This window comes from Manis javanica, chromosome 5 (genome assembly GCF_040802235.1).
Source record: "Manis javanica isolate MJ-LG chromosome 5, MJ_LKY, whole genome shotgun sequence".
NCBI lineage: Eukaryota > Metazoa > Chordata > Mammalia > Pholidota > Manidae > Manis > Manis javanica.
In genome coordinates, this window is record NC_133160.1 from 114,149,376 (window position 1) to 114,293,554 (window position 144,179).

Sequence of the window (144,179 nt, forward strand, 5' to 3'; positions counted from 1 at the left end):
ATGAGATCCAGAGGGCAGCTCAATCAAAAGAGAGCTCCCCTTCTTCTGGAACAAAGAGGAAGAGAGAAAGGTGGATTCAGACTCAGGGGCATTTGTAGAGCACAGCTAGGGGGCAACCACATTCTTGACAGCATCTATGCCCTCAGCTAAGTAAATGTTTAGGTCATGTCAGAGCTGAAGGGAGCAAAGGCTGGGTGGGAGATTTGAGGCAGAAAATATTAGAATATCCTCTAAGCATGAATGGTACAGCTGAAGTCCACGGCTAACTAATGCCTGGCAGATGGGAGTAGTGTTTCTGTTGACAATTACCCTGCCCTCAACCTAATGGGTTACTTGTTTTGATGATTCCTATCTTCATCTTGAGCAGCTAGTAAGCACTAAATTGTGCTTGGGCTTACTTTTATTTCCAAGCCTAATTATTGTTAATACTATTTTTCTGTTATAACCTCTGAATAAGAAAGCATAATAAACAGTGATGCTGAGAACAGGGAGTTCAGCATAAAGTCTCCCAATTGAGAAGTCATGGACATATTTTAGTCAGCTGAAGCCTTTTACCTGTTAGGTAAGCAGGTGCATTGATCTATTCTTCCTAGTTTCGCCTTAATGAAAATATAAGCATGTATATTCATTCATTCATTCAGTAAACATTTGTTTATCACCTATCCCATGCCAAGTACTCGAGCAGTCAATGGAGATTCTGCAATAGAAACCTTACTCCTCCTACTTTTGTGGACGGGGACCAGGGATTTATCCACTACATCTACTGAATTTCTAACATCAAAATTAAATATTACAACTGTATCATGGAACCCATGTGGAATATTTTTGCTTTATTGTATTTAGGTTTTTTGTAGTGTCTTTGGTGTTGCTGTTCAATTACAATCCATGAGACTATATTTTATGGGTTACTAAACTGCATTTGTACCCTAGAAGTGAACAAGTCACAGGAAAAGAAGAGCCTCTTGTGTACTTTCAAATTACTGTTCTGTGCACACACTTGCCAATTGTCTTAGTCATTCCCCAATGGATCTCCCTGAACACTCACTCAGCCAAGAAAAAAATCTTGGCTGCTTCCCACGCTGCTGCTTTGGCCTCTTGGGGGCAATGTTGTCCTTTCTTATCCTCTGATGTCTGTAAGTTATTTAGCTGGAATAGGAGGTAATTTATATGCAATAATAAAAGAAACCTTGTAAGAAATTTCAACCTTATTCTTATTACATTCCTAGGGATCTAAGGTAATTTATTTGCTCATTGTTTCTTTATTTCTAATTATTAGAATAGTTCTTTCACATAATACTTTTTATCTTTTAGCCATTGAGTTTGGAGAGTGGTATTGACAACAATTTCCAAAAGAAATTTGTAGTTTCCTTTCTTCCCTTTTTTCCTTCCTTTCTTCTTCCTTCTATCCCTCCCTTCCCCCACACCTCCCTGCCTTCTTGCCTTCCTTCTTCCTTCCTTCTTTTATTCATTCATTTCACAAATATTTATTGAACACTTATTCTGTGCCAGGCTCTGTGCTGAAGTCTGAGGATATAAGGTAGAAGAAGCAACAGCCTTTATCCTCAGGGGACCGTACTGTCTATACAAGCAAGGGCTACACTACAGTGTGTCTCATGCTTTGATAGTAGTAGACACCGGACATTATGAACGAACAGAGAATATAAAAGAGGCTTCTGAAACAGCAGGGAGGTCAGGTAAGCTTCCTTTGAGTTGGTTCATAGAGGCTGAGCAGGCATTGGCCACGTGAAGCTGGGTAGAACAAAGGGAAAGACTGTGACACCAAACTTTAGAACATTTTGTTTAGATCCTTGATAAAGAGGAAATTAATCAAAGAATTACAATAAGCTTACTGTAGCATCTATTGAAAGAGACCAAGTAAGAATATATTTCTTTTTTGGTGTTTATCTTTGAAATATTGACTCCCTTCCCATCTATCAACTCATGTCTGAGTTGTGAATTATTGAAGTACTGTGCACCGCATTTATTTATCAATTAATCTGGGATGAGAAGATGTGAGTCTTAATTTTTTCCACTCTGCTGTGGTTCGTTGTTTCTGATACTGTATGGTCTGCTTGTAAGGTGAATGGGAGGCCTCAACAGAAATATAATCCATATGCCTCCCAAGCAATAAGCAAGAATACGAATCCTTTCATTTCATTTAACTTTCCAGTGTCAGTGAAACTTTATTCTTACCTCTATAGACTCACTTTACATATCAGAATTTCTCAAGAATGCCTGAACATAGATGATTGTTATCCCCCAACAATTCCTGACTTGGTAAATTTATGATAGTACCTAGACATCTCTGCTTGAAAAAAAAGCCTCCTCCCCCCGAGTAATTTTGATGTTTAGAACCTAAGTCTTTCACTATACTCATATAGTCTCTTGTGATGGAAAAGTTTTAGCATTTAGACTCATACAAATTTGGCTCTGAATTCTGGTTCTGTCACATACTCACTGTGTGTCCTTGTCCAAGTTACCAAGCCTCTCTGAGCCTAAGATTCCTCATCTGTGAAGTGGCTCCAATAATATTTACCTCACAGGATTGGTGTGCTTAACAAAGGCTGGAACACTTTCCTATAGAAAGCATAGGGGATGCATTGTACACCAGGCTTGTAATAAAAGTGGAATATTAGGAACAATCCTTTCTCAAGTGAGCTAGTGGCACAAACAAAACCCTAGAATGAGATGACACTGAAAGTGAGGGGGGCACTCACTGAAAGTGAGGACTATATTGGGGGTCCACACATTTTTTGAAATAAGATTTATTGAACATCTATTTCATGCAAGGCCTATTTATATTTTTGTCTTAAAAACCCATATATCCCTATCCATTCTATAATCTGATAGCTTAGTCTGTCATCTGCTCTCACTGCTCTAACAGACTTCTAACTGATGATCCTAGCTTCAATCTCATTCCCCTCCAGTAGGTATAATCAAACTGCTTTCCTGTTTAAATCTCTTCTCCTCTAGGATCACATCCAAGCTCTTTAGAAGCAGGGAAAACAAAGCCCTTTAGAACTGCCCACTTCATCTTTATCTTGTACCATCTCCCTGTTGAGCAAGGACTGTAATAAAACATCAATGGGTTCTGAGCACAATCTCCCTTCTTGGTACCTTTTACACAGGCATTCTTATCTCTGCCTGGAAATCCTTCTTCCCTTTTCTATTTTTTTAACTTATATTTATTGAGTGCTTCATTTGAGTGGGCCACTTTGAAGACATTTTGTTCATTTCTAACATCACCCCATATGCCATTTATTGTTATTTCCATTTCATCATAAAGGAAACTGAGCCCCAGAGACTTGAGGGCTTTGTGGGAGTATCCTTCCCTATCCTTCTAGGGTCCCTTGTTCATTCTAACTGCCTTTTCAGTATGAAAAGTGAAGGAAGGGAAGAAGGAAAAGAAGGAAGGGAGGGAATAAGCAATAGTCTTGAATATATAAAAGCAAGAACTTAGCCTTTATCATCTTTGAATTCTTATGCAGTGCAGGCCCTGGCTTGTAGTAGTTGTGATGGGTAGATCAAATGAATAAAGGAATGTATGACTTCTTTGCTTCTAGATGCTATGTTTTTGAAAATGAAAAACATCCATTTCTGCACATCAAAGGGCTATAATCAGCTTCTAAGTAATTTCATATTCAGTTCTACCATCCTGTCCAACAACTGTGAAAAAGCAGTATATTGAATTTTCATTTCCTCTATATAACTGCTCAAAACAATCCTACTTCTGTCATTAGAACAATGTACCCCTACTCAGTGCCCCACTGCTACCACTTTCATCATCTCTACCCACTTCTACCCTATGTCCGCAGTGAGGACAGACTGGGAATGAAACAAACAAAGCAAACAAAACCAAAAAGGAACTTTGGAGAGAAACCCATTAGCAGAACTTCAGCTCCAACAAGACAGTGCTTTTTCTTTGATATAGGGAGCTGCCATTTACGGAAAACACACCCTGTTCCCAATAGCTGACCCCTGTAAATGCTGCCTCTCCAACAAACCTGGGGACCTCTGCTTTTCTGAAGATGACTTAGTGTTTAGAAGTCCATGGAAATGTTACATGCTATCGAACCATGTATCATAGCTGACAGAAGTCCATTATTTGCTTAATAAACTTTCCTTACTTAATAAGATGCAGCAAGTGTTTCAACAAAAAAGAGTACAACTATATCAGGGAGGGTTTCCTACTCACTTGTCTGTGCATTGAGGTGATACAACAGTCATTAAAGCACACAGGCTCTTTACAATTACAGCTGCCAGGCAGGAGGAGGTTTAGCTGAAGAGTGATTAAATGTGAGGGTATCCACCTCACATTCCAGGACAGTCCCTGGGAACACAACTACAAAAGTAAGAGAGAGGAGATCAGAGTCATGGAGGCTGGGGTTTGGAGGACAGTTCTTGAATCTTGCCCTGGACCTTGGGGTCTTGGGAACCCTGGAATCTTGGGGTGAAGGCAGAATGCCTTCTGGAAGAAGCTTCAGAAGGCCTACTATAGTCAGGAGGTATCACATTAAAAACATTATGCTTTCATTTCCTCAGGCAGACCTTTCATTAAAATAAGAGATCACATGCAATCTCAAAATATATTTCTTATTGGTTAGAATTTCTCATCGACAAAGCATTGTCTAATCTTTTAAGAACCACTTTCTAGTGGGAATAGTGAAAGGAAAGTTGAAATTGGAACTTGATTTTTAAGAGGGAAAAGTTACCTGCAGTTATTTAAGCCCCTCAAAACCTGCATGCATCAGGAATAAAAACTAGCTGCCCCATGCTCACTTTTATGTCTAGTGGGTTTTTTTCTCTATTCAAATTATACTTTATGGAATAGCAAGATATATACTCAGTGCTTAGAGTCCCTGGAGGTCTAAGAAAAAAATTTAAGTTCCCTTAGTTTTTCTAAGAACTAGATGAATAAACAGTCAAAAAAATAATCCAAAAAGAATGGTTGAAAAAATGTTCAGCCTCAATAACTATAAGCTGAGTGCAATTTAAAAGAACAGTGAGATACAATTAGCAAAGATCATAAAGAGAGATCACTCAGCGTGGGTGACAACGGAGTGAAACAGTCTCAAACATAGGTGGTGTGAGACAGCGGATTAGAATAACCTTTTCCAACAAAGCTTTGGCACTTCTTATACAGAATCTCTAAAATGTCATACCTTGGAAACAGTAATTCTACTTCTGAGAATCTATTTTAAGGGAATGATTAAAAAAAAAACCTTTGCACACAAACATGCATATTGCAGGATAACAAATAGCTATTAACTTGAAGCAACCTAAAGATCACACAGTAGAGAATAGTTGAGAACATATGCTGCATCATTCAGAACTGACATTTACAGAGAGTTTTTGGTTATGGGAAATGTTAAGAAAATAATTTTACTTACTGCATGCTATCAACTAGGTAAAAGGCCCTCCTCCTTCTCCTATTAGCATTACTAATAAAAGCCAAAATGTTTCTAGCACTCTCTATGTGTCCGGCACTCTTCTAGGCCCTCTACATGTATTAATTTATTTAATTCTCACAATAATCTGGTGAGGCAAGTGCTTCTACTATCCTCACTTTACAGATGATGAAACAGAGGCACACAGAGATTAAATAACTTGTCCCAAGTCACATAGCCAGTGAGTGATGGGGTTAGGATTTGTTTTTCTTTTTTAAGATTGTTGTGATTTAATTCACATATCATAAAATTCACTCTTTTAAAGTATATAATTCACAGGGTGAAGTTGTGAATAGTACTAGTCACAGGAAGTATCTTTGAGTAGGAAGGATTAAAGAGAATTTTTTGGAATCTGAGCCACATCTTTGAGCATTGTGCATGAAGACAAGAAATTGTGCCCTTTTCTCTCCTTGTTATCCCAGGGCTAGTAGAGCACCTGGCCCATTGTGGGCTTATTTTCCATATGAGTGAATACATGAGTGCCCTAGTTACCTGGAGATGAACCCTCCTTGCCTACAATCCCCACCTGGCTGAGCCTGGGTTTTCTAATTCCACATTGCCTCTCTGACATTTGGCTGGGGTTGAGTTTCTGGTTTTTGAACTGCCCACCTGGTTCTGACCCACTGTCTTTGCTGACCTACCTGTGCCTTGTGACTCAGACTCTTGACTGGGCTCCTGACTGCCAGGCCCCTTTGAAGATAGCCCTGCCCCTCCCTATGCCACCTGTCCACACCGCTCACTCCCTCTGGCTAGGCTCTGTCAGGGGTCATTCCCACCTTCTTCCTATCACTGGCAGCTATGTCTGCTTCCAAAAAAGAAAGTGTCTTGGGCTGGTTCAACTTCTTCCCATAAATACTCACCTACTTGTATTTCCTAGTCCCGTTTCTGCTCCATGGTGATGGAGTGAGGGTTTGGTGAGGAAAGATGCTCCAGAACTTCCCTCCTGCAAAGTGCTCTCTCTCTCTCTGTCTATAAAAACAGAAAGGACTGGGCATTTGGTTTGGGTTTTGTTTGAAGTAGCAATTCTGCTATAAACAAAGCACCTTTCCACTTCTATCCTTAGAAAACCTATGTAAAAGTATCTTCTAGGACTCCAAACCTGTTCTCTTGCTTGATCGGTAAGGCTTCTCTTTGCTTAACCATTAAATAAATATTTCTATGGAGTACCTCATTATTAAGCTCAATAGCCACAAAACCAAATTTACCATGTTTCTCTCTCCACCTTTCTTTCTGAAGTCCTGTCACATAGGTACTTAGTCATTCTCAACTCTTCCCTGCCTTTTGTGGTCTTACCTTTATCCAGATATTAATCTCAGATGAATTTTTTCCTTTTGAAATACCTTTGATATCGACACTGTTTTTGTTTCATATCCAAGATCTCACCACTCAGCCATATATGACTAAAAATGTTTCTCTGTTGACCCCAGGGACTGTGGAATTTCTTTTTCTATACTTTTTCTCTCACAGCATTGCTAGAATAACTAGTAAGGGCTGTTCTTGCTGTAGGGGTTAAGGGCTGGCTGTCCCAGGATGTGTCTCCTTGGCATGCAGATTATGTCAAAGCTGAAGAAAATCAAGGCTCAAAATACTCAGAAAGAAACTCTAACCTTTCCCCTAATGGCCTAAAAGAATGTAGATAGAGGACCTGCACCAGGAAAAGAGCTATCACCATAGATAACTGCTTTATAATATGAACTAAAGGTATACAGGGAGGAGTTTAGCCAAGTCTGTCCATTAAAATTCCTCTCTATGTCCCATTGTTCCTGTGTAGCTGAGCACATATTTGTTTACCAAACAGTTACTCTTTCATCTTCCTGTGAATTGCTTTCCTCCTCTTTGAAGTTCCAGACCCCTTACCCACTTCTTAGTTCCGGTTGCCACATGTATTTCATTTTCCCCACTGTCTTTGGAATCTCATGTCTATGTGGATTGCCCTTATATAGAAAATTACTTTGATTTACTCCTGTTAAGCTGCTTCATCTCAGTTTGATTCTTAGATGAGCTAGAATTACCTTGAAGGGGAGAGGAACATTCCTCCTCCCCCAAAACTACATTACCCAACTTGACACATCTCAATGTCTTTTCCCTTAAAGCATCAAATTGTATGTCTCTTATTTTTCAAATTTGTCCACTATTTCATCCCACCTACCAATTCAAATATCCCACTATCTTATCCCAGCCTACTGAGTCAAAGCAATTGGTTTCTAAGTTCTCAACGGTTTCCTTGGCTTTAGACAGGCTCACAGACCCATGTGCACACCATGACCATGCCTGTCTCTGAAGCTTTGCTCTGAGTGTTTTCCTTGTCTAGAATGTCCTCACCAGTTCCTGCCTTCCTTCTCCTGATAATCCAAATATCTCCTTTTCTACAAAATCTTTCTTTTCAAGGAAAAAATGTCTGAGTCATCAGTAATCAGACACATTGTCTGTAGAGCAAATACTGCAGTTTCTAACTACATGATTACACTAGTCACTAGATATTAACTAGTCACTCTCTTTGATCTTCTTTCTCAAGAAAAATGTTACCCATTTTGAGACCAAAAACTACCATCTAATCCCCTTTTATTTTCTTTTAACCAGCGTATGTGCACAGTAATATTTCTGCATGAGTAGAGAGGAGGAAAGATTTAGTCCAACAAAGAGAATACATGTGACATCACTCTGAAGAACTTTGCCATTTCCTTTGTGTATGATATCTGATCTAGAAATTTAAACACACTAGGGAGATCTTGGAGTTGACCATTTTTGTGTGTCATCTTTAATGGTATTCAAATGAGATGTTTAACTTCTGTAGTCACTGGTATCAGAATATTTCTGATTGTACTCATGGAGTGTCTGCGGAGAATCTTTGGGTCAAGAGTGTTACGTTTAGATAAAGGTAACTGTCAATTGCTGCTCCAGTAGTTGTAATCTTGTAGATCATGTCAGAATACTCTGGGGCTTGAATTGAAACTCTTTTTGTTGGCATCTTTGGACCATTTTCAAAGCTAATCCTGTCCTTTTTTCTAGATATGCCTTTCCATCTGCCAAGAATATCTCCTTTCTTTTTCTTAACTCCAGTCTCTTTGCCAAACTGCTTATATACCATCATCTGAATTCTTTTCTATTCCTCAAGTAAGCCACATAGAACCTACAAGGTGTGCATCCTGTATGTTCCGAGCCCTCTCTGCATACCCTGCATCATAGCATTTACAGGGTGATACTGTTATTGCCTCTTAACTAGACTAAATCTCCTCTAGACTGTAACTCTAGGAGGGTAGGAGCAAGCCTGGTTTTCTGAGTATTATATCTCCAACCCTGGTATATAGAATGAATGTAAACTAAGTAGTAATAAATCTTTGCCATATAAGATAATTGACTGGTTAGATGATCTCTTACATTAGCTGTTTGCTATAATTAACTTCCATGCTTTATAGAATTTTACTATAATACATAAGATTTTTCAGTGATATATATCCAATCATATATATTATTTTTCAATCATGTACATTACAGGAAACTCCATAAAATAGGAAATTAAACATGTCACCCCATAACTCTCAAAGCATTTCCCAACCCATGTCATCATTCATGCATTCTGCATCATTGTAGCAATACAATTTTGTGTTGTTTCATTTAGCCGACTTTATATGCATCTGTCTTTATATTAACACAGTTGTATTTTTTTAAAAATCTTTCACTTTTAATAACATAAGCACTCAATCTTTACAGTCTTTAAGACTACTTGTATTTCCTCCAGTATTTATGTTTTGAAGGAGATGAATTTGTTTCTTTTAGTTGGATTTCACAAACAGCAGCAATCATGAACTTTACACCTGTGATCGTTCCCAATAGACCTCTTAGTAAATAGTTATATGGATAACTTGAGAGACATGGTAAATATGTAGAATTTGGTCACTGGGTCTCTGATAAGGATAATTTCCTATTAAAGTGAGTTACCTTTACTAAGGATGGACTTCTTTTTTTTGGTATCATTAATCTACAATTACATGAAGAACATTATGTTTACTAGAATCCCCCCATCACAAAGTCCCCCACCACAGACCCCTTCACAGTCACTGTCTATCAGCATAGTAAAATGCTATAGAATCACTACTTGTCTTTTCTGTGTTGTACAGCACTCCCCATACCCCTCCACATTATGTCTGCTAAAAGTAAGGCCCCCTTTTTTCCCCTTATCCCTCCCTTCCCACCCATCCTCCCCAGTCCCTTGGTAACTGTTAGTCCATTCTTGGGTTCTGTGAGTCTGCACCCCTATGTTTATCACAGCACTATTTACAATAGCCAAGAAATGGAGCAACCTAAGTGTCCATCAGTAGATGAATGGATAAAGAAGATGTGGTACATATACACAGTGGAATATTATTCAGGCATAAGAGGAAAACAAATCCTACCATTTGCAACAACATGGATGGAGCTAGAGGGTATTATGCTCAGTAAAATAAGACAGGCAGAAAAAGACAAATATCAAATGATTTCACTCATCTGTGGAGTATAAGAACAAAGAAAAAAACTGAAGGAACAAAACAGCAGCGGACTTCTTTTAAAAAATGTTTTCCGAGTCAGCTCATGTGTGTTCTGAAAGAAATGGAGAATCAGTCATTTAAGTTTTCTGCATCAAGTAGATCCCCTTAGGGGTGGAGGGATAGAGGTACAAACTCTTACTCAGACTTTGTCATGACAGTCATTACACTTGGAGAGCCTATTCATCACTAGAACTCCTGGTTGGGCTGGAATTTCTGGGAAGTTAGGATGGGGTGGGGTGAGTGAAAACTAAATGTGTTCATTATAGATTAATTCATTGTTGACACAAAAACTACATGTGGAAGACTGAGTCACATTTAGACTAGACCCCAAAATGGCACTCACAGCCATTTTTCAGAGCAAGCAGTTGATAGACCTGTTCAGAGAATTTCCTGCAAGGTTTTAGGATGGCTTGTGCCCCTAGCCCACCAGTATGTGTGAACTCTTGGCCTTTGCTGCACCCGAGTGAGTCCTGTGAAGGACTCTCCTGGGCCATTCCCCCTGTGCCACTGCTGCTGAGACTCGTGTTTCATCACATCTTTCACTTAGTTGTCTAATCCTGTGACAGTGAAAATGCTGTCTTTTTGGCCAGGAGCTATGTCACAGCCAATTTCCTTCTTCAGGGTCAAGAATTCCTTGGAGGAAAAAGACTGTAGCAGGCTGCAGTTGTTGTGATGGCTCTGTGAGGATGCAAGTGGGGTTTTTCATAGTCATACATCAGCAAATGTTTCGTGGTGACCCAAAGGACTATGACAGTAAACTAAAGATAATGACATTGTTCTATTGCCTTCTGGCCCTGGCAATTTGCAGGGAAAGAAAATATGGTTATGTGGCCTCCAGAGCAGCCCTTCAAAGGCTTAGAGGCCTGGAGGTAAAAATGAGTCCCTGAAAGAAAAATCCATTAGACACAGCTAAAGGCAGTCTTCCAGACCTCTATTCACTTACAGCCTTTCCTATTTTAACAAGTTTAAATATCTCAGAAGAGTTCACTTACCCCATCAACCCCTGCAATAAAAAAAAAAAACTCATTTAAAGTTTAACTGAAACTTCCCGATTTGGCAGAGGTGTTAAATTACTTTTGCCAGTTATTCATCATGACAATTATTCACACAATTCTGGGGAAATGGCAATGAGCAAACCAAGTCTGTTCTTGTAGATCAGGGGGTTCAGAGACTTGGGTTCAAATCTTAGTTCTGCTGCTGAGTAACCTGGAAAGGTCACTAATCTATCAAGACCTCCATGTATTTTGTAATGTACATTTTTGAAGAGTTTTTATGTGCCTGGCACTGTTCTGAGCACTTTACACTTACTCTCTACAATGCTATAGAATCACAGATAAGTAATGTCTCTATCATTATTTTAAGGATAGGGAAGGTGAAGCACAGAAAGGTTGAAATTATCTAAGGGCATGGAGCAAGGAGGAGGCAGAACTGGAATCCCATCCAAGCTGGCAGGAAAGCTGGTGTTCCTGACTGCTCTGCTGTGCTATCGTGCCAGCCATGCCCTTAGCCACAAACTCAGTGGTAGAAATCATTCATGAAGAGCATATTTATTTCTTTCTCTTACAGTTGGTGTCTTGCCAGGCCCTGAATCAGTAGAAACCTATATAGATCCACCTCAAAAATAACTAAGGGTAAGAAAATCCTTTCTAAGGCTTTCCTTGGGAGCTAAAAATTGTAACAAAATTACTGACTTAAAAAGTTTTAATTTGACAGGGTCCCCAAAAGGCTCATAAAAATCTTCCAAAATGTGATCAAAATGGCAGAGTAGGAGGGTCCTGAGCTCACCTCCTACCACAGGCATGCCAAGGATACAACCACATATAGAGCAACTTTGCCTGTGAATGACCCAAAGACTAGCAAAACAGTCTTTCCACAGCTACACACATAAAGAAAAACCCACATTAGAAATACAAGAGGGGCAGAGACATGGACTGGTTGGCACCTACAGCCCCCGTGTGGCAACCTACAAGTGGGAGGATTATCACAGGTGCAGAGGTCCTCCCTGAGGAGCAAGGGGTTCAGACCCACACTGGACACCCTCATCCCTGGGGTCTTGCACCAGGAAGCCAATGTAGCATCTGGCTTTGAAAATCAACAGAGCTTAACTCTGGAGAGCCCGAGGTCTGTAGGAAACAGACTTCTTTTAAATGGCCTGTGCACAGATTCACTTGCTCAGAGATCCAGCACAGAGGCAGCAGTTTGAAAAGCACCTGGACCATACCTGAAGGGGATTTATTGACTAATTTTAGGGCTTGTGCCCAGGTGGCAGGGACCTGTAGGAATATTCTCTGGAAAAGGAAGTGCTGGCAGGCACTATTTTCCTTGCCTGCCTTCTGCCGAGCTGGCCTGACACTGGTGAGCACCAGTTCTGACACTCTCCCCATTGACCTTGCTCACACAGCTCACCCTACATTGGTATTCACCTGCAGGCCCACCCAACATACCTGGGCTGGCAGGTACCCCTCCAAAGGGGCTCCTGCCCTACCACATCAGGCAGACAGCCTCAGCTGGGACTAGAGCCCCTTCAAATGCAAGCAGGGCTCAATATGCACAAATCAATCAACATAATACACCACATTAACACAATGAAGGATAAAAATCTTATGATCATCTCAGTAGATGCAGAAAAACTATTTGACAAATTTAACATCTATTTATGATAAAAACTCTCAATTAAATGGGTGTAAAGTGTACATACCTCAACATAATAAAGGCCATATAAGACAAACCCACAGATTACATAGCAATGATGAAAAGCTGAAAGCTTTTTCTCACTGATCAAGAACAAGACCAGGATGCCGACTCTTCCCACTTTTATTCAACAGACTATTGGAGGTTCTAGCCACAGCAATCAGACAAGATAAAGAAATAAAAAGGCATCCAAATTGCTAAGGAAGAAGTAAAACTGTCACTGTTTGCAGATGATATATTATATACAGAAAACTCTAAAAGACTCCACCAAAATCTATTAGGAAAAATAAGTGAATTCAGTATAGTTTCACTCAGTCAGGGTACAAAATTAAGTAGCAATATCTGTTGCATTTCTATACACTAATAGTGAACTATCAGAAGAATAAAATAAAGAAACAATTCCACTTACAATTGTATCAAAAAGAATAAAATACTACAAATAAGTTCAAAGAAGGAGGTGAAAGACCTTTACTCTGAAAACTATAAGACACTGATGAAAGAAACTGAAGATGACACAAATAAGTGGAAAGACATTCCATGTTCAGGGATTGAAGATTAATATTGCTCAAATGTCCATGCTATTTAAAGCAATCTGAAGATCCAATGCAATTCCTATAAAAATACCAATAGCATTTTTTCACATAAATAAATATAACTCTACAATTCATATGAAACCACAAAGACCCCATCTTGAGAAAGAAGAAAAAAGGTGGAGGTATCATGCTACCAGATTTCAAACTATATTAAAAGGCTATAGCAATCAAACTAGTAGAGTACTGTTATAAAAAACACACATAAATCAATGGAACAGAACAGAAAGCACATAAATAAACTCACATTTATGATGTCAATTAATCTACAACAAAGGATGCAAGAATGTGCATGAGGAATAAGAGTAAAAGGGTTTTCCGTAAATGGTGTTGGGTAAACTGGACAGTCACATACAAAAAAACGAAACTATACCACTTTCTTACACCATATACAGAAATAAATTAAAAATGGATTAAAGACCTAAATGTAAGACCTCAAACCACAAAACTCCTAAAAGAAAATATAGGCAGTAAACTATTGCACATTGGACTTAGCAGTAAACATGTATATTGGACCTGTTTCTTCAGACAAACTCAACAAAAACAAAGTAAACAATCAGGACTACGTTAAATCATAAAGCTTTTGCACAGCAAAGGAAACCCTCAACACAATGAAAAAGCAATCTGTTGAATGGGAGAATATATTTGTAAATGATATATCCAATAAGAGATTAATATGCAACATACTAAAGAACTCAATACAACTCAACACAAAAAAACCAAACTACAATTAAAAAGTGGGCAGAGGACCTAAATAGACATTTTTTTCCCAAGAAATACAGATGGCCAACCAACAGATACATCATGAATCATCAGAGAAATGCAAACTACATGAGATCAAAACTACATGAGATATCATCATACACCTATCAAAAGGGCTGTATCAAAAAAGCAAGAAATGACAAGTGTTGGTGAGGATGTGGAAAAAAAGGCAACCCTCATTCACTATGTAAATTGGTGTAGCCATTGTGGAAAACACTATGAAGGTTTCTCAAAACACTAAAAATATGATCTGGCAATTCCACTTCTGGGTATTTATCTGAAGAAAATGAAAACAATAATTCAAAAAGATATATTTACCCTTATGTTCATTGTAGCATTATTAAAAAGCCAACATATGGAAGTATAAGTGTCCATTGATAGATGAATATGTAAAGAAGATGTGGCATATATACACAATGGAGTATTACTCAGCCATGAAAAAGAATGAAATTTTGCCATTTGTGACAACATGATGGACATAGAGGGTATTATGCCAAATGAAATGTGTCAGGCAAAGAAAGGCAATACCAGGTTTTCACTTATACGTGGTATCTGGAAAACAAAACAAATGTACAAACAAAACAGAAACAGACTCATAAGTATGGAGAACAAGTTGGTGGTTGCCAGAGAGGCAGGGCTATGGGGGATGGAAAAAATAGGTCAAGCAGATTAAGAATACAAACTCCCAATTATAAAACAAATAAGTCATGGGGATATAAAATATAGCATAGGGAATATAGTCAATAATTTTGTAATAACTTTATATGGTAACAGATGTTAACTATACTTAAGTTGATCATTTCATAATGTATATAAATAATGAATCACTATGTTGTACACCTGAGAGTGATATAATATTGTTTGTCAGCTATATTTCAATTTTAAAAAACTTCCAAAATACTGAGGGGACTTATGGGTTAAATTCTAAGCCTGTTGCTTTGTCCAGTGGTCAGCTCATGTTCTTGGAGCTTTAATGTCCTAATCAGTGATTTCTGTATTCTCATCATGTCTGCTGGGTTCAACCCTTGGACTGTTATATCATTTTGGGAATCTTAAATTATCAATTGTAAATTAATTTAAAAGAATCAATTTGTATATGCTCTGCTTAAAATTGGGTTCTGGTTGGACTTTAAAAGAATCTTTTCCTTATCAATAACTAAACTGTGTTCTTGATGTTTAAATTAATTCTTCTAAGACTATGCATTGTTTGATGGCCAAGCATGGAGTTGAAAAGCTTGATTTCATTCAATTAATCTATAATCAATGATTCAGAACATTAAGTTTAGTTTTATGATAAAATAACCATGGAGAAAATCATGGGAAAAGTGTATTTGTAGTAGGGGGATTTGAAATAAAAGTTAAGTTTTCTCTCTCTCTGTCTCAGCTATGTGAGTGTTTGTAGCAAGGCTAAGAAAGGATGGCTCTCAGAAGGCATTAAACACATGTTTAATTACTAATTCTCTCAAAACTTTCTAGGTGAAATCTGACTTTTGGTCTTTTTTACCTTGACTATTCCTTGTGAAATGCATCTGGGATATCCAGTTCACCTTTCACCTTAACCCTAAATTCCTCATGACTCACACCAGCAATTCTACCCCTTCTTTTTAAAAAAATTGTGTGGCAGCTGCTATGGAAGTACTTCTGAGTCATTCAGAAGTGAAGCAGGATGCCAAGTGGCTGATTCACTCGCCAGAACTTGGAGGAGAATAATTAGAGAATTAGAGGTTGTAACTTCAGTTGTGGGGGTGAAGGCTTATACAGTAGCTTATGCAAACTCACTTCCTACCTGTGACAACACAGGAAACTCACCTTAAGTTTTTATTCATATCCCTACTCCTGTCTCAACTTGTTGGGTATGGTTACATATCAGGTTAAAAGGCTATGACCATCCTTTCTAAGACTTTCTGGAAAAGTTTTGGAATAGAAAAAAAAATGGTCAGCAACTTCAACTCAAAATCTCTTCCATTTCATTTTTCTTGGAACAGCCTAACTGAATAGCCAAATTCCTTGGGTCAGGGTCATAAAAGTTGACCCCCAAAATGTGGATCAAGTATACCCAGGTGTGTAGTATTAAGTATTATAATTGCTTCATACATTTGAACTGAAAAACACTCCATTATGAAACTTGAAGTACCTAAGAAATAAAAAGCAAAACAAGCAAATATATAAAAATGGGTATATAGAGCTTCTATACTTTAATGCATATATCTGCCTTGTTCTAATTTTAAAAACTCAATAAGGTGGTTCCTTAAGTCATTTGGAAAAGTAAGAAATATGTTAAAATATGTGGAGATAAATGAAACATAGTTCAGTCTTTAGTTTATTCAGATATCATACTTAGTAAGTATGTTGGATTTTGACTCAGATAAACTCACTGACAGAGTCACAGCCCTGACAGTAGAGGTGGGCCCCAGGGATAGGCCTGCTTAAGTAATACTTGGGCCTTGGTGGCCTTGGAGGCACAGAGCAGAATCCGTGCTCCCTCTGGGCAGATTCATTTTCATGAGGACTATCTGGGAGCTAAATCAAGCATTCTCAGTTATTCCTCCACACTTACCAGTCAGATAGGGAAGTCACAGCTCTAAATATGGAATGTGTAAGATGTCAGAGCAGGTTCAGAGTTATGTACTTAGAACTCCTTTCATAGGAAATGAACTACCAGGTTTTGGAAAGAACTTACATGCCCCCTGATAAATATAATGAGTGACCATTCATTGGCATATCATATGCTTATGTTTGTTCATATCAGGTATGTTGGAGATACTTTAAAGGAAATGATAGTAATAGAAGGGCTGATTTATTTGTTTTGTTATAGGGGGTTGGGATTTTGTGGTAAGAAGCTATTCTTTTCCCTTCCAAATGATAAGTTTTTCCATAGTCAGTTACATAGTAAATCCCATCATGTCCCTCCTCATTGAGATTGCTCCACTGGCTTCCTGCAGCACTTAGACTATAATCCAAACTCTTTATGATGGTCACAGGCCCAGAAGGCCTCCAAAATGTGGCCTTGCCAACTCTTACCTCTCATTTCTGCCATTACTCTGCTTCAAGAGCAGCGGCATTTGGTTGTGGTTGTTCATAATTTTATTTATTTTTTAAAAAATTAGCCATGCAAAGTTTATTTCCATTTAGAAGAAGGGAAAGTACATACCATTCCCTTTACTTGGAACCTTTGCATCTTTGAGTCCTTATCCTGTAAGTATTTGCTCAAATGTCATTTCCCTAGAAAGGTCTTATCTACCCATCTAGCCAAAAGTAGTCTCACAGTCACTCAGCCATCGAAGTGTTCTGTTCTCTGCCGTCCTTACTGCAGTTAGACAGTTTTGTTTGTTGTTTATCATTTATTTTTTTTTGTATCAGTGGATGGAAAGCCCTACTGAATGAGTGGGTGTGCCCTCTGTTTGCTGCTGTACATCCCAGTCATGCATCGGGGAGGAGCTCACCAAGTATTTGGTGAGTGACTGAACAGTTCCTCTCATCACACTACTGCTGTTAAATACAAAGATTATTCTGTATATACAGCAATTAGTTCAGAGGCCATGTCAAACTTCAACATCAGTTTTGAACATAGCTGAAAGTGAGGATGCATTTCCCAACAGACTTGTGGTCAGCTCACACAAAGGAGCCTCTACAAAGTTGAGAAAAATCACTACAGTTCAGAAAATTTCATGAGGGATTTCAATGGCTAGAAAGAATTCATAGAATCAAAACAATTCTTATTAAACACTTCTTGTTTTACCAAGTTTTACATTTTATTGTCTATTTTGAAAATACTGCCATGGAAACACCCAGAGCCTTTGGTCTGTCTCTAAAAAGAAAAGCATTATGCAGACTTCAAAGGCCAAGTGTGCTATTGTTTGTGAATAATGAACCAATATAGATAATCAATTCTCAGAACTTATATTTGGACTACCTCTTATGACTGGCTGTTAGGGAAATGATGTAGTGTCTTATCTTTGGGGCTATGGCCTGGCTTTCCACTCTCTGTTTTATCCTAATGAGCCAAGGTTGGAAAAGCTGAGTATTTCAAAGATAACTCTGATAAAAGGGCTGAATGTTACTTGCATCTGAATTTCTGTTGTGGCGGTTTCTCATTCTGCATCTCTGTCCTGAACAGAAGTACACAAAGTGTGCATCACTGTAGCTCAAGTACATTTGGACGTTTCACGTTTTTGCCGTATCCCTTCCAAGGGAACCTCGTGTTCTACACAGATATGGACCAATATATGGTGCTGATGCTCTTCCTCCTCGCCTTTATTCCAAAGAATTTGTTTAATGCTCACAATGTGATAAGGAAACCTGGAAGGTGGGACCTCCTCCACGAGTTGGGGCAACCCATGGGTGTGTTCATAGCAGCTTTAGGTCCAGGGCAGGGAGCTGGGAGGAGAGCAGTTAAATACTTTCTTCTCTAGAGCTTCTGAATGTATACATATATATTTAGTTTGTGTACATATCATTATATTTATTTGTTTACGTATCTCCAACTCATCTGTACTGCTTCACTTTTCCAGCAAAAATTTATTTTGTCTCTCCCATCAGTGTACTGCAAGCTCTATTAAACGAGTGGGTGTGTCCGTCTATCTGCTGTTGTACATCTCAGTCATGCATTTTTGTACCTAACCCTTGTTAAATCCTGGTCTCTTATGCTTTATTTCATGTACCTTGAATTCAGTAATTCATTTAGTCTAGGCTTCAGGGATCTCTGAGGTCTGTACTGGATTCTTGGCCCTAGCTCAAGGACCAAGCTGCCTTATATTAATATATGGAGTGGTCCAGGCATAGACAAGACAGTGTCAACTATGAGGTGCACCAATAGTCCACTTTTGCCCAAATACCTCCAACCATGGGTGCCTAAATGGAATGATGAAGCAGAATAGATATGTCTGGGTCAAAAGAGGATAAACTAAATACAGCTTTAAACTCAGAGGACTATTCAAGAGAGGTACCTGAATAATGTCTCCCCTTGAGTTGAAGGCAACAAGCAAAATCCAATAAGTTTTATCTCCTTTGGAGAGGAGTTTGCCTTAGAACTTGAACTCTTTACTTATCTCAGGATCAGTTCCTCCCAAAATTTCCCTGTACAGAGAGAACTCATGGTCTGTGTGGCCTTGTCCTATAAATCTGTCTCAATTTAAGATTCTACCATCTCTGTCAAGGATTAGGGGGTAAAGAAGTAGAGTTTGGAGAAAAGAGTTAAGATAAAATTATTGACCATTATTATGTTTCATAACATGAAAAAAAGCACTAAAAGTTCATCATCATTCTTAGTATAGATTTATCAGAAGCTCACTCAGTGACGAGAGGGGCTTTGGCTTATTTACTCTTCTCCAGAAAAGTACCTGGCAAAAGATCAATGAATATTTATTGAAGAATTGCATTAGCGCATTGGTGAAGACCTTACATTCTACCATACCTCTGGGAGTCTGAGAGTTCATTTTTCCCTGGTAAATTCTCCTGCTTCAGGTCTCAGGGCAGATCAAAAGAGTGAAATCCATTCAAATGAGCTCAGATCCTCGTGGTACTCTTCATTTTTCACTTACAAACACAGAATAATTTGAAGAACAGAAAGTGTGACCATAGATCCCTGCAAATTCTTGTCAGCTGGTGAACAGGAACACTAGACCAGGTGAACAGATAACCCACTAAATAAGCCTTCTACCTGTTGCATCATATAAGACAATCATTTACCAGACAGAGGAGTCTAGTTTTTCCTCACATGCAACGGGGATGTTATGCAGAGAACAAGGGGGCACACATTCCAGAATTTTTGCTTCACTTCAAGTATCACCAGTTAGTTAGGGTGAGCTGGGGTCCACTCCCCAGTGCAGCATTCCGATGCACTCCCAGCCCAGAATCGTCAGTCAGATCACCTTCTACTAGAGTTGAAAATCTCACTCTCACCTGAGGAAGAAAACAATTACGTAGAGTTGATATTAATTTCCTCTGGGAATTAGCCCCTCTTCCACTTGAGGTTCCAAGTCCTGCACAAATACAAACTGATAAGTCAACAGGAAATCCTAGAAGAAGCACTACAAGTGCTTTTCTGGATACTTGCCTGAACTTGCCACTCTCCTCTCCCAGGGAGTTACAAGGAAGTAGATAACCCACACCAGACCTCAAATCTAATGACTTTTAAAGATGTATTATGCAGATTCATCTCTAAGGAAAGGCAGTAGGAAAAGTATTCTTTTCTTTATCTGTGACTTTTCTCTCATTATTTTGTGCCAATTTCTAGACATATATGCAGAATATGATAGCAACCAAAGAGGCATATATGTTGTCATATATGTCTTTCATGAATATTAAGTCTTAAGAATAGACAAGTCAGTCATGAAAGAGAAGATTTGTGAAACAGCATAGAAGAAAATTGAGAATTGATGGTTTTATTAAAAATTTTATTTTATTGCCTACTACTGAATTAATTTTATTTTTAGTTTTTATCTAGGTTTTCTTTGCAGTCTTTCAAACTTTCCCTTGCTTGTTTCTTCCTAACTTGCAGTGCCTACCTTAGTTGATAATATTCCAGATTTCCTTCTCTGGTATGAAGGGATTTGTTGGAGAGATAAACGTGTGTGTCCATGGCTAATAATTATTTGCTTACAAACATTTGAATCAATTATAACTCTCATATACTACAAAATAATACAATCATTTGAATAATTTGAATTAATTATAACTCTTATATACTGCAAAATAATACAACCATTTTAGAAACGGTTTGGAAATTTCTTATTTAAATTTACACCTACCATATGACCTGCTTTCCCAATCCTAGGTGTTTTCCAAAGGGAAACCAAAACATAGGTCCACAATAGAGACATGTATGATGTTCATTATGGCAGCTTTTAAAAATACTAGCCCTAATACACATACTCCTTAAAGTTTTCAAAAAATAGAAGAGGAAGGAATACTTCCAAACTCAATCTATGAGGCCAGCATCACTCTAATACCAAAACCAGGGAAAGACACCACAAAAAAAGAAAATTACAGACCAATATCCCTGATGAACACATATGCAAAAATACTCAACAAAATATTAGCAACCCGAATTCAAAAATACATCGAAAAGATCATCCATCATGATCAAGTGGGATTCATCCCAGGGATGCAAGGATGGTACAACACTTGAAAATCCATCAACATCATCCACCACATCAACAAAAAAAGGGACAAAAACCACATGATCATCTCCATAGATGCTGAAAAAGCATTCGACAAAATTCAACATCTATTCATGATAAAACTCTCAACAAAATGGGCATAGAGGGCAAGTACCTCAACATAATAAAGACCATATATGACAAACCTACAGACAACATCATACTTAACAGCGAGAAGCTGAAAGCTTTTCCTCCTAAAATCGGAAACAAGACAAGGATGCCCACTCTCCCCACTTTTATTCAACATACTTCTGGAGGTCCTAGACACACCAATTAGACAACACACACAAAAAAAGGCATACAGATTGGTAAGGAAGAAGTTAAACTCTCCCTGTTTGCAGATGACATGATATTGTACATAAAAAACCCTAAAGAATTCACTCCAAAACTACTAGGTCTAATATGTGAATTCAGAAAAGTTGTGGGATACAAAATTAATAACCAGAAATCTGTTGCATTCCTATACACTAATGATGAAATAGCAGAAAGAGAAATCAGGAAAACAACTCCATAATTGCATCAAAATAAATAAAAAGCCTAGGAATAAACCTTACCAAGGAAGTGAAAGACTTATACCTTGAAAACTACAAGACACTCTTAAGAGAAATTAAAGAAGATACCAATAAATGGAAATACACCCAGTGCTTATGGATAGAAAGAATTAATATTGTCAAAATGACAATCCTGCCTAAAGCAATCTACAGATTCAATGCAATCCCTATCAAAATATCAACAGCATTCTTCACTGAACTAGAGCAAATAATTCTAAAATTCATATGGAACCACAAAAGACCCTGAATAGCCAAAGTAATTCTGAGCAGGAAGAATAAAGCTGGGGCAATTACACTCCCCAACGTCAAGCTCTACTACAAAGCCATCGTTATCAAGACAATTTGGTACTGGCACAAAAGCAGACCCATAGACCAATGGAAGAGACTAGTGAGCCCAAATATAAACTCAAGCATATATGGTCAATTAATATGTGATAAAGGAGCCGTGGACATACAATGGGGAAATGACAGCCTCTTCAACAGCTGGTGTTGGCAAAACTGGACAGCTACATGCAAGAGAATGAAACTGGATTACATACACAAAAGTAAACTCAAAGTGGATCCAAGACCTGAATGTAAGTCATGAAACCATAAAACTCTTAGAAGAAAACATAGGCAAAAATCTCCTGATTATGAACATGAGCAACTTTTTCCTGAATGCATCTCTTCGGGCAAGAGAAACAAAAGCAAAAATGAACAAATGGGACTAGATCATGCTAAAAATCTTCTGTACAGCAAAGGACACCATCAGCAGAATAAAAATGCATCCTACAGTATAGGAGAATATATTTGTAAACAACATACCTGACAAGGGGTTAATATCCAAAATATATCCAGAACTCACCTGCCTCAACATCCGAAAAGCAAATAACCCGATTAAAAAAAATGTGTGGAGGATATGAACAGACAGTTCTCCAAAGAAGAAATTCACTTGGCTAACAGGAACATGAAAAATTCTCCACATCACTAATTATCAGGGAAATGCAAATTAAAACCACAATGAGATATCACCTCACACCAGTTAGGATGGCCAGCATCGAAAAGATGAGGAACAACAAATGCTGGTGAGGATGCAGAGAAAGGGGAACCCTCCTACACTCCTGGTGGGAATGTAAATTTGTTTAACCAATGTGGAAAGCAGTATGGAGGTTTCTTAAAAAACTGAAAATAGAAATATCATTTGACCCGGGAATTCCACTCCTAGGAATTTATCCAAAGAATACAAGTTCTCAGATTCAGAAAGACATATGCACCCCTATGTTTATCACAGCACTATTTACATTAGTGAAGAAATGGAAGCAACCAAAGTGTCCATCAGTAGATGAATGGATAAAGAAGATGTGGTGCATATACACAATGGAATACTATTCAACCATAATAAAGAAATGAATCCTACCATTTGCAACAACATGGATGGAGCTAAGAGGGTATTATGCTCAGTGAAATAAATGAGACAGAGAAAGACAAACACCAAATCATTTCCCTCATTTGTGGAGTATTACAACAAAGCAAACTGAAGGAACAAAACAGCAGCAGACTCCCAGACACCAAGAAGGGACTAGTGGTTATCAAAGGGAGGGATGGAGGAGGGCGGTTGGGGAGGGAGGGATAAGAGATTGAGGGGTATTATGTTTAGTACACATGGTGTAGGGGCGATCATGGGGAAGACAGTGTAGCATAGAGAAGACAAGTAGTGACTCTGGTATCTTACTACACTGATGGACAGTGACTTCAATGGGGTATGGGGTGTGGACACGATAATATGGGTGAATATAGTAACCACATTGTTTTTCATGTGAAACCTTTGTAAGAGTGTATATCAATAATATCTTAATTAAAAATTGTATTAAAAAATACTAGCCTCAAACCAAATACAACCCAAACCAACTAGTGAATGGATATACACTGTATTATATCCATACAATGGAACGTCACTTAGCAACAAAAAGGAACAGATTCCTAAACAAGCAACAGTATAAGCAATTCTCAAATCATTATACTGGTTGAAAGAAACCAGGCATGAAAGATTGCATATGAATGACATTTGTATGAAATTCTAGAAAAGGCAAAACAGTAGCAATGGAAAGCAGATCAATGTTTGGCAGGGATGAGGAACAGGGTGAAGAGAATTTGGGGGTAATGAAATTTGGGTTGATTTCTTTAAATCCAGAAGTTACATGACTGGATACATTTGTCAAAACTCATTGAGCTCTACACTTGAAATGGGTATATTTTTATTATATGTAAATCATTCGTTAATAAAACTGATGAAAATAAGTTAATGAAGTAGAATTTTATGAAAAAAATATTAAAAATCTGCTCTCTTTCCCCTTTTCTTGTGTGCATTACACTTACCCATGGTTTTAGCAGCAGGAATAGCTTTTTTATGAGGGGCTGTCAGGGAGCACACAGATACAGCCTAGACCTATTTATATAGGAGTCACTAGCTACATGTGGCTATTTGAATTTCGATTCATTATAAATAAGTAAAATTTAAAATTCAGTTCCTTAGTCACACTAGCCAGATTTCAAGAGCCAAATAGCCACATGTGACTAGTGACCACTGTATAGGACAGTGCAGTTAGACATAGCGCATTCCCATTGTTGGAAAAACTGGGCAGTGCAGGTCTAAAACAGCACATTTGTAATTTTATAAGCAAGTAGCACATACAGGAAGCTGATAGCCTTTTGATTTCTAAAAGTCAAGTTTTGTTGAGAAAGAGTATTCCCTTCCCCTACCCCTGCAGAGTGTATTAAGGCATCTAACAGTGAGCAGTGAGCTCAGAGTCGTATAGGGCAGAGTGTGCCAACTAAGAGAATGGGTTATGGTAGGTGTCACAACTTCCAAGAGAAGGTGTCAGCCCACAGGAACAAGGACTAGTTAAGATCAATAGACTCCCAGAAGTTGTCAGCAAGGATAGAGAAAATCGGGTAGATCAAGCATCCTTTTCAGAATGCCAGGACAATATCCAAGGTCCCTTAGGCTTAGGCCACCTTGGAGAGGAAGAAGGAAAACCTCAAGGAGAATAAGGAGTCCTAGAATTTCACTGTGGTGCAACTTGAAGAAGACATGGGCTTTAAATGTAGGTGATCAAATTACCATGAATTAGCAAGACAAAGTTGTCAGCCACTAATTAAAATAGACCTTGTAATCTAACATAAATTCAATTAGGGGAAAACAAAGAAAAGACTGTTGCAGCTCATAAAATTTATCTAACCATTGAATCAGAAATTTTCATACATTTTCTAACAGTAACTCAAAATAAGAGATACATTTCCTATCCCAACCTCATATACATTCACACGTACATAATTGAAAGTTACCTAAATTATGTGCAGTGTAATCTATTTTCTATTTTAATTTATTTTATTTCATTTGTAAAAAAATTGTTGGTCAAAATTGACTAAATTAACTTCATGATACATTAATGGGTCAAAATCCAGTTACAAATACAGTGAAATAATTTTTTCATTTGGAAAGAATAAAAGTGATAATGAGTCAGTATAGATGACATTGAGTAAGAGTTTAACCATGTCATTCAAATAACCATGCCATTTTTTTACCAGATGAGACTCATGGGACTTGGTAAGCAGGTCAGTAAAAATGATGTAATCATTTCTTAATCTTTACAATTTCTAATCTTAGAAGAAGAAAGTTCAGAGAGTAGAGAGTGAAGAAAAAAGATTGTTTACTGCTTCTTTAAGTAGTTATTTACAGATGAAAAGAATCAGAGGGGAAAATGCACCCATTAAATTTAAACCAAAGTAGACATTGGGAGGAAGTTATTAATGGATTTTGTTACCAAGACTGTAAGTAAGAAAGGGAACAGGAAGTAGCTCAGATGGAGCACCTAGTGGCTACTGAAGGCTGAAATAAGAATGGAGCAAGGTGAGGTATCACAAGAAGCCAAGCTGGCATTCACAAAATCAAGGTTTAGTTCTAGACCTGGAAATTTCATTTTGTTGGATCCCTAAAGTTGATCGATTACATCAGGTTACTCACACCAACCAAACACATAAGAGATTGTTCTATAAACTAGAATGCCATGGGAAATGAAACTCCTCACACAGCCAGATAGTCACTGCCCATTCTTTGCCTCTAGACTGATTATTTTTATAGTCTTACAGTAGGTAGTCAGTCTAGCTAGTCTTATATACTTATTGGGAGGCTATGTTGTATGGTGTTTGATTAGTTGGGCCTTAAAGTTAGTTGACCTTTGTTTAAATCTTGGTTAGCTCCACTATTTTCAGTCAAGAAACTCTAAGGGCTGTAAGGGAAAACATCCCTCACTGAAGATGAGCTCATGTTTAATATTTATGAAGTACTAGAGGAAAGTTGCCAAGTGTAAGTAATGTATGTTTCTGGATCCTTTATTTCTGTCCTACTCATCTATTGCTGTACCAGTTTCAGATTGTTATTATTCAATAGATTTCAATATGAAAGGGCATTTCCTTCCCTAATACTGTATTTTTCAAAATTTTCTTGGTTATTCTCATTCATTACTTTCCTCCAGAAGATATTTAAGGTAAGTTTATTAGTTTAAGGCACTGATATTCTGATTTGAATTGCCTTCAGTTTGGGAAAAGGAAGCCATCTGTGCCATGTGTGTCTCTATCCAGTTCTTGTTCCATGTTCCTATAATTTATATATTTTTTGAGAACTTTTAGTTCTTAAATTTATTTCTAAATATCCATTGAATTTTCTTACTGTGCTTTAACTTACCTGATATGATCATGTTAGAAAAGTTCTCCATTTTTGCAGGCTTATTTTAAAAACTGCCATCTTGTTGAATGGGTGTATAATTTCAAATTAATTTTCCATTGATTTTTAAAAACTTCCTGTAGATGATCACTCCTAAATAAGAACTATATTCTCCTTCTAATGTTTATGACATACCATTTAGAATCTTATTTCGTCAGAATTTCCAAAGCCATTTTAAGTAATAATAAATAAAGAGAAAATTCTTGCCTTTTCTTTTGTGTTTAATTAAGAGACTATGCCTGTTAGGATGCCCTTAGGTACAAGTAATAGAATTCTGTACAAAGGAGGCTTCAGTTATGTCTTCTGAGTCAGCTTTCTGATAATTAGCATCATTTATTTCTTGGCTTTTCCTCAATGATTTTAAGATGGTTGCTGGGTCATAAAGCTGCATTATATTAAATTTTAATGCATAAGTCCAAATTATTTTCCAAAGAGTTATGCTCCCACTAATAATTTGTAAACATTTCTGTGACTTTATAGTTCCACTAATGCCTTGTAGTGTCATATTTCCTCATTTTTGAATGAAGGAATTCCTCATTTTGAATGAGGAAAACTCAAAATTAGACAGTTTTGAGGTTATTCATATAGTTGTTGATCCTTTGTTTTCCCTTTACTTTAAATGTGTTAATGTCTCCTTATTTTTCTATTCAATGGTTACTTTCTTTTTTATTTGTAGTCTTTTTTAAAAAATCTATTTTTGATAAAAAGTTTTCATTGGTTATATATACTGTAAATATTTTCTACCAGCTTGTGACTTGTCTTTTCACTTTATTTTTCTTTTTTCTTTTTTTGGTATCAATCTACAATTACATGAAGAACATTATGTTTACTAGGCTTCCCCTTTCATCAAGTACCCCCTACATACCCCTTCACAGTCACTGTCCATCTGCATAGTAAGATGCTGTAAAATCACTACTTGTCTTCTCTGTGTTACACAGCCCTCCCCGTACCCCCCAAGCACTATACATGTTAATCATAATGCCCCCTTTCTTTTTCCCCACCCTTATCCCTCCCTTCCCAGCCATCCTCCCTAGTCCCTTTCCCTTTGGTAACTATTAGTCCATTCTTGAGTTTTGTGATTCTGCTGCTGTTTTGTTCCTTCAGTTTTCCTTTGTTCTTATACTCCACATACGAGTGAAATCATTTGGTACTTGTCTTTCTCCGCCTGGCTATTCACTTTCTTAATGGTGGCTTTTAATGAACAGATTTTTAAAAATAGCTTTCATATAAATTATCAATCTAACTTTTGATGTTTTCTTATGTAAGAAATTTTTCTACACTAAGGTTATAAAAACATTAAAAATTTTTGCCTTTCAGGTTTAAGTCTTTAATACCTTTTGAACTAACTTTTGAGAATCTTGTAGGAATTTAGTATGACTTTTTCCCATATGGATAATAAATTATCCCAGTTCTGATTGTTGTATAATATGTCCTTGCCCTGTAATGATCTGAAATACCACTTTGGTTCTATACTAGATTTCCATTCATATATATTGGAACTATTTCTAGTTTCTCTCTTCTTTTCCATTGCTTAGCTGGCTTATCTCTGAGTCAATATCACACGGTCTTACTTACTATAACTCTGTGCATGTCCTTATTTTTACTAGAGCAAGTTTCCCAACTTGTTCTTTGAAATTTGTTGCCTCTCCTTGGCCTTATAGACTTTTCTGCTGTATAAGTATTTAAGATGAGCTTATCAAATTCCCCAAATAGTTTTGTTGGTATTTTGATTGAAATTCATTAAATTTATTAAATTAAGGATAAGTGGCATCTTTGCTAAACTCAGGAGTCTCACTGATGAACATGTAGTAGTTCTCCATTTTTTCAGGTCTTCATTAATGTCCTTCAATAAAAGTTCTAGAGTTTTCACTGTACATGTCTCTTACTATATAAATGATTACATATCATATTTTTCTTGATTTTTTTTGAATAGGATTTTATTTTTGTTTAATTGTCTTGGCCATGTTTTATTATAACTTGCTGCTGTTTAATTTTCCCACTTTTCTGGTTATTTCTTTGTAACATATCATTCATAATCATTTTAGATTTTGTCTCTGATAAATCAATATCAGAATTCCTTGGACATCAGTATCTGTTGTTTATTACTTTTCCTTTCTCTGTGGTGATGAATTATTGCTGTGTGTGTGTTAATCAGGAGTTCTTAATTTGCTGCACATTATATGTGGGAATTATGAGGGCCTGAACTGGTAATGCTTTCCTGTAGAGAAGATTTGCACTTGCTTCAGCCCAGACCCAGTGAGTGCTCACTTTTGGGAGCATCATAGTCCCCTGTGAAGATTAACCTCCCCACCTTGGGGAACAGAGCTAATATGAGCTCTTGTCCTCCAGGCAAACCAAATTTTGCTATCTATATTTCTCTAATTTGCTTGCTACTTAAAGCTGTTTGCTTTGGTCTTAGTTTACTTTTTCCCCCTTTCTTTTTTAAATTTGTTTTAGTTTTTGATCTTGATGTTACCTCTGGAGGCTTCTCACACTTTCTAGCCTGGCTGACAATGCATTAAAAATTGTTTATTGGAATTAATGCTTCATCTAATTATATTTTATCAAGAGGGCCCTTCATCTTCCTGAAGCAGAGATTGGTAATTGTTTCACTGGCTTCTTGAGTTGGTTTATTTCATTTTCATTCTTTTTCATAAAGTCACAGAAGAATTTAATGCTTTGACTTTTCCACTGCATATAGCTTAGGCATTATTTTCTATAACATGACTTTTTCTTCACGATTTTTACATTTCAAAATATTTCCAATTTGTTTATGTAGCTTCCAAGGCTTTAGTCAAGTCTCATCTTGACTTGATTTATTAAGCAAAAGCAGGTATCCATGCTTATGTCAGATGATACATGAATGTGAGCAGGAACAGCTATTGTGATGGTGGTCATAGTAATTGAGAAAATTCTGGGCCAGATGCATGTTAGTTCAGGAGTCAGAGCCATGAGATTCTATTTTACATTGCTGTGAAAAAAATTCTGCATTGCAGCTAAGTTTGAATCATTTACCTTCAATTGTATTAAGGAGTTTATAAATGCTATCTACAATATTACATTGATACAACTTATACATTTTTAGAAAAAATGCTAACGTTGAGAAAAAGGATAAACATAATCCAAACAATTAACAAATACTGTTGTCACAGGAAACTTCCTTTTTTTAAATAAAAAGAAGCCAACTTTCATCTTTACAACTTGTTACTTTTGACCTTTCTGTGCTTACTTTCAGATCAAGATAAGAGAGTAATATTGCCATTATTTCCAAGCTTCCATAACAACAAATAGACCTTCCTGCCAACTTTTTTCCTGGTCTTTGTGATCTAGTCAGAAGGGGAAGAACATGTTTAGCAATCACCTGTAAATACAAAGTTTGTATTCATACCCTTCTTTTTTCCTCACTGATCCTTCAATCCTGACCCATACCCTGAATGGAATAGCTTTTTAAAAATGTATTTGAGAGATTCAAGATGGTGGCATGAGAGGTGAGACAGAGAACTCCTCCCAAAACCACAAATAGGATGAAAATATTGTTAATTAATACAACAAACCCTAAAACAGCAACAAGAAAGAAGGCTGAACCAGACTGTGTACAGACCTCATGAACAGAGCAGACCTCATGAAACAGGGTAATGTACCAAAGCCTTGATCCAGCGGGACCTGAGCCCTTCCCCCACCCTAGCTCACTGGGGGGAGGAAGAGAAATGGAGCAGGGAGGGAGTGGAGGCCTGGGACTGCTTAACACCCAACCCTGGAGGTCTGCTTTGTGAGCTAAAACCTATATTGTGTGGTGCTCTGGACACTGGAGAGCTCCGACAGGCGGAATGCTTGAGAGACTGAGATTCTGGCCGACTGTGGACGAGGGGATTCACACCCAGGTGCTCTGGAAGAAAGGAAAGGCAGGCATCTGAGAGGCTTCCTAGCAGTGAGAGGGCTGCTGAAGGGGCGGGGTTTGCACTGAGCTTGCTGCACGGGAGAGGGGAGTGCTGGACAAGGTTGTCTGGGTGCACTGTGCCCAGCTGGTTGGGAACTTTGAGGAGCTTCAGGCATTCCATCCCCCTGGCTGCCTACCCAGCTCCGAAGCCCCCTACTGTGACATGCAGCCTGCTGTGCCTCCCTCCTGGCCTGCCAGTATCAATTGGCAAACCGGCAGTCACTGTGCTGGTGTCAGGCCAGTCACAGGGAGGCCCCGCCTACAACAGCTGGAGATGCAAAGCACAGAGGCTTACACCTGTGTGCTCGGCCCACTGGCTCTGACACCAGAGACAGGCACCACAGATGGGAATCAGGAAACAGATCTTTCCTCCCCCCAGACACCAGCTCCGCTCCCCTATGACCCTCAGCCTCACTCTAGGGGCTGAGCAGCTCCAGAGACTGGAGCTTCTGGGTACTAGTGGGCATCACACAGAAATATGAAATGTCATAAGAACATAGACCAGACCAAAATCTCATAAACCCCAGACAAAGGGCCAAATGAAACTGAACTCACCAGTCTTCCAGAAAGAGAGTTCAAAATAAGAATTACAAACATGCTTATGGAGGTACAGAAAAATATTCAAGAACTCAGGAATGAATTTAAGTCTGAGATTCAATCATTAAGAAATTCCATAACTGAAATGAAACAAAGAATGGAGGGATTTAAAAGCAGATTAGATGTAGTAGAAGAGATGGTAAATGGAATAGAAATTAGAGAAGAGGAATGCAAAGAAGCTGAGGCACAGAGAGAAAAAAGAATCTCTAAGAATGAAAGAATATTGGGAGAATTATGTGACCAATCCAAACGGAACAATATTCACATTATAGGGGTACCAGAAGAAGAAGAGAGAGAAAATGGATAGAAAGTGTTATTGAGGAGGTAATTGCTGAAAACTTCCCTAATCTGGGGAAGGAGATAATCTCTCAAGCCATGGAGGTGCACACATCTCCCAACACAAGGGACCCAAGGAACATAACATCAATACATATAATAATTAAAATGACAAAGATCAAGGAAAAAGACAGACTTTTAAAAGCAGTTAGAGAGAGAAGAAAGATCACATACAAAGGAAACCCATAAGGATATCATCAGATTTCTCAACAGAAACCTTACAGGCCAGAAGGGAGTGGCATGATATATTTAATGCAGTGAAGCTGAAGGGCCTTGAACCAAGAATACTGTACCTGGAGGTTATCATTTACATTTGAAGGAGGGATTAAAAAAATAATTTTCAGATAAGCAAAAGCTGAGAGAATTTACCAGCCAAAACTACCTCTACAGTGCATTTTGGAGGGGGACTCCTATAGATGGAAGTATTCCTAAGACTAATAGATGTCACCCAAGGGAAAGACAAAGAGTACAGAATATGATTCATAACATACAAAGAATGGAAGAGGAAGAAAAAGGAGGAAAAAGAAAAGAGCCTTTAGGTTGTGTTTGTAATAGCATACAAAGTGAGTTACATTAAACTGTTAGATAGTAAGAGAATTACACTTGAACCTTTGGTAACCACAAATCTAAAGCTTGCAATGGCAATAAGTACATGCCTATTGATAATCACCTGAATGTAAGTCATGAAACTATAAAACTCTTAGAAAAAAATATAGGCAAAAATCCTCTTGGACATAAACATGAACAACTTCTTCATAAACATATCTCCCTGGGCAAGGGAAACAAAAGTAAAAATGAGCAAGTGGGACTGTATCAAACTAAAAAGCTTCTGTACAGCAAAGGATACCATCAGTAGAACTAAAAGACAACCTACAGTATGGGAGAATATATTCATCAATGACACGTCTGATAAGAGGTTGACATCCAAATTATATAAAGAGCTCATGGACCTCAAGAAACAAAAAGCAAATAAGCCAATTAAAAAATGGGCAGAGGAACTGAACAGACACTTCTTCAAAGAAGAAATTCAGATAGCCAACAGGCACATGGAAAGAGGCTCCACATCACTAATCATCAGAGAAATGCAAATTAAAACCACAATGAGATATCACTTCACACCAGTTAGGATGGCCACCATCCAAAAGACAAGCAACAACAAATGTTGGCAAGGATGTGGAGAAAGGGGAACCCTCCTCCACTGCTGGTGGGAATGTAAAATAGTTCAACCATTGTGGAAAGCAGTATGGAGGCTCCTCAAAAAACTCAGAATAGAAATACCATTTGACCCAGGAATTCCACTCCTAGGAATTTACCCTAAGAATGCAGGAGCCCAGTTTGAAAAAGACATATGCACCCCTATGTTTATCGCAGCACTATTTACAATAGCCAAGAAATGGTAGTAACCTAAGTGTCCATCAGTAGATGAATGGATAAAGAAGATGCAATACATTTACACAATGGAATATTATTCAGCTATAAGAAGAAAACAAATCCTACCATTTGCGACAACATGGATGAAGCTAGAGGGTATTATGCTCAGTGAAATAAGTCAGGTGGAAAAAGACAAGGACCAAATGGTTTCACTCATCTGTGGAATATAAGAACAAAGCAAAAACTGAAGGAACAAAACAGCAGTAGAATCACAGAACCCAAGAATGGACTAACAGTTACCAAAGAGAAAGGGACTGGGGAGGATGGGTGGGAAAGGAGGGATAAGGGGAAAAAAGGACATTACGATTAGCACACATGATGTAGCGCGGGGGGTGGGAGGGCAGTGACACAGGAAAGGCAGTGTATGCAGAGAAGATGGGTAATGATTCTAAAGCGTCTTGCTGCAGTGATGGACAGTGACTGTAATGGGGTATGTGGGGAGGACTTGATATTAGGGACAGTCTAGCGACCATAATGTTGTTCAAGTGATTGTACATTAACGATACCAAAATAAAATAAAATAATTAAAAAATTATTTGAAAATAAAGAGGTGGAAATAAGAAAAAGACAGGAAGAAAAATGATACTGAATTATCTTCCATTAAAACAAAGCTAAGCAACTGAATTGCTTCCCAGTTTGAGTGCTGCTGCGTCCGTCGGGTGTCCTCACAAGCAGTGCGGTACTGAGAGGAACCCCTGTGCGGTTGGACTGGAAGCCAGGCGGCCTGCATCCAAGCCCCGCTTTGCCCCCTGCCAGCCTTGGCCATGCACAAGAAACCCGCTGTGCCTCAGTTTTCTCATTTAAAATCTGGGTAATAGTCCTCCCCTCACAAGCTGGCTTGGGGATTAATACACATAAAAATACTTAGAGTAGTGCCTCGTACACAGTAAACAGGCAATAAATTCCAGCTTCTTTTGCTATGGAGGTTTTATATTCAAGAAGAAATTCACAGATTCCTGGGTGTAGTAAGGGAAGGTGGTAGGGAAAGAAATGTCTCTTTTTTTTCCCCTTTCACATGATGAGCTTAGAGTATAACTATTAATTATGATGGTACTGTCTGATAGGCAGGATTTAATAGCTGCTAAGGTTTCTTTTCCACTCTAACCATGTTTCACGGAAAGAGAATAGCAGAGCTTGTTTTAGGGGAATAACGATGTAAGATATGGTTCACTTCAAGTTATTTCTAAATGATGAGGAGAGTAAAATGTATGCATTGCTTGCTTTTCTTGTTCTTCACTTATATTCTAAGTCACAATCTAGAGAACCATCTATTTAGCATTGATGACTGTAGAAATGATAACTACCTGCTTGGCTCTGAGATGAAAAGCCATCATTTCTTTTTCCCTTGTTCATGATGGGCCTTTAAGGAGCTACTTTTTCTTGAAGTCTAGAGGAAACCTCAGAATCCTCCATATGATGTCCTGTGCATCCCATCCAATTGGCCAAATCTGATATTTTAACTAAAACATAGTTGCCATCTCTAGCTTTACTAAGAGAGCATGTATCTAAGTAGAGAGGAGCATGTAAGTAGAGAATAGAGCACACATCTTGCAGGCTTTGTATCCTTTTCTAAGCCCATAGAAAACATTTAATGGACATCTGAAAACTATAGACAGAATTCATTCAAAGTGCCTTTCTTCTTCGGCTGCTTTAAGACGGCAGATCTAGAGTTCTGCCTCCATTACTGTCCCTGTAAATGATAGTGGAGATGGGCTTGTATTTCTCAAGGTCTCCTTCTAAAGGAGTGGGAGTTACACAATTTTGTGCCTCTGTTTTTTCACAGAGCCTGTTCATTAAATAGGAGAGTATAGCTTCTTGAGACCTTGAAATTGGAAGAGAGGTCTCTCATGATGCTAGGAGCATTCAAGGGTGGGGGGACCTGGCTCCTCTGACAGCTGGCTCTGGAGCAGATGGAAGGAGTGCAGCAATGTCAGTGGGGCCTTGTTGCCCAGACAGTGGTTTGGTGATGAGGTCATAGGTCTCCATGACCAAACTGTGTACTTAGTCTTAGTGATTTGCCAAACTTCATAATAGTGACCTGACATTAGCTGAGGCCTTCTTGGAAAAATGGGAGGGTGAGCTAACAAAATCTACACTCTGACCTCACCCTTTCCTTAGGGTTGCACCATGGTGCCCCAAGCCCACAGGTGGGTACATTTGCCATCTCTGAATCAGAGGCTTTAGCTTCTAGGGTTGGAGGACATGCTTACCTCAATCCCTCCTCACCATATTAAGAATAACTGCTTACTTTGTAAATTATGCTACTTTAATTTATCTTGTTCCTTTAACACAGATTTATTTAAAATATCAGGTGTTAGATTAATATCTTGTTTTTGATGGTTCCATCCCTGTGGAGTATTTAATCAGTCTTGTACTAAGGGCTAGTTTTGTTTACCTAGTATCTCAGGATAGCTTTTAGTCTCAGGGTTTTATTTTTTCAATGTGGGAACTGATCATTTTAAACTGAGGAATTGTATTTCACTACTTGACCTTCCAAATAGTGAATCTCATACATGAGCTACCTCTTCTGACAACAACTGTGACTCACTTTATCCAATCAGCATTTTTTCAGTGTTACTGTGGGTAAATATAATTAAGAGTAATAAAACCTTAGTAGTAGTAAAACATATAGTGTCCCAGGCACTGTAATTCTTTATGTAAAACAAAAGTTATTTTTATAATAAAGCAAATAATCATCCCACTAATTTATTTACCTTGAGTTCACATTTTTATATTTTAGGTTTTCTTAAACATAGACCTCCAGATTTACCTGATATGAGGAATTTATGCATTTTTTCATCCAAGACTTTTGCTGCCCAGGTATTTGTAGACTACAGTTACTTTAACCCCAGAGTTTGGGTATACATTTTACTACTTGCCTCAGTTTCAGTCTTCTTGTCAGAAAAATGGAGATAATATCACCAAAATCAAAAGTTTGTGATAAAGCTTCTATGGAATGGGTAACGAATGTTCAAGGCTTCTGCAAATAGCAATGCACTATATAAATGTAGGATTGTTACCTAGGCCATCAGTGTGTGTGTGTGTGTGTGTGTGTAAGTCATCCTTTTGTCAACCTCACTGGCCTAAGCACTGTCAACTGGGGGCAAACTGATAATTCTAAATTTTTAGTATCACAGAGATTATCTTTATAAAATCAACTCAGGAGGCATTCTCAGAGCCTCTAATGGTGATGTGGCAATCCAGGGTTTTAAGCAGCTAAATCCTTCTGTAGGCAATAGTGTCTCTGTTCAGCTCAGTGAGAAATTTCCCCACATAGGATGATTAGATAAATGATACGTATGGCCAGCCAGCTGGACCAACTGTAGATGCTCACCTGAGACCTCATAACACTCTTTCATTACTTTGTAGGAGACTTCAAACTCTCAATGATGACACTCAGGATTGTTCACATAATAGAGAAAGCAATGCTAAATAGATTAGGCATAAAGCAGTCCTTAAGTGGACAAGACATTGAACTGGACCAATCCTAAGGAGAACCATAGTGCTCCCAGTTAGCCATCCCACTCTGGGCCCCCATGCTGACCACACCTGCACAGCTGTGACAGCAACATCAGTGTCTGCTTACTTGCTAAGTAGGTTGGGGCCTGAAGCACCTGAGGTTTCCCCCAACAGGGGGAGGACTGCGCAGAGACGAGGCGCTGTGCATTGCTGAGTGTTCTTGCAAAATGTTCATCAGGTCCAAGTCCATACGGAGGTGACATCATGGCAGAGGCTGTGGGTGAAGGTAGGATACAGTTGCTCCACCCAGGAGTTTCAGGGCTTTGAAGGAAAACTCATATGACATTTACAGTGGTACATAAACTTAGCTCAGAGGAATTGTGAGGTTTAAAGGTCAAAATGATTTCATTACATGTCTGGCACTCTCTTCAGACAGCTTGTCAGACGTTTCGGGCATGTCTGTCTTATTAGAATCCGCCCTTGTAGTGGCTAGCACAGTATGGACAAGGAACTGGGTTTGCAACATAGTCCTGTGGAGTGAATGAAATGGTTTCTGAAGGCTTCAAACTTCCACCCATTTCCCCACCAAAAGGTACTTTGATCTTAGCTGTCAAGATAAAGAGACAGGGAGAGAGGGAGATTGATTTATGAAAGAGATAGTGATGCTAAGGTGTAAACGATGTCTAATAGCCTGACAGATTATGCCTTTCCAGAAGTCTTTTAATAGAGAATGGAATGACAAAATAAAATGAATAGAAAAAATAGAGAATAGACAGGGAAATGAGAAAGATTTCCATAACACTAGAATTTTGGGCAAAATACAGAAATGGGTAAGCAAGACATCCTTTTGAATAGGGAAGGAGGCAGCAGGACCAGAGGGGTCTCCTCCATGCCTCTCCAGTCATTTTGCCTTCATGACTTTCTGCTCTGCTCTGCTCAAGCCTGCAACAACTTCACATTCTCAAATTATTGCCATGCTCTTTATCTTGATAAAGCAAAAAATTTTTATTTTCTAATAGAGAAATCATTTTTTCTGGTTGTTTTAGCTTAATTGAATTTCCTATCTGACATTCTATAATTCTAGTGTTCAAAATATGTTTCTTATCCTGAAATGAAGGAACATTTGTAAGCTTGGAGATCAGGTTTGATAGTGCTTTCAGGGAGTAAGAGTGAAAAGAGAAAAGACTGTGCAAACCAGAACATGACAGATTCCCATAAGTCTTTCTGAGAAATTCAGGAATCATATGCCCAATTGCAAAATCAACACTATGGTTAAATATGCAGTAGGATAACACAAAGTATGAGCCTGGCCAAAAACCACAAGCCCTGGAACAGGTTCAAACCAAATACAGACAGGAAACCACCCACCCGAGCTTGGAGAGGTTAGGTGCTTCTGAGCCAAAGGCAGCCTTCAAGCCAGCTTTCCGTGGTGATGAGGCTCAGTAGTGCCTCTGAACTTAGGACTGCGAAGAAGCATAAGTGTGACCAAAAGCATTTTTTTTAAGTGCTTATGTAAAATATACTGCTACTTAGAAATTTAAAATAATTTCTAAAAATTGAGTGTTCCTCAAAGGACTCACATCCCTTAATAATTTTAGTTACTTATTTAGCTATGTTATTGGAAACATATTCCAGTAAAATATTTTATGGCATGAGTTATAGAATGATAATTAAGACCTGTCTTTTACTTAAACATGGGAAAGTTTTAGTTAAGCTATTACTATTGTCCCTAATATTCACATTTTCATTGAATTTTATGATGGATCTTAGGATAGCATAGGTTTATTTTCATAGCACTCAACACTACCACTGTTACTGCTTCAAGTAGACAACATGAATAAAATGTTTAACAGATGCCAGGCATGGTTCTAAACACTTGAAATATATTAACTGAAATTTATCCAATAGTGACCGTGTGAGTTAGTGTTATTATTATCTACAATTTTTAGAGGAGGAAATTGAGCCACAGAGTGAGTAAGCAACTCTGTAAGTGCCAAGTTAGGAAACTAGAACATGGACTTTCAGTGATAGCAAAATTAGTTTTTTTTTAATGAGGAAACTTTTAATTTTTCTGAAAACTTTGTCAGATTTCAGAAGTAGTCAAATTTATTCACATATTCAAATATGTATAAGGTGTCTACTACATGCCAGGCATGTGCTGGGGCCTGGAGCTCTCCAGCTGACACAGGGGTAGTCCTCATTTAAAGATGTACAATGATGAATACTCTAGTTCTAGTTGCACATCCTTAATGGTTACACTGTGGTGGCTCTTGGGGAAAAGATTGAGCAGCAGTTTCCTCTTGATCACTTCAGCTGTTCAGCCAACAGTCTCAGTTGGGCTCTTTTTCTCGTATTTTGCTTGTTCCAATACTTGGGAGAAAGTAGAATGTCCCTGTTGAGGGATCCCCTTCCTTGTTTGACCAGAAGTTCCTTCACACCCATCGGCGGACATGTGTCTAGTTGGTCGTGGCTGATAATTTGACCCAGAAGAACAGTTTCCTTCAGGGTGTGTTGTTAGATCCAGAGCTTCCTTGGGCACCTTGGTAGGAAAGGAAAGACCATCTGCTCTTCCTCTGTCATCAGGGTCACAAGATTCAGCCCACAAGAGGGAGAGTTTCTAATCAGGGATCTTCTGTGCCTCCCTCCTTAACCTAAGAGGCCCACAAAAGCCAACGAAAAGCTCTGTGTTGGCTCTTCACACTGCCTCCCTTGGTCTTTGGTCCTGGGCAGTGAGCTGGGCTCTGTTCCTCAGTCCAGTGTTCTTGGAGAGTGAGGATAAAATATCAACTCTAAACTACCAAGTGCATATCTCACAACATAATATAAAATGTACTTACGTATCTCTTGGTTTTGGTTCTTCCAGGTAAGATTCATGGGGAAGGAGCTTGTTTGAGAAGTTCTCACTTTTCTATTGCTGCAGTAACCCTGAGGAACAATCAGCTATTGCCGTTATGTTGGCATACAACAAGAGCGAAAATTCAGCTCAGGGATCTGCAGCATTGAGCTAACATAAGCCAGGCTCAGCTGATCTTGGCTGGAATTGATCACCTGTCTGTTGGTTAACGGGCTGTTAGCTGATCTAAGAAGGCCTTGGATGGAAAGACTAGAGTGACTTTGCTCTCCTCCATGAGCCCCTCGTCCTCTTCCTGGGGCCAGGGCCGGGGCCAGGGCATGCTCTCTCCTTCTCATGAAGATGACAGGGCAAGAGCGAGCAGAAGCACACAAATGTGTTCCAGAGGATCTGCTTGGGTCATGTTTGCTAATCACCACAGCAAAGTCACAAAGCAAGGTTGGCAAGAAGATATCAAGACTGCCAAGATGACATTAAAGGTGTTGAGATTTTGTTATAGAAAACAGCTATGAGAGAGAAGAGAGTGGAGGAAAATGCCTGGAAACACTGGATAGCCCTGGGACCATAATGCAGGATGATCCTGAAGGAGAGAGGGAAGAAGAGTAGGGGCAAGTGCCCTAGACTGTCTTGCAATCTAACAATGCTATGGCAACATCACTGGGGAGTCATCAAGCCAAAGTTGGCCATTAGAGGTAGCCTGTGTCCCCCAGGAATGGTCAGTCATTGGCTAGGAGCAGTCCATGGTAAGCATTTCTTCAATATAGGTGTTGCAATGAACTGTAAAGCATAGCAGCTGGGAGCTGGGGCCCTTGGTCAATTACACTTCATGTAGTTGGAGGCCTGTGAGATATATTCTCATGGCTGCCACATAAGCCAGCCTAGATTTGGAGGTGGGGAATTATATGCTGCCCATCAGTGAGAGGAATTGTAAGATAACATGGCAAAGACTATGGATAAGGGAAGGGTAAAGACCTGGGACATTCTTTTTTTGCATTTTCTTCTATTTTGGTATCATTAATATACAATTATATGAGCAACATTGTGGTTACTAGATATCCCCCATTATCAAGTCCCCACCACATACCCCATTACAGTCACTGTCCATCGGCATAGTAAGAAGCTATCAAGTCAATACTTCTCTTCTCTAAGCTATACCACCTTCCCTGTGCCCCCCATCCCCTCAACATAATGTGTCCTAATTGTAATGCCCCTTATTACCCTTATCCCTCCCTTCCCACCCATCCTCCCCAGTCCCTTTCCCTTTGGTAACTGTTAGTCCATTCTTAGGTTCTGTGAGTCTGCTGCTGTTTTGTTACTTCAGATTCTGCTTTGTTCTTATACTCCACAGATGAGTGAAATCATTTGGTACTTGTCTTTCTCCGCCTGGCTTATTTCACTGAGCATAGTACCCTCTAGCTCCATCCATGCTGTTACAAATGGTAGGATTTGTTTTCTTCTTATGGCTGAATAATATTCCATTGTGTTTATGTACCACATCTTCTTTATCCATTCATCTATCTACTGATGGACACTTAGGTTGCTTCCATTTCCTGGCTATTGTAAATAGTGCTGTGATAAACATAGGGGTGCATATATCTTTTTCAAACTGGGCTCCTGCATTCTTAGGGTAAATTCCTAGGAGTGGAATTCCTGGGTCAAATGGTATTTCTATTTTGAGTTTTTTGAGGAACCTCCATACCACTTTCCACAGTGGTTGAACTAGTTGACATTCCCACCAGCAGGTAAGAGGGTTCCCCTTTCTCCACTTCCTCGCCAACATTTACTGTTGTCTTTTGGATGGTGGCCATCCTAACTGGTGTGAAGTGATATCTCATTGTGGTTTTAATTTGCATTTCTCTGATCATCAGCAATGTGGAGCATCATTTCATGTGCCTATTGGCCATCTGAATTCCTTCTTTCGAGAAGTGTCTGTTCAGTTCCTCTGCCCATTTTTTAATTGGCTTATTTGCCTTTTATTTCTTGAGGTGCATAAGCTCTTTATATAATTTGGATGTCAACCCCTTATCAGACATGTCATTTATGAATATATTCTCCCATACTGTAGGATCTATTTTTGTTCTACTGATTGTGTCCTTTGCTGTTCAGAAGCTTTTCAGCTTGATATAATCCCAATTGTTCATTTTTACTTTTGTTTCCCTTGTCTGGGGAGATATGTTTATGAAGAAGTTGCTCATGTTTATGTCCAAGAGATTTTTGCCTATATTTTTTTCTGAGAGTTTTATGGTTTCATGACTTACATTCAGGTCTTTGATCCATTTTGAGTTTACTTTTGTGTGTGGGGTTAGACAATGATCCAGTTTCATTCTCTTACATGTAGCTGTCCAGTTTTGCCAACACCAGCTTTTGAAGATGCTATCATTTCCCCATTGTATATCCATGGCTCCTTTATTGTATATTAACTGACCATATATTTTGGGTTAATATCTGGACTCTCTGTTCTCTTCCACTGGTCTATGGGTCTGTTCTCGTGCCAGTACCAAATTGTCTTGATTACTGTGGCTTTGTAGGAGAGCTTGGAGTTGGGAAGCGAGATCCCCCCTGCTTTATTCTTCCTTTTCATGATTCCTTTGGTTATTTGGGTTCTTTGGTGGTTCATATGAATTTTAGAAGCATTTGTTCCAGTTTGTTGAAGAACACTGTTGGGATTTTGATAGGAATTGCATTGAATCTATAGATTAGTTTAGGCAGGATGACCATTTTGACTATATTAATTCTTCCTAGCCAAGAGCATGGGATGAATTTCCATTTATTAGCATTCTCTTTAATTTCTCTTAAGAGTGCCATGTAGTTTTCAGGGTTTAGGTCTTTCACTTTCTTGGTTAGGTTTATTCCTAACTATTTTATTCATTTTGTTGCAGTTGTGAATGAAAGTGTTCTCCTGATTTCTCTTTCGGCTATTTCATCATTAGTGTATAGGAATGCAACAGATTTCTGGGTATTAATTTTGTATCCTACAACTTTGCTGAATCCAGATATTACCTCAGGTAGGTTTGGAGTGGATTCTTAGGGTTTTTATGTACAATATCATGTTTTTCAGCATCTATGGAGATGGTCATGTGGTTTTTGTCCTTCTTTTGGTTGAAATGGTGGATGATGTTGATGGATTTTTGAATGTTGTACCATCCTTGCATCCCTGGGATGATTCCCACTTGATCACGGTATATGATCCTCTTGATGTATTTTTAAATTTGGTTTGCTAATATTTTGTTAAGTATTTTTGCATCTATAGTCATCAGGGATATTGGTCTGTAATTTTCTTTTTTTGTGGTGTCTTTGCCTGGTTTTGGTATTCAAGTGATGCTGCCTTCATAGAATGAAGTATTCTCTCCTATTCTATTTTTTGGAAAACTTTAAAGAGAATGGGTATTATGTCTTCTATAAATGTCTGATAAAATTCAGTGGTGAGTCCATCTGGACCAGGAGTTTTGTTCTTAGGTAGTTTTTTGATTACCAGTTCAATTTCCTTGCTGATAATTGGTCTATTCAGATTTTTTGTTTCTTCCTGGGTCAGCCTTGGAAGGTTGTATTTTTCTAGAAAGTTGTCCATTTCTTCTAGGTTATCCAGTTTGTTAGCATACAATTTTTCATAGTATTCTCTCACAATTCTTTGTATTTCTGTGGTGTCCATAGTGATTTTCCCTTTCTCATTTCTGATTCTTTTTAGGTATGTAGATTCTCTTTTTTTCTTGATAAGTGGCTAGTGGTTTATGTATTTTGTTTATTTTCTCAAAGAACCAGCTGTTGGTATCATTAATTTTTTCAATTGTTTTATTATCAATTTTATTTATTTCTTCTCTGATCTTTACTATGTCCCTCCTTCTACTAACTTTGAGCCTCATTTGTTCTTCTTTTTCCAGTTTCAATAATTGTGAATTTAGGCTATTCATTTGGGATTGTTCTTCCTTCATTGCTATTTACTTTCCTTTTACAACTGTCTTCACTGCATCCCACAGAAGTTGGGGCATTGTGCTGTTATTTTCATTTGTCTCCACATATTGCTTGATCTCTGTTTTAATATGGTCATTGATCCATTGATTATTTAGGAGCATGTTGTTAAGCCTCTGTGTGTTTTGAGCCTTTTTTTCTTCATACAATTTATTTCTAGTTTTATACCTTTGTGATCATTGGTTGGTATAATTCAATCTTTTTGAATTTGAAAGAACTGAGGCTCTTTTTGTGGCCTAGTATGTGGTCTATTATGGAAAATGTTCCATGTCCACTTGAGAAGAATGTGTATCCTGCTGTTTTTGGGTCCAGAGTTCTGTAGATGTCTGTTAGTTCCATCTGTTCTATTGTGTTTTTCAGTGCCTCTGTGTCTTTACTTATTTTTGTCTGGTTGGTCTGTCATTTGGAGTGAGTGGTGTGTTGAAGTCTCCTGAAATGAATACATTGCATTCTATTTCCTCCTTTAATTTTGTTAGTATTTGTTTCACATATGTAGGTGATCCTGTGTTGGGTGCATAGATATTTATAATGTTTATATCCTCTTGTTGGACTGAGCCCTTTATCATTATGTAGTGTCCTTCTTTATCTCTTGTTACTTTCTTTGTTTTGAAGTCTATTTTGTCTGATATTAGTACTGCAACCCCTGCTTTCTTCTCACTGTTGTTTGCCTGAAATGTTTTTCCATCCCTTGACTTTTAGTCTGTGCATGTCTTTAGGTTTGAGAGGTGAGTTTCTTGTAAGCAGCATATAGATGGGTCTTGCTTTTTTATCCATTCTATTACTCTGTGTCTTTTAATTGGTGCATTAAGTCCATTTACAATTAGGGTGACTATTGAAAGATATGTACTTATTGCCATTGCAGGCTTTAAATTTGTGGTCACCAAAGATTCAAGGTTAGCCTCTTTAGTATCTTACTGCCTAACTGAGCTAACTTATTGAGCAGTTATATAGACTGTCTGGAGATTCTTTTCTTCTCTCCCTTCTTATTCCTCCTCGTCCATTCTTCATATGTTGGGTGTTTTGTTCTGTGCTCTTTTTAGGAGTGCTCCCATCTAGAGCAGTCCCTGTAATATGCCCTCAGCTTTTGCTTGTCTGGGAATTGTTTGATCCCTCCATCATATTTAAATGATAATTGTGCTGGATACAGTATCCTTGGTTCAAGGCCCTTCTGTTTCATTGCATTAAATATATCATGCCATTCTCTTCTGGCCTGTAAGGTTTCTGTTGAGAAGTCTGATGATAGCCTGATGGGTTTTCCTTTATAGGTGATCTTTTTCTCTCTAGCTGCCTTTAAAACTCTTTCCTTGTCCTTGATCTTTGCCATTTTAATTATTATGTGTCTTGGTGTTGTCCTCCTTGGGTCCTTTCTGTTGGGAGTTCTGTGTATTTCCGTGGTCTGTTCTATTATTTCCTCTCCCAGTTTGGGGAAGTTTTCAGCAATTATTTCTTCAAAGACACTTTCTATCCCTTTTTCTCTCTCTTCTTCTTCTGGTACCCCTATAATATGGATATTGTTCCTTTTGGATTGGTCACACAGTTCTCTTAATATTGTTTCATTCCTGGAGATCCTTTTATCTCTCTCTCTATGTCAGCTTCTATGCATTTCTGTTCTCTGGTTTCTATTCCATCAATGGCCTCTTGCATCTTATCCATTCTGCTTATAAATCCTTCCAGAGTTTGTTTCAATCTCCTTCCTGGCATCTGTGATCTCCCTCCAGACTTCATCCCTTAGCTCTTGCATATTTCTTTGCATCTCTGTCAGCATGTTTATGATTTTTATTTTGAATTCTTTTTCAGGAAGACTGGTTAAGTCTGTCTCCTTCTCTGGTGTTGTCTCTGTGATCTTGGTTTGCCTGCAATTTTGCCTTTTCATGGTGATAAAAATAGTTTGCAGAGCTGGGACGAGTGATGGCTGGAAGAACTTCCCTTCTTGTTGGTTTGTGCCCTCCTCTCCTGGGAGAACAGTGACCTCTAGTGGCTTGTGCTGGGCAGCTGCACGCAGACAGGGCTTCTGATTCCTGCCCGGGTGCTATGGAGTTTATCTCCGCTGTTGCTGTGGGCGTGGCCTGTCTCGGGCAGCTGCTCCAAAATGGTGGAGCCACATTGGAGGGGGAGCAGCTGGGAGGCTATTTATCTCCGTGAGGGGCCTCTGTGCTCCCTGCTGCCCAGGGGGTTAGAGTCCCCAGAGATCCCCAGATTCCCTGCCTCTGGACTAAGTGTCCCACCCTGTCCCTTTAAACTTCCAAAAAGCACTCGCCAAAACAAAACAAAACAAAACAAAACAAAACAAACAAACAAGCAAAAATGAAATAAATAATTTTTTTAAAAAAGCCACTTGCCTTTCTTTGTCCTCAGGTGCTGGCCTCAGGCACCCACTCACCGGTCCTGCCGCCCTGTTTCCCTAGTATCCAGGACCCCACGCATGCACTGTGTCTGTGCTCTGGTGCGGATGGCTGGGGCTGGGTGTTCAGCAGTCCTGGGCTCCGTCTCCCTCCACCTCCCCGCTCCACCTTCTCTACTCCTGCCAGGAGCTGGGGGGAGGGGCGCTCGGGTCCTGCTGGGCTGGGGCTTGTATCTTACCCCCTTCACGAGGCACTGGGTTCTCGCAGGTGTGGATGTGGTCTGGATGTTGTCCTGTGTCCTCTGGTCTCTATTCTAGGAAGAGTTGTCTTTGTTATATTTTCATAAATATATGTGGTTTTGGGAGGAGATTTCTGCTGCTTTACTCACCCTGCCATCTTGGCTCCGCCTCCATGTTTTTTTTTTAATAGTTGGAAAAGTACCATGGACCTTTTCACAGGACAGAAAAGTGTCATCTCAACCAGGTGTATCCCCAACTCCTTTAATGACTCATTATAAATTCATATTCCATCCATCTACTGAAGCTCTTCTTTGTACAGTATCTTAGGATGTCTATTACTACATAAACTTTGTGGCTATTAGGTTCTGAAATTCTCTCCTTAATTTTCCAAGGGTTCTAAACCACTTTTCATAAGAAGAGGAAGATGATAGTTGAAAAATGAAAACAAGAATGTGGGTTAAAAAGACACAGGAGAGATTAAATCACGGAAAGCACAGGAGAGGATTTCTCTTCTTCCCTTCTGTCTTCTTCATCTGTCCTCTGTTAATGAGTGCCTCTTCCTTAATTTTCTTTGGTTTATACAGTCAGGTTTCTTCCTCCTCTCTGCATTCTTCTCTACATTCCTTTTGAAGCCAGGGGATATGACAGGTAACAGCATCTTTGATTCCATGTGCCATGAAGTAGAACAGAAAAGTATGAGCTGCATTTTTTCATTCATATTTGGGCTTTTACAGTACACAGGATGCTTGCTTAGAAATCATCACTCCCACCACCAGCACCATCATGAAGGCAGCTTATTTTTGTACAAGCCTATGGTGTTCAAAAAGCTTTCATTATAATTTCCCCCCAAGTAGTGTCCATCTGTTTGCCTTTATTCTGTCCTTCACCCTGAAGGAATCCATTCATTTTACATCACAAGTTTTCCAATATTTGAAAAATTGATCACATCTTCCATAACCCCTTGCCCTCCAAGCTAAGGAGCTCATTTTGCATGCATTTAAACTCCTCACTACCTAGGTCATTTTCTAGTTTGTCAAAGTCCTTAAAATATAGTGCAGAGAATTGCGAAGACTCTTTTTGACTGTTACTTTCACCAATCCCGAAAGGGTATTTCAGAAAATTACAAGTTAACATTCTGTGTCTCTTCACACAAAGGCTTATATTGAACCTGAGGTCAACCGAAATCTCCATACCTTTTTTTACAAGCCAGATTTCTCCTATTCTTTTGTATAATTTTGTTTTTGTCTTAAATGCAGGATTTTACTTTTGTTGCCTTTAACTTTCAACTTGCTGGTTTTAGACCCCTATTCGTAGTTGCTAAAAACAATTTTGAATTTGGGCTTTGTCAATTAATTTAGCTGCACTTTAAATTTTGATAACACTATTTTCAATGACCTTGAAGATGAGAACATTGAAGTTCTAGAATGTGGTCCAGTATAGCTGTTCAATACAATTAAACTGAATATTAATGGATTACAGCATTATGAAGTCATGCTAGAGAATTATGTCTACTAAAGAACATATTTTTCTTACAGTTTCTAAGAAAAAAAATGAAATTTCCCCTTGATTAAAATCAATGCCTTGTTATTATACACAATATGTACAAACAAAAATAAGAGAATAAAAGTCACCAGGAATTCCTCTGTCCAGTATAGAAATACAATACTAACTTTCTGGAATGTATCTTCTAGTCTCCTTTCATTCACATATTTCTATCTTTTAAAGGAAATTATGTTTTGTCACTTACTTTCTTCACTTAACTATCTTTTGTTTATCCATTTCATATTTTCCTAAAACATCATCTTTAATTGCTCCATAATATTCCACTGGGTGAATATGTGATGATTGCATTTTATCACTGTCATGTTATTGTTAGAAATAAATATATTCAACTGGTTATATACCCACCTACTTCTTCCTATTAAAATTTGATTTTTGATTAGGCTGAGGGCCTGTTATTCTGTCAGGTGGCTCTGACAAGAAAAGTACTATGGTGCTCTCTCGGAGGCTTTATGGTGGTGTTAGGTTGGTCCTACTCTGTGTATTTGTCTTGAGTAATCTCCTTGTGGTCTATTGCCACTTCTAGCATATTCAAGATGAGGAACTGTGGTAAGCAGAATGAGATGGGAGAGTGCTGAGTGGCTCCAGCAGATGGGAGAAGAGAATGATTTTTTTAAAGGACATTTGATGGGTAGACTATTTTGTTAAAATTTAGAGCATTAACCGACCACATTATCTTCAGAGAAAAAATAAGTCATTTTCAGTTTCAAAAAGTTCTTAAATTTGGGGAGTTGCAAGGAAGCAGTTGAAGATAGGGTCCTGTTTTTCACTTCCCTTTTTCTGTGAATGATCATTCAGTTCTATATCCAGAGACTCAAAAGTCATCCTTGAATGATCTTTTTATTTTACCACTTCCTCCAAATAACCAATCCACAATCTGGTCATATTCATCGTAGTTTCTAAACATATTCCGAATCTGTCTACTGCTCTCCTTCCCCACAGCCACTATCTAGTCCAAACCTGGAGTACTGTATCCTCAGTCACAGCTGAATAGCTTGCTATGCAGCCCCTACCACTCCCATCTATTTCCCACACTCTGGTGAGGATGGCCTCTCCAAATGCAAGTTTATTATGTCATGTCTTCTTTAGGAACTTTCAGTGACTACCCATTGTTGTGAAGATGACATGTCCCACAAAATCCAGGCAATCCATGGCCTGAAAGGCAACATTGTGTAGATGTTAAGAGCATGGACGCTAGAACCAAAACCACTGTGGTTCAATGTCTACCTTGAACAGCTTCACTAGCTGGGCCAATTTGAGAAGTTACTTACCTTTTCTGTGCCTCAGTTTCCTCATCCCAAAAGTGAGACTACTAAGGATCCCTCACAGGGTTTTTAGGAAAATTGAAAAACTTAATATTGGCAAACAAACACTTAAAAACCTCCTGGAAACATAAGTGCCGTGTAGGCATTAGCTATTATTTTCTTTTCAGCTTCATCTCATCACTAATACCTCCCTTCCTCCAGCTTTCTAGGCTGCAGAGACCACTACTTTCTCTCACTTCCTCCAATGTGCTGGGCTCCTGCCTGCTCCCTCCCCTCACAGGGCTCCCCTTCCTCTCCCTGTCCTCTCCCTTCACATTGGGACTGACACTGGCTTTAGCATCCACACTCCCTGATGGCTGAGAATAGGATCTTTTTCCCTCTTGGCCCTTCTCTTGTGATCCTTTGATTAATTTTTGCCTCCCTTGGTATAGGAGGTAGTAGTGTGTTTTGCTAACCACTGTAGCTTCTGGGCCTAACACAGTGGGTGACACAAAAAGCACTGGATAACTATGTTGTTTGGGTCACTAGTGCTTTGGCCCAAAGCTTCTCTCAGGTCATGTCAAAATTCTGCCAGCAGGTAGCACCAAAGTACATATCATCCTCTCCTAAACCACCGGACTTCAGAGCGCTCATAGCACAGTCTGAAGCCAAGGGCAGTTCAGAATGTTCCTCACTTTTTCAGAGTAAAGAAAGTCTGGGAATTCCACAGATATTTGCTTATATATTCAGACAAATCTTACCTCATAAGACTGAGTGATCTTCCAAGCATGTTATTACAGGATTATAAAATTTTTATATTCATAAATTCAAATTATGCTTCTAAAATTTTAAGAGAATCCTAATTTAATAGTCTACTAAGGAGCCTAATTGTCAACAATGCATGGAAACAACTTCTAGTGCACATGAGGTCATTGGAATTTCCCAATTTTTCAGAAAGATTCTCTTATCTCATTATAAAAATAGGGTAATTTTAAGCTAGTTTTGTTTTTCCATTGTTCCGTTGTATTAGTTTATTTGTAGAATTATGTCTAGATTACACTTTTAATGATGGCTTTGTTGTTTCGTAATTCCTGAAATGTTAGCATGTTTGATGTTCTTCTGTTCCTTTCCAGTTCTTTCTATAGCCAAGCTCTTTTCCATGGTAGAATCAGTGAAATAGGTGGGACATATTTTCTTCCTTTTTCCTCTTAGCTAAGTGAGTCATGATCAAGAAAGTTTGAGAAATGCTGCTCTTGAACAGTGCCTAGAGGGAAGAGTGAATGTATGTGTACGGAGCTGGTGCCGGGAGATTCTAGGGACTTAGATCTAAACTGGATTTAGGAAAAAAACTTGGATTGCTAAATTTAATTTTATTCATGCAAGTTTTGCATTCTGTTCTAAGATCAACCAAACACCTAAGATGCTCTCAAATTTGGTACTTTTTTTTTTTAAAGCAGGCTTATTTCCAATTACATAGCACTGAGTAAAATAGATGATTCCCTAAGTTGGGCCATTTCATCCTGGAACATGTGCGCCCCCAAGCTGAGCCTCCCAGCTAGCTGGTGCCTTCCCCATTGTGCCAGTCTGGAAGATGAATATGTTAGTGGACAGGAAATGGAAAATAAAGATGTTCATGTGAAAAAATTTACTCTAAACTTACTAAAATGTACTTGGTCAATAATTATTTTTCAATGAAACGATAGTTTTATTTCAGGAGTTCTGAAGTTGAACATTTAACAGTATAAGATTAATTTTAAGACTTCAATTACATAACCTGTCATAGAATTTGCCAGAGAAATCTCTGATTCTAATATCTCTAGTGTCTCTTCTTCTATGACTTCATTTGAAGAAATATAAGATATGAATGTAGCAGTTTCTGATACATATTATAAATACTGGAAGACAAAGAAATCCTAAATAAATTCAATTTATAGATAATCAGTAAGCCCTATTTAATTTCTAACTCTTCCATTAACAAATATTTTACAAGTCTCTAAGCTCATGTGGCAGCTCTCATTTAGTTACTTACTATCTTTGCATTCACTTATTAATATTTTTCACATGGCAATTCTCAAGATGCTATGAATAATAGAATACATGTGTGCTTACAATATAATATTAGTACATTTAGATCCTTGTTACAGTTTCAGTCTTTCCACTTATATTATCCTTTTCCTTCCTACCCTTCTTTCTTTGAACTTTTCAAAAGCAGCTATCTCTCACCCAATAAAAAAAAGTATGAAGTTCAGGGAAAAGTAGTGTGGTCATGATTTGGGATGGGAGTTTGGGGACAGAAATGATGATGAACTTTTTTATCCATGAAATAGGGAACTACATAAGCAATTAAAACGTCATTTGACTTAATAATGATATAAATAATAATAAAATTAACATTTCTAATCACTTGTGCAAATGAGTAAGGGAAATCTCATTTCAAATGGAGTCAGAAGGCCCTGAAGGGGGAGCTCTCATGCACGTACCACTTTGCAGCCTGTGTGATCAGCAGGAAGAAGCAAGATAAGAATTTTTTTGACAGGGAAAGACAATTTCACATAGGTATTTTATCTCCTGCTTCTAAGAAAAAGAAGGAAGAGGATCTCTACCTGCCTCAGCAACAGTGCTCCAACCATCCACGCTTGCAGCCGGATGAGAAACCGCCTCATCCTTGAACTCCTGTTCTTCAGTGACTTGTTCAGAACAACCCTTTCCAATTTCCTCCTAAAGCCTCATAAAAGTTGACCTTCCCTTTGTCTTTTCAGATTTGCCTATGGTTTTCCATACTTAGCTTGTCTCGAATTGCAATTCTTCTACAAATTCCACATAAACTTTTTGCTAGTAAAATAACTGGTTCTTTTATTTTAAAGTAGACATATTTTACATATTTAACTTACTTCTTCCTAGTTAACCCACCTTCCATGAGGTGGGTACTCTTGTTGCCAGTAATTTGTAAATAAGGAAATAGGCATGTTTGATGAAGATTGGAAATAAGCACCAGGGACTGAAGAAAAAAAGTCAGAGGTATATGATTGTTTTCTTGGAGTCAGCATAGGTTTATAAATTAAAGAGTCTTTTCTGGCCCTTTAATAACTAAATCCTTTAGAAGAAATAGAAGGGATTTGAACTACACCAGCTAACGTTGCAGGCTTGCTCTTGTTTGGGTTCTCTTAAGGGCAGTCTACAAAGTCACATGAATTGAATTGTGCTTTGCAGAAAGACATCAAGTCTTAAGGAAAGAATTTTCAATTCAAGTTATCACAGGCTGGGGTTCAATGGAAGAATTCCTAGGCAATTTGCTTTTATTTTTGAAAGATATAGTCTTTGAACAAGAAGTACTGTGCTGAGCTCAGAAAGATGAAACACACTGTTGGCATGAAAGAAATCAGTTCTAGGTCTCTACCTTTTCATATACATTAATATAATTTATTAATTGAAACAGGTCTGTTTTCAGCAAAAATGTACAAACATGTATCAGAATGATCCAAAGAAAAAAGAAGAGTGGCTTTTCCATAGTTTTGAGTTTAAGGGGGGAAAAGGCAACCAGAAAAATGGGGGGAAATGTTGACATCAGTCTTTGGCTGTTGTGGCCACAATGGCTGTGGCACCAGGTAGTAAAACCATGACGCAGCCTCTCTGCTGAATGTTTAGGAAACTAGTCACACCTGCACAGCAGCTAAAGGGCTGCCTCTCTGTCCCTCCTTTTCCAACTAAGTGTCTGTTGAAAGAACAAAACCACAGAACAGACACTCAACAGCAGCAGAGACAATATTAAGTAATTCATACGTTTATACAGCAAATATTTACAGTTCAGCTACCTAGAAACCTTCTACCTGGGAACAAAGTCAGTTCTTGGAGAAAGCTTGATAAGCATTTTTTTTCCCTTCAAGAGGCTATCTAAAAATAATGATCCTTCTTTCCACATATCTTTAAAGAAAAGTGATGTACGTGAGGAAAATGTGGAGGCTGCATGTTCCATATCAGCAGGCTCCTGGGACAATACAGATGACATGACAACACCTCCTTTCAGCCCCTCTGAGGCTGTTGAAAGCTGGGTCCCTGCAGGAGTGGGGGGTCTGCGGACATAACCAGTGGCAAGTTCCCAACTCAAGCTCTCTTCACTCTCTGAGGATGATTTTTCTTACTTGGCAAAGGCTTTCCATTTAGTCTTTAATTCCAAAGATTAAAAAAGGTTATATTCCCAAGAGCACAAATAGAACAAACAAACAAATATGGGTAACAAAGAGTGAAAGGGGAAGAAATTAAAATGCAAGAACATTTTTGGAACTCCATTGTATATTAGGCTGGTTATGCACATTATTTTATGTGATTCTTACAACAAATGTATTAGTTACATAATATATCACCCACATTTCACAGATGAGGGATATGCTCAATGGGTAACCGAGGTCTAGTCTTGGGTTGGGCAGAGTCAGAATTCCAGTGCAAATCCATACGACTCTAAACTCAGGATCTCTTCATTGCACATAAGTGGAAACTGTTGATTTATTGAAAAATGGTTGTTAGCACATTGCTCAAGCAGAACCTGCTGGCGTTTTAGTCATTTTGATGTGTGTGTAATTTCACTGCAAATAAGGCATAATTAAGATTATCAGAGAAACACAAAAACTCAAACAACATTGGTTCATGACAAAATGTGTGAGATCTTCAGTCTATTACTATGAGGAGGCAGCTGCCGGGTTACTGACTGACTCATGCACTTCCTTCAGAGAGTGGAACTGTAGTCAGGGTGTGATTATTTAAATAAAAGGGAATTAAAGTTATCTAGAAAGAAAGTTTTATGTTACCCATATTAGGCAAATAGAAAAACTGTAGAATTCATAGCCTTGAAAGGATTGTTGGAATACCCTTCATTCACTTACAACTTCAAGAATATTTTAACATTGAATAATATGTGCCAGGTATGGTTGTAGATGCTGAAGACCTTGCCAAGATAATTAAGAAGCAGTCTCTCCATTTATGTAATATATTCAAGCTAAGAGCCTCTCTTCTATACCAAACACTGTTTTAGGACTCTGGGATACTTCAGTGAAATAAAAAAAAGACAAAAATATATGCTTATGTTCTACCAGCAGAGATAAAACAAACAAATAGGACAGACGATCATAAGTACTATGGGGAAATAGGCTAAGGGAGTGGGGAGTATGGGAAAAGAGAGATAGATTAAAACAGGATGGTCAGAGAAGGTCTCATGGGAGAGTAATATCAATGAAACAGGAAGGAGATGTGGTAGCAAGTCAGGAAATACCCTGGGAACAAATGTTACATAAGATAGGAAAGGTGCAAAGGGTCTGAGGGAGCGGTGTGCCACGGGTGCTTGAGGAAGAGCGGCGTGGGCAGCGTGGTGGGAGTGAAGTGTGTGTGGGATGCATGTGGGAAGGAGAAGGCACTGCAGCTCCTACTAGGAACCAGGCTGTGCGGGGCTCTGCAGGCCAGGTTAAGATGCTGGCCCACAGGGATAGGAAATGGGGAGACAGGAAACCACTGCATGATCATGAACTGATGGAGGGCATGGCTTTGCTTAGATTTTAAAATGATCACTCTGGATTCTGTGATTAGAAAATACTATAGGAGAGCAAAGATAGACACTGCATACCACCTGCAGGGATCACAGTAATTCAAATGAGGAAGTTATCAACAGTATTCAAACAACATGTAAAGTTCAAAGAGCAGACTTTTCATCAGAGCGAACAAGTAGCTAGAAAAGAGAAGAGGTTAAAAGCTGTGAGTGTTAAGGTGCTGGAACCTTGAAGACAAGGAGGGAACAGTAAAGGATATTGAGAAAGGTCCTTAGTGGCCTTGACCGCTGGTTTTGGCGGGGTGGTGGGGTGAAATGTCTGGCCAGAATGGGTTCCAGAGAGAGGAGCTGAGTGGATTTGGAAATAGGAAGTAGAGACTCGGGGTGATAGTGGTAATTTTTTCTGTAAAAGACTGGATTATAATTACTGTAGCCTTCATGGACCATACAGTCTCTGTCATAACTATTCAACTCTACTGTAATAATACAAAAGCAGCCATAGACAAACATAAACGAATGAGTGTGACTTGTTTCAATAAAACTGTATTAGTTAAAATAGCCACTGAGCTGAATTTGACTTGCAGGTTGTAGTTTGCTGATATAGATAATTGTGTCAAGGCACTGAATTTGGTGGAATCTGGAGAAGGTTATGTGGGTGGGGGATGTCTGTATTGCAGGAGACTGAGGAAAATGATTGCTGGAGTCATTACCTTGAACAGCATTAGTCCATTCACAAATTCACAAATAATGGGTTTGCTATTTGTTGTTTTAGTGAGAGTCGAAGCTCTGAGTTTGAGTGAGACTGTCCAAGAGGATGAAGGAGAGCGATGAGGAGACTGAGGGCATAATTTAGTAAATACCTGGTATATGAGAAGAAAGAGTAGCTAGAAGAGAGGTCAGAGAGACAGACAAGAATCAGGGGCAGGGGCAGGGCCATGGGCATGAATCGTAGGCAGCCACCCAGGGCCTGTGCTCAGAGGAGGCCCATGCTTGATTTAATGAATTTCTGTCACCATCACAAAATACGTGATAGTTCTTGAGCAAGTAGCCCTGAAGTTTCATTTGTACTGTGCCCTGCAAATTATATAGTCTGCTCTGACCAGGAGAGTACGATTTTTATAGAAGAAAGGTTAGGAAAGAGTTTCAGTTAAGAGGAGCTGGGAAAAAGGGGACTTCTGGATGAAAAGAGCAATGAAAAGGCATTATTATATTACTGCCTCTTTCAAATTCCATGAAAAGAAAAGAAAATGTTGATAGGAAGATACGCTCTTTTTAATGGCACAAGGAAATTATCACAACTTCAAACTAAAAATTAAAAACCATGCTTTTCAAGTAGTATGTATTCCTAATGAGAAGAGGGAGAGTGTGGGAGCCAGCCTACATGTTTCACATCAGAATTCAGCAGGATTCAGCCTTCAAAGGCAATCCCAGTGATTCTTTATGCAGAGCAAAGAGAGCTGAGTACGTCTGCAGAGGTGGGGTTGGTCTCTGCAGATACCCAGAGAAAGGTCTCATAAAAATGCAAAGCCATTTGTATTTTCTAAGATAGAGATTAAAACATGAAAGCTTGCACATATATTTTGTTTGACCTGAATGGTGTTTTAAAAATAAAAGTTTCACTTAATAATCTGCTTTTGGACATCCTACAGTATGGGAGAATATATTCATAAATGACATATCCAATAAGGGTTGACATCCAAATTATATAAAGAGCTCACACACCTCAACAAACAAAAAGCAAATAAGCCAATTAAAAAATAGGCAGAAGAGCTAAACAGACACTTCCCCAAAGAAGAAATTCATATGGCCAACAGGCACGTGTAAAGCGGCTCCACATTGCTAATCATCAGAGAAATGCAAATTAAAACCACAATGAGATATCACCTCACACCAGTTAGGATGGCCAACATCCAAAAGACAAGCAACAATAAATGTTGGTGAGGATGTGGAGAAAGGGGAACCCTCCTACACTGCTGGTGGGAATGTAAATTAGTTCAACCACTTGGGAAAGCAGTATGAAGGTTTCTCAAAAAACTCAAAATAGAAATACCACTTGACCCAGGAATTCCACTCCTAGGAATTTACCCTAAGAGTGCAGCTGCCCAGTTTGAAAAAGACATATGCACCTGCACTCCTATGTTTATCGCAGCACTATTTACAATAGCCAAGAAATGGAAGCAACCTAAGTGCCCATCAGTAGATGAATGGATAAAGAAGATGTGGTACATGTACACAATGAACTATTATTCAGCCTTAAGAAGAAAACAAATCCTACCATTTGCAACAACATGGATGGAGCTAGAGGGTATTATGCTCAGTGAAATAAGCCAGGCAGAGAAAGACAAACACCAAATGATTTCACTCATATGTGGAGTATAAGAACAAAGAAAAAAATGAAGGAACAAAACAGCAGACTCACAGAACCCAGGAATGGACTAACAGTTACCAAAGGGAAAGGGACTGGAGGATGTGTAGGAAGAGGGGGATAAGGGGGAAAAAGGGGTATTATGATAAGCACACATAATGTAGCAGGGTGGGGGGGCATGGAGAAGACAGTATAACACAGAGAAGACAAGTAATGACTCTATAGCATCTTACTATGCTGATGGACAGTGACTGTAATGGGGTATGTGGTGGGGACTTGATAATGGGGTGAATCTAATAACCATAATGTTGCTCATGTAATTGTAGATTTATAATACCAAAATAAAAAATAAATTTAAAAAAATGGACTGTGAGCATGATAGGCAATAAATAATTTACATCTTTACTACTGTTAATATAACTTCTAGAATTTATGTATTTTTCTCTTCAAAAGGACTTTTTTGGAAACACTTTTGGAACTGGATTTATAAAAATTATTTAGAGTTATGCCAAGATTTCCCCATTTTGTAGTTTTTATTTAAAAAACAAAAAGAATTCGCTTTTGTCTTTTTACTGGAAAAGAAAATCTAACCACAGTGGGCCCATGTAATAACCTGACAACAATCAGTTAAACTGAGTAGGTGCCATTCTCTTAAGATGGGGCACACACTGCAAGTTACCATAGACCCCACCACTCCCTCTTGTCTTATTGGCACTTTCACCCATTTATATCACCTACTTTGTCTCTGTGTTTGAGTTTCAAAACCCTGATATACAACCTGATCTTCTAACCTAGAAATACCTCTAGGGGAAAGGGAATGAAGGAGAGCTTTGCTGACAATGATATTGACTACAGAGGGGAGAGATTCACCCAGGATAAAGGAAATATTAGATTTGATGTGAGTGTATTTAAGAAAACAAGCAACATAGGGGCTATATACACAGAGCTCACCACAGACTCTCTCTACCTCATGCTTTTCACTTTGTTCTTAAGCAAAGTAAATATAATTTAAAGGTGAATATTAATTAGAAGTTAATCTGCTAAGGACCTATACATAACACTGTAATCAATCACTTCCTTAAAAAAATAATTAAAAGCAAGGTGAAGTAAATGTATAATAAATGAATATAAATACAAGAAGACCTCATGTTTTAATTCTCCAAGGTTTTACAGAAATCATAGGCACCAATGAACAAAAAAATTTCTAAGAATAGATAGTGATTTTTAAGAATTTCAAAGAAGTGATTTTTAGGACAACAGAAGAGATGGTAAAGCAAGGTAGCAGAGCTCAAGAAAAATATGGAAGGGAAAGATAAACCATTATAGAGATGAAAACTAAATAAAGACAACAATTTTAATATGACTGAAAGCAGAATCATGAGAAAGACATGTGCTTGAGGAAAGCACACAGAATGACACAGAAAAGAATGATGACATGGAAAATGATTATGGAGAAGATGACAGCTATGGGCGAAGGAGAGTCAACACGCATGAAATCATTTCCCGAAGAAAAAAGGAGAACACATGGTCAGAAAACAGATAAATCATTCCAGGAAAAAAGGTGATCACAAAGCTATCTACTGAAATAGCATTCCACATTCCATATTGTTGGAAATATTGACAGAGAATGATAAATACCAGGACCTATCCTAGTGAGGTTCCTTCACTTCAGTGTTAATCTGAGACACAACCCAATGTACATCCCCCATCACATAAAATAAGGGGAAAAAATCAGGTTGGCTTTACATGTTTTTCATAGTAACACCTATTGCCAGAGACTGGGTGGTATTGAGGAAAAGAAAGTATGAGCCAAGGATTTTACAACCAAATAAGTGTAAAAGTATACAGGTCACATACATTCTCAAGCATGCAGGATCTTAGAAAACAGCCTTCGAGATTAGCTTTCTCTCGCCGTGGTTTGTTGGGAGTTTGGGTTTTTCTCGCTCTTTCTGGGCTATGTAGTTCTTCCACACTACTTAGTAGCAATCTGAGGCTTGAGATGGAACATGTCATGCCTTCACTTGTTGGGATTGCTTCACTCTTCTGTAATCCCCCTTTTCTGGTCTACAGAATTCTCCTCCTTGTGAATGGCCTTAGTTTCTTCCTGAGAACCAAAATCTATGAGAAAAAAGGCTGTTATAAGTTGTGGTTTCATCAAGAAAAATGAGACACAACCCAAAAGCCATGGCCAGACTTAATTCTGTTCTATTTCTTCCAACAATACCATTTGTCTTTGATCCTCAAGGCAGAAAGCATATCTGTGTTGGACACAGCACTTGGCAATAACTAGAAGAAACATTAATCTAAATGACTCAATGAGGAGATTAATAATCTCACAGCCTGGCGAGAAATGCTGGACTTTCTATAGTGAGGGCAACAATTACTGAATTCCGCTGGACCTGTTCCTGTTCCTGTATGGGAAGAGCCGCAGTTAAAGATCTCTGTCTTCTTTGCTTATCTACCCAGCGCAAGCTGGACTCTCATGCTTGTGATGCCAGCACAAAGTACTGAGCCATCAGGTAACTCTTGGCTGACACATTTGCTTCATATTCTCTGGGGCCATCCTATCATTTGTTTCTGTTAAAAACTTAAAAATGAGCAACAGAAGGCACAAGAGATATAATGTTTACCCTTAATAATACTACCCCAAATTGTACTATTTTTATTTTTTGTGATACTATATACTGTAACTGAGTTATGCCAACAAATACATGATTCATGAGTATTGCTCAGTTTCTATTATTGTATATAACTTATGATGAATAATCAATTTATTATTTCCATATCCCTCTACACAAATTACTTCTATAAAGGCTTTTTATATTAATCAGAACTCATATTAGAACAAACAGAAATCAAATCCAAAATATCTTAAACATAAAAATGAGTTTATTGGCTCATATAATGAGAAGTCTAATGGAAGATTCAGACGTCAATTGGTTTGGGGGTTCAGTGGATTTCATTCATAATGTCTTCCTTTGCCTGGCTCCTCAGCTTTGTATGGAGGTGGGGTGGGATTGGATGTGTGTTTGCCAAGTTCTCAGTTCTGATTTCATCACCAATGATTTCAGTACCTTGAGTGAGAATGAATTTTCTGCATGTTTGGCCAAAACGATATTTCCGGCAAAAGGGGAAAGGGCATAGAAGTTTGAAACAAAGCTTCAAATAAGTTTGGTGTGGCTGGAATGCAAGGTCCCTATGGTTGAGTAACAAGATGGGGGCAGATGCATTTAAGGTAGGCTTTGCAAGTCTTGATAAAGGACTATAGATTTTCTTATGTCAGCAATAGGGAGTCATGAGGGCCTCTAAGCAGTGGAATATCACAAGATTTGAACTTTAGTAAGATTATTCTGGTATTAATATGGAGAGTGGATTTCATAAGTTTGAGACAGGCAGCCAGGGTTACACATGGTGAGGTAATGAAAGATAATGAGGGTCTGAACTAAGAGACAATGGAGGAAGAGGAAAAATGGTAAATATTGTTGAAGAGTTGAGTATTAAAAGTTTACCTATATCAGTTGAAAGTCAGAGGTGAAGGAGCAGAAGCTAGGGTAGGGGAGAAAAGATATAAAATTACGGAAGATTTTTGCTGGAGTTGAGGTGGCTTGGGGGGCAGATTGCCCAGTATGGAGCACAGGGTATACAGCAGCAAGCTCAATGAAGACCAGTAAGCCTCAGCTGGAAGGAGTTCAGAGTCTAGGGTGGAAGCAGGTACATGGTGCTCTTTGCTTCAGTGTCCTGCAGAAATGTATGTTTGGGCTGAGGAACAGCTGAATATTCTGAAGGACTGGGCTCCAGTGGAGGGTCTCTGACCCCCGGAGGCTCTCCCTCTGCATTTGTGCAAACCTGAGAACAACTTCATGGGAGTAATAAACATTTGGGAGCAGGGGTCAAACAGTCAGGGCCTCATGTCAGCTGTTTAAGAGAGTGCTGCAAAATGCCAGAATTCCAGGGCTTAGACTTTAGGAGCTTGAGTCACATGGGACTTCTGGGTTAAATGAAGCCCCTGCAGGTGGAGGGGGCTCTCAGTTGCAGACAGTTCTTTGTTAGGTTACTCCAGATGTATCCCTGAGGCCCATTAGATAATTCAGCATGTGTCCACACATATTTTCAGTAGTCATTTATAAATATGGTCCTGTAGTTTTGAAAAAGTTCTGAGGTAAAAATATAATTTTGAAAGGTATCAGCATATATGTTGATAGTTAAAGTTTTGGACAAGAATGATATTGCTCAACAAGAATGAATCATGTTAGAAAAGAAACCAGAAAGGAAATGTGGAACAGGCCAACATTTAAGGGAGAGGGTGGATGAACAGAGCTCATGAAAGGGATGAAGAGGGCCCCAGAAGGATAAGCACTGGACAGATAGAAACCAGAAAAGAAAGATATCCTGAATGTTAAATAAGACAAAGTCTGCAAAATGTCACTGAGAGTTAAGGATTAGCGATTACTCATTGACCCACTTTTTCATGTTTCATTAACTGTTTCTTGTTTCTAATTCTGAATGAGTCATATAGTCAAAATATACATTTTTTAATGGTGCTTATAGGATGTTTCTTTTTTTGTATGTCCTGATAGGATATTATTAAATCGATGATGTCTGTTGCATTTATGGCAAGAACAGAGGAGATTCATTAATTAGGAGGCTTTGAGAGATCTTAGCAAGGATAGTTTTGTAACAGTTATACGAAGACACCAGAGAGGTGTTCCATAACCCTGCCTCACCCTATCAAGAACTTGAAAAGACTGGATATAAAATGAGGAAAATTATCTTTAAGAGTAAATAACCCAATGGAATAAAACAGAAAAATACTAAGTCACATGATTCAAGATAATCAGAAGGTAGCCTGTTCATCAAAGGAAATACGTAATTCAGAGTGACAAAGGTAAATATTGGCAGTGCCCACTTAAACCTCTCCACAGGGGTGGGGGTGGGGTCTTGACCCATGAACTTAGATACGGCCTCACTGACATCACCATTGTTGTTGTGAAGATCAATTCACCAGGCCGCTTTAGAGTGACAAACTGAACTAGCCAGGCTTATCAAGCTTCAAACTGTAATTTGGCTTTCCTAGGTATGTATTCCACATGTTGGGTAGAGTGATATAATGAAAGATATATTTCTTATATAAATTAGTGCTATCACATTCATTCTTGCTTTTGGTCTACTGGCAAAATTTGTTCTCTGAATCTGTGAGGATGATGGTCAGGAGGTAATAATGACCCCATCCCCCAGAATCCCATGGAAGACTGATGGCCTCCTATAGAACTTCTTTATCTTATTGTTTATCTTAGAAAGTATGCTACTATAACTTAAAGGAATAAAAGTGATAGGTTTTAATACAGGATCTAAATAAACATTAATAATAATAATAATAATAATAATAATAATAATAATAATACACCAAACTCCCATTTCTATGAAAGCCCAGCATAGTGAGTGATTAAATCTAGTTTAGGAGCTTTTGTTCAATAAAGCAGGTAGTCTCTGAGCTGCCTTTTAAGTAACAGAAAATATTATTTCAGAGAAAGATGGGATAAGGAGTACACTTCAGGTAGTAGAAATTGCACACATTAAGTCTGAAAATCAGAAAATAACAATCAATGCATTTACAAAGTAAATCAGTAAGTCAATCACTACTCAAATCTAAGAAAAATGAGCAATTCAAGGTGTACCTTAAAAATTGTCAGGACTGGATCCCATTAAGACATAAATTTTCCAAATAGAAAATGATGTTCCATTTTTTAGCAAAGGACAAACCAGAATCTGGAAACACAGGTTACCGCAACCCACTTAATACATTTCATATCATTGGTGCTTCCTTAATTTAAATTTAAATTGTAAATGAATAGTAAATGGCCAGTATGGTAAATCAGAAGTTTCAGCTTACTCTGTTCTTGGAAGGATAAATGTTGCATTTCATGAAGGAAAGGCCCAGCATACTTAGGTTTGATAATTAGAAGAAACAAGGGCCCTTATACTATTTTGGTAACTATGACTTTATTTATTAAATTATACTTTATAATTCTCCTTAGGGAGGGCAACTGGTGTTAAATCAAGTCCAACCAGTTTTGGGGGAAGAAAGTGGTTATAGTTCTTGTTATACAATTGCATAGGTATAAAACTTCATTTTATTCAGCACTCCAAAAAGTGGCCATCTGTGGTTTCCTCACTACTAGAAGGTAAAATAAATAAGACTTACCCATATGAAAAACTGCAATCTGGTTAAGTTACTGCCTTTGCACTCATGAAAAGGAAAATTTTTTGTTTTTTTGTTTTCTTTTAACTTTGCTTTAAATAACTGATTATTATAATACATTTTATCAGTTATTGCTGAGAAACTCTAAACAATAAATATTCAGACATTTTGCAGTACATATGAATGTAATGTTCCAATTGTCCACTTGGGTATATATTAGAGCATTGAATTTAATAACTCTTTAACCAGTAATTTTTTCTTTTTCTTTTTGCTTTGTGGTTATACTAGCAGGAGAGCTTGGTTTTAAAAGAAGCAATACGGGATGATTTGGATTATTTCGTTGTTGAAATTAAGCGAATGGCAGGTGAATATTTTTATTCTTTTCACTTGGTGAATGATTACCAAGTCTTCCTTGTGATATGCTGTCCTTTAGATGAGCATCTGTATGGTGCTTCCAGACCAGAATATGAGAGAAACGCAATAAATAAGAGAGAGAGAGAGATTAAGATTGGTGGAGGTGAACATTCAAGAAAGATTTTTAAAGTTTTATCTGAATGATAAACCTGAATTGTTTGTACTCCTTATTGACAGTAAAGATAACTTTCTTTTAAATCATAGGAGTAAAATATATCTGCTTTTGATATATGAGCCCCGTTTTACTCAACATAGTGCATTTGGTGAAATTTTCATTGGCTTATAAAGAAACAAGGTCCCTTCACGTCAAGAAACCTGTGTGATTATACATGGTCTGGGACTAATATAACAGGACAGATACTGGAGAAGCCATGTCAATTCAGTGACAGATTTACTGAGCCACATAAATGACCTTTGTTTTCACTTCTCCTTGTGTGTGATTAATTTGGATGCCCTGTTTGAAGTGTAACAATCCTGTTGAAGCATATTTGAAACATGACTGGTTATTACACTCCTTTGTAATGGAGGCAAATTCTTTTTTCTCAAACCCAGCCCCTGATACCAGCAGATGTTCTTTGTAGGATGGGTTATTGGAAAGAGAGTATTTTCCTATTATGTGCCTACTAAAATGCAGTTTGTTATAAGCCCTCACAAAGATTCCATGACAAGTTGTTTTGCTTTTAACTTTTGGAGAGAGTGGGATTACCCTGTATAGAGCTTATGGGCTTATTCAGAGAGCCAGAAAATTGATGGTGATTCTTGTGTGTCAAATGTTGTGCCAACACATAACATATAAAACGGAACTGGTATTCAATAGGAACCTATGCACATGAGAAAATAAAGGGCTATACAACCTGAGATATCTTTAAACAACATTCAACTCATTTGAATCACTCCCCCTGACATCAATTCCTGAAATATAACAAAGTCAAAAGATAAAGAAAGAAAAAGAAATAATGCTGTAATGATGAACTACCAAACCTTTACTCAGAGAGTGAATGGAGAAAAGCAAACTCAATCTAGAATTACTGACCAGTATGTGGCATCAAACTGAGTAAACAGCTAAGTCAACAGCATGGGTTGTTGACTACTAAATCTTGTTTGTCATTTCGCACTGAGTATCTGTAACTCAGCTTCTTAGGTGTCCTGGAAGTATCCAGTCTCCAAATGACTATTTATGAATGTGAAATACATCTTTTAAGTAATGTTCCCATTAAGAGGAATCATTTTAAAGGTTAACTCAAATTTGCTGACCCTCCCTTTCAAGTTGCATCCTTTCATGGAGCACTAGTAGGTGGCTGGTCAGCAAGGATCCAAATGTTTTTCTTTAAAGCAATGGGTATTTTTGACTAAGTTATTAAGTAAGTAAATCTGTAGAGTTTTGGAAATTGAAGAAGGCCAGTAAAAGGGAAATTTCTTAGTCTTTCAAATCATAACAAATTATACATATATTAAAGCTACCTTAATAAGAGAAATTTATTTGGGTGTTTGGAATGCAGGCTCTTGAAAATTCCCAATTTTGTTTATCTTCCAAGTTGCATGAAAGGCTACTATAAGTTTTTTTTTTAACTTAACATAGTACTATGATTCTCCAACTGATGGATAGAATCAAAGCATAATTACCTACATGTATTTGAATCCTTATCTAATTTCCACAATTATTAGCCTTAAATTCCAATACCAATTGATATGGTCTTAGGGAATCCAAGCTAATTTTAATGCTTATCCGAACAAGAGAGAATTATGCAGATCATTGGGGAAAAAATGCCCCAAATGCATTATAAACACAAATTGTTAATGCTAATGGTTGTGACTTTGGGTTCAATGTACAAGACTGTTCCCCTTTATTACTAGATAATTTAAAACTTCATAGAAAATGAAATGTTCATAAATAGCTCATGTGAAAATGAAAACAATGTGTTAGCTTCTGAAGTTATACTGCAGATAATGAACAAATTCGAGATTAGAAAGTTCCTACAAAAATACATTTATGAGAGTGTATCTATTTTATAAGGATCCATATAGAAATAAAACCAATTAGCTTTCAGAGGAGATTCTAGATGATGCTGTGAGAGGTAAGACAGAGAATTCTTCCCCAAACCACAAATAGTGTTAAAATATAATTAATACAACTAGCCCTAAAACAGCAACAGGAAAGAAGGCTGCACCAGACTGCATACAGACCTCACGAGCAGAGCAGACCTCATGAAACAGGGTAATGTATGGAAAGCCCTGATCTGGCAGGACCTGAGCCTTTCCCCCACCTCAGCTCATTGGCAGGAGGAAGAGAAATGGAGCAGGGAGGGGGTGGAAGCCCAGAACTGCTGAACACCCAGCCTTGGAGGTCTACTTTGGACCACAGACATGCACTGTGTGGTGCTCTGGATGTTGCTGGGGTTGGGGAGCTGGGACACGAGGAGTGCTTGAAAGACTGGGATTCTGGCCATTTGTGGAGGACAAGGATCCACATCTGGCCGCTCTGGGACAAGGGAAAGGCAGGCAGTCTGAGAAGCTTCCTAGCAGCGAGAGGGCTGCTGAAGGGGCGGGGTTTGGATGGAACTTGCTACATGGAAGAAGGGATAGGTGGACAAGGTTGTCTGGGCACACTCTGCCCAGAGGGTAGGGAAATTTGAGGAGCTTTAGGCACTCCATCCCTGTGGCTGCCTACTCAGCTCTGGGTCCCACACTATGACATGCAGATTATGGCACCTTCCTCCTGGCCTGTCGGCACCTGATGCAAACCCGCAGTCACTGGGCTGGCATCAGGCCAACTGGAGGGAGACCCTGCATACAACAGCTAAAGACTCCAGGCACAGAGGCTTACATCTGTGTGCTCAGGCCACTGGCTCTGATACTGGAGATAGGCGCTGCATCCGGGAACCAGGGAATAGCTCTTTCCTGCCCCCAGGAACCAGCGCCACTCCCCTACAACCCCCAACCCCACTCTAGGGGCTGAGCAGCTCCAGAGGCTAAAGCACCTGGGTACCAGAGGACAGCATATAGAATTATGAAATACCAAAGGAACCTGGTTCAGACCAAAATATCACAAACCCCAGTAAAAAGGCCAAATGAAACTGAACTCACCAATCTTCCTGAAAGAGAGTTTTAAATAATAATAACCATGCTCGTGGAGGTACAGAAAGATATTCAAGAACTCAGGGACAAATTTAAGATGGAAATTCAATCATTATGAAATTTCATATCTGAAATGAAACTTACAATGAAGAGATTTAAAAGCAGATTAGAGGTAGTAGAAGAGACAGTAAATGTGATAGAAATTAGAGAAGAGGAATACAAAGAAGCACACAGAGAAAAAAGGATCTCTAAGAATGAAAGAATATTAAGAGAACTGTGTGACCAATCTAAATGCAAGAATATCCACATTAAAGGGGTACCAGAAGAAGAAGAGAGAGAAAACAGATAGATAGTGTTATTGAGGAGGTAATTGCTGAAAACTTCCCTAATCTGGGGAAGGAGATAATCTCTCAAGCCATGGAGGTGCACAGATCTCCCAACACAAGGGACCCAAAGAACACAACACCAAGACATATAATAATTAAAATGGCAAAGATCAAGGAAAATGACAGACTTTTAAAAGCAGTTAGAGAGAGAAGAAAGATCACACACAAAGGAAACCAACTAGGCTATCATCAGATTTCTCAAAAGGAACCTTACAGGCCAGAAGGGAGTGGCATGATATACTTAATGCAATGAAGCAAAGGACCTTGAAGCAAGAATACTCTACTCGGAAAGGTTGTCATTTAAATTTGAAGGAGGGATTAAACAATCTTCAGAAAAGCCAAAGCTAAGAGAATTTACCCCCTACAAACCACGTCTACAATGCATTTTGGCAGGACTGCTATAGATGGAAGTATTCCTAAGGCTAAATAGATGTCACCAGGGGAAATAAAACCACAGCAAAATAGAACAATTAATTACTAAGCAGATGTAAAATCAAATCAGCTACCCCCAAAGTCAATCAAGGGATAAAGAAAGAGTACAGAATATGATACCTAACATAAAAGAATGGAGGAGGAAGAAAAAGGAGGAAAAAAAGAACCTTTAAGTTCTGTTTGTAATAGCATATAAAGTGAGTTAAATTAGACTGTGAGATTGTAAGGGAATTACCCTTGAAATTTGGTAACCACAAATCTAAAGCCTGCAATGGCAATAAGTACATACCTATCGACAATCACCCTAAATGTAAATGGTCTGAATACACCAATCAAAAGACATAGAGTCACTGAATGGATAAAAATACAAGACCCATCTATATGCTGCCTACAGGAGACTCACTTCAAACCCAAAGACATACACAGACTGAAAGTAAAGGGATGGAAAAAGATATTTCATGTAACTAATAGGGAGATAAAGGCAGGAGTTGCAGTACTTGTATCAGACAAGTTAGACTTCAAAACAAAGAAAGTAACAAGAGACAAAGAAGGACAGTATGTAATGATAAAGGGGTCAGTCCAACAACAGAATATAACTATTATAAATATCTATGCACCCAAACAGGATCACCTACATATGTGAAACAAATACTAACACAATTAAAGGGGGAATAGAATGCAATGCATTCATTTTAGGAGACTTCAACACACAGCTCACTCCAAAAGACAGATCAACCAGACAGAAAATAAGGAAAGAGACAGAGGCACTGAACAACATATTAGAAAAGATGGGCTTAGTGGACATCTACAGAACACCACCCAAAAGCAATAAAATACACATTCTTCTCAAGTTCACATGGAACATTTTCAAGAATAGATCATATACTATGCCACAAAAAGAGCCTCAGTAAATTCAAAAAGATTGAAATTGTACCAAACAGCTTCTCAAGTCACATAGGTTTGAAAAAATAAATAAATTACACAAAGAAAATGAGAGAGCCCACAAACATATGGAGGCTTAATAACACACCCCTAAATAATCAATGGATCTATGACCATATAAAAACAGGTATCAAGCAATATATGGAGACAAATGACAACAATAATTCAACAACACAAAATCTGTGGGATACAGTGAAGGCCTTGCTAAGAGGGAAGTATATTGCAATACAGGTCTACCTCAGGAAAGAAGAACAATCCCAAATGAACAGCCTAAACTCACTATTAATGAAACTAGAAAAGGAAGAACAAATGAGGCCCAAAGTCAGTAGAAAGAGGGACATAATAAAGATTAGAGCAGAAATAAATAAATTCGAGAAGAATAAAACAATAGGAAGAATCAATGAAAGCAAGAGCTAGTTACTTGAGAAAATAAACAAAATAGATGAACCCTTAGCCAGCCTTATCAAGAAAAAAAGAGAGTCTACACACATAAACAGAATCAGAAATGAGAAAGGAAAAATCACTATGGACACCACAGAAATACAAAGAATTATGAGAGAATACTATGAAAAATTATATGGTAACAAACTGGATAACTTGGAAGAAATGAACAACTTTCTAGAAAAATACAACCTTTCAAGGCTGACCAAGGAAGAAACAGAAAATCTCAATAGAACAATTACCATCAAGGAAAATGAATTGGTAATTAAAAAACTACCTAAGAACAAAAGCCTGGACCAGATGGTTGCACTGTGGATTTTATCGTACATTTAGTGAAGACCTAATACCCATCCTCCTTAAAGTTTTCCAAAAAATAGAAGAGGAGGTAATACTCCCAAACTCCTTCTATAAGGCCAACATCACTCTAATACAAAAACCAGGCAAAGACATCTCAAAAAAAGAAAATTAGAAACCAATATTCCTGATGAACATAGATGCAAAAAAACTCAACAAAATATTAGCAAACAGAATTCAAAAATACATTTAAAAAAATCATCCATCATGATCAAGTGGGATTCATCCCAGGGATGCAAGGATTGTACAACATTTGAAAATCCATCATCCAGTGCATCAACAAAAAGAAGGACAAAACCACATAATTATCTCCATAGATGCTGAAAAAGCATTTAACAAAATTCAACATCTATTCATGAACAAAACTCTCAACAAAATGGGTATAGAGGACAAGTACCTCATCATAATAAAGGCCATATATGAAAAACCCACAGCCAACATTATAATTAACGGCAAGAAGCTGAGAGCTTTTCCTTTAATTTTGGGAACAAGACAAGGATGCCTACTCTCCCCACTTTTATTCAACATAGTTCTGAAAGTCCTGGCCATGGCAGTCAGACAAAACAAAGAAATAAAAGGCATCCAGATTGGTAAGGAAGAAGTCAAACTGTCCCTGTTTGCAGATGATATGATATTGTATATTAAAAAACCCTAAAGAATCCACTCCAAAACTACTAGATCTAAAATCTGAATTCAGCAAAGTTGCAGGATACAAAATTAATACACAGAAATCAGTTGCATTCCTATACACTAATGATGAACTAGCAGAAAGAGAAATCAGGAAAACAATTCCATTCACAATCACATCAAAAAGAATAAAATACCTAGGAATAAACCTAACCAAGGAAGTGAAAGACCTATACTCTGAAAACTACAAGACACTCATGAGAGAAATTAAAGAAGATACCAATAAATGGAAACACATCCTGTGCTCATGGATAGGAAAAATTAATTTTGTCAAAATGGCCATCCTGCCAAAGCAATCTACAGATTCAATGCAATCCCTCTCAAATACCAAGAGCATTCTTCAATTAACTACAGCAAACTGTTCTAAAATTCATATGGAATGACAAAAGACCCCAAATAGCCAAAGTAATCCTGAGAAGGGAGAATAAGGTGGGGGAAATTATGTTCCCTGACTTCAAACTCTACTACAAAGCTACAGTAATCAAGCCAATTTGGTACTGGCACAAGAACATACCCATAAACCAATGGATCATATTAGAGAGCCCAGATATAAATCCAAGCATATATGGTCAATTAATATATGATAAAGGAGCCATGGATATACAATCGGAAAATGACCGACTCTTCAACAGCTGGTATTGGCAAAACTGGACAGCTAAATTTGGGAATGAACCTGGATCACTGTCTAACCCCATACACAAAAGTAAACTCAAAATGGATCAAAGACCAGGATGTAAGTCATGAAACCATAAAACTCTTAGAAGAAACATAGGCAAAAATCCCTTGGACATAAACATGAACAACTTCTTCATGAACATATCTCCCCGGGTAAGGGAAACAAAAGCAAAAATGGACAAGTGGGACTATATCAAACTATAAAGCTTCTGTACAGCAAGGACACCATCAATAGAACAAAAAGACCTCCTACAGTATGGGAGAATATATTCATAAATGACATATCCAATAAGGGGTTGACATCCAAATTACATAAAGAGCTCACTCACCTCAACAAACAAAAAGCAAATAAGCCAATTAAATATGGTCAGAGGAGCAGAACAGACTTTTCTCCAAAGGAGAAATCCAGGTGGCCAACAGGCACATGAAAAGATGCTCCACACTGCTAATCATCAGAGAAATGCAAGTTAAAACCACAATGAGATATCACCTCACATCAGTTACGATGGCCAACATCCAAAAGACAAACAACAACAAATATTAGTGACAATGTGGAGAAAGGGGAACCATCCTACATTGCTGGTGGGAATGTAAAGTAATCCATTATGGAAAGCAATATGGAGGTTCCTTAAAAATCTCAAAATAGAAATACCATTTGATTCAGGAATTCCACTTCTAGGAGTTTACCTTAAGAATGCAGCAGCCCAGTTTGAAAAAGACATATGCACCCCTATATTTATCACAGCACTATTTACAATAGCCAAGAAATGGAAGCAAGCTAAGTGTCCATCAGTAGATAAACGGATAAAGAAGATGTGGAACATATACACAATGGAATATTATTCAGCCATAAGAAGAAAATAAATCTACTATTTGCAACAACATGGATGGAGCTAGAGGGTATTATGCTCAGTGAAATATGCCAGGCAGTAAAAGACAAGTATCAAATGATTTCACTCATCTATGGAGCATAAGAACAAAGCAAAATCTGAAGTAACAAAAAAGCAGCAGACTCACGGAACCCAGGAATGGACTAACAGTTACCAAAGGGAAAGGGATTGTGGAGGATGGATGGGAAGGGAGGGATAAAGGGAAAAAGGGGCAGCATGATTAACACATATAATGTAGGGGTGGGGGACACGGGGAAGACAATATAACACAGAGAAGACAAGTAATGATTCTATAGCATCTTCATGCTGATGGACAGTGACTGTAATGGGGTATGTGGTGGGGACTTGATAATAGGGGGAGTCTAGTAACCATAATGCTGTTCATGTAATTGCGCATTAATGATAGCATAAAAAATTTTGCTTTGTGCTATGGGTTGAATTGTGCCCTACAAATTCACATGTTGAAATCATAACCCCAAGCCTCAGAATGTGAAGTAAAGTCATTGTAGATGTAATGAAGTAAGTTAGAATGAGGGCATACTATAATAGGGTGGGCCTTTAATCCAATGTGACTGGTGTCTTTATAAAAAAGAAATTTGGAGACAGACCTACTCATGGAGAGAAGAGAGATAAAGATGAAGATAGAAACTGGGGTGATAAAGCAGAAGCTGAAGAATGTCAAAAATTGCCAGCAAACCACCAAAAGCCAGGAAGGGGGCACAAAACAGACATATGTTCACAGTTCTCAGAGCAGTCAATCTAGCTAAAATCTTGTTTTTGTATTTCTAGCCTCCAAAAGTGCAAGGCAATAGATTTCTGTTTAAAATATCCAGTTTGCAGTACTTTGTTACAGCAGCTCTAGCAAACTAATATTTTCATGTCATCATCCTTTTGAAAATTCAAGATTAACACCTCCATTTCCTATGAATGGTGAAACAGTTTTCCCCCAGTCTTCTCTGCATTGATTTGGCTGTCCTTGTAAATCAGGAGTCTCCTGGTGTTCTATGAAGGGTCATATGGCTCCTCTGAAAAACTCCATAGGATCCAGTTGCTTTCAGGGATGTGAATTTCCTGTCAATTGATACTAATTTGAAGATGCAATTAGGGAAAGGGTTTGATGAGAGCCTCCAGCGTCCTAGGGTCTAGTGGCTTCTGGCCATAATACTGAACTTCAACTTGGACAATTTTTACAGACCACACCTTCTCTGTGGCTTACAGGCATTTGAATTCAAAATCTTAAGCATGATAAGAATTCTGTAAGTATGAGAGATGAAGAAGAGGTTATATAAAGAGAAATAAATACAAGATTGGCCTAAATGATCCTCTTTCTAGGCTGAATTCCAGAAAGCAGCAAGGTAATTTTTGCATCATTTTAATGGAAAAGGATGTGAACCTCACATTTTACATATAGTTGGCTGTTCATACAATTAAAATACAGAAGTACAATACCAATGAAAAGAAAAAAAACCCCAGATCTATTCATTCTTGTTGCAGATTGCATTTCCCAACTATACCTGTAAGAATATTTCTCCCTGAACATCAATGGGCTTTGGACTTGCTCATAACTATTGAAACGCAGTGGAATTGATGCTGCATGGATTCTGGGGTTCGGTGGTGGAAGGTGATGCAGCTTCTGCTTGTTAACTGGGTCATTGACCTTGGGGGTCTGAGACATGATGTAAGTTTGCCTCATCCAAGGCTCAATGCTGTGAGGAAGCCCAGGCCACATGGAGAGGTAATATGGGTATCCAGCTCAGAGTGTTAGCTGGGAGTTCCAGACTGAGCTGCCAGTCAGCTTAAACTGCCAGACATGGCTTCAGATGATTCCAGCCCTAAGGCTTTGAATTTTCCCACCTGAGGTGCCAAAATTGTGAAAGAGAGAGAAGTCAATTGTACCATGACATTTTATATTCTGAACCATGATATTTCATTTTGGGGAGCAAAATAAAATGATTATTTTATGACACTAAGCTTCGGGGTGGCTTGTACATAGCAACAGTAACTGAAAGTGCAGCTTGGTGAACATTACTCTTGTGCATAAGTCTCATATTTGTGCTTTGAAATGTTTCTTCCTCTTTAATCTCCAATCTTGCTGGCAAAGAATATGTTATTTAAAAGCTATTTATTAACCTCAGAGAAAAAAAAATCACCTTTCTGAACTTATTCTTCCTTCATTTAAGAAGGGCTTCTGCAGTTTACTCCCCCTTGAAGGTCTTTGTCAAAGCCCCAACTTTTAAGACCTAACTCTTCATAAATATAATCATGTCCTTCTCTTAAGCATCACTTCTTTCATTTTAGTATACTTATTACATATTGCTTATTTACTGTTATGGCATCTATTTAAACTGCCAGACATGGCTTCAGATGATTCCAGCCCTAAGGCTTTGAGTTTTCCCACCTGAGATGCCAAAATTGTGGGAGAGAGAGAACTCATTTGTACCATGACATTTTATATTCTGAACCATGATATTTCATTTTGGGGAGCAAAATAAAATATTATTTTTATTTTCTCCATAATATAACTTGAAAGTAGACTGCATGCAAGAAAGCTGTTATTAATATTATTAAGATATCTTATATAATTTTCTTCATGTTTTCCTAATATGTTAGTAGTTTAGGATTTTAGGTCTCAATCTTTATGTTAATGTATTGAGTTTAATGAATTGGCTTTATTATTATTATTGTCTAAAGATATTAGGTCATTTTTTCTAAAAATGAGTTTGGTCCTTCACTTAGAACATGAAATGTGGTGTTCACCATTGGCTGGTCAATATTTTTCCTTATTATTTTGAATGGAAGGGGCTGATAGTTGGGCTTCCTCCGTAGTGCCTGAGGCCCAAGAGAGTGTACCTGACATTTTGGAGACATTAAGAAGAAATTAGAAGATGTTTGTTGTTAAGTCTTGAATTTTCTTAGTATATACAAACATAATAATTTAATAAAATTAACTTTGTTTGCTACAGCCAATTTTCCTGTCTTTGGAAGTATATCTCTTTTATGTTAGAAGTTATACTCACTGTCTACACTTACATCCTAAAGAAGCCCAGTGCAATTTCTTATTGCTATTTACAAATGACCTCAGAGAGTACAGGATACTAGTACAATTACAATATGTTGATGTAATTGGGTGTTCTTGAGGAAAGGTCTTATCTGTCTCATGGAAACAGTTTTTTTCCATACTATGAAAGGTGATTAAATCAAGAAGAAATTTCAATTTCCAGAGGGCCAGTGCCTGACCCTGATTAAAACTGTCTGTGAAGATGTTTGACTTATCAACAATCTGAGGTCTAGTAGAGGTGCTCCCATTAAGTAGATAAATCAGGAGAAAGTGTTTGCTTTAGTAGTGGGCTGTTTTCTCTTTATGGTGCTTTAAGGCCATTTTGACCTGTGGGTAGGGCAGATGTGGCTGAAAGGTAGATTTTAATCTCTAGGATGTAGATATGGCCCATTTCATTTGGGTCAATTGGCAGGGTTTCTCACACTTACTATTGTTTGTGATGATCTAATTTATTACTGTTATCTAAGGCATTGTGACTCATGGTGTTGGTCTTGGACTAACAGCTTCAACATCACATGAGAGCTTGTTAGAAATGCAGAATCCTAGGCCCATTCCCGACCTCGAATCAAAACTTGCATTTGAACAAGATTCCTGAGTGATCCGTATACCTATTAAAGTTTGAGATACACTGTTCTGAAGTAGGAAGCCCTTGCAACTGGGCAGACACAGGATTGTACATGGGAAGGCCACATGTCCACTTCCATGTATGGGTGGAGAGATTGTTTCATTTTCGCTTTTTCTGTCCTTATTAGTATTTGAGGATATGGCAATGAATGGGTGATCAGTCTGTAAATATTTCTAATATTTAGTAACCATGCTTTTTTTTAAGTGTAGTTTTAGAAGAGGTATATCTCAACAAAGAAATCAGTGTGAAAATATCAAATTCAAGAAAGGTGTGATTATATAAACCCCCACATATATGGCCAATTAACAAATGATAAAGGAGCCATGAATATAAAATGGGAAAAAGACAGTCTCTTCAATAACTGGCTTTGGGAAAATTGGACAGCCACATGCAAGAGAATGAAACTAGGTTACTGTCTAAGCCCATACGCAAAAACAAACTGAAGTGGATCAAAGATCTGAATACAAGTTATGAAAATAAAAAACTCTTAGAAGAAAACATAGGCAAAAGTTTATTGGGCATAAGCATGAACAATTACTCTTGGACACATCTCCCTGGGGAAGGGAAATGAAAAATGAACAAGTGGGGCAACATCAAACTAAAAACTTCTGTACAGCAAAGGACACCAATCAACAGAACAAAAAGGCAACCTATAGTATAAGAGAATATATTCCTAAATGACTTGTCCCATAAGGAGTTAACATCCAAAATATATAAAAAACTCATACAACTCAACACCAAAAAACAAATAATCAGATTGAAATATGGGCAGGGGATATGAACAGGCCCTTTTCCAAAGAAGAAATTCAAGTGGCAACAGGCACATAAAAAGATGCTGCACACCACTAATTATCAGGGAAATGTGAATTAAAACCAGAATGAGATATCACCTCATGCCAGTAAGAATGGCCACGATCCAAAAGATAAGAAATAACAAGTGTTGGTGAGGATATGGAGAAATGGGAACCCTCCTACACTGCTGGTGGGAATGTCAGTTGGTGCAGCCACTGTGGAAAGCAGTATGGAAGTTCCTCACAAAACTAAAAATAGAAGTACCCATATGACCTAGTAACATTTACCCGAAGAAACAAAATCCCTGAATGAAAAGACACTTGCACCCCTATGTTTATTGCAGCACTATTTACCATAGCCAAGATTTGGAAGCAACCAAAGTGTCCATCAATAGATGAATGGATAAAGATATGGTATATATACACAATGGAATATTTTTAAGCCATAAAATAGAAAGAAATCCTACCATTCATGACAACATGATCTAGAAGGTATTATATTAAATTAAATAAGCCAGGTAGAAAAAGACAAATACCATATAATTTCACTTATTTGTGTAATCTAAAACCAAACCAAACAAAATGAACAAAATAGCAGTAGACTCATAGACACTGAGAAGTGACTGGTGGGGGATGGGTTAGGATGGGAGGTTGGGGAGGGTCAGGGGATAAACAGGCACAAGATTCTCATCATGATATAAGTAGGTCACCGGGATGATAGTAGAGCATGGAGAATACAGCCAGTGATTCTGTAACATCTTCCTGTGTTGACAGATCAATCTCGTACTCACCCTCATATCAGAGCGAAATTGTAACATGAACCGTAAAATACACCTTACCCAACACCTAACCTTAACCTAGCACCAGGCCCCTGGACCTGATCCCTCACCATAAGCACTGACATTACCCATGACTCACCATAACCCTGAAGCTCAGTCTCGGCCTTGCTCTCATATCAGAGCCTGTCCCTAACTGTAAATGTAACCCATTCCTCCCTGTACAACTTACTGAACACCTAAACCTAACTCTAGCCCCGGTGCCTGGTGTAATCCCCCACCAACACCATCGATGTCCCCCATGCCTTGTGGTAAACCTGAACCTCAATCACGCCCTCACCCTCACATCAGAGTGGGACCCTAGCTCTAACCTGAAACCCATCCACCTCATACACCTTACCAAACACCTACCCTAACCTTAGCCCTGGCCCCTGGACCTGATGCTGCATGTCAGCATCGACCTCACCCACACCTCACCGTAAGCCTGAAGGTCACTTTACCACTTGGCCTTACAAAAGAGCCATATACTAAATCTAACCATAATGCTATCCACCCGTACATCTTAATGAATACCTAACCATAAGCCTAGTGCTGGTCACTGGACCTGACCTTTCATCGTCACCATCGAAGTCACCCACGCCTCACTGTAAACTGAAGTTCTATCTCACCCTCGCCGTCACATCAGAGGTAGACCCTAACTCTAACTATAATCCTATCCTCCCTATACACCTTAATGAACACCTAACACTAAACCTACCCCTGCTCCCTGGACCTGAACCCTTACCATCAGCATCAATGTCACACACACGTGACCTTAAACCTGAAGCGCAATCTTGCCTTCAAAGTCACATCAGAGCTGGACACTAACTCTAACTGCAACTGTATCCTCCCCCTACACCTTTCAGAACACCTAAACCTAACCTTAGCCCTGGCCCCTGGACCTGACCCCACACTGTCACCATTGATCTCACCCACGCTTCACCGAACCCTGAAGTTCAATCTCACCCTTGTCCTCACATCAAAGCTGGACCCTAACTGTAACTGTAAGCCTTTCCTCACAGTACACATTCCAAACACCTAAACCTAACTGTAGCCCTGGTTCCTGGTGTGACAACTCCCCATCGCAATCAACGTCCCAACACCTCACCATCACCCTGAAGGTCACTCTCCCCATCGGCCTCACAACAGAGCCGAATCTGAAATCTAACAATAATGCTATACTCCCCATTCACCTTAAAGAACACTCAGCCCTAATTATAGCCCTGGCCCCTGGACCTGACCCCTCACCATCACCATCAACGTCACTCACACTTCACCGTAACCCTGAATTTCAGTCTTGCACTCACCTTCACATCAGAGTCATACCGTAACTCTAATAATAACATTATCCTCCCTGTACATCTTTGCAAACACCTAACCCAAACCCTAGCACTGTCCCCTGGCCTGACCCTTCACCATCACCATTGAATTTCCCCCACACCTCAATGTAAACCTGAACATCAATTTCAACCTTACCCTCACATCGGAGCTAGTCCCTAACTAATCATAACATTATCCTCACAGTACACCTTAACGAACACCTAACCCTAACCCTAGACCTGGCCCCTGGACCTGAACCCTCAACGTCACCATCAATGCCACAAACACTTCATTGTAAACCTGAAGTTCAATACTTCCCTCGCCCTCAAATCAGAGCTGAACAAGAACTCTAATCATAAACCTATCCTCCCCATACACTTTACTGAACACCTAACCCTAACCCTAGCCCTGGTCTCTGGACCTGACCCCTCATCATCAGTATCAACGTCACACCTGCCTGACCATGATCCTGAACCTCAATCTTGCCCTTATCCTCACGTCATAGCCTGACCCTAAATCTACCTGTAAACCTATCCTCCCAGTACACCTTACCGAGCACCTAACCCAAATCCTAGCCCTGGCCCCTAGACCTGAATCCTAACTGTCAACTTTGATGTCACCCATGCATCACCATAACACTGAAGCTAAATATCGCCCTTGGCCTCACATCAGAGCTGGACCCTAACTCAAACCATAACCCTATTCAACCCAAACACCTTTCTGACCCTGGATCTGACCCCTCACCATAACCATGTCCATCATTCAAGTCTCATTGTAATTCTGAAGCTCAATCTCAGCCTCACCCTCACATCAGAGCTGGGTCATAACTCGAACCGTAAACCTATCCTCCCCATACACCTTACTGAACACCTATCCTTAACCTAGCACCTGGCCCATGCACCTGAGCCCTCACCATCAGTATCAACATCACCCACGACTCACCATAACCCCTGAAGCTCAGTCTCAGACTTGCTGTCATATCAGAGCTGGACCCTAACTCTAATCATAACACTATCCTCCCATTACATCTTACCGAACACCTAACTTTTAATTCTATCCTTGGCCCCTGGACCTTACATTCACCATCACCATCGATATCACCCACACTTCACCATAACCTTGAACATCAATCTCGACCCTGCCCTCACATCAGAGCCATACCCAAACTCTAACCATAAACCTATTCTCCCTGCAAACTTTTCCTAACACCTAACCCTACCCTAGCCCTGGTCCCTGACACTGCACTGTCACCATTGATATCACCCATGCCACACCTTTACTCTGAAGCTCAATCTAGCCCTCACCCATACATCAGACCTGGAATTTAATTCTAACCATAACACTCTCCTCCCCATACACCTTACCAAACACCTAACCCTAACCCTAGCCCTGGCCCCTAGACCTGACCTTTCATCATTACCATCGACAACACCCATGCCTCACCATAACCCTGAAATTCTGTCTCACTCTTGCTGTCATATCAGAGGCGGATCCTAACTCTAACCATAACAGTATCCTCCCCATACACCTTAAAGAACAACTAACACTAACCCTAGCCCTGGCCTCTGGCCCTGGACCCTTACAGTCAGCATCAACGTCACGCACACCTAACCTTAAAACTGAAGTGCAATCTTGCCTTCAAAGTCACATCAGAGCTAGACACTAACTCTAACCACAACCGTATCCTCCCTGTACATCTTTCAGAACACCTAAACCTAACCCGAGCCCTGGGCCCTGGACCTGAACCCACACTGTCACTATCAACCTCACCTATGCTTTACCGAACCCTGAAGTTCAGTTTCACCCATGCCCTCACGTCAGAGCCAGACCTTAACTGTAACCGTAAACCTTTCCTCACAGTACAAATTATTGAACACCTAAACCTAACTCTACCCCTGGTTCCTGAGGTGACCCCTCACTGTTACCATTGACATCCCCCATGCCTCAACATAACCTGGGAGTCACTCACCCTCTTGGCCTCACAAGAGAGCTGGATCCTAAATCTAACCATAACGCTGTACTCCCTGTAACCTTAAAGAACACCTAACCCTAACCCGAGCCCTGGTCCCTGAACCTAACCCCTCACGGTCACCATCAACATCACCCACACTTCACCGTGACCCTGAATTTCAACCTTGCTCTCACCCTCACTTCAGAGCTATACCCTAACTCTAACCATAACATTATCCTCCCCATACCTCATTCTGAACACCTAACCCAAACCCTAGCCCTGTCCCCTGGCCTGACCACTCACTGTCAACATTGAATTTCCCCAACGCCTCACCGTAAACCTGAACATCAATCTCACCCTTACCCTCACATCAGAGATGGACCCTAATTCTAACCATAACCTTATCCTCCCTGTACACCTTTTTGAACCCCTAAACCTAACCCTAGCCCTGGCCCCTGTACTGAACCCTCATCATAAGCTTCAACGTCACCCATGCCTCACCGTTACCCTGAAGGTCACCCTTGACCTCTGCCTCACATGACAGCCTAAGATTAACTCTAATCATAACACTATCCTCACTGTAAACTTTACAGAACACCTAACCCTAACCCTAGACCTGGCCCATGGACCTGACTCTACAAAGTCACTATCGACATCACAAATACTTCACTGTAAACCTGAAGTTCAATACTGCCTTTGCCCTCACATCAGAACCAGACAATAACTAACCATATACCTATCCTCCACGTACACCTTACCAAACACCTAACCCTAACCCTAGCCCTGACCCCAGGGCTGACCCTTCACCATCACCATCAATGTCCCCCATGGCTCACCATAATTGTGAACTTCAATCTTGCCCTCGCCCTCATATCAGAGCTGGACCCTAACTCTAACCGTAACCCTATTCTCTCCATACACCTAACTGAACACCTAACCCTAACCCTACCCCTGGCCCCTAGACATGACCCCACACCATTTCCATCAACATCATGCACACGTCACCATAATCCTGAAGCTCAATCTCGCTCTTGCACTCACATCAGAGCCTTCTCTAAATGTAACTGTAACCCTTTCTTCCCAGTTCACCTTACCGAACACCTAAACCTAACTCAAGCACTGACCATCACTGTCACCAAAATACCCCACACCTCACCATAAACCTGGACCTCAATCACACCACTGCCCTTACATTAGAGCTGGACCCTAACTCTAACTGGAACCTTATTCAACCTGAAGACCTTACCAAACACCTAAACTAACCCTAGCCCTGGCACCTGGATGTTAACCCTCACTGGCACCATCGACATCCCCCATGGCTCACTGTAAACCTGAACCTCAATGTCGCACTTGCCCTCACAACAGAGAGGGACCCTACCTCTAATAGTAACCCTATTCTTCCCATACACCGTTCCAAACACCTAAACTTTTCTGTAGCCCTGGCGCCTGGACCTGACCCCTCAACATCACCAGGGATATCACTCAAGTCTCACCATACCCTGATGCTAAATCTCACCCTCATCATCACATCAAAGCTGGATCGTAACTGTAACCCTAAATGAATCCTTTCCATAACGCTTACTGAAAACCTAGCCCTAAACATAGCACCAGTTCCCTGGACCTATACGCTCACCGTCAGCAAAGATGTCACCCACGACTCACCATAACCCTGAAGCTCAATCTCTTTCTTGCCCTCACATCAGAGCCCAACCCTAACTCTAACCATAGCACTATCCTACCAGTACTCCTTACCGAACACGTAACCTTAATCCTAGCCCTTGCCCCAGGACCTGACCTATCACAGTCACCATTGACATTCCCATATCTCACTGTAAACTTAAATCTCAATCTTGCCCTCACCCCCACATCACAGCCAGGCCCTAACTCTAACCATAACCTATCTTCCCTGTACACCTTTGTGAGTACCTAACTGTTACCCTAGCACTGGCCCATGGGTCTGACCCCTCACTGTCACCATCTATGTCACCCATGCTTCACTATAACCTTAAAGTTCAATCTTGCCCTCACATCAGAACCAGAAGGTAACTGTAAACATAAACCTATCCTCCCCATATACCGTACTGAACACCTAACAGTAACCCTAGCGATGGCCTCTGGCCTGAACATTCACCATCACCATTGACATATCCAACACCTCACCATAATCCTGAAGCTCAATCTCACCATCGCCCTCATATCAGTGCTAGTCCCTAAGTCTAACAGTAACCCTAGTATCCCCATACAACTTTCTAAACACCTAACCCTAAACTTATCCCTGGCCCCCTAATGTGACCCCTCACCGTCACTGCTGATATCACACATGCCTCACCATAATTCTGAAGCTCAATCTCTTCCCCACCCTCACATCAGAGCCGGACCCTTAATGTAACTGAAATCTTTCCTCCCAGTACACCTCACCGAACACCTAAGCCTAACCTTAGCCCTGGTTTCTGACCTCACCCTTGACCATTACCATCAAGGCAACCACGCCTTACTGTGAAACTGAAACTCAATCTCACACTTGCCCTCACATCAGTGCTGGACCCTAACTCTAAACATAACCTTAAACTCCACATACACCTTTCTGAACTCATAACACTAACCCTTGCCCTGGTCCCTGAACCTGAACCCTCATGGTCACCATGACATCCCTCCCCTCACGGTAAACATGAACCTTAACATCCCCCTCGCCCCACATCAGAGCCCGACCCTATCTCTAACTGTATCCTCTCTTCCCCCTACACCATTCCAAACACCTAACCCGAACCCTAGCCCTGGACCCTAGACCTGACCCCTCACTGTCACTTCTGACATCGTGAATGCATCACCTTAACCCTGAAGTGCAATCTCGCACTCGCCCTCACATCAGAGCGGGACTGTAACTATAACCATAATGCTATCCTCCCCATACACCTTACCAAACACCTAACACTCACCATAGCCCTGGCCACTAAACCTGAACCCTGACTATCACCACTGACCACACCCATGCATCACTTTAACCCTGAAGCAGAATCTTGGCCTCACTCTCACATGAGAGCTGTACCCTTACTCTATCCATAACCCTATACTCCCCATACACCTTACAGAAACAATGAACCCTAACACTAAAACTGGTCCATGGCCTAAACCCTCACCATCACCATCGATGCCCCCAAGCCTCACCATTAATCTGAACCTCAATCTCCTACTCCCCCTCACATCAGAGCTGGACTGGAACTCTAAATTTAACCCGTTTCTCCACATATACCTTTCCAAAGATGCAACCCTAACCATAGCCCTGCACCATAGACCTGAGCCCTCACCATCACCATTGACATCACCCAAGTCTCACCTTAACACTGAATCGCAATCTTGCCCTTGCCCTCACCTCATAGCTGGACTGTAACTCAAACTGTAACCCTATCCTCCCCATACACCTTACTGAACACCTAACTGTAGCGCTGGCCCGTAGAACTAACCACACCATTTCCATCAACATCACACAAGATCCACTGTAAACCTGAAGTTCAATATTTCCCTTGACCTCACATCACAGCCATACCCTAACTGTAACCATAACCCTTTCCTCCCAGTACACCTTACGGAGCATCTAACCCTAACCCTAGCCCTGGTGCCTGGCGGGACCCCTTACCGTCACCATCAACATCCCCCATGCCTCACCATAAACCTGAACCTCAATCACACCCTCGCCCTCACATCAGAGCTGGATCCTAACTCTAACCGTAAACCTATCCACCCCGTACACCTTACCAAACACCTAACATTCACCCTAGCCCTAGCCCCCAGACCTGTCCCCAGTCTCCATCAACATCACAGATGCTCCAAAGTAATCCTGAAGTTCAATCTCACCCTCACCCTCTTACCAGAGATGGACCCTAACTGTAACCATAACCCTTTCCTTCCAGTACACCTGACCGAACACCTAATGATAACCCAAGCCCTGGCCACTGGACTGACCCCTCACAAATCAACATCAAACTAACCCCATGCCTTATCATAAAAGTGAACTTCAGTCTCATCCTCTCACTCACATCAGAGTGGGAACCTAACTCTAACCATAACCTTATCACCCCTGTAAACCTAACCCTAACCCTAGACCTGGCCCGTGGACATGGCCCCTCACCGTCAGCATCAATGTAACCCACACCTCACCATAACTCTGAAGCTCAGTCTCACCATCGGCCTCACATCAGAGCCTCATCCCAATTCTGACCATAATGCTAGCCTCCCAATACACCTTACTGAACACCTAACCCTAACCCGAGACATTATCCATGAACCTGACCCCTCACAATCACCATTGATGTCACTCACATATCACCATAACCCAGAGGTTCAAACTGGCCCTCACATCACAGCCAGACCCTAAATGTAACCATAAACCTATCCCCCCCGAATCTATACCTTGTGGAACACTTAAACCTAACCTAAACCCTGGCCCATGGACCTGACCCATCATGGTCACCATTGACATCACCCATGCCTCTCCATAACCCAGAAGGCCAATCTAGCACTTGCTCTCAAATCAGATCCGGATCCTAACTCTAATCATAATCCTTTCCTCCCCATACAACTCACCGAACACCTAACCCTAACCCTAGCCATCGCCCAAAGACCTGACCCCTCACTGTCAGCTTTGACGTCACCCATGCCTCACTGCAAATTTGAAGATCAATCTCGCTCTTGCCCTCACATCAGAGCCAGACCCTAACTCTAACAGGAACCGTATCCACCTCGTACACCTTACCGAACACTTAACCCTAACCCAAGCCCTGGCTCCTGGACCTGACATCTCACCATCACAATCAACATCACTCCCACCTTTCCAAAACCCTGCACATCAATCTCACCCTCATCCTCACGTCACAACCGGACCCGAACACTAACTGTAACCCTATCCTCCCTGTACACCTTACCAAATATGTAAACCTAACCCTAGCCCTGGCCACTGGACCTGACCCCTCACTGTCATCATCAGCATCACCAATGCCTCACCATAAATCTGAAGCTCAATCTCGCCCTCATGCTCACACCAGAGCTGAATAATAACTCCAACCATAACCATATCCACCCCGTAAACCTTACATAACACCTAACCCCCACTCTAGCGTTGGCCCCTAGACCTGACCCCACACAGTCTCCATCAACATCATAGACACTCCACAGTAATCTTGAAGTTCAATCTCTCTGTCACTCTCACATCAGAGTCTAACTAATGTATCCTAACTGTTACCATAACGCTTTCCTCCCAGCACACCTGACCAAACACTTAGCCCTAACAATAGTCCTGTCACCTGGAACTGACCCCTCACCATCAAAATGGAAAAATCGATGTCACCCCACCTTTTGGTAACCCTGCACCTCAATCTCACACTCATCCTCACATCACAACTGGACCCTAACTCTGACTGTAACCCTGTACTACTCGTACACCTTACTGAACACGTAGCCCTGCCCCTAGCTTTGGCCACTGGACCTGACGCCTCACCATCACCATCAATGTCACCCACGCCTCACCATAATCCTGAAGCTCTATATGGCACTCACCCTTATGTCAGCAGTGGATCTTAACCCTAACCTTAAACCATTCCTCCCCTTATAGCCTTCTGAACACCTAACTCTAACCCTAACCTGGACCAGACACCTCACCATCATCATTGATGTCACACATGCCTCACCATAAAGTTGAAGCTTGAAATTGCCCTTGCCCTTACATCAGAGCTGGCCACTAACTATATTCATAATGCTATCCGTCCCTTACACCTTACTGAACACCTAACCCTAACTCTAGCCCTGGCCACTGGCCTGACCCCTCACCATCACAATCAATCGTCTCCCACGCCTCACCGTAAACTTGAACTTCAGTGTCACTCTCTCACTCACATCACAGCAGGAATCTAACTCTAACTGCAACCCTGTTGTCCCCATATACTCTACCAAACAGCTAACTCTAACCCTTGACCTGGCCCTTGAACCTGACACCTCATGGTCATGATTGACATCACCCAAACCTCTCCATAATCCTGAAGCTCAATCTCGCCCTCGCCCTCACATCTCTGCCAGACCCTAATGGTAACCATAACCCTATTCTGCAAGAACACCGTACAGAACAACTAAAAGTAATTTCTAGCCCTGGCCCCTGGTCTTGACCCCTCACCATCATCATTGACATCACCCATGCCTCACCATAATCCTGAAGCTCAATCTCGCCCTTACCTTCACATCAGAGCCAGATCCTAAATCTAACCATAACACTATCCTCTCCATAAACCTTACCAAACACCTAACCCTAACCCTAGCCTTGGCCCCTGGACCTGACTCCTCACCATTAGCATTGACGTGACCCACACTTCACCATAACCCTGAAGTTCAATCTTGCCCTTGGCCTCACATGAGAGCCAGATCCTAACTCTAACCATAAAGCTCTTCTCCCTGTACACCTTACCAAACACTTAACCCCTATCCTAGCCCTGGCCATGGGACATGACCCCTCATGATCATCATCGCCCTCACCCATGCCTAAGCACTACACTGAAGTGTAATCTTGACCTTACCCTCACATCAGAGCCAGACACTAACTGTATCCCTATCCTCCCCGTACACCTCAGAAAACACCTAACCCTAACCCTAGCCCTGGCCCCTGGACCCGACCCCTCACCATCACCATTGATGTCACCCAAGCTTCAATATAACTCAGAAGTTCAATTATGCCATCACATCACAGCCAGACCCTAACTGTAACTGTAAACCTATCCTCCCCGTATACTTTACTGAACACCTAACCCTAACCCCTGCCCTGGTTCTTGAACTTGACACCTCACTGTCACCATCAACATCACCCATGCCTCTCCATAACCCTGAAGCACCATCTCGCCCTCGCACTCACATCAGAGCTGGATCCTAACTCTAACCCTAAACCTATCCTCCCCATACAATTTACCAAACACCTAAACCTAACCCTAGACCTGATTCCTCATGGTCACCATTGACTTCCCCCCACCTCACCACACAGTAAATATGAACCTCAATCGTGCCCTCGCCCACACATCAGAGCTGGAACCTAAATCTAACCATAGTCCTATACTCCCTGTATACCTTACCGAACACCTAATCCTAACCCTAGCCTTCACCCCTGGACCTGACCCCTCACCATCAGCATGGATATAACTCATGCTTCACCATAACCCTGAAGATCAATCTTGCCCTCACCTTCACATGAGAGTCAGACCCTAACTCTAATCATAATTTATGCTCCCCATACACATTATCAAACACCTAACCATAAAGCTAGCCCTGACACCTGGCATGAACCCTCACCATCACCATTGACATCCCCCATGCCTCACGTATACCTGAACCTCAATCATGCCCTCATCCTCACATCAGAGCCACACCCTAAATGTAACTGTAACAATTTCCAACCCTTATACTTTAACGAAAAACAAACCCTAACCCTAGCACTAGCCCCTGGACCTGACCCTTCACTTTCACCATCAACATCCAACACTCCTAACAGTAAATGTGAACCTCAGTCTCACCCTCACACCCTCCAGAGAAGGACCCTAACTCTAACCATAAGCCTATCCACCCCGTATACCCTACCGAACATCTAAACCTAACCCAAGCCCTGGCCCTTGGACTTGACCCCTCACTGTCACCATCAACATCAACAATACCTCACCATAACCCTGAAGCTCAATTTAGCACTGGCCCTCAAATAAAAGCCAGATCCTAACTCTACCCATAACCCGATCCTCCCTGTACAACTTACTGCAAACATAAACCTAACCCTAGACTTGGCCCCTGGACTTGACCCCTCACTGTCACTATCGACATTCCCCCACCTCACCATAACCTGAATCTCAATCTTGTCCACTCCCCCACATCAGAGCTGGACCCTAACTCTAACCATAATCCTATCCACCCCATAGACCTTTCTGAACACCTAACCATAACCCTAGCCCTGGTCCCTGGTCCTGACCCCTCACCATCACCAACGACATCAACCACGCATCACCTGAATACTGAAGTGCAATCTCACCGCTGCCTTTAAATCAGTGCTGGATCATAACTATAAATGTAACACTACCCTCCCCATATACCTTACTGAACAACTAATCCTAACTCTAGCCCTGGACTCAGGACCTGACCCCTCACCGTCAGCATTGATGTGACCCAAGCCTCACCATAGCCCTGAAGCTCAACCTCACCCTCGGCCTCACATCAGAGCCAGATCCTAACTCTAACCATAACACTATCCTCCCCATACACCTTACTGACAACTGAACCTTAACCCTATCCCTGACTCCTGGTATGACATTTCACCATAACCATCAATGTCCCCCAAGCCTTACAGTAAACATGGACCTCAGTCTCGCCCTCACATCAGAGATAGACCCTAACTCTAACCATAACACTTTCCACCCCATACACCTTACAGAACACCTAACCCTAACCAAAATCCTGGCCCCTGGAACTGACCCCTCACCATCCCCATCGATGTTACCCATGCTTCACAGTAACCTTAAATTAAAACTTGCCATTGCCCTTGTATCAGAGTCAAAACCTAACTCTAACCATAACCATATCCTCCCCATATACCTAACACAAGCCCTGCCCTTGGACCTGACCCCTCACTGTCAGCATTGAAATCAACAATGCCTCACCATAACCTTGAAGCTCAATCTTCCTCTTGCCCTGACATCATAGCCAGACCCTAACTCTAACCTTAACCCTATCCACCCAGTATACTTTACCGTACACCTAACCCTAACCATAGCCCCATCCACTGGACTGGACCCAGCACCAGCACTATGAATGTTCCCCTGCCTCATCATAAACCTGAACCTAAATCTCACCCTTGCCCCCACATCAGAGCCAGACTCTAATTCTAACCATAACCCTATCCATCCTGTACATCTTTCTGAGCACCTAACCCTAAACCTAATCTTGGCCCCTGGTCCTGAACCCTCATCAACACCATCGATATCACGTACACATCACCTAATCCTGAAGGACAATCTCCCCCTTGCCATCACATCAGAGCCAGACAATAACTATAACCATAAACCTATCCTCCCTGTACACCTTACCGAACACCTAACCCTAACCCTAACCCTATCCCTGGCCCCAGGACTTGACCCCTCCTCATCAGAATCATTGTGACCCAAGCCTCACCATAACTCTGAAGCTCTATATCGCCCTCACCCTCACATCAGAGCTGGATCCTTACTCTAACTTTAACCCTATTCTCCTAGTACACCTTACCGAACACCTAACTGTAACCGTACCTCTGGTCGCTGGTCTGACCATTCACCATCACCATCAAACCTCCTCCATGTCTCATGGTAAACTTGAACCTGATTCTTGCACTGTCACTCACATCATATCAGCAATCTAACTCTAAAATTGATCTTATCCTCCCTGTACATCTTTAAGAACTCCTAACCCTAACCCTGACTCTGGCTCCTGGCCTGACACTTCATTATCACCCATTCTTCACTGTAACCCTGAACGTCAATCTTGCCCTCACCCTCATTTCAGAGCTGGAAACTAACTCTAACCATAACCCCTTACTTCCTGTACACCTTACCGAAAACCTAACACTAACCCTAGCCCAGGCCCCTGACCTGACCCCTCACTGTCACCATCAACATCCCCCATGCCTTCCTGTAAAACTGAACCTCAATCTCATACTTGCCCTCACTTCAGAGCCAGAACCTAACTCTAACTTTTCCTTCTCATACAATTTACCAAACCACTTATTCTAACCACAGGCCTGGACCCTGGAGCTGACCCCTCACCGTCAGCATCGATGTCACCCATGCCTCACCATAACCCTGAAGCTCAACTTCACCATTGGCCTCACATCAGAGCCTGATCCAAACTCATACCATAACACTATCCTCCCCATACACCTTACTGAACACCTAACCCTAACCCTAGCCTTGGCCCCTGGACCTGACCCTTCACTTTCACCATAGACATCACACACGCCTCACTGTAAAGTTGAACCTAAATCTTGCCCTTGCCCTCATATCAGAGATGGACCCCAACTCTAACAGTAACCCAATCTCCCATACACCTCTTCAAATCATTAACACTAACCATAGACCTTGCCTATAGCCCTGACCCTTCAAAGTCACCATCTACATCACCCACGCATCACCTTAACTCTGAAGATCAATATTGCCCTTGCCCCTACAACAGATCCGGCCCTAATTCTAACTGTAATGTATGCTCCCCATACACCTTACCAAACACCTAACCCTAACCCAAGCCCTAGCCCTTGGCCTCACCCCTCACTGTCTCCATCAAACTTCCCCCTCACCTCACTGTAAACCTGAATCTCAGTCTCACCCTCGCCCTCACATCAGAGCTAGACCATAACTATAACTGTAATCCTATCCTTCACATACACCTTACTGAACACATAACCCTATCCCTAGCCATGGCTAAATGACCTGACCCCTCACCATCTGCATCGATGTGACCCACACCTCACTTTAACCCTGTGAATCGATCTTGCCCTCGGCCTCAGATCAGAGCATAATCCTAACTCTAACTGTAATGCTATACTCCCCGTACACCTTACGAAACACCTAAACCTAAACCTAGCCCTGGCCCCGAGACCTGACCCCTCACCGTCAATATCGATATCACCCATGCCTCACCATAAATCTGAAGCTCAACAGCACACTTGCCCTCACATCAGAGATGGATACTAACCCTAACCATAACCCTGTCCTCCCCGTACACTTTACATGACACCTAATCCTAGCCCTGGCCACTAGACCTGACCCCATAATGTCTCTATCAACATAACCCACCTTCTACCATAGTTCTAAAGTTCAATTTCACCCTCACCCTCACATAACAGCCGGTCCCTAACTGTAAAAATAACCCTTTCCTCCCACTACACTTTACCGAACACTGAACACTAATCCTACCCTTGGTGCCTGACGTGACCCTTCTCCATCCCCAACGCCTCCCCATAAACCTCAACTCAATCATGTCCTTGCCCTCTCATCAGAGCCAGATGCTAACTCTAACCATAAACCTATACTCCCCATGCACCTACCTAACACCTAACCCTAACCCTAGACCTGGCCCCTGGCATGAACCCTCACTGTCATTATTGACATCACCAATGCATCACCATAACCCTGAAGCTAAATCTCGCCCTCATCCTCACATCAGAAAAGGACACCAACTCTAAACGTAATGTTATCCTCTCCATACACCTTACCATAGACCTGACACTAACCCTAACCCTGTCCCCTGGACCTGACCCCTCACCGTCTGCATCAACGTCACCCATGCCTCACCGTTATGCTGAAGCTCAATCTCACCAACAGCCACATATCAAAGCCAGAACCTAACTCTAACCATAACGCTATCCTCTCAGTACACCTTTTGAACACCTAACCCTAACCCTAGCACTGGTCTCTGGACCTGACCATCGACAGACACCATCGACATCCACCACTCCTAACTGTAAATGTGAACCTCAATCTCACCCTCGCCCTCACATAAGAGTGGGATCCTAAATGTAACCATAACCCATTCCTCCTAGTACACCTTATGAAAAACCTAACCCTACCCCTAGCCCTGGTGCCTGATGTGACACCTCACCATCGCTGATGCCTCACCGGAAATCTGAACCTCAATCATGACCTCGCCCTCACATCAGAGACAGATCCTAAGTTTAACCATAAACCTATCATCCCCGTATACCTACAGAACACCTAACCCTAAACCTAGCACCTGGCCCCTGGACCTGAGCCCTCTCCTTCAGCATTGATGTCACCCCCGCCTTTCTGTAAACCTGCACCTCAATCTCACCTTCACCCTTACATCACAAATGGACCCTAACCCTAACTGTAATCCTATCCACCTTGTACACCTTACTGAACACATAACCCTAACCCTAGCCCTGGCCACTGGACCTGACCCCTCACCGTCATCACCAACATCACCCATGCTTCACCATATATTTGAAGCTCAATCTCACCCTCGTCCTCACATCAGAGCCAGATACTAACTCTAAATGAAGCCCTATTCTCTCCTTAAATCTTACCTAACACCTAATGTTAACCCTAGCCCTGGCCCCTATACCTGACCCCACAGAAATCCTGAAGTTAAATCTCACTCTCACGCTCACATCAGAGCCAGACCTTAAGTGGAACCGTAACCCTTCCCTCCCAGTACACCTTACCCTACACTTAAACCTAACCCTATCCCTGGCACATGGCGTGACCCCTCACTGTCATATTCAACGTCTCACATGCCTCACCATAAACCAGAAACTCAATCACACTCTCGCCCTCACATCAGAGCCAGACCCTAATTCTAATCATAACCCTATCCACCCCAGACACATTACCAATTACCTAACCATAATCCTAGCCCTGGCCCCTGCCCTGAACCCTCACCATCATTATCGAGGTCACTCATGCCTCACCATAACCCTGAAGTTCAATTTCTCACTGGGCCTCATATCAGAGCTGAATCTGAACTCTAACCATAATGCTATCCTCACTGTACACCTTACTGAACACCCACCCTAACCCTAGCACTGGTCCATGGACCTGACCCTTCACTATCACCATCGATGAACCCTACACCTCAGTTTAAACATGAAACTCAATCTCACCCTTGCCTTCATATCAGAGATGGACCCTAACTCTAACCTTAACTCTATTCTCCCCATACACCTAACCTAACCTTAGCCCTGGCACCTGAAACTGACCCCTCACCATCACCATTGATATCATCCAAAGCTCACTGTGAATCTGAAGTTCAATTTTGCCCTCTCCCTGACATCAGAGATGGATACTAATCTTACCATAACCCTATCCTCCCTGTACACCTTACCGAACACCTAACCCTAACCCTAGCCCTGGCCCCTAGACTTGACCCCACACCATCATCAACAACATCACCCACGCTCCACAGCAATCCTGAAGTTCAATCTCACCCTCACCCTCACATAAGAGCTGGACAGTAACTGCAACTGTAACCATTTCCTGCCAGTACACCTGACCAAACACCTAACCATAACCCTAACCCTTGCCCCTGAACTTGACACTTCACTATCAGCATTGACATCACCCCTGCCTTTCCCTAAACTGGCACCTCAATCTCACCCTCATCCTCACATCACAACTGGACTCTAACTCTAACCGTAACCCTATACTGCCCATACACTTTACTGAACACGTTACCCTAACCATAGACCTGGCCAATGGACCTGACCCCTCACCATCATCATTGAATGTCCCCCTCGCCTCAGCATATACCTCAACCTAACTGTCACCCTCTCACTCATGTCAGATCCAGAATCTGACTCTCAAAGTAACCTTATCCTCCCCATATACCTTTCTGAACTCCTAATCCTAACCCTTGCCCTGGCTCCTGGACAAGACCCCTCATGGTCACCTTCAACATCCCCCCACCTCACCATAAACCTGAACCTCAATCTCACCCTCATCCACACATTACCCTTTCCTCCCAGTACACCTTACCATACACATAACACTAACACTAGCCCTGGTGCTTGGCATTACCCCTCACTGTCATCATTGATGTCCCCCACACCTCACCGTAAATCTGAACCTCTATCACTCCCTCACCCTCACATCAGAGACGGAATCTAACTCTAACCATATCCCTATCCTCCCCCTATACTTTACCAAACACCTAACCCTAACCTTTGCCCTGGCCACTGGACTTGACCTCTCACTGTCACCATCAACATCACCCACACATCACCTTAATCCTGAAGCACAATCTTGCCATTGCCCTCACACAGGGCCATATCCTAACTCTAACCATAACTCTATCTTCCCCGTATACCTTATCGAAAACATAACCCTAAACCTAGCCCTGGCCCCTGGCCTGACACTTCACTGTCACCATTGAGGTCCCACACACCTCACTAGAAAAGTAAACCTCAATATTGCACTTGCCCTCATATCAGGGCCAGACCCTAACTCTATCCATAAACCTATTCCCCCAATACACCTTTCTGAACACCTAACCCTAACCCTATACCTGGTCCCTGGACCTGACCCTTCACCATCACCATCCACATCCCCCACAACTCTCCATAAACCAGAACCTCAATCTCGCACTTGCCCTCACATCAGAGCTGGACCCTAACTCTAACTGTACCCTTATCCTCCCTTACACCTTACTGAACACTTAATTCTAACCCTAGTCCTGGCCCCTGTCCTGACTCTTCACTGTCACCATTGGCTTCCCCAAAGCCTTACCATAAAATGAGCCTCAATCTCACCCTCACCTTCACATCAGAGTTGAACTCTAACTCTATCCATAACACTATGCTACCAATACACCTTTCCAAACACCTAATGCTAACCCAAGCACTAGCCCCTGGTCTGACCCCTTACCATCTTCATTGAACATCACCCTCCCCTCACTGTAAACCTAAACCTCAATATCGCCATCGCCCTCACATCAGAGCTGGACTGTAACTATAACCATAACCCTCCAATCCCCGTTCAACTTACTGCAAGCCTAACCCTAACCCTAGCCATGGCCCCAGGACCGGAACCATCACTGTCAGCATCGATGTGACCCACACCTCACTGTAACCCTGAAGAACAGTCTTGCCCTCAGCCTCACAACAGAGCTGGATCTTCACTCTAAACATAACACTGTACTCCCTGTACACCTTACCAAACACCTAACCATAATCCTTATCCTGGCCCCTGGACCTGACCCCTTACCATCACCATTGACATCAGCCACACTTCACCATAACCCTGAAACTCAATCTCTCCCACCACCTCACATTAGAGTGTGATTGTAACTCTAACCATAATGCTATACCCCCTGTACACATTACCGAACACCTAATCCTAACCCTAGCAATGGTCCCTGGACCTGACCCTTCACCATCACCATCGATGTCCCCCACACCTCACTGTAAAGTGAACCTTTATTTCACCCTCACTGTCATATCAGAGCCAGACCTTAACTCTAACTCTAACTTATTCTCCCTATACACCTCTCAGAACACCTAAACCTAACCCTAACCCTGGACCCTGGACCTGACCCCCCACTGTCACCATCGACATCATCCACACCTCATCATAAATCTGAAGCTCAATCTCACCCTTGCCTTCACATCAGAGCTCTGGATACAAAGTCTAACCGTAACCCTATTCTCCCTGTATATGTTTCCAAACACCTAACCCTAACCCAAGCCCTAGCACCAGTCTTGACCCCTCAATGTCTCCATCAAACGTATCCCCTGCCTCACCGTAAACCTGAACCCCAATCACATCAGAGCTGGACAGTAACTTTAACCATAATCCTATACTCTCCGTACACCTTACTGAAGGAACACCTATCCCTAACCCTCGCCCTGCCCCTAGACCAGACCTCTCACTGTCACCATCGACATCATCCACACCTCACCATAAATCTGAAGCTCAATCTCACCCTTGCCTTCACATCAGAGCTGGATACTAGACTCTAACTGTAACCATAATCCTCCCCGTACACCTGTCCAAACACCTAACCCTAGCCCTAGATCCTACACCAGACTCCACACCGTATCCATTAATATAACCCATGTTCTACCATAATCCTTAAGTTCAATCTCACCCTCGACCTCATATCAGAGCCAGACCCTAAGTGGAACCATAACCCTTTCCTCACAGTACACCTTACTGAACACCTAAACTTAATGCTAGTCATGGTGCCTGGCATGACCCCTCACCATCATCATCAATGTCTCCCAAGCCTCACTGTAAACCTGAACCTCAATCACGTTCTTGCCCTCACATCAGAGCTAGACTCTAATTCTAACCACTACCCTATCCACCCTGTACACCTTACCAAACACCTAACCCTAATCCTAGCCCTGGCTCCTGGCCTGACCCCTCATCGTCACCATCTACATCACCCATGCATCAACTTAAACCTAAAGTGCAATCTCACCCTCGCCATCACATGAGAGCCAGACCCTAACTAAACATAACCCTATCCTCCCCATACATCTTACCATAGACCTAATGCTAAAACTAGCTCTGTCCCATGTACTTGACCCCTCACCATCACCATCAACATCACCCATGCGTCACCTTAATCCTGAAGTGCAATCTCGCCCTTGTCCTCATATCAGAGCCAGACTGTAACTAGAACAGTAAACCTATCCTCTCCATACACCTTACCGAACACCTAACCCTAACCCTAGCCCTGACCCCTCAGTGTCAGCATCGTTGTGACCCATGCCTCATGGAAAACCTGAAGATCTCAGCCTCAGCCTCACAACAGTGACAGATGCTAACTCTAACCATAAAGCCATACTCTCCATACACCTTACCAAACACCATAAACCTGAAGATCGATCTTGTACTCCACCTCACAAGAGAGCCATATCCCAACTCTCACTGTACCCTATTGTCTCCACCCACCTTTCCAAATACCTAACCCTAAACCTAGCCCTGGCTCCTGTACTTGAACCCTCACTGTCAGCATCGATGTCCCCCACGCCTCACTGTAAATCTGATTATCAATCTTGCCCTTGAACTCACATCAGAGCCTGATCATAACTCTAACTGTAATGCTACACTCCATGTACACCTTACCAAACACCTAACTGTAACCCTAGCCCTGGCCCCTGGACCTGACCCTTCACTGTCACCATAAACATCCCCCATGCCACACTATAAATGTGAACCTCAACCTTGGCCTCACCCTCATATCAGAGCCAGACCCTATCTCTAACCGTAATGCTATTCTCTCTGTACACCTTTCCAAGCACCTAACCCTAATCCTAGCCTTGGCCCCTGGATGTGACCCCTCACCTTCACCATTCACAACACCCAAGCATCATCTTAACCCTGAAGTACCATTTTGCCATCACCCTCACATCAGAGATGGACTGTAACTAAAACCATAACCCTTTCCTCCCAGTCCACCTTACTGAACACCTAACCTTAACCCTAGCCCTGGCCCCTGAACCTGACCGCTCACCATCAGCATCAATGTGACCCATGCCTCACCATAAACCTGAAGATCAATTTCACCCTCAGCCTCACAACAGAGATGGATCCTAACTCTAACCATAAAGCCATACTCCCTGAAAACCTTTCTGAACACCTAATGCTAACTGTACCCTGGCCCCTGGACCTGAACTCTCACCATCAGCATCAACGTCACCAACACTTCACAGTAAACCTGAAGCTCAATCTCGCCATCGGCCTCACATCAGAGCCTGATCCTAACTCTAACCATAACCCTTTCCTTCCAGTACACCTGACCAAATACCTAACCCTAAACCTAGCAACTGGCCCCTGTACCTGACCCCTCATGGTCATCATAAACGTCATCCATGCTTCACTGTAACCCTGAAGCTCAATCTCATCCTAGGCCTCACATCAAAGCAGAATCCTAATTCTAACTCTAATTCCATCCACCCCATACACCTTACTAAACACCTAACCCTAGTCCTGGCCCCTAGATCTGATGCCACACTGTCACCTTCAACATCACCCTTGCTCCACAGTAATCCTGAAGTTCAATCTCACCCTCACCCTCACATCAGAGCCAGACCCTAACTTTAACCATAACCCTATGTAGCCCATACACCTTACAGAACATGTAACCCTAAGCCTAGCCCTGGCCACTGAACATGACCCCTCATGGTCATCATCGATGTCACCCATGCCTCACCAAAACACTGAAGCACAATCTTGCCCTCGCCCTCACTTCAGCACCAGACACTGACTCTAACTGTAACCCTATCCTCCTATATACCTCAAGGAACACCTAAACCTAACCCTAGCTCTGGCTCCTGTACCTGCCTCCTCACCATCACCATCAATGCCACTCACACTTCACAGTAAACCTGAGGCTCCATATCCCACTCGACCTAACATCACAGGAGGACCCTAACTCTAATGGTAACCCAACCCTACTGTACACCTTTCTGTACTCCTATCCCTATCCCTATCCCTGGCCCCTTGACCTGACACCTCATCGTCACCATTGACATAACCCATGCATCACCTTAACCCTGAATTGTAATCTCGCCCTTGCCCTCACACAGAGCTGGGCACTAACTCTAACTGTAACACTATCCTCCCTGTACACCTTACTGAACACATAACCTTAGCCCTAGACTTGGCCCATAGACCTGACCCCTCATCATCACCACGACGTCACCCATGCTTCACTGTAACTGGAAAGTTCAATCTTGCCCTCACATCAGAGCCAAACTCTAACTATGACATTAACCCTTACCACCCAGCACACCTTACTGAACACTTAACCCTAACCCTAGCACCAGCCCTTGGATCTGACCCCTCACTGTCCCCATCAACATCAACCATGGTTCACCATAACCCTGAAATTCAAACTCGCCCTCATCCTCACATCAGAGCTGGACCCTAACTCTAACCATAACTCTATCTTCCCCATATTCTTTACTGAACACCTAACCCTAACCCTTGCCCTGTCCCTTGGACCTGACACCATATGGACACCATCGACAACACCCATGCCTCACCATAACTGTGAAGCTCAATCTAGCACTCAAATCAAAGCCGGATCCTAACTCTATCTATAAGCCTAATCTCCCCATAAAAATTACTGAAAACCTAACCCAAACCATAAACCTGGACCCTGGACCTGACCCCTCATGGTCACGATCAATGTTCCGCCGCCTCACTGTAAACCTGTACCTCAATCTCGCCATTGCCCCCAAATCAGAGCCAGACACTAAGTTTCACCATAACACTATGATCCCTTTACACCTTTCTGAACACCTTAACCTAACCCTTGCTCTGGTCCCTGGACCTGACCCCTCACCATCAGCATCGATGTGATCCACACCTCACCGTAACCCTGATGCTCAATCTCTCCCTCGCCCTTATAAAAGATCCGGGCTCTAACTCTTACCGTAACCCTAACCATCCTGTACACCTTCCTGAGCACCTAATCTTAACCCTAGCCTTGGCCCTTTGACCTGACCACTCACAGTCACCATCAACATCACCCATGCTTCACTGTAACCCTTAAGTTCAATCTAGCACTCTCCCTCAATTCAGAGCAGAATCCTTACTCTAACCATAACCCTATCCTCCCCATACAATTTACCAAACATCAAACCCTACCTCTAGCTCTGGCCCCTTTACCTGAACTTTCACCATGAGCATCAACTTCTCCCATGCCTCACCACAACCTTGAAGCTCAATCTTGTTCTCACCCTCACATTGAAGCCAGACCCTAACTCTAACTGTAAACCTATCCACAATGCACACCTTACTGAACACCTAACCCTAACCCTTGCCCTGGCCCCTGATCCTGACACCTCCCTGTCAGCATTGATCAGACCCACACCTCACTGTAACCCTGAAGATCAATATTGTCCTCGGCCTCACAACAGAGCCAGATTCTGACTCTAACCACAACGCTATACTCCCTACATCTTACTGAACACCTATCAGCATGGACATCACACCTTCCTTTCCATAAACCTGCACCTCAATCTCGCCCTCACCCTCACATAACAACCGTACCCTAACTCTAACCATAACCCTATCAATTCTGTACACCTTACTATACATGTAACCCTAACCATAGCCCTGGCACATGGTGTGACCCCTCACCATCATCATCAACATCCACCATGCCACACCGTAAACCTGAACTTCCATCATGCCCTCATACTCACATTAGAGCTGGGTCCTAACTCTAACCATAAACCTATCCTCACCATAGACCTTATGGAACTCCGAACCATAAACCTAGCACCTGGCTCTCAGACCTGACAGTACACCATTTTAATCGACATCACTCACAACTCACTGAAACCCTGAAGCTCAATATCGATCTCGCCCTCACATCAGAGCTGGACCGTAACTCTAAATGTAACGTATGCTCCCTGTACACCATACCGAACACATAACCCTAACCCTAGACCTGGCTCATGGACCTAATCCCTCACCATCAGCATCGACATCACCCGTGCCTCACCATAAGCCTGATGCTCAATCTCACCCTTGCCCTCATAACAGAGCTGAACTCTAACTCTAACCGTAACCCTATTCTCCTCATACACTTTTCCGAACACCTTACCCTAACTCTAGCCCTGTCCCCTAGAACTGACTCCACATTGTCTCCATCAACATAACCCACATTCTACCGGAATCTTGAGGTTCAATCTCACCTTCACCCCTATACACCTTACCAAAAATGTAACCCTAACCATAGCCCTGGCCCCTGGCCCCAACCCCTCACCATCACCAAAGATGTCAATCACAGCTCACCAAAACCTAAATTTCAATGTTGCCCCATCCCTCAAATTAAACCCAGGCCCTAAATCTCACCGTAACCCTATCCTCCCCATACACCTTACCAAAAACCTAACCTTAACACAGCCTTGGACCCTCAAGTGAACCCTTCACCGTCACCATTGGTGTCACTCAAACCTCACCAGAACACCAAATCTCAAACTAACCCCGACCTCACATTAAACCCAGACCCTAACTCTCTCTGTAACACTATCCACCTGTACACCTTACTGAAAACCTAACTGTATCCCCAGACCTGTACCCTGTACCCAAACCCTCACAGACAAAATCAGACATCACCCACAACTCACCATAACCCTAAATGTCAATCTCACCATTGCACTGAGAATAAACACGGACCCTAATTCTCCCTATAACCTATCCTCCCTCTAAACCTAACGGAAAGCTAACCCTAACCCTAGCCCTGGACCCTGGAACCAACCCCTTACCATCACCAACGACATTACCCACACCATTCCATAAACCTAAACCTCAGTCTTGCCCCCGCCCTCACATTAAACCCAGACCCGAACTCACTGTAACCCTATCCTACCCATACACCTTACCGAAACCTAACCATAACCCTAGTCATGGCCCCTGGCCCCAAATCCTCACTGTTATCATCGATGTCACTCACAGCTGACCAAAACCTTAAACCTCAATCTCGCCCAAGCCCACACATTAAACTTGTACCATAAATCTCACAGTAACCATGTCCTCCCTATACTCCTTAAGGAAAACCTAACTCTGACCCAAATAATGGCCCCTGGATCTAACATTCACAATTACCATTGACGTCACCCACATCTCACCAAAACTCTAAACCTCAATCTCACCCCCACCCTCATATTAAATCTGGAACTTAACTCTCACCATAACCCTATCCTCTTCATAGACTTTACTGAAAACTGAACCCCAACACTACCCTGGCCCCTGCACCCAACCCCTCACTGTGACTATTGATGTCACTCACAGTTCACTGTAACCCAGAACTTCATTGTGGCAACAGCCCTCACATTAAACCCAGACCCCAAATCTAAACATAACCCTCTCCTCCCCATACACTTTACCAAAAACCTAACCCTAACCCTAGCCCTGGACCCTGGACCCAAACACTCACCATCACATTGACATCACCCACACCTCACCATAACTCTAAACCTCAATATTGCTTCTGCCCTCACATTAAACCCAGACCCTTACTCTCACCATAACCCTATCCTCCCCGTACTCCTTAGAGAAAACCTAACCCTAACCCTAGCACTGAACCCTGGACCTAAACCCTCACAATCACCAATGACATAACCCACTCCTCACCATAACCCTAAACCTCAATCTTGCCACTGCCCTCAGGTTACAACAAATCTTAACTCTCACTGTAATCCTATCCTCAAAAAAACCTAATCCTAATGCTAGACCTGTCTGCTGGACCCAACCTTTATCCCTCACCACCAACGTCACCCCACAGCACACTAACTTTAAGCTTCTATCTCATGAATGCCCTCACATTAAACTTGGATCCTAACCATCACCATAACCTTCTTCCTGTACACCTTACCGAAAACCTAATCATAACACTAGCCCTGGACATTGGAACCAACAGCACACCATCACTGTTGATGTCAACCACACCTCACCATAACCCTAAATCGCAATGTTGCCCCCACCCTCATATTAAACTTGAACCATAACTATCACTGTAACCTGGTTCTCCCCATATATTTCACCGAAAACCTAACCTTAACTGTAGCCCTGGCTCCTGGACCCAACGCCTCACCATCAACATTGACATCATGAACAGCTCACAGTAACTCTAAACCTCAATCTTGTACCTGTTCTCACATTCAACCTGGACCATAACTCTCACTGTAATCCTATCTTCCCTATACACCTTACTGAAAGCCTAACCATAAGACTTGCCCTGGCCCCTGGAACAAACCCGCATCATCAACACTGACATCACCCACACCTCATTGTAACCCTAAACCTCAATCATAAGCATGCCTTGACATTTAATGTGGACCCTAACTCTCACCATAGCCACTATCCTCCCAGTACAGCTTAGCCCTGGATCATGGACCCAAACCCTAACCATCACCATTGATATCATGCACACCTATCTGTAACTCTAAACCTAATTCTCACACCCAGCCCTCACATTATATCCTTACTATAACTCTCACTGTAGCCCTATCCTACCCGTATACCTTACTGAAAACCTAGCCCTAACTCTAGCCCTTGCCTCTGGATCCAACCCCTCACCATCACCATTGATGTCACCCACAGCTCTCTGCAAACCTAAAACTCAATCTCGCCCAAGCCCTCTCATTAAATCTGGATCCTAAATCTTACTGTAACCCTATCCTCCCCATACACCTTACTGAAAACCTAAACATAAACTTGCTTTGGACCATGGGCCCAACTCCTCACTGTCAACATCATCATCATCAATATCATCCTCACCACACGGTAACACTAAATCTATATCTTGACCCCGCCCTCACATTAAACCCAGACCCTAACTCTCACAATAGCCCTATCCTCCCTATACACCTTATCGAAAACCTAACCATGAACCTAGCCCTGGACTCTGGACCCAAACCCTCTCTGTGACCATCAACATCACCCACAGTTCACTGTAACCCTAAACCTCTATCTCTTGACCTCTCTCACATTAAACCTGGACCCTCACTGTCACTGTAACCCTATCCACTCTATATACGTTACAGAAAACCTAACCATAATCCAGCTCTGGTTCCTGGACCCAACCCCTTACTGTCACCATCAACATCACCCATACCTCACCATAACCCTAAATCACAATGTCACCCCCACATTCACATTAAACCCGGAACCTATCACCATAAGCCTATCCTCCCCACACACTTAAATGAAAACCTAAATGTAACCCTAGCCCTAGACCCTGGACCCGACCCATCACCTTCACCATCACCGTCACTCATAGCACACCATAACCCTAAACCTCAATCTCTCCCCAGCCTCATATTAAACCCAGAACATAACTCACACCATAACCCTATCTTTTCTGTACACCTTACTGAAAACCTTATTCTAACAATAGCTCTGGACCCTGGTCCCAACACCTACCTCACTGTCACCATCGAAGTCACACACATCTCACCATAACACTAAACCTCAATCTCGACCCCACCCTCACATTAAAACCGGACCCTACCTCTCACCATAACACTATCTTCACCATACACCTTAACAAAAACCTAACCCTAACCCTTGCCCTGGCCCCCGGAACCAACCAATCACCATTACCATCGTTGTCACCCACACCTCACCATAACACTGAACCTCTAATATACTGCCACCCTCTCCAAAACCTGGACCCTGACTCTCACCATAACCCTATCATTCCCATACACCTTACTGAAAAACTAACCCTAACCCTAGTTCTGAACACTGGATCCAACCCCTCACTGTCACCATCGATGTCACCCACAGCTCATTGTAATTCTACACCTCAGTCTCACCCCAACCCTCATATTATACCTGGACCCTAAATCTCACCATAACTCTATTTTCCCCATACACTTTACTGAAAATCTAACCTTAACCCTAGCCCAGGGCCTAGGACACAACCCATCACTGTCTCCATTGATATCACCCACACTGTAATACTAAACGTCAATCACGTCCCCGCCCTCACATTAAACCCAGATTCTAACTCTCACAGTAATCCAATCCTCCCAGTACACTTTACCGAAAACCTAACCCTATCCATACCCAAGCCCCTGGACCCAGCTGCTCACCATCACCATCACTGTCACTCACAGCTCACTGTAAACCAAAATCTCATTCTCGCACCAGCCCTCATATTAAACCTGGATGCTAACTCTCACCATAACCCTATCCTCCTTGCACAACTTCCTGAAATCATAACCTTAACCCCACCCCTGGACCCAAACCCTCACCATCACCACTGATGTCACTCACAACTCACCATAACCCTAAACTTCAATCTGATCCCAGGCCTCACATTAAACCCAGACTCTAAATCTTACCATAACCCAATCCTCCCTGTACACCTTACTGAAAACCTAACCCTAACCCTAGCCCTGGCCCCTGGACCCAACCCATCACCACTACTTTTGAAATCACCCACACCTCACCATAACCCTAAATCTCAATCTCATCACTGCCCTCACATTAATCCCAGACCCTAATTATCACTGTAACCCTATCCTCATACATCTTAACGAAAACCTAATCCTAACCCTAGCCCTAGCCCCTGGCCCCAACCCATCACCATCACCTTTGACATCACCCATACCTCACCATAACCCTAAACTTCAATCTTGACCCCACCCTCACATTAATCCCAGACCCTATCACCCTAACCCTATCCTACCCGTACACCGTAATGAAAACCTAACCCTAACCCTAGCCCTGACCTCTCTACCCAACCGCTCACCATCAGCATTGACATCACCCACAGCTCATAAGCCTAAACCTAAATCTTACCCCTGCACTCACATTAAACCTGGACCATAACTCTCATCTTAACCCCATCCTCCCTGCACACCATACAGAAAACCTAACCATAACACTAGCCCTGGCCGATGGACCCAACCCCTCACAGTCAACATCAACATCACCCACACCTCACCATAACCCTAAACCTCAATCTCGACCCCACCTTCACATTAAACCTTGACACAACTCTCACTGTAACCCTATCGTCCCCATATGCCTTACCAAAACCTAACCCTATCCCTAGCCCTGTCCCTTGGAGACTGTGAGGAGTTGGGTTCAGGGGCCAGAACTTGGGGTAGGGCTAGATTTTGTTAAATTGTATGGGGTGGGTAGGATTATGGTTTGATTTAGGTTCCAGATTTAATGTTAGGGTAAGTCCTAGCTTGAATTTTAGGGTTATAGAGATGTGTGGGTCATGTTGATGGTGAGGGTGAAGGGTTAGGGTTGGTGTTAGTGTGAAGTTTTTGGTAAGATGTATGGGGAGCATAGGGTATCCGTTAGTTAGGGTCTGGATTTAATGTTAGGTTAAGTGAGAGATTGAGGTTAATGGTTATGGTTAGGTATGGGTGATGTCACGGGTGAGGGTTATGGTCAGAGGCTCTATTCGGGTTAGGGTTAGGTTTTTGGTATCGTGTATGGTGATGATAGCATTAAGGTTAGATTTAGGGTCCGGGTTTAATGTTAGGGTGAGGGCTAGATTGTGATTTAGTGTTATGATTATGTGTGTATGATGATGGGCGTGAGGGTTGTTAGGTTACGTGTTGGGTTAGTATTTGCATTAGCATTAAGAATAGGGTTCAGTTTACGATGAAGTTATGGTATGGATTAGAGTTAGAACCTGGGTTTAGGTTAAGGGGTCACATGTGAATTAGGTTAACAGTTATGGTTCCATGTGGGTGAAGGTTGGGGGGATTTTAAGGGGCTTGAATTACGCTTAGGATTTGGGTTAGGTTTAGGGTTAGTATTCATTTTAGGATGATGATAGGGTTCGGTTAGATTTAGGATTCATTTTCAGTGTGAGGTTTCAGTTATGATTATATTTTGAATTATGGTTACATATGGGTGAAGGTGAGTGGGACTGTTAGGGGCTAGATTATAATTAGGTTTAGGGTTCATTGTAGGGTGATGATAGGGTTATGGTGAGAGTTAGGGTTCATTTTCAGTGTGAGGTTTCAGGTTATGTTTAGGATTTGAATTATGGCAAGGTGTGGTTGAAGGTGAGCATGAGGTTGAGGGGTTAGGGTGAGGGGCCTTGGTTAGGGTTAGGGTTAGGTTTTTGGGTAGGTGTACAGGAAGATAGGATTATGGTTAGAGTTAGAGTTTGGGTTTAATGTTCGGGTAAATTTGACATTGAGGTTAAGATTTACATTGAGGTGTGGGTGACATTGATGGTGAGTGTGAAGGGTTAGGATGTGGGGCCAGGGATAACTTTAGGTTTAGGCTTTCTGTTAGGTGTACTGGAAAGATAGGGTTACCATTAGAGTTAGGGTTCTGGTTTAATGCTAGGGTAAGTGCAAGATTGAGGTTTAGGATTACTGTGAGATGTGGGTGAAAATGTTGAGGGTGAAGGATTAGGGTGAGGGACCAGGTTTAGGATTAGGGTTATATTTTTGGTAAGGTGTACAAGGAGGATAGCATTATGGTTAGAGTTAGTGTCCGGGTTTAATGTTTGGGCAAGGGTGAGATTGAGGTTTAGTGTTATGGTGATTTGTGGGTGATTATAAGGGTGAGGGTTGTGAGGGTATGGGACATGTTAGTGTTAGGGTTAAGCACAGGGTTATGTTTAGGATGAAGTTATGGTGTGGCCTAGAGTTAGAATGAAGTTTTAGGAAGAGGGATAGCATGAGTATTAGGTTAATGGTCATGGTTCTGTGTGGGTGAAGGTGAGTGGGAGGGCTAGTGGTGAGACTTATGTTTAAGGTTAGAGTTCATTTTAGGGTGAGGATAGGGTTAGGTTTAGAGCTCGGGTTCATTTTCAGACTGAAGTTTCGGGTTATGTTTAGAATTTGAATTGTGGTAAGGTATGGATGAAGGTGAGCATGAGGGTGAGCTGTTAGGATTAGGGGCTAGGGTTAGGGTTAGGGTTAGCTCTTGGGTAATGTTTTTGGGGAGCATAGGGTTATGGTTAGATTTACAGTCTGAGTTTAATGTTAGGGTTAGAGCAAAATTGCAGTTTAGGGTTATGGTGAGGTGTGTGTGACATTGAGGGTGAGGGTGAAGGGTTAGGTTATGGGTCCAGGGTTAGGGTTAGGGTTTGGTTTTTGGTATGGTATATGGTTATAATAGGATTATGATTAGAATTATGCTCTAGGGTTAATATTAGGTTAAGAACGAGACTGAAGTTTAGGGGTATGGTGAGGTGTGGTTGACATTGTTGGTGGGGGTGAGAGTTTAGGTTGAGGGGCCAGTGTTAGGGTTTGGGTTAGGTTTTTGGTAAGGTGTATGGGGATGATAGCACTATGGTTAGAGTTAGGGTCTGGGTTTAATGTTCGGGTGAGGGCAAGATTGATGTTTAGTGTTATGGTGATGTGTGGGTGACAATAAGGGTGAGAGTTATGGGGGTATGCTTTGGGTTAGTGTTACGATAATCATAGGGTTGGGTTTAGTATGAAGTTAAGGTGTGGCTTAGAGTTAGAATGTGAATTTAGGCTGATGGATCATGTGAGAATTAGGTTAACAGTTATGGTTCCATGTGGGTGAACATGACTGGGTGGGCTAGGGACTAGACTTCTGGTTAGTGTTAGGGTTAGGGTTAGGGTTGGGGTTCATTGTAGGGTGATGATAGGGTTACAGTGAGAGTTGCATGAGGGTGAGCAGCCAGATTTAGGGTTAGGGTTAGGTCTTGGGTAACGTGTATGGGGAGGATAGGATTACAGTTAGGGTTAGGGTCCAGTTTTACTGTTAGGTTAAGTGCAAGATTGATGTTCAGTGTTTTGGTGAGGTGCAGGTGATGTTGAGGGTGAGGGTGAAGGTTTATGGTAAGAGGCTAGGGTTAGGATTTGAGTTTGGTTTTCGGTTAGGTGTACGGGGAGGGTAGGATTATGGTTAGAGTTAGGGTCTGTGTTTAATATTAGGGTGAGGGCAAGATTGAAGATTAGTGTTATGGTGATGTGTGGTTGACAGTGATGGTGAGGGTAGTGGGGGTATGAGTTGGGTTTGTGTTAGGTTTAAGCATAGGGTTAGGTTTAAGATGAAGTTATGTTGTGGCTTGGCTTAGAGTTAGAATGTGGGTTTTCACTGAGGGATTGCATGAGAATTAGGTTAACAGTTATTGTTACGTGTGGGTGATGGAGAAGGGCTGGGTTAGGTTTCATAGCAGGGTGAGGATAGGGTTATGGTTAAAGTTAGGGCTCATTTCCAGTGTGTTGTTTTGGATTATTTTTATGATTTGGGCCCCATTCGTATCTATGTATCAACCTAGCAAATATTAATTGTTGCAAAAATCACCTTGTTAAATTAAATAAACAGACATGGCTCAACATGAGAAATACAGTGATATCTTAATAGACTTGGCTTCTATTTGGTATTACATGAATAAAAATATACTGAAGTATTTCTCAATTTTCCATGTTCATATTTTTTTCTGTATTATTTTAAATAAGGTATGGCTTAAAAATTTTTTTCTGTGTAACTATATTTGGTGACAGATGTTAACCAGACTAACGTGGTGATCATTTTGCAATATATACAAATTTTGAATCATTATGCTGTATACCTAAAACTAATAGAAGGTTATGTGTCAACTATACTTCAATTTTAAAAATAAGGTATGGCTAGTCTCTGGGAACAAATCTTTTTTGTAAATAATCCAATTTAATACATTTTTCTGTTAGTAATGTGCATATGTGGCAAGTCAAATATTACATGATATGCTACCTTCTCTGGGCCTGTTTCATTGTGTGTATAATGAGAAGTCAGACTTTGGGAGCACAAAGGTTCTTGTAAGTCTAAAATCTCTAGATCTTAGTCATTTATAAGTGGTACATGGGCCCATAATGAGAAGAGAGACGATATATCTCCTACTTCCCAAGTAAGGCAGCCAAGCTCCCTTCTATCCTAGCATTGGTCTGTATATGTATGTGTTTCTTGGCATTTAACACATTTTGTTGTAATTACTTATTTTCTCATTATTCTCCCCTTCTAGTCTGTGGGTTCCTTTCAAAATTCTTTACATTATTCATCTCTGTATATGTCACACCATGACAGTTTCTATACCTTACTAGGTACCAAGTGTTCTTGATGAACATGTAATTGCCAACAATCTAGAACAGGAGTCTGTACTATGGCCTGCTGGCCAAATTCTTCCCCTGCTTGTTTTCCTAAATAAAGTTTTATTGGAACACTGTGCACCCATTGATTTACATATAGCTATTGACTGCATTCCTGCTAGAAAAACAGAATTGAAGAGTTGCAACATAGACCATATGCTTCACTAAGCCAAAAATATTCATTGTTTCTTTCAAAAAAGTTGGCCAATGTCTGTTCTAGCACGTGAGAAATGAATTATTTTCAGGAAAAGGCTAGGAATCCTCGCAACTTGCGGTTAACCAGGTGTTTCTATTTCCTTCTCTTATGATCTCCTGAGCATACTTCTGTTTTTTAAATATATGACCATACATTGTAACTTATCTTTCCCACCAAACTCTGGGGATATAGCAATAGCAAGCTTATAAGGGGCCCTGTGGTCTCTTTTAAACTTTTTAGCTATTTACCTCTTAGGAGAAATTTGGTAAATCCAGTACATATATTTTTTTATTTTTCATTTTGATATCATTAATGTACAATTACTTGAACGACATTATGGTTACTAGACTCCCCCTACTATCAAGTTGCCTCACATACCCCACTACAGTCACTGTACATCAGCGTAGTAGGATCCTATAAAGCCATTACATGGATTCACTGTATATACTGCCTTTCCTACGTCCCGCCCTTGCTACATTATGTGTGCTAATTGTAATATCCCATTTGCCACCTTATCCCTCCCTTCCCACTCATGCTCCCCTATCCCTTTCCCTTTGGTTACTGTTAGTCCATTCTTGGGTTCTGTAAGTCTGCTGCTGTTTTGTTCCTTCAGTTTTCTTTTGTTCTTATACTCCACAAATGAGTGAAATCATTTGATACTTGTCTTTCTCTGCCTGGCTTATTTCACTGAGCATAATACCCTCTAGCTCCACCCATGTTGTTACAAATGGTAGGATTTGTTTTTTCCTTATGGCTAAATAATATTCCATTGTGTATGTGTACCACATCTTCTTTATCCATTCATCTACTGATGGACACTTAGGTTGCTTCCATATCTTGGCTACTGTAAATAGTGCAGTAATAAACATAGGGGTGCATATGTCTTTTTGAATCAGGGGTCTTGTTTTCTTCAGGTAAATTCCTAGGAGTAGATTTCCTGGGTCAAATGGTATTTCTATTTTGAGTTTTTTGAGGAACCTCCATACTGCTTTCCATAATTGTTGAACTAATTTACATTCCCACCAGCAGTGTAGGAGTGTTCCCCTTTCTCCACATCCTTGCCAACATTTGTTGTTGTTTGCCATTATAACTGGTGTGAGGTGATAGCTCATTGTGGTTTTAATTTGCATTTCTATGATGATTAGCCATGTGGAGCATCATTTCCTGTGCCTCTTAGCATCTGAATTTTTTCTTTGGAGAACTGTCTGTTCAGCTCCCATGCCCATTTTTTAATTAGACTATTTGCTTTTTGTTTGTTGAGGTGCATGAGCTCTTTCTATAATTTGGATGTCTAGCCATATGTCATTTTGTTCCACTGATGGTGTCCTTTGTTGTGCAGAAGCTTTTTAGTTTGATATAGTCCCACTTGTTCATTTTTGCTTTTTGTTTCCCTTGCCCAAGGAGATATGTTCATGAAGAAGTTGCCCATGTTTATGTCCAAGAGATTTTTGCCTGTTTTTTTCTAAGAGATTTATGGTTTCATGAATTACATTCAGGTCTTTGATCCATTTTGAGTTCATTTTTGTGTATGGGGTTAGACAATAATCCAGTTTCATTCTCTTGCATGTAGCTGTCCAGTTTTGCCAACACCAGCTGTTGAGGAGGCTGTCATTTCCCCATTGTATATCCATGGCTCCTTTATCATATTTTAATTGACCACATACACTGGGGTTTATATCTGAGCTCTCTAGTCTGTTCCATTGGCATATGGGTGTGTTCTTCTGCCAGTACCAAATTAACTTGATTACTGTGGCTTTGTAGGAGAGCTTGAAGTCAGGGAACATAATTCCCCCCACTTCATTCTTCCTTCTCAGGATTGCTTTAGCTCTTCAGGGTCTTTTGTCATTCCATATGAATTTTAGAACTATTTGCTCTAGTTCATTGAAGAATGCTGTTGGTATTTTGATAAGGATTGCATTGAATCTGTAGATAGCTTTAGACAGAATGGCCATTTTGATAATATTAATTCTTCCTATCCATGAGCATGGGATGTGTTTTCATTTACTGGTTTCTTCTTTAATTTTTTCTCATGAGTGTCTTGTAGTTTTCAGAGTATAGGTAGTTCACTTCCTTGGTTTAGTTTATTCCTAGGTATTTTATTCTTTTTATGCAATTGTGAATGGAATTGTTTTCCTGATTTCTCTTTCTTCTAGTTCATCATTAGTGTATAGGAATGCAACAGATTACCGAGTATTAATTTTGTATCCCACAACTTGAATGAATTCAGATATTAGATATAGTAGTTTTGGAGTAGATTCTTTAGGGATTTTTATGTACAATATCATGTCATCTGCCAAGAGGGACAGTTTGACTTCTTCCTTGCCAATCTGGATGCCTTTTATTTCTTTTTGTTGTCTGATTGCCATGGCTAGGACCTCCAGAACTAAGTTGAATAAAAGTGGGGAGAGTGGGCATCCTTGTCTTGTTCCCTGTCTTAAAGGAAAAGCTTTCAGCTTCTTGCTATTAAATATAATGTTGGCTGTGGTTTTGCCATATATGGCCTTTATTATGTTGAGGTACTTGTCCTCCGTATCCATTCTGTTGAGAGTTTTTATCATGAATGGATGTTGAATTTTGTCGAATGATTTTTCAGCATCTATAGAGATTATCATGTGGTTTTCATCCTTCTTTTTGTTGATGTAGTAGATGATGATGATAGACTTTCGAATGTTGGACTATCCTTGCATCCCTGGAATGAATCCCACTTGATCATGATGGATGATGTTTTCCTGTATTTTTGAATTTTGTTTGCTAATATTTTGTTGAGCATTTTTGCATCTATGTTCATCAGGGATATTGGTCTGTAATTTTCTTTTCTTGTCATGTTTTTTTTCTGGTTTTGGTATTAGAGTGATATTGGCTTTGTAGAATGAGTTTGGAAGTATTCAACTTTTTGGAAACCTTTAAGGAGAATGGGTATTAGGTCTTCACTAAATGCTTGATAAAATTCAGCAGTGAAACCATCTGGTACAGGGATTTTGTTCTTAGTAGTTTTTTGATTACCAATTCAATTTCTTAGCTGGTAATTGATCTATTCTGATTTTCTCTTTCTTTCTGGGTCAGCCTTGGAAAGCTGTATTTTTATAGAAAGTTGTCTGTTTCTTCTAGGTTATCCAGTTTGTTAGCATATAATTTTTCAGAGTATTCTCTCATAATTCTTTGTATTTCTGTGGTGTCCATAGTGATTTTTCCTTTCTCATTTCTGATTCTGTTTATGTGTGTAGACTCTCTTTTTTTCTTGATAAGTCTGTACAGGGGTTTATTTATGTTTATTTTCTCAAAGAACCAGCTCCTGCTCTCATTGATTCTTTCTATTGTTTTAGTCTTCTCAATTTTATTTATTTATGCTTTAATCTTTATTATGTCCCTCCTTCTACTGACTTTGGGCCTCCTTTGTTCTTCCTTTTCTAGTTTCATTAATTGTGAGTTTAGGCTGTTGATTTGGGATTGTTCTTCTTTCCTCAGATAGGCCTATACTGCTATATATTTCCCTCTTAGCATGGCCTTCGCTGCATCCCACAGATTTTGTAGTGCTGAATTATTGTTGTCATTTGTCTCCATATATTGCTTGATCTCTGTCTTTATTTGGTCATTGATCCATTGATTATTTAGGAGCATGTTATTATGCTTCCATGTGTTTGTGGGCTTTTTCATTTTCTTTATGTAAGTTATTTCTAGTTTCATACCTTTGTGATCTGAAAAGGTACTTGGTACAATTTCAATCTTTTTGAATTTACTGGGGCTCTTTTTGTGGCCTAGTATATGATCTATTCTTGAAAATGTTTCAGCAGTTACCTGCTCAAAGACACTTTCCATCCCTTTTCCTCTTCTTCTTCTTGTACACCTATTATGCGAATATTTTTCCGTTTGGATTGTTCACACAGTTCTCTCAATATTCTTTCATTCTTAGAGATTATTTATTCTTTCTGTGCCTCAGCTTCTTTGTATTCCACTTCTCTAATTTCTATTCCATTGACTGTCTCTTCTACTACATCTAGTCTGCTTTTAAATCCCTCCATTGTATGTTTAATTTCAGATATGGAATTTCTTACTGATTGAATCTCTGTCTTAAATTAGTTCCTGAGTTCTTGAATATTTTTCTGTACCTCCATAAGCATGTTTATGATTTTTATTTTGAACTCTCTTTCAGGAAGATTGGTGAGTTCAGTTTCATTTGGCCCTTTTTCTGTGGTTTGTGACATTTTGGTCTGAATCACGTTCTTTTGACATTTCATATTTCTGTGTGCCCTCTAGTGTCTAGAAGCTCCAGTCTCTGGGGGCTTCTTACCCCTAGAGTGAGATTTGGGGTCATAGTGGAGCGGCACTGGTGCCTGGGGGAGGAAAGAGCTATTTCCTTATTACTGGCTGCCATGCCTGTCTCCAGTATTAGTGCCAGTGGACTGAGCACACAGGTCTAAGCTTCTGTGCTTTGCATCTCTAGTTGTTGTAGGTCTGGCCTCCCTCTTACTGACCTGATGCCAGCACAGTGACTGCCAGTTTGTGAGCAGGTGCTGCCAGGCCATGACGTAGACTTGGCATGCTGTGTATCACAGTGGGGGTTCCTGGAGCTGAGTGAGCAGCCAGGGGTATGGAGCACCTGAACCTCCTCAAAGTTCCCAATCTGGTGGTCAGAGCACACCCAGACAATGCCTATCCCTTCTCCTGTTCAGCAAGCTCCATGCAAAGTCCGCCCCTTCAGCAATCCTATCGCTGCTAGGAAGCCTCTCAGACTGCCTGCCTTTCCCTTGTCCCAAAGGGGCCAAGTATGGATTCCTGTCCTCCACAAACAGCTGGAATCTGTCTCTCAAGCACTCTGCCTATCCCAGGTCCCCATCCTCCAGAGCACCACACAATGTAGGTTTCTGCTTGCAAAGCATATCTCTAGGTCTAGATGTTCAGCAGTCCCGGGCTTCCACCCCCTCCCCACTCCATTTCTCTTCCTCCCACTGGTGAGCTGGGGTGGGAGAAGGGCCCGGGTTCTGCCAGATCAAGGCTTTGTTATGTTACCCTGTTTCGTGGGGTATGCTCTGTTCATGAGGTCTGCATGCAGTCTGGTGCAGCCTTCTTTCCTGTTCCTATTTTAGGATTAATTGTATTAACTATATTTTCTCACTGTCTGTGGTTTTGTGAGGAATTCTCTTTCTCACCTCTCACACCACCATCTTGAATCTCAACCTTTCAACTATAACCATCTTTATCAGCAATCTTCCTTTAACAGGTATCTCATTATGGGATGAATATGTTTTTCCACGTCAGTCCTCCAGTAGGTTAGCTAAGGTGAATATTTTCTTTAAGGGAGAGAATCACTGTGTGTTAGATTCTCTCCCATTTCAAAAAGTAAAGCTGGACAAAGATGGAACCTTTCTGAGTGAAGATGGTACATTCCACCATGCTGACAATGCCTCCTTTACCAAATATTTATTGAGCATCTACTATGTGTTGTAGAAGCTGAGATTTCATTGCTGTGCAAGCCAGGCAGAGTGAGGTTTACTTTCAAGCATTCAAGATGATAAACAACACAAACACATAAAAACATAAGGATCAGAAGGAGTTCTATAAGAAAGAAAAGGAGAATTAAAAGTGAATGTGTTTGTGAGATGACCATGTAGTTTCAACACACAGAGCAGAAGAAAAAATGGAGAAGTAACTATCTCAGAGTTAACACATTTCATTAGGAAAAAGTAATCATGGGAAATTTCAATTTTATGTGGGGCACAATGAGAAAGACCATTAGCTACAGACCTTGCATGTTGGCTTATCCATTTATTTGACATAAGTCATCACTAATATTCACTGCAAGCCCTGGGTACCCATGACTGGGTCTCACAGGGACAATGACAGAGAGACAAATATTTGAATATCATGTTCTAGGTTTGAACCCCACCACCAGAGAACAAGTGTTTGTCTTGCTGTGTCTTTTAGCCTATACTGTACAAGTTGCTATTGAATATTGACATTGAATGTAATATCCAAGAGAAATAGTATCAAGTCAGAAGGTGGTGTTGTTATTTGATCATTAGTACTCCTTCCTTTCATACTCTAGTCACTATCTTGCCAAGAGAACTTGAGGTACTGGAAGATAGATTCTCAATTTCTAGGTGGTTTTATATCTCCTTCAGCTGAAAAATCTTATATTGAATATCTTCCCCTGTTTAAACCTTGCTGCATTTTCTAGAGCTAAAATCTAAGATTGTTTATGTACCTTCAAAAATCTGAATAATAATCAAAGTGATATCTTTTCTTTTTATTAATTTTAATTTAATTTAATTTTTTATTTCGGTATTATTAATGTACAATTACATGAGCAACATTATGGTTACTAGATTCCCCCTGTTATCAAGTCCCCACCACATACCCCATTACAGTCACTGTCCATCAGCATAGTAAGATGCTGTAGAATCACTACTTGTCTTCTCTGTGTTATACTGCCTTCCCCATATCCCCCCACTACATTATGTGTGCTAATCATAATACCCCATTTTCCCCTTATCCCTCCCTTCCCACCCATCTTCCCCAGTCCCTTTCCCTTTGGTAACTGTCCATTCTTGGGTTCTGTTGAGTCTGATGCTGTTTTCTTCCTTCAGCTTTTTCTTTGTTCTTGTACTCCACAGATGAGTGAAATTATTTGATACTTGTCTTTCTCCACCTGGCTTATTTCACTGAGCATAATACCCTCTAGCTCCATCCATGTTGTTGCAAATGGCAGGATTTCTTTTCTTCTTATGGCTGAATAATATTCCATTGTGTATATTTACCACATCTTTTTTATCCATTCATCTACTGATGGACACTTAGGTTGCTTCCATTTCTTGGCTATTGTAAATAGTGCTGCGATAAACATAGGGGTGCATATGTGTTTTTCAAACTGGGCTGCTGCATTCTTAGAGTAAATTCCTAGGAGTGGAATTCCTGGGTCAAATGGTATTTCTATTTTGAGATTTTTCAGGAACCTCCATACAGCTTTCCACAATGATTGAACCAATTTACATTCCAGTGATATCTTTTCTATCAACACTCTTCAACAAAATAATCTTTGCCATTTTGGAGGGTTGTTTGACATTCTACCATTAAGTAACTTACTGATAAGGATTTTATTCATAAAGATACTGGTAAGTGGCCTACTTAGTGTAGCTCCCTAGAAATAGCTGAATATCAAAGATAATCCTGGTCTTACATAAAGATATTAAGAAAATGTATTTTCTTATTGGCTTTTCTTGTTATTTTATGATCTTTAAAAACTGACACTGTCTTTCCTCTTTAGGAGAGACTATACTTCCTTACTTTTCATAGTAAAGAGGTAGAAATCATCCTAGGACTTCTGCCTTAACTCATGAATTAGTAATCCCTTTGGGGGTTTGTCTGGTCCACTAGCAATCATGATCCCTCAGGTCTTTTGGTGAGATTAAGGGGACAGAAGAGAAGGATGTCTGCTCCTTTTGTTATTTCATTCAGACAGAATTTAGGGCCCATGGTGATCACGCAAACACAATCTTTTTTTTTTTCTTTTCTTATTGAGGATAAAACTATTGGGCAAGTTTTCTCTTAATCTTTTACATATTAAATGTTCATTCATGCATGCATACATTCACTTATCAGTTAATACTCTCCTAAGGACTAGAGTAACAGTAATGAATAATATTAGACAAATCCCTCACTTCATAGGGATTACATTCCAATGAAGATGTTTTCACAGGGAATTTGCTGATTTTTATACAGCCATTTACTCTTCATCTTTATTGCAGATATGTGACACATCATTTGGAAGGGGCCAAAGACCTTGGAGACTCTCATTTAATCCCATCTGGTTTTCTGGGAGAGGATAAAAATTATTACATGGGGTTGTCAGAGAGATCTCAGGGCAAGAGAGGATATTCTCAAGAGTTTTTCTAGAATATAAAATTTTCCTTTTACTGCCTGTCATTACTCAGGATTCTGGTTGCAGGAGCCAGAAATTAAAATCAAATTACACAAAAGAGGAGATTTGGTGCCTGGGAGAACTGGGGAAAGAATTCTAGGGATGGACCACTGGGGGACACAGGAGATGCAAATGATGCTGAACTCTCTCACACATTCTTTCTTTCTCCCTCTCTGTTCCCAGGCTGATTCTTTTGGTATGTTGGTCTCATTCTATCTCTATACAGACAGGCTTTCTCTAGGTGTCTCTTAATGAGATGTGACATAATGCCTTACATAGAGTAGGTATACTTTACCTCTAGAGAATAGGGCAAGGTTCAAATGGGGCAAATCTCCATGCTCTGAAGAAAGCAAGTCATGGCTACAGAGAGCTGTAGGAGTACACCATTTCTGCTGTGTGATATCAGACTGTGAGTAAAATGCCTGCATACCAAGGCTTGGATTTTGTTATGCACCTCCCTGGGAGAGATTATGTGACTGTGACCATGTGAAGTTAGGGAGGCAGGCACCATCCCCAGAAAAAGGGTGCTGTTACCTGAAGAGATGGGAATGGGGCACTGGGAAGGAACTTCCAACTCTCTCTTACAGTCTCACTGTTCTGGAGGGCCCTCTCCAAGTAAGGGTTATCTCCTCCAATCACTCCACATGACCTACTGCCTGCCCCATCTACTGCTAGTTGGGCAGGCTTCCCCAGAGAGCTGGAGGAAAGTGGGCAATTTTGAGATGAGTTTTGCTTTCTGGATACTCTATTTCCAAAAGCCTTGTGTACTCCAGAGGTCTTGGGATGTTAAAGAAGCTACTTTAGAGTCTGCTCTAAGTGTATTGTTATTCATCTGCAGTCAGGCTCCCTGTAGTGAGGAAGTATTTGAGCATTCTTTTGTAATAAATGTGCTAAGAATAAATCATCATCTGACTTCTTATTTAGGAAGAAAAGAGGATAAAGTAGAAAAGCCATCTGAACTAAGGCAGATGTGTATGGAGCTGTCCTTGTTTCTGAGAGCAATTTCCCTGTTTACTTATCTTAGTGTATTAGGTTTCTATTACTTCTGGAACAAATCACCACTCAGTGCTTCAAACAATACAAATTTGTTATCTTTAAGTTCTGGAGGTTATATATCTGACATGAATCTCACTGGGCTAAATAAAGCTACCAAGAAGTTATATTCATTTCTAGAGGCTTTCAGGGTGTTTCTGTTTCCTTGCTCATTCAGGTTGTCAGCAGAATTCTGTTCCTTGTGATTGTAGGACTGAGGCTTCCATTTTCTTGCTAGCTGTCCATTGAGAGCTATCCCTAACTTCTGGAAGATTCTCACATTCCTTGCCTCATGGCTCTGTTCCTTCACCTTCAGATGCAGCAATGACAGGTCAGGCACCTTGCCCGTAGCTTCTCTCTTTGACTCTACTTCTATCCCTTGATCTCTTTTTTTGTCATCTCTCTCTGACTACAAACAGGAAAGATTCTGTGCTTTTAAGGACTCCTGTGATTACACTGGGACCCAGATAACTCGGGAAAAAAATCCCCTCATGTCAAGGTCCCAGATATTACCCACCACTGCAAAATCCCTTTTGTCATGTATGATAGCATATTCACAGATTCTCTGGGTTAGGATGTGGAGATGTTTGGGGAATTCTCCCTACTACACTCAAGTTTCATGCACAGTTAAGATGGTGAGAAGAATGAAAGAGAGGAGGTAATACAACTACTACAGCTGTGTGTATATGTGTATGTGTAATATGCATGCATATGTGTGTGTGCAAAATGTTTAATTGTATAAACTAAAACTTTAACAATAAGATTATAAACTCTATGTTGATGTTGCAAAGGACAGCTTCCTTTCCACAATGCTTGCTTCTTCAAATTCATTAGACTTCAATCCACTGTGTATGCATGGAGATATTAATTATGTGTCATTCTGGCTGAATCCAAGTGTGAAGAAGATAAAAGTAGGAGTACTTTTTAGATCCAAGGATTCTAAACTGAGACTATTAGATGGGCCACTTTTTCTGAGTTGAATTTTCTGTGGAGGAAAGAAAGATTCAATGAGTTTAATTGGTTGTTCAGTGGAGTGAGGGATATTAAATTACTAACTCCATTGAGACTTAGCCTTTAATATAGCTTTGAAAAGTGTCTTGAATATAGAATAAAACTTATTATACTAAACTGTATAATCTAAGGTTATTTGGATACCAAGTAAAAGCATACCCATGTAGTATTGGTCCTAGTTTGATTTTGTTAAGCAAGTTAACATTGTCAACAAGATTTTAAGAAAAGTTGTATCTTTCATTTGATTTTTGTACTATTAAATTTTTTCTATCTTTTGGAGAAAAGAGCAGTTTTCATTGCATAGACTTTCTTCATGATTACATTCTACTCTTTCCCCAACAATTGCAATAATGGTCAAATAAGGAGTTATTAAGAGATATAAAATGGATACAAAGTGAGGCCTGGTTTCTTTAACACTAGTTACTAAAGTTTTTTGAGATGAGAACTACTAGTACAACAAACATAAGAAGGATCATACTTTATAAACTTTTCAAAAGTGACCATGAAATGTAGAAACCTTGAAGACTGCTGCCAACTTCATCTCCATCCTCAATCACATGACAAAGTCATGAGCATTCTCACAATGCTTTCTATATGTGAGGAATTAAACTGAGATGTAAGCAGGAAGAAATTCCTGGAAAAAGTTAAGTGAAGTTATCTGATTCTTATTTTACTCACTGGAAATCATATGTTAACAATCTACTTTCCCCCTCACCTCAAGAACACTGGGGTCCTTATAAACCCTCAAATAGTCAGACTTCTGATATGTTCTCATAAAGATTTTTTCATTCTATCCCTTTTCACTTCCTGATGATTAAGGGTGGGCAAGCATGGGACTGAAACTTTATTATGAGGACTTGTGCATGAGGCAGGTTGTTCCAAGACCTGTTATGGTTAAGTCTGCACCTCCTGTGGTTGCTATGGGCCCACTGTGACTGTCTAGTGGTGAAGAAGATTCAAGCCATGTTTAGGAATATATTCGTGCTGCTCACCTATGCAAGGAGTTCTAGTTGAGTTGTTTTGGGTTTTAATAATTTTGCTATTAATATCTTTGTTCTAGATGTTGAAGAGTCGATGTGGCTTTTCTTTTATGGTGATAGGATGAGACAGATCATCCATGTTCTACAGTTATCTGTTATCTGAAGAAATAACCTTCAACTGTTACCTTACCTCTAAGGCTAAAGCTAAAATTCCCATTTCTCCCTGTCTTTCCCAGTTGCTCTGAAAACAGAAGCAACTGCCAGTTATTTCTTTTAAATTATTTCATGTATCATCTTTTATCCACCTGCCAATCATGACTGCTCATTCTTTTCTCTTAACCAGATTCACTCCACCTGAAGATGCAGAAAGATGTATAACAATATATTCTTTACCCTTTCCTGCTCAGAAAATTATTTCAAAAATTGAAATAAAAGGATTTAGCCTGAACTATGTCTATACATTTGTATATCTATAACCACTGATGAATTTATTAATTTCTTCCTTTCTTCATTTTATATAAAATACATATATATAGACTCACATAGAGAGGAAATTGAACATACTACATGTTAGACCCTGTTCTTCAGTGCCAACTGCATAATAATAGTAAGAATAGTAATAAAACATTAACCATTCAAAAACTTATAATGAGAATGGGGGACAGAAACAAAACGAAATAACAAAAAAGAAATAAGTATTGTGAAAGCATTAGGAACAATGTGCTATGGATGCAAAGAGAAGAAAGATTTTCTTTAACATGAAACTAACAAATGCCTATTAAATAAAAGAGAGATGTCCTCCTAGATCTCAGTATTTGTAAGTTTCTTAGATGTGTAGAATCACACACCCTGTGTTAGGAGTCAGAAACATAGTCAGTTCAAAGGCAGCTGACTTAAAATTAAATGGAACATTCCATATCCTGACGTTTGTGCTTTGCAGAATAACACAGAAAAGTGACTATTTCATAGCAAAAAGAATACATTTTAAATATAAGGTTCACTGCAGCCTGGGACCTGAGTATCCCTGGAGTTCAGAGTCCCCAAAAGCTATCAAATTTCCCAGGAAATAATAGACTTCTATTATAGACTTGTTTTATAGCATCATCATCACACTTAAGCAAAATCAACATGCTTTTATCATTACAGCACATTGCATTCATAGATACTACTTATAAGTTTTACTCTAAAAAAACAGCATTCACGTGAACATCACAGAAGTGACCAAACATGAGATGGACACAAATATAGACCCAAGATTATATATAAAGCAAAGGGAAATCTCAATTTGCTCAGGCAAGTGAATAGGAGAAATCTGAAAACTTCATTTAGAAAAAGGACAGCTCTTTCTTTTCTAGGAAAGACTTTGTAAACTGATTACCACCATCATTCAGTAAAGGCACTATACACATACCCAATCCCATATTACTGATGAAAGGTATTGGAGAACCATTAAGAATTGGATTGCTTGATTGATTGATTGACTGGTTGGTTGATTTGATCAATGAAAATAATGTCTTGGAAATTAAGATATGTGTAGAATTAGACTAAAACTCAGACTGACCACACAACAGTTTTACCTGCACTGTGCTGCTTAGTGGTTTATACTGCCTGGAAAGTGTCCTGCTGAATTGCATTGTCTGTTGACTGATAGTATTAGTTTCTCTTTAAAGGGTTACTGTTATAACCAGGGAAGAACATGATTACACTCATTGTCAGAACGTACAGTACCTTGGTAATATGAACATTCATAATTTCTTGTTCAAACAGACATCCTCTGTGGTTTGTTTGAAGTCTTTTCGCATGACTATGTGGTCTCACAGGACTGGTGAAGGTTGATATCAGTAATTCCTTTCTTACAAATAGCTCTCTTCAGCTCCTAAAACTTGTATGTTGCCTTATGAGAAGTAATATTGGGGGTGTTTATAGTTACTTTTTTATTTTTATTTTTTAAAAATGTGTAGTCATGGAAAAAAACCACTTCAGAATGAAAAATAAAAGTCGTGCTCTTGCACTTCCTCATTCCAGCAAACCCACAGAGGCAACCATTTACAAGTCAATGTTTCCATTCAGTTATTTTTGATCCATATGTCTCCACATATCCATACCCACAGTTTTTACTTAACACAGACAGGATCGTACTTTACTGCTCTGACAATAGGAACTTTAACCTGATGAGGAAAAAGTAACAGCAAATTCAACATTTCACTGCCATTTAATTATTTCAGAATAAACTCAGAACTTGCAAATTCTTCAGGCTCAATTAAACTTTTACAAAAACAGCTATCAAATTGGGTATTGTCACTTTCCTGATTGACAGAATAAGAAATCTAGAGCAGGTCTGCCTGGTTGGAAGCCTGATTCCATTACTTTCTTCATATATAACTTCAGGAAATTGCCTTAATATTATGTGCCTCAGTTACCTAATCTGAAAAATGGGAATATAATGCCACCTGCTTCAAATTTTTGCTGTACAACTGAGTTAGCATGTCTAACATATGCAAAACATATATTGGCGTATCTTAAACACTACATTTTAGAGACAGTTATTACTATTGCTATGATTCAATGGCTTCCTTCCCTCTAAGCCTTAAAGCTATAAAATTACTGATAAGGCTCTGCATGCTCTGTTCCTGCCTATCTCACTAAACTACTCCCTGTTCACACGTTCTTGATATGCATTGGATTTCTTTACCCTTAGCTCTTCACATATGCAACTTCTTCTGTCCCCCCTGCACTTTACAGCACCATGCTCCCTCCCCTGGGAAGCTCTCACATCCTTATGTCTCAGCTGAAAAGCCACTTTCTGAAAAAAGTCTTTTGTGGATCTCAGACTAAATCAAGTCCCCTCTTATTGAAGTGAACAGTAACCCATATTTATCATCCCAACAGGGCCCTTATGAGAGAGAAAGGAGGCAGTACTAAGACACACTCTAGGACAATAGGCATAAATTGGAACTGTCCCAGGAAAGCTGGGACATATACACTTTCTATTGTATACATTCCTACATTTTTTATTTTTCCTTTATATATCAATTTATAGTTGTATATAATTAATTATGCAAGTATTTCTCAATGTCTCATTTTTCTGCTAATCTGTAAGCCCACTGTACCTTGTCGCCACCACCTCCTAGTATGGTGCCTAGCACAGTGCCCCCAGAATACTGCTGAATGGATAGTGAGCAGTAGTCTTTGTTGTATTACAATCAAAGCAGGTCCCACATTATGCCATTTCAGGCCACTCACAAGCACAGGAGCCTGGCCTTCCTCTCATCTGGAGCAATCACTGTCTAGCTTCCTTCATCCCGGCTTTCCTTAGATCTTTGCCTGAGGCCTGCTTTGAAGAGGTAGCTTATCCACCATGGTGTGATTCCAGCATAGGTCTGACATTGTATCCTTTCCCTTAACACTTTCCTACTGTTAATGAACAGATTTACCGGTGGGTGTGTTTGAAGCAGTAAGTTAAAATGGCCACTGTTAATTGTGTAATTATAAGGATCTGAGCAATGGCCAGTAGAATCTGGGGCCATACATACTTCAGTGAGTGGCTCAGGCAACATGCCTGTTTATATGCAGATAACTATAACATGGAAATTACAATTGTTGAAATAGAACCAGTATTTACATTACCTTGGGGTTTCTATCTGTATAGTCGAAGTAATATTTAAATGGTCAAATACAGTTTGGAATGTCCAAGAAAAATACATTAATATTTAGAACCATAGATAAAAAGTACACTAGAAAATCTAAAATGTATAGAATATACACACTTATTGACTTGGTTCCTCTGTATTGCTAGGTAAGTAGGTTATATTTCAGTGATGGTCATTTCCACATTTGGGGTCGTTGTGGATTACTGTGGATGCTATGTCTGACTCACTCATTTAGGTGAATTAGGTGTTCAGACTCTCCGTGGGTCACATTCCATGGGTTATAGCAAAGTATACCATCCACTGAACTGGAAATTGGATCAGTAAATAGAAACCAGTTAAAGAACATAAACATACATGCCTTTAGCAACACAATCTTCTTTTGCCTCTGGACCTCACTGACCCTATTCCATTTCATTACCTTCTTTGGCAGGAATTCAGATTAACATTTATTTATGCTTTAGGGTAATAATTTAAGTTTTTTTTAACTAGCTATATTCCAGAACCATCTCTTTCACCAGTGTAGCATGCTAAACTGTCCCTGTAAAAACACTGAAAAATCTTAACCATTCTACAGACACTTATATATATATTTCATTTATGTCATTGACTCCTTCTATCATTCAGCAACACATATCCTAAGAATTCCATCCTAGTTATAATGAGTCAGTAATTCTTAAATGAGAAACAGCAACTTCAGCCTCTTCTATAATTTTCACTCTTTCATCTTTTTCTCTAGTCATGCCTAGCTGGATTAAAAATATCTCCATTTGAAGAACATAAGAGGTACATCTGCCTAGTTTTTGCTGCCAGAGTTACAACTAAATATAAGAAAAGATGAGATTGGAGATGAGTGGGAAAGAAAAACAAAACAAAGAGGAAATAGAAGTAAGACTGAGTTTCTTACTAATTCTTTAGACACATTTAATTTTAAATTCATTATGTAAGGCTTTTTGGCCTCTTTATTTTCACATTTTTCCCCTTATTATTTTACCTTTATTTTTATATATTTATTTTATTTTATTTTACTATTATTAATGTACAATCACAAGAGCAACATTATGGTTACTAGACTCCACCTATTATCAAATCCCTGCCACATACCACATTACAGTCACTAACCATCAGCGAAGTAAGATGCTATATAGAATCACTCACTACTTGTCATCTGTGTGTTATACTGCCTTCCTCATATCCGGCCCCCCCCCGCTAAATTATGTGTGTTATTGTAATACCCCTTTTTCCCCCTTATCCCTCCCTTCCCACCCATCCTCCCCAGTCCCTTTCCCTTTGGTAACTGTTAGTTCATTCTTAGGTTCTGTGATTCTGCTGCTGTTCTGTTACTTCAGTTTTTTCTTTGTTCTTTTACTCCACAGATGAGTGAAATCACTTGATACTTGTCTTTCTCCACCTGGCTTATTTCACTGAGCATAATACCCTCTAGCTCCATCCATGTTATTGGAAATGGTAGGATTTGTTTTTTTCTTATGGCTGAATAATATTCCATTGTGTATATGTACCACATCTTTTTTATCCATTCATCTACTGATGGACACTAAAGTTGCTTCCATTTCTTGGCTATTGTAAGTAGTGCTGCAGTACACATAGGGGTGCATATGTCTTTTTCAAACTGGGCTCCTGCATTCTTAGGGTGAATTCCTAGGAGTGGAATTCCTGGGTCAAAGGGTATTTCTATTTTGAGTTTTTGGAGGAACCTCCATGCTTCTTTCCACTATGGTTGAACTAGTTTACATTCCCACCAGCAGTGTAGAAGGGTTCCCCATTCTCCACATCCTCACTAAGATTTGTTGTTGTTTGTCTTTTGGATGTTGGCCATCCTAACTGGTGTTAGGTGATATCTCATTGGGCTTTTAATTTGCATTTCTCTAATGATTAGCAGTGTGGAGTATCTTTTCATGTGCCTGTTGGCCATCTGAATTTCTTCTTTGGAGAAGTATCTGTTCAGGTCTTCTGCCCATTTTTTAATTGCCTTATTTGCTTTTTGTTTGTTGAGGTGCATGAGCTCTTTATATAAATTGGATGTCAACCCCTTATCAGATATGTCATTTATGAATATATACTCCCATACTGTAGAATGTCTTTTTGTTCTATTGATGGTGTCCTTTGCTGTACAGAAGCTTTTTAGTTTGATATAGTCCCACTTGTTCATTTTTGCTTTTGTTACCCTTCCACAGGGAAATATGTTTATGCAGAACTTGCTCAAGTTTGTGTCCAAGTGATCTCTACCTATATTTTTTACTAACAGTTTTATGGTTTCAGTACTTACATTCAGGTCTTTGATTCATTTTGAGTTTACTTTTGTGTATGGGGTTAGACAATAGTCCAGTTTCATTCTCTTACACGTAGTTGTCCAGTTTTGCCAACACCAGCTGTTGAAGAGGCTGTCATTTCCCCATTGTATGTCCATGACTTTTTTATCATATATTAATTAATCATATATCATATATTAATATATGCTTGGGTTTCTATCTGGGCTCTCTATTCTGTTCTACTGGTCTATGGGTCTGTTCTTGTGCCAGTACCAAATTGTCTTGATTACTGTGGCTTTGTAGTAGAGCTTGAAATAAGGGAGCATAATTCCCCCTGCTTTATTCTTCCTTCTCAAGATTGCTTTGGCTATTCAGGGCTTTTGTCATTCCATATGAATTTTTGAACTATTTGCTCTAGTTCATTGAAGAATGCTGTTGGTATTTTGATAGGGATTGCATTGAATCTGTAGATTGCTTTAGGCAGGATGGTCATTTTGACAATATTAATTCTTCCTAGCCAAGAACATGGGATGAATTTCCATTTATTAGTGTCCTCTTTAATTTCTCTTAAGACTGTCCTGTAGTTTTCAGGGTATAGGTCTTTCACTTCGTTGGTTAGGTATATTCCTAGATATTTTATTTTTTCTGATACAGTTGTGAATCGAATTGTTTTCCTTATTTCTCTTTCTCCTAGTTCATCATTACTGTATAAGAATGCAACAGATTTCTGTGTATTAATTTTGTATCCCACATCTTGAATGAATTCAGATATTAGATGTAGTAGGTTTAGAGTGGATTCTTTAGGGTTTTTTATGTACAATATCATGTCATCTGCAAACAGAGACAGTTTAACTTCTTCCTTACCAATCTGGATGCCTTTTATTTCTTTGTGTTGTCTGATTGCCATGCCTAGGACCTCCAGAACTCTGTTGAATAAAAGTGGGGAGAGTGGGCATCCTTGTCATGTTCCTGATCTTAATGGAAAGGTTTCAGCTTCTTGCTTTTAAGTATGATGTTGGCTGTGGTTTTGTCATATATGGCCTTTATTATGTTGAGGTACTTGCCCTCTATTCCCATTTTGTTGAGAGTTTTTACCATGAATGGATGTTGAATTTTGTCAAATGCTTTTTCAGCATCTATGGAGATGATCATGTGGTTTTTGTCCTTTTTGTTGATGCAGTGGATGATGTTAATGGATTTTCAAATGTTGTACCATCCTTGCATCCTTGGGAGGAATCCCATTTGATCATGATGGATGATGTTTTTGATGTATTTTTGAATTCGGTTTGCTAATATTTTGTTGGGTATTTTTGCATCTATGTTCATCAGGGATATTGGTCTGTAATTTTCTTTATTTGCGGTATCTTTGCCTGGTTTTTGTATTAGAGTGATGTTGGCCTTGTAGAATGAGTCTGGGAGCATTCCCTCCTCTTCTACTTTTTGGAAAACTTTAAGGATGGGTGTTAGGTCTTCACTAAATGTTTGATAAAATTCAGTATTGAAACCATCTAGTCCAGGCATTTTGTTCTTAGGTAGTTTTTTGATTACCAATTCAATTTCTTTGCTGGTAATTGGTGTATTCAGATTTTCTGTTTCTTCCTTGGTCAGCCTTGGAAGGTTGTATTTTTCTAGAAAGTTGTCCATTTCTTCTAGGTTATCCAGTTTGTTAGCATATAATTTTTCAGAGTATTCTCTCATAATTTTTTGTATTTCTCTGGTGTCCATAGTGATTTTTCCTTTCTCATTTCCGATTCTGTTTATGTGTGTAGACTCTCTTTTTCTCTTGATAAGTCTGGATAGGGGTTTATCTATTTTGTTTATTTTCTCAAATAATGAGTTCCTGCTTTCATTGTTTCTTTCTATTGTTGTATTCTTCCCAATTTTATTTATTTCTGCTTTAATCTTTGTTATGTCCCTTCTTCTACTGACGTTGGGCCTCCTTTGTTCTTCCTTTTCTAAGTTTCATTAATTGTGAGTTTAGGCTGTTGATTTGGGATTGTTCTTCTTTCCTCAGGTAGGCCTGCATTGCAATATATTTCCCTCTGAGCACGTCCCACAGATTTTGTTGTGTTGAATTATTGTTGTTATTTGTCTCCATATATTGCTTGACCTCTGTTTTTATTTGATCATTGATCCATTGATTATTCGGAGCATGTTTTTATGCCTCCATGTGTTTGTGGGCTTTTTCATTTTCTTTGTGTAATATGTTTCCAGTTTCATACCTTTGTGATCTAAGAAACTGGTTGGTACAATTTCAATCTTTTTGAATTTACTGAGGTTCTTTTTGTGGCCTAATATATGATCTATTCTCAAAAATGTTCCACATGCACTTGAGAAGAATGTGTACCCTGTTGCTTTTGGATGGAGTGCTCTGTAGATTTCCATTAGGTCCTTCTGTTCTAGTACATTGTTCAGTGCCTCTGTCTCTTTACTTATTTTCTGTCTGGTTGATCTGTCCTTTGGAGTTGGTGGTATGTTGAAGTCTCCTAAAATGAATGCATTGCATCCTATTTCCCCCTTTAATTCTATTAGTATTTGTTTTACATATGTAGGTGATCCTGTGTTGGGTGCATAGATATTTAAAATAGTTACGTCATCTTGTTGGAGTGATCCCTTGATCATTATATAATGTCTGTCTTTGTCGTTTGTTACTTTCTTTGTTTTGAAGTCTATTTTGTCTGATACAAGTACAGCAACTCCTGCTTTTTTCTCCCTATTAATTGCATGAAATATCTTTTTCCATCCCATCACTTTTAGTCTATGTATGTCTTTGAGTTTGAAGTGAGTCTCTTGTAGGCAGCATATAGATGGGTCCTTTTTTAATTCATTCAGGGACTCTGTGTCTTTTGATTGATGCATTCAGACATTTACATTTAGGGTGATTATCAATATGTATGTACTTATCACCATTGCAGGCTTTAGATTCGTGGTTACCAAAGGTTCAAAGGTATCTATCTTACTATCTAACAATCTAATTTAACTCACTTTATATGCTATTACAAACACAACCTAAAAATTCTTTTTTTTTCCTCCATTTTCTTCCTCCTCCATTCTTTGTTGTTTGTCTATCTCTTGGGTGACATCTATTCAGTCTTAGGAATACTTTCATCTATAGGAGTGCTTCCAAAATGCACTGTAGATGTGTTTTGTGGGAGGTAAATTCTCTCAGGTTTTGCTTATCTGAAAATTGTTTAATCTGTCCTTCACATTTAAATGATAACCTTGCTGGGTAGAGTATTTTTGGTTCAGGACCCTTCTGCTTCATTGCATTAAATATATCATGCCACTCCCTTCTGGCCTGTAAAGTTTCTGTTGAGAAATCTGAAGATAGCCTGTTGGATTTTCCTTTGTATGTGATCTTTTTCTCTCTCTAGTTGCTTTTAAAAGTCTGTCTTTATCCTTGATCTTTGCCATGTTAATTATTATATGTCTTGATATTGTCTTCCTTGGGTCCCTTGTGTTGGGATATCTGTGCATCTCCATGGCTTGAGAGACTATTTCCTTCCCCAGATTGGTGAAGTTTTCATCAATTACCTCCTCAATGACACTTTCTATCCCTTTTTCTCTCTCTTCTTTTTCTGGTACTTCTATCATGTGAATATTGTTCTGTTTGGATTGGTCACACAGTTCTTTCAATATTCTTTCATTCTTAGAGATTCTTTTTTCTCTGTGTGCCTCAGCTTCTTTGTATTCCTCTTCCCTGATTTCTATTCCATTTACTGTTTCTCCTACTACATCTAGTCTGCTTTTAAATCCCTCCATTGTGTGTTTCATTTCAGATATGGAATTTCTTAATGATTGAATCTCTGCCTTAAATTTGTTCCTGAGTTCTTGAATATTTTTCTGTACCTTCATAAGCATGTTTATGATTTTTATTTTGAGCTCTCTTTTCCGAAAGATTGGTGAGTTCAGTTTCATTTGGCCCTTTTTCTGGGGTTTGTGAGATTTTGATCTGAACTATGTTCTTATGATGTTTCATATTTCTGTGTGGTGCCCCCAGAAGTTCCAGTCTCTGGAGCTCCTCAGCCCCTAGAGTGAGGTTTGGGGTTGTAAGGGAGCAAAGCTGGTGCATGAGGGGTGGAAAGCTCTGTTTCCTGATTCCTGTGTGTGGTGCCTATCTCCCGTATCAGAGCCAGTGGGTCAAGCACACAGGTCTAAGCCTCTGTGCTTTGTGTCTCTAGCTGTTGTAGGCAGAGCCTCCCTCTGCCTGGCCTGACACCAGTGTAGTGACTGCCAGTTTGTGAGCCAGTGCCGATAGTCCTGGAGGAAGGCTCGGCAGGCTGCGTGTCACACTGGGGGGCCTCGGAGCTGAGTAAGCAGCCAGGGGGATGGAGCACCTGAAGTCCCCAAAAGTTCCCAATCTGCTGGGCAGAGTGCGCCCAGACAACCTTGTCCCCCTAACCCTACTCCCACACAGCAAGCCCCATGCGAACCTCACCCCTTCAGCATCCCTCTTGCTGCTAGGAAGCCTCTCAGACTGCCTGCCTTTCCCTTGTCTCATAGTGGCCAGGTGTGGATCCCCATCCTCCACAAATGGTTGGAATCTGTGTCTTTAACACTCCGCCTGTCCCAGCTCCCCATCCTCCAGAGCACCACACAATGTAGATTTCTGCTTGCAAATCAGACCTCCAGGGCTGGGTGTTCAAAAGTCCCAGGCTTCCACCCCCTCCCCACTCCATTTCTATTCCTCCTGATGGTGAATTGGGATGGGGGAATGAACTGGGTCCCCCTGGATCAAGGCTGTGGTACGTTATCCTGTTTCATGAGGTCTGCTCCGTATGCAGTCTGGTGCAGCCTTCTTTCCTGTTGCTGTTTTAGGGTTATTTGTATTAACTATGTTTTCACACTATCTGTGGTTTGGGGAGGAGTTCTTTGTCTCACCTCTCATGCCCCCATCTTGAATCCTCTTGGGGTTCTATTTTGGCATTTTTTAATAGAACAGTGACAATAGTCAAATTCAAATCCAATTTCCATTCTTCATTTCATATAATCAAAAGAAATATTTTTCAGTTAGGAAGAAACAGTTACCTCAGAATTTTAATGAACTCATATGTCTGCTATTTAAATACAGGGTTTTAGTAATGTCATCACCATTCCCTTCCTTTTTTAAAAATGGTTAAAATGGTAAATTTTTTCATTTTCATTTTTAGAAATTTTCATTGAATATACACATATAATATTTTATTAGCTATTATTCATTTCATTTTTTAAATAATCAATTGCAAGAAAACCAATAAAGAATATATGTATATTTTCTATTTTTTGTTCAAAACAATTTCCTATAATCTCTGGAAGAAATAATTTCTTTTACCTGACTTCAACCTCTACACAATCCAGAAGTTATCTCTGTAAGAAATTTAGTAGCCTAGGCACAGATAGCTTTCCTGGGTCACTAAGAGACAAGGTTATGTTAGGGGAATATGATGGCTAAAGATACACCACATTTAGCAATTTTCCCACAGTTCACTGTATTACCAAATGGTAAGCATTGAAATAGGAACAATCCTTTTGATTCCTCTAGATTCTCAGTGGCTGGCCTTGTCCTCAGAGGTTCAGGAACTCCTTTCCAGAGCCACAGGGGTCCTTTCAGTCTAAACTCTCCCAGTAGGTTTTCACCAGGGCATAGACTGTGGTATTGGACTGTGAAAAACATATCTCCTGAATAAAATGCTGTCTGTCTACTAGCACACATCAGGCAAGAGTAAAGAAATCATTTTTGATTTCTCTGTTAAGCTTATGAAGGTGATAAAATAGTGCTTAATGTTTAAAATTATTTTTGCAAAGATTTGGAATGTTTGTGAATGTGTACACAAAGGTAGTGTGCTGAAAAGCTCTGGTCGACCTTCAGAGCTGCACAGACTGAGGCTGACTTCGTCCTGCTATCATTACCCACCAGCAGTGTGGCCTGGAGCACACTGCAGGCCTTGCTGAGTTTCCACGCTTTCATTTGAACTATGGCATAATGAAGTCTGTGGTAGATGTGCTTGGTTGTCTATGCAAGATGCGTTGCCCTTCTGCTTCCTTGATAACACAGCAACTAATTGTTCAGTTTTGGGGCATCCTTGCATGCAGAGATGTCTAGACCTCTTTTCAGCCTCATGTAGCAAATATTAATTCATTTAAGCCTGTCAGGGAAATTCTATTGACTGTGAGAGTGACTGATATGGAATGGGGCATGTCAGGAAATTATAGCCCATGAGATGTGAGGTGAATCTGTGGGACAGCCCCTGCAAATTTGCCCTCCTTACAGTGAGTCATGTTCTCTCTTCTGTCCTTTGGATGCTGTCAGAGCAGCTACTGCCATCTTGTAACCTTAAGTTGATAAGCATTAACCACTGCCACTAGGGCTGAACAGAAGTTGTGAAGGAACCTGGGCCCTTGATATCATCACTGAGCTGTTGAATTAGCTGTCCTGAGACCCACCTAAGTCTGTATTCCTTGTTATTTGACATAACAAGTTTCTTTTATTATTTACACCATTTTGAATCTGGTCTAACTCTAGCTGTTGCAGCTGAAAGCATTTGACCAGATACAAATAATTACCTCCATACCGTTGTTTTGAGAATTGAAGAGATGACACATAAAATACATGCTTGGCACAGTGCCACCCACAGTTCTCAAAATATTTATTGCTATTATTATTGATGGTGTTGAAGTTAAAACTGGTACTTCTGAAATGGTCCTTCTGTCATATATCAGCATTAGTTTGAGGTAAAATTATGAAGCCTGAACAGGAAAATGTGGAGGAAAATCCCTCTTCTTTAGCCTAGCTTCCTCTCTTAGCATATCCTTCTCTTGCTTTTGTACCCTTCTGAGTCCACCCAGCCATGCAGCAAAGGGACTAGTTATTGTACTGTATGGTGATATGATGTTTAATAAGGCAATTTTTGACCTAAAAGCATCCTGACCCATGTCAGAATTCCAAATATAATAGCAAGTAGGTAGGTAAGAATTTGGGGTGAGACTTCTCTGTATCTCAAAATGTTATCACATAATCTTCCACCTACATCTAAAGCCAAACCTTCTAGCATACAATTAGTCACTGTATCCCACACAGGTTTTATTTTGTTTTTTATCTAGTCCCTGGCTGGTAAGAGAATTCCCCTCTGTGTTGCAATTGTTAGGTAATTATCAGGTGGTGCCGTGAGCATTCCAGATCATTATCTGTTGACAGTGAGCGTACTGTTCATTTTCAAACCAACTGAAGAAGCTGTTTTCCTTCTTTGCATATCTATAGGACACATGGAGGTTTAAAACTGGGAAAGTGTGAGTCTCCCTTGCACTTTCGCAGGACTCGGCATTTACAAGTACTTCTGTTCTAAGGGTGAGAAGAGCTGCTAATTCCTTTTCAGTAGTGAAGAGAGATGGGTATGTGCTATACATTGACACCTAAAAAGAAGAAATCCCAAGATTTATCAAGATAATTTCTGCTATTAGAGCTCTTATTTGGTATGAGACACAGTCACACTCTTCAAAATGTAAGGCAAATTATTAGTGGCAATAGCTAACCATGGGGAAAAATGGACAAATACTACCTTCTCATTTTTCTCTCTAGCAAAATGACAGAAATCTGAGCATTTCCCCAAATAACCTTGAATGCCTTGAGATCAATTTTATGACTGATCTGCCAGGCAACTATACAGAAGGCAGCAGTCTTCATTCCATTGTCTCCAAGAGGGGCTTTAATGGGACTGTTCCTTCTGCTATGTGCTATCCTTACAGATAGGACTGGCTAGGTAATTTGGAAATGTCAAGGTAAAATGAAATTTGAGCCTTTAAAAATTAATGATTTCAAGACAATGATAACAGAGCATTAAACCAAGTATGGGGGTGAGAGACCTTCTGAGCTTGGGACAAACATGACAGGATGAACATCTGTAAAGCTGGCTCTGCTGAAAGGGGCTGTTTTTGCTCATCTGTCTGGCTCTTTAGTACTATAGGCATGTGAAGCAGTGGAAAGATCATGGAGGGAGACAAACTGGGTTAAAAGCCTGGCTCTTTTCCTTCTAAATGGGTTAAGTGTTCAGAGTAGCCAAGGAGGCACTTTGGGGGGACTCTGACTGGTTTCAGGATGGTTAGGTTTAAATTCTGGGAAGATCTAGTCTTTTGTCTAGGTGACTAGGGCCCCATTGAGTGAGTGTGAGGTCATGCCTTTATTGGCTTTATTCTGTTCTGTGGCGCACACCCTGCTGCCAGGTTGCAAATGTCTTGTGAATGTGTTCACAAAGGAGACTGAGCGAGAGGTCTGGAGCGGTTGCACAGCCCACCCTCGTGTCATGAAAACCAATTCAAAAGGCTCAGCAGTATATTAGTGTACAGTAGATGGCATATTGTTGTCATCACTAATAATGGAAGATTTTCTTCCTTTCCTTTCTTTTGGTTTTTAAATTTTTAACCTACTCAAGATAGGAAATGGCATTTTAATTTTTTTCTTTGAATTGACAACTGCAGTATGTCTTTAATTTGAATTCTAATTAATAGAGAGGGTGTTCCTTTGGCAATTTCCAGATGAAATAAAATATAATCTTCTTTATTTGGGTTTCATGTCTGGTGCTAGAAAAGCAGTTATCTTATCTAGTTGCTTCTTCTCACATTTCTAAGAATAAACATGATAAAAATTTAATAGTTGTGCAATAGGAAACATCACATACAGTATTAATTCTTGTATAACTGAATTAAATGTCAAAGGAAACTTTAGGTCCACTGTTAAATAATCTGCCCAGATTTCTTGTAATTCTGTGCCTAGGATTTCTGTCCATCCTTGAAAAAAATGTGCAGTAGAAGAGAAGAGAGTTTCCCATTGAACTTGGATTTAGTCCTTGAATATTCCTCCAGTTTGAGACCTGCAAACACATATGAATTTTTTGAAAGTCTTCTTTTAGTAAGGGAAGATATTGAAGCCTGGAGACATGAAATAAACATGCTGCCTGGGGTCACAGAGTGTACAGGAATGATGATGTTTCCATGTTTTCTGGAACTGGGAAGATCGTCTCACCCAGCAAATGTTTGTTCCTCTAGGAAATAAAGATCTGCCCAATGTATTTATTACTTGATTGTACATATGTTCCTTTTTGTTTGCCTCTGTCTACTTGGGTACGAGATTAGATTTTTAACTCTCAAGTGATGGGGCTGGTACTTGGTGTTGTCTAAGAATTCCTTCCAATCCCTATCTGAATCTGTAAGCCAAGACAGGCCTCGCTTGCTAACATGATGAATCTGTTTTGAGGCTCAGGCTTCCAATGATACATGTGAAACATGATGCCAGCCAGAAACTGTAATTTCTTTTTAGCATCATAAACTCATTTAATATTTTTAAGCATTTACATAGAAACTCTAATTTTTAATGGTTGCCTTTTGAAAGATCTTCCCCTAGACAATGGCACCAACTTATAAGTAGTAAATATGGGGGCAATAAGGGGATGAAAGAAGCTGATTACAAAGAACAGATAATATTCACACACAAGCCTTTCATAACAACTATCAGCTTTAGGCAGCCACCCCTCTAGATGAAGGGAAGTAGACAGCGGGACTGGTGAACCTCCAGAAACAATAATAAACATGAAACCAATGAGGAATAATTAATAACACCATAGAAACTTAAGAAGCTTGCTTTCCTCCACCTCAGTCCCAATTTCTACCAAAACTCTGTCATGGATCCTTCAGAGAACAACTCTACTAAGTTTAGACTGAGTTTAAAGTATCTAAATAACTGGCAGGTGAGAGATTATAGTGAATGAAGTCTGAAACTTTGCAGCATCTTTGTGTGGCCACCTGTGGCTAGGCACCAGGAGCCTTCTCTTAGTGGCCATCTGTGCATTCATTCCAGCAGGATGCAGTGTTGGTTTCAGATAAATGGCTGTGAGAATAGAGATGGACCAGAAGTTAGGAGAAAAGACAGCATATGACTGGGATTCACACTCTAACACAGAAGTCAGTGGTGATGTCTCAAAACAGCTCAGGTTTTGGAATCAGTCTGACTCAGGTCTAACCTAGTCTCTGTACAAATATTTTTGAGAAAGTTGTTCTTAAGATGTGAACTGTGACCATGCCATCTCTTAAATAAGGTTAAACAATTATGCCTACCACAAGGAACTGAAGTTGTGTGTGGGGTAGTTAAAAGCACCAGGTCCAGCTTCATAATAGCTTTGTAACCTCGGGCAGGTGACTGAACCTCTGTGGGCCTCACTCACACAGTGCAGTTCATGACACCTATTTCACACAGTTGTTATGACAAATAAAGCTCCTGACACATAATAACTGCTCCAAAAATGTGGAGTATTATTCGTTTTCAGCAAATATGTCCTGAGTGCCTTTCTTTCTGGGCCAGTGCGCAAAGCACTGATGCAACTGCCTGATGTCCACAAAGGGCCTCAGGCACAGAAGCCCCTGGAAAATACCTCATCAAGAAAAGGGAAGGCAAGCCTTTTGATGTGTCACTGACGTTTGCTCAGGCTTTGAATATTCAAGGTAGCACTCTTTGTATGTCACTGGGTAACTGGCCGGCTGTTTTTCTTTTCAGCTGTCTTCGCTAATTCACAGTGAGCAGAGTACAATGTGGCTCCTTATCCAACAATAAGATTAGCAGAAAAGAGAAATGTGCTTTGTGCTCTATCTTCTCTGAGGTCTGTCCAATTGTCCTGATGGTGATAGGGACCAGGTCAACCAATGGAAAATACACATGAAGCAGTCACCAGTATCTTTTTAAAAAGGTACCTGAAATGGAAACTAAGACACGTTCATAGTTTTTAATTCTCAAGATTAAAAAACGTGTCCTTGTCTGAGAAGTTTCTATAAATGTAAGCAATATGTATGTGTTTATGCATTCTTCTGGGGAAAGAGTCTGTAGTTTTTGAAAGGTTTTAGAGCTCCAATAAAAGATGAAAGCCTATAATTATCAGAGAAATGCAAATTAAAACTACACTGAGGTATCACCTCACACCAGTAAGGATAGCTGCCATCCAAAAGACAAACAACAACAAATGTTGGCGAGGCTGTGGAGAAAGGGGAACCCTCCTACACTGCTGGTGGGAATGTAAATTAGTTCAACCATTGTGGAAAGCAGTATGGAGGTTCATCAAAATGCTCAAAACAGACCTACCATTTGACCCAGGAATTCCGCACCTAGAAATTTACCCTAAGAACGCAGCAATCAAGTTTGAGAAAGACAGATGCACCCCTATGTTTATCACAGCACAATTTACAATAGCCAAGAATTGGAAGCAACCTAAATGTCCATCGGTAGATGAATGGATAAAGAAGATGTGGTACATATACACAATGGAATACTACTCAGCCATAAGAAGCAGAAAAATCTTACCATTTGCAGCAACATGGATGGAGCTGGAGAGTATTATGTTCAGTGAAATAAGCCAAGTGGTGAAAGAGAAATACCAAATGATTTCACTCATCTGAGGAGTATAAGAACAAAGGAAAAACTGAAGGAACAAAACAGCAGCGGAATTACAGAACCCAAAAATGGACTAAGAGGTACCAAACGGAAAGGAACTGGGGAGGAAGGGTGGGCAGGGAGGGATAAGGGGGGTAAGAAGAATGGGGGGTATTAAGATTAGCATGCATGGGGGGGAGGAAGAAAGGGGAGGGAGGGCTATACAACACAGAAAGGACAAGTAGTGATTCTACAACATTATGCTATGCTGATGGACAGTAACCATAATGTGGTTTTTATGGGGGACCTGATATAGGGGAGAGCATAGTAAACATAGTATTCTTCATGTAAGTGTAGATTAAAGATTAAAAAAAAAAGAAAGAAAGAAAAGGGGGATTACTCCTTGATAGGATAAAACTATTGGTAAATCAAAGATTAACACATGCTTTAAATATCCTTAATGTTGATCACTTAAAGGGTGTCAGATGATCTGCTAAGGAGGTACTCTTTTCTGATAATATGCCTTTCTCTTAATAAAAAAAAAAAAAACCCAGCTCCTTTGTGCTGATCTCCAATGAGTTCTACACAGTGGTATAGAGGGCATGTCAAAGTGTGGGCAAAGGGTCTGTTTGTTCCTATGCAGAAGATCAAGGCCTAGCTTGGCTACCCAGAAAATGAACTAAGATACGATATGAGGAGGAGCTTCCGGCATCAGCACTCTCTGGAGGAACCGTGCCAGGGGATGATCATCAAAAAGCCTCCACAGGGATCCAGGCGATGCTGCGGTTGTGGCTGCCATAGAAATGAGGAGGGAGATGTCTAGGCTGGCATGTGCATACAATGAGACAACGAATTTGACCGGATCTGTACTGTTGGAACTCAACCAGGAGTTGGGAGGGGTGCAAGTTGTAGCACCCCAAAATCTTATGACTATAGACTATCTAAGGTTAAAAGAACATATGGGATGTGAACAGATCCCAGAAATGGGTTGCTTTAATTTGTCTGATTTCTCTCAGACTGTTCAAGTACAGTTGGACAATATCCATCATATCATAGACAAATTTTCACAAATGCCTAGGGTGCCTAAATGGTTTTCTTGGCTTCACTGGAGATGGCTGGTAATTATAGATTTGCTTTGTTTATGTCACCATATTCCTATTATGTTAATATGTGTGCGCAAGTTAGTTAGTAGTTTAAAACCTATACATGCTTAAGGTACTCTACAAGAAGCTATGTCAAAGAAATAATCAATCCTCCCATGTTTTCTTCCATATGCTACCTCTATAACTTTTCTTCTTCCTTCCTAATTACAACCCTTTAGTAGAATTCGTGCCTCATATCAAATTTACCGAGTATCATAATTCCTCCAGGTGGTAAAGATACCTTGAGACAAGTGCTGGGCATAGAAGCCACAGGGCATAAATCTGCAAAGAAGTAAAAAGCTAACCTTTTCAAACAATATGGCTTCTCTCTCACTTACCAACTTTACATTTCCCTGTATGGCCCCGGAAGATGACTGGTTAGCCAGAGACAGGTAAGATTCCTCAAGGGAGGAACAACCTAAGACAGGCACAGTTGCAGGGGGGCCATCAGGTGAGAAATCGGGGAACAACAGTGGTGAAGCTTAGAACCTCAGCCCCCCCCCCCCCGTTTTGAGAGAAAGCTTCTGCATCCGTGGATGTTTTATTGCCCTTGTCTAACTCAGATTAGCACATAGTCTACAGGCACACACCTGATCATCTACAATTGCTCTCTTACAACACTAAACTGTGTTTTCTAACTTTATCTTGCATCTACCTACCACTTCAGCATTTTATTAAAAATAAAAATAATAATAATAATAAAGGGAGAAATGTGGGATCCACATATAACTCAAGTATAAAAATCAAAGGAATATTCATATTTGACCTGATTGTTTATAGTTCATAATGCGTGATCAAAACCAAAAGTTTCTGTGATGAATGCTCTTGTACTGTTCACCATGTAAGAACTTATTCACTATATAAGAATTCGTTCACCATGTAAGAACTTGTTCGTTATGCTTCAGAAGATTGGAGACTGACGAGAATTAGGCTGGGGGTGGATTAATGATTGTGCATTGAGCATTGACTCCCCTATACAGAATTTTATTGTTGTTAACTACCATTTGATCAATAAATATGAGAGATGCCCTCTTAAAAAAAAAGATGAAAGCCTAGTGGACAATAAGTATTGAAGAATGAAATGAGATTAAAGTGAATTTGAGGTCAAAGCTTGGATTTATGTAGTACAAATGTAAATATGAAGAAAAGCCTGTCAGAAACAGGTGATGGAGAGGATTAAAGATGGCAGTGTGAGAGGTGAGACAAAGCCTTCCTCCTAAAACTACATATAATATGAAAACATAATTAATACAATTAATCCTGAAAGAGAAACAGGAAAGAGGACTGCACCGGACTGCATACACCTGGAGAAAAGAGCAGACCTCACAGAACAGGGTAACATACCAAAGTTGTGGCCTGGTGGGACAGAAGCCCTTCCCTCACTCCAGCTCACTGGTGGGAGGAAAAGAAATAGAGCAGGGAGGGAGTGGAGGCCTGGGACTGCTGAATACCTAGCTCTGGAGATCTGCTCTGGGAGCACAAACCTACATTTCATGATGCTTGGTACTCTCAGGATTAGGGGGTTGGAAAGCTAAAACAGGCAGAATTCCTGGAGAGACTGAGATTCCAGCTGCTTGTGGAAAGTAGGGATCCATATTCGGCTTCTCTGGGATGAAAGAAAGGCAATCATTCTGAGAGACTTCCTAAAAAGGAAGTCCTTAGCAAGAGGGCTGCTGAAGTGGCAAGGATTGCACAGAGCTTACTGCTCAGGAGAAAGGACAGGTAGACAAAATTGTCTGGGTGCACTCTGCCCAAGAGGTTGGGAGCTTTCATGGTATTCAGGTGCTCCAGCTCCCTGGCTGGCTACAAAGTTCCAAGAACCCCCTCGTGATAGGCAGCCTACTGTGCCTTTCTCATGGCCAGCCCCACTTGGCTCACAAAACAGAAAACCCTACCCTGATGTTAGGCCAGCCAGAGGGAAGATCTGTCTACAGTAACTACAAACACAAAGCATAGAGCTTATACCTGTGTGCTCAGCCCACTGGATCAGGCAGTGCAGACAGGCATAGGAGCCAGGAATCAGGAAACAGCTCTTTCCTCCCCCCAGGCAGCAATACCATTCCTCTGCAACCCCTGACATTGCTTCAGGGGCTGAGCAGCTCCAGAGAGTAGAGCTCTGATCACTAGATGGTGCCATATACAAACATGAAATGCCAAGGAACCTGGTTCAAAGAAAAATTATTAATACAACTCCTGAGAAAGATTTAAATGACATCAACCTCATGAATCTTCCTGAAAGGAGGTTCAAAATAAAAATAATTAACAGGCTCATTGAAGTACAGAAAGATATTCAAGAACTCAGGAATGAATTCCAGTTGGAGATCCAATCATTGAAGAGCACAATGGAGGATATTAAAAGCAGATTAGATTAGGTGGAGGAGATGATAAATGAAATAGAAACTAGAGAAGAGGAATACAAAGAAGCTGAGGCACAGAGAGAAAAAAAGATCTCTAAGAAGGAAAGAATATGGGGATAACTGTGTGACCAATCCAAAGGGAACAATATTCCCATTATAGGGGTATGAGAAGAATAAGAGAGAGAAAAAGGGATAGAAAGTGTCTTTGAGGAGGTAGTTGCTGAAAACTTCCCCAATCTGGGGAAGGAGATAGTCTCTCAGGACATGGAGATCCACAGACCTCCCAACACAAGGGACCCAAGGAAGACAACACCAAGACACATAGTAATTAAAATGGGAAAGATCAAGGATAAGGACAGACTGTTAAAAGCAGCCAGAGAGAGAAATAAGATCACATACAAAGGAAAGCCCATCAGGCTAACATCAGACTTCTCAGCAGAAACCTTACAGGCCAGAAGGGAGTGGCATGATGTATTTAATGCCATGAAGCAGAAGGGCCTGGAACTAAGATTACTTTATCTGGCAAGATTATCATTTAAATTTGAAGGAAGGATTAAACAATTTCCAGATAAGCAAAAGCTGAGAGAATTTACCTCCCACAAACCATCTCTACAGTCTATTTTGGAGGGACTGCTGTAGATGGAAGTGTTCCTAAGGTTGAATAGCTGTCACCAGAGGGAATGAAACCACAGTAAAGAAAGTAGAAGAGCTAATTACTAAGCAAATGCAAAATTAAATTAACTATCCACAAAGTCAATCAAGGGATAGACAAAGAATACAGAATATGATACCTAATATATAAAGAATGGAGAGGGAAGAAAAAGGAGGAGAATAAAAAGAACCTTTAGATTGTGTTTGTAATAGCATATTAAGTGAGTTAAGTTAGACTCTTAGATAGTAAGGAAGTTAACCTTGAACCTTTGGTAACCACAAATCTAAAGCCTGCAATGGCAACAAGTACACACCTATCGATAATCACCCTAAATGTAAATGGACTGAATGCACCAATCAAAAGACATAGAGTCACTGAATGGATTAAAAAACCAGACCAATCTATGTGCTGCCTACAAGAGACTCACTTTAAACCCAAAGACATACACAGACTAAAAATGAAGGGATGGAAAAAGATACTTCATGTAATTAATAGGGAGAGAAAAGCAGGAGTTGCAGTACTTGTATCAGACAAAATAGACTTCAAAACAAAGAAAGTCACAAAAGACAAAGAAGGACATTACATAATGATAAAGGGGTGAATCCAACAAGAAGATATAACCGTTATAAATATCTATATACCCAACACAGGAGCACCTACATATGTGAAACAAATACTAACAAAATTAAAGAGGGAAATAGAATGCAATGCATTTATTTTAGGAGGCTTCAACACTCCACTCACTCCAAAGGACAGATCAACCAGACAGAAAATAAGTAAGAAGACAGAGGCACTGAACAACACATTAGAACAGATGGACCTAACAGACATCTACATAACTCTACACACAAAAGCAGCAGAATACACATTCTTCTCAAGTGCACATGAAGCATTTTCAAGAATAGATCATATACTAGGCCACAAAAAGAGCCTGTGTAAATTAAAAAAGATTGAAATTGTACCAACTACCTTTACAGATCACAAACATATGAAACTAGAAATAAATTACACAAAGAAAATGAAAATTCCCACAAACACATGGAGGCTTCACAACATGCTCCTAAATAACCAATGGATCAATGATCAAATAAAAACAGAGATCAAGCAATATATGGAGACTAATGACAACCATAATTCAACACCACAAAATCTGTGGAATGCAGCAAAGTCTGTGCTAAGAGGAAAGTATATTGCGGTACAGGCCTACCTCAGGAAAGAAGAACAATCCCATATAGGCAGTCTAAAATCACAAATAATGAACCTAGAAAAAGAAGAAGAAATGAGGCCCAAAGTCAATAGAAGGAGGGACATAATAAAGATTAGAGCAGAAATAAATAAAATTGAGAAGAATAAAACAATAGAAAGAATCAATGAGAGCTGGTTCTTCAAGAAAATAAACAAAATAGATAAACCCCTAGCCAGACTTATCAAGAGAAACAGAGAGTCTACACATAGAAACAGAATCAGAAATGAGAAAGAAAAAATCACTATAGACACCACAGAAATACAAAGAATTATCAGAGAATACTATGAAAAATTATATGCTAACAAACTGGATAACCTAGAAGAAATAGACAATTTTCTAAAAAAATACAACCTTCCAAGGCTGACCCAGAAAGAAACAGAAAATCTGAGTAGACCAATTACCAGCAACCAAATTGAACTGGTAATCAAAAACCCACCTAAAAACAAAATCTGGACCAGATGGCTTCACCGGTGAATTTTATCAAACATTTAGTGAAGACCTAATACCCATCCTCCTTGAAGTTTTCCAAAGAGTAGAAGAAGAGGGAATACTTCAAACTCATTCTATGGGGCCAGCATCACTTTAATACCAAAACCAGGTAAAGACACCACAAAAAAAGAAAATTACAAAGCAATATCCTTGTTGAACATAGATGCAAAAATACTCAACAAAATATTAGCAAACTGAACTCAAAAATACATTAAAAAATCATCCATCATGATCAAGTAGTATATATTCCAGGGATGCAAGGATGATTCAACATTCAAAAATCCATCAACATCATCCACTACAACAACAAAAAGAAGGATGAAAACCACATGATCATCTCCATAGATGCTGAAAAAGCATTTGACAAAATTCAACATCCATTCATGATAAAAACTCTCAACAAAATGGGTAAAGAGGGCAAGTATCTCAGCATAATAAAGGCCATGTATGACAAACCCACAGCCAACATTATATTTAACAGTGAGAAGCTGAAAGCTTTTCCTTTAAGATCAGGAACAAGACAAGGGTGTCCACTCTCCCCACTTCTACTCAACATAGTACTGGAGGTCCTAGCCATGGCAATCAGACAACACAAAGAAATAAAAGGCATCCGGATTGGCAAGGAAGAAGTTAAAGTTCCCTGTTTGCAGATGACATGGTATTGTACATAAAAAAATGCCAAAGAATCCAATCCAAAACTACTAGGTTTTAATATCTAAATTTAGCAAAGTTGCAGGATACAAAATTAATAAACAGAAATCTGTTGCATTCCTATACACTATCAATGAACTAGCAGAGAGAGAAATCGGGAAAACAACTCCATTCACAGTTGCATCAAAAAGAATAAAATACCTAGGAATAAACCTAACCAAGGAAGTGCAAGACATATACTCTGAAAACTACAAGACACAGATGAGAGAAATTAAAGAAGATACCAATAAATGGAAACACATCCCGTGCTCATGGATAGGAAGAATTAATATTGTCAAAATGGCATTCTGCCTAAAGCTATCTACAGATTCAATGCAATTTCTATCAAAACACAAACAACATCCTTAAACAAACTAGAGAAAATTGTTCTAAAATTCATACGGAGCCACAAAAGACCTTGATAGCAAAGAGGGTCCTGAGAAGGAAGAATATAGCTGAGAAGATTATGCTCCCCAACTTCAAACTACTACAAAGCCACAGTAATCAAGACAATTTGGTACTGGCACAAGAACAAACCCATAGACCAATGGAACAGACTAGAGAGCCCTGATATAAACCCAAGCATACATGGTCAATTAATGATAAAGGAGCCATGGACATACAATGGGGAAATGACAGCCTCTTCAACAGCTGG